This window comes from Chelonoidis abingdonii, chromosome 2 (assembly GCF_003597395.2).
Source record: "Chelonoidis abingdonii isolate Lonesome George chromosome 2, CheloAbing_2.0, whole genome shotgun sequence".
Taxonomy (NCBI): domain Eukaryota; kingdom Metazoa; phylum Chordata; order Testudines; family Testudinidae; genus Chelonoidis; species Chelonoidis abingdonii.
In genome coordinates this window covers 85,267,346-85,411,142 of record NC_133770.1, presented here as the reverse complement: position 1 = coordinate 85,411,142, position 143,797 = coordinate 85,267,346, and the positions used below count along the sequence as shown (strand labels likewise).

General features: G+C 42.8%; 3 protein-coding genes and 1 non-coding gene across 6 annotated transcripts in view; 3 read left to right on the top strand and 1 right to left on the bottom strand.

Moving 5' to 3' along the window:
* Window positions 1-2,926, top strand: part of LARS2 (leucyl-tRNA synthetase 2, mitochondrial) — a 128,302-nt gene extending 125,376 nt beyond the window's left edge. The window contains exon 21 of one of the 2 annotated variants that reach the window (XM_032803182.2): window positions 2,438-2,926. In XM_032803182.2, the coding sequence (XP_032659073.1) occupies window positions 2,438-2,617 (180 nt within the window). In that variant the 3' untranslated portion in view covers window positions 2,618-2,926. The remainder of the gene's footprint in view (window positions 1-2,437) is intronic. The other variant, XM_032803185.2, reaches the window with a different exon arrangement.
* Window positions 2,927-34,296: 31,370 nt separating this feature from the next.
* Window positions 34,297-93,180, top strand: LIMD1 (LIM domain containing 1). Of its 2 annotated transcripts, XM_032803188.2 has the most exons (9): window positions 34,298-35,380; window positions 35,657-36,256; window positions 50,884-50,985; window positions 77,369-77,436; window positions 79,201-79,263; window positions 83,041-83,171; window positions 90,264-90,315; window positions 91,087-91,155; window positions 91,682-93,180. In XM_032803188.2, exons 1-9 carry the CDS (start codon window positions 34,759-34,761, stop codon window positions 91,817-91,819), a joined length of 1,845 nt encoding a protein of 614 aa, XP_032659079.1. In that variant the 5' UTR covers window positions 34,298-34,758; the 3' UTR covers window positions 91,820-93,180. The 2 variants fall into 2 exon arrangements, with proteins under 2 accessions (XP_032659078.1, XP_032659079.1); XM_032803187.2 differs by having other exon boundaries at window positions 34,297-36,256.
* A 13,396-nt stretch (window positions 93,181-106,576) lies between these two features.
* On the bottom strand, window positions 106,577-106,649 carry TRNAR-ACG (transfer RNA arginine (anticodon ACG)). The gene has a single exon. It is a non-coding gene; the product is annotated as a tRNA-Arg (tRNA).
* Window positions 106,650-106,999: 350 nt separating this feature from the next.
* SACM1L (SAC1 like phosphatidylinositide phosphatase) overlaps window positions 107,000-143,797 on the top strand; it is a 53,987-nt gene continuing 17,189 nt past the window's right edge. The window contains exons 1-7 of the mRNA XM_032803196.2: window positions 107,000-107,192; window positions 127,449-127,546; window positions 131,321-131,395; window positions 132,587-132,714; window positions 133,956-134,105; window positions 139,039-139,098; window positions 141,185-141,218. Of these exons, the coding sequence (XP_032659087.1) occupies window positions 107,158-107,192; window positions 127,449-127,546; window positions 131,321-131,395; window positions 132,587-132,714; window positions 133,956-134,105; window positions 139,039-139,098; window positions 141,185-141,218 (580 nt within the window). The 5' untranslated portion in view covers window positions 107,000-107,157. The remainder of the gene's footprint in view (window positions 107,193-127,448; window positions 127,547-131,320; window positions 131,396-132,586; window positions 132,715-133,955; window positions 134,106-139,038; window positions 139,099-141,184; window positions 141,219-143,797) is intronic.

Sequence of the window (143,797 nt, the reverse complement as noted above, 5' to 3'; positions counted from 1 at the left end):
GGGATACCGCCCGGAGGCCAATAATGTCGATTTCCGTCCACACTAACCGTAATCCGATACGCTAATATCAAATTTAGCGCTACTCCTCTCGTCAGGTTGGAGTACAGAAATTGATTTAAAGAGCCCTTTATATCGATATAAAGGGCGTTGTAGTGTGGACGGGTACAGCATTAAATCGATTTAACGCTCTTTAAATCGATTTAAACGCGTAGTGTAGACCAGGCCTTTGAGATTCTTTTTGAGATTTGTGGTCCCTATCTGTATTCGACTACCTACCCTCCATCCCCTAGATCTTGTTGGATTTGCAGTAAGAAGAGGAACTAGAGAGGTGTTGACCCACACTACCTCCTATATCCTCAGTCAGGAGCACAAGAAGAAATGTACTAGGGGGGATAGCTCAGTGGTTTGAGCATTGGCCTGCTAAATCCAGGGTTGTGAATTCAATTCTTGAGGGGGCCACCTAGGGATCTGAGGCAAAATCAGTAACTTCATCCTGCTAGTGAAAGCAGGGGGCTGGACTTAATGACCTTTCAGGGTCCCTTCCAGTTCTATGAGATAGGTATATCTCTATATATTTATACATTTGGGGGCAAAGGATACTACTTTGAAGAATTTCTGGACTCAGGCATATGGTGCACATGCCTGCCCACATGTGGAATACAGATAGAGACCACACATTTCTAAGAACCTCCAGTTACAGTAAGTATCCCCCACTTCTGTCATTAAGTGTTGCACAAATAATTTCCTTTTACAAAACCTGGGACCCACCTCTCCCCCTCCTCCTGGTTTGCAGTAGCTGTACTGTATACTAATATCCTTTATAAAACGCAGTGGCCAGAAAAGGTTTCACACAAGCTCCAGTCCAAACTCCATGGAAAATGTTACTTTTTGATCCAAAGGACAAAGATCTGCACCACCTATGCTGGCTTTCCACATTCCTACAGGGAAGTAATTTGCTTAAACTAAATAAAAATATCTAAAAACCTTATTTGATATAATTTAGGATTGGGGTTGATTTCATTAATTACGTTAAAATGTTACATACAAATCTGATGGCTTTTGTGGTAATGAATCTCTTGGTTTTAAATTGGGAGGAGGAGCTCAATAGGGATGTCCACTCTCCTTCCTTTATCTATTTTATTGGCTGAAATGATCTACAGTGATGAAAGGGTGAAAGGCTTCCCCAGAGATGCCTTTTATAATTTTAAATAAATCTGTAGGTAGATGTTGTTCTGCAGTAGTATGTGATTTTTGCCATGCTGCTAGGGAGCCAGTCGGAGGTTGCTTTGTAAAGCAGCCAAACAAACGAAAGCATTACCTTCTTAGGGGATGTGTTCCTAGCAATTGCCGTTAGCTTTATGGATACTCATCTTGTTAATAAACGGATGTCATTTTTTAAAAATAGTTTGTGAGTAATCTCTTTTGGAGGTATCTCCCCTGTCACAAGTTTTGTTTTAAACTAATCTGGTTTAATCTCTGTGGTTTATCATTCAAGTGCTTTAAAAGACAAAGCAAAAGTCTAAAGCAGAACTTCCATCTGCCAAACGGTTAGATTTGCTGTCTCCTTGTTCAGCTTGTGCAATTCTCAAACATTTAATATATCACCTAGTTGTAGATTCTGCTGATACTAGAAGTCTTCAAAAAGGAGAACTTCACATTGCCATTCTTTCAAGTTTCCTTGAGCTTATACTGTGAATCAGAGACACTCTCCTTCTATATGGTAGCTAGGGAACAGGAGTACTTGTGGCACCTTAGAGACTAACACATTTATTTGAGCATAAGCTTTTGTGGGCTAAAATCCACTTCACTGGATGCATGCAGTGGAAAATACAGTAGGAAGATACATATACAATGGGTGTTACCATACACACTGTCATGAGAAACAATGGGTGTTACCATACACACTGTCATGAGAGTGATCAGTTAAGGTGAGCTATTACCAACAGGAGAGGGGGGAAAAAAGCTTTTTGTAGTGGTAATCAAAATGCCCTTTTCCAGCAGTTGACAAGAAGGTGTGAGGAACAGTGTGTGGGTGGGTAGAGGGAGGGGTGGAATAAGCATGGGGAAATAGTTTTACTTTGTGTAATGACCATTGTTTCATGTTCTCTGTGTATATATATCTTCCTACTGTATTTTCCACTGCATGCATCCGATGAAGTGGGTTTTAGCCCACGAAATCTTATGCTGAAATAAATTTGGTAGTCTCTAAGGTGCCACAAGTACTCCTGTTCTTTTTGCGGATACAGACTAACACGGCTGCTACTCTGGTCCCTAGGGAGTTATTTGTTTTCTTTCTAGTCAGTAAAGAAAAAGAGAGAAGGTTTGATATCATTGTCTCCTACAAGTGTAACTGGGTGGATTGGAGTGTAGATTTGAAATCCTTTGGGTCAATTTAGTAACTTCAGTCCTTTCTTGCTGTCATGTCTCTGTTTTCCAGATCAATAACAAAGCTTGTGGCAAAGTCAGTATGCCTCGCCAAGTAGCCCGGAATGCTGAGGAAGTCCATGAACTAATTCTTCAAAGTGAACTGGGAATCAAACACCTCCAGGGACGTCCTATCAAAAAGACCTTTCTGTCTCCAAGAACTGCCCTCATCAACTTCCTATTGCAAGAATAATGGGAATATGTGCTGTCTAAGGCTGCTAGCCTGTGAGTGGCTGATGGAATGCTTCAAAATGAAGCCCATTAAAAATACCAGTTATGCTTATTTAAATCTATTTCACAATGGAGAAAAAGGAAAAATCTTTATTGGCTAAAACTGTATTGCTGCTGATCCTTGTCAAGTCAATCTTCATTTAAACATAAAGAAAAGCCAAGGTATTGGGGTTTCCTATTTGATCAGTGAAGGAAGCTACTTCACCATATTGTCAGGCTGAGCAAGGATGCTACAGGAGGCAGCAGTGTAAGGAAAAGCAGGCAAAAGAAAGAGAGATTTGGGAGAAATATCTGAAGCTGCAGTTAAGAGGGCATTAGAGATGGGCCCAGCCTACAATGTCTGCATCAGTATTCAAGTGTCCTAAAGTTCATGGGTATCTGGGCCAATCTCTAGAATGTGTCTTACTAGGAAATTGACTTTGTTTCTATCAGTGTTTTTAGTAAATATAATTAAAGAGCCGAACTACTGCAGTGAATACTTGCTCCATAACGTGTTCAAAAAACTATAACGTGTCACCAGTCACCTCTGCTTCCTAGATAGAGATCACATTTGGGTTCGCTAATATGAAATAGCATTATTCCTTATTCACAGTTTTGGTGCAATTGAGTGCTTATAGGAACCAATTAGCACTGGATTGTGGCTACGGTAGTGTAGACTAGTGGTTCTCAACCAGGGGTCTGGAGCCCCCTGGGGGGCCTCAGACAGGTTTCAGGGTGTCCGCCAGTGTTAGACTCAGTGAGGCCCAGTGCAGAAAGCTGAAGTCCCACTGCATGGGGCTGAAGCCCAGGGCCCTGAGCCCCACCAGTGGGGGTAGAGCCAAAGCCTGAGCAACTTAGCTTTGTAGGGGCCCCTATGGCATGGGGCTCCAGGCAGATGCCCTGCTTCCCGCCTCCCCCTACCGCAGACCCTGGTTTTTATAAGCAGAAAACCAATGGAGTTTTTAAGAAAAAGGTTGAGAACCCCTGGTGAAGGCCATCAGGATGGATGTTTCCTTACACAGCTCTGACAGTGCACTTCAGACCTGTTTGACAGACAAATTAAGAATATAAAAAAATACTTTTCATACATTCTGGTTTAATCTGTGTCCTTTTTTGCTTGCTTTCCATCTCCTTACATTTATCTTCTTCAGATTTTACAAACTACAGAAAGTCTCTTCTGAATAGAATAGAATTTGTTTTCACCAGATAGCACATCTCTGAGCACATCAGACGCATTGTACAAAAGAATTACTTAGATACTAGTAATGCAGGGCTCGTGAAGGCAAACATAGCATCCTTTCTTGGTTCAAGGTGAGCTCTCACGTGAGAACCCAAATGGCAACTCTTGTTTTTTCAGTGGATTTCATTATGTGCAAACAAACAATTGTGTTCCTAAGGGAATTTGAAGTCAAAGAGATTGTTTCATAAAATACAGAGTAATTGTCATGCACCAGTGCAGCCATTTTTGTGTACAATACGCCACTGTTATATGCACAAGGAGATGTTTACACTGTTTAACAAAAGGAAGAGAGGGAATTTGAATCCTCAAGTCTGCACTGCAGTCATTTGGAATGGTTTTCTTAAAAAAGAAAATTACAGGGTTTACTGTATGATGACCTTTGTTCTTTACAGGCAGTGAATCAGTGGTCTTTTAAACCAGCCACGCAGTGGGTATCTTTGCAGCTAGGAAGCCAGCCAAAAAAATCAGCTAGCCATCTAAAAAGGTCTATTAAGCCTGAAGCCAACTCATCAACCAGACAGCCTGTCTCCTAAATGGAAAAGAAACCAGAAAAATCATCCTGTTTAATAGTCATAAACAAGTTTGTTACCTAGTCAGTCATCCAAGCAGCTAGAATCCAGTTAGAATCCCACACTAGTTCCAACCTTAGCAAACAGGATTTGGGTCTCTGATTTTTTAATTCCAGAAACTAACTCTCTTAGTTCCCAGCTGCTTGCCCTGCCCACTGGAACATACTGATGTATGCTTTCTCTTTCAGCAGTCCTTTTCAACAGAGAAACACCAAAGGAATTTGGAAAAGTTGGCATATTTACAACGAAGATCTGCTCTTTGTAATGTAATTCTTTAAAAATCCTAGCCATAAATAAATGTATCTAGCCAGGCAGTCAAACATAGGCATCAGCTGAAAATTAAAACCAGTTTAATTCCAGTGTCTGTCTGATATACACGTTGTTATAAATTCTTAAAACTCAGATGCCCCTATTAGGACTAATAAAGAAGCCTTTTAAACTATCATTTGGAACTCACAGTAGTCTTGATTTTTCTGTGTAAACATTTACAAAATCCTTAGGCAACAGTTTTGAAGAGTTTTTCATGTATGTGGGAGGTGTTATAATTCTGTAAATAGAAACCCTCATTTACTAGGAGGAAGAAAAATGCAATAAGATCAACAAATCTGTATGCCTTTTAACGAGGGCTGCAGTAACTGCCAGTTTCAGCAGCAGACAACAGTATTTATTGCTGTTAGCACAGGATTGTATTTGCTCTTCCAGGATGAACAAGTGAACCATATATTTTACGTTGCAGTGCATACACATGTAATAAGGAACAATTTTTGTTCTGTCTTGAAAAAGAAAAGTCATTATAGCCAATTGTGCAAGAAATACGTCAAGTCACGGCTGCATTTTTACAGTGAGTCACAACTTGGTTTTTAGTGTGGGCTCTGATGGAATAAAGTTCTGAAAAAATAGGCGGGGGAGAGATGAAGATATGGAAAGCTTGACATAGCCTAATCCCATATTGGACTGTGTATTTGAAAAATGTACGGCTGTCAACTGAAGTGTTTTGGGTTTAGCCTATGACAGCTGTTGAAACTTTTTATAAAGTTAACATGCTTCTAACCAGCACCATTTTATTTGTCTTATGACAGTTGTGTATCACAAGTTTGTTTCTATATTAGTATGCCTAGACTGGACTGATATTGACAACACAGACTGCCAAGTGGTATCTTACTTGTCTAAAGTAACTCTGTGTGGTATTTATTTATTTATTTGCCTTTCCTAATCCACCTCTTCTACATTTCTTTAGAAATTATTTGTTTTGCAGTAGCAAATAGATACCCCAACTGAGCCCCATTGGTCTAGGCCCTGTACAAAACAGGCAGTCCCTGCCCCAAAGCTTACAATCTTAAATAGTATGAGATTTTGAAATCTATTCTTCTCAGTGGTGGATCACATGAATGGCATTATGCTAGTCATACATACTTAAATGGTTATGGTATCCCTATCATTATTTCATGCAAGTGATGATCAAGAGAAAGCTTGATCATTGGGAGACTAGCTGTACCCAGTGAGAGATACACCCAGTACAGTCCATAACAATCAAATAGAAAAGTGATACTGCAAGGAAAATTTCCAGTATCCTATTGCTTAATAAGAAACCTGTACAAGAACAAGTGGACATTCAATGACATTAGAAGACAGCATATTTTAAAACTGTTTTATGCAATGTTTTTATCAATGTAAAATTAGACAGTGGAACTTATTGCCCCAAAATATCACTGAGGTCAAGAATTCAGTGGAATTAAAAAATTCTGGACATTTATATGGATAAAGAGTTACTTTACTAAGGACTGAAAACAAAAGTTTGAAACTGATACAATCATAGAAATGTAGGGCTAGAAGGGTCCTCAAGAAGTCATCTAGTCCATTCACCTGCACTGAGGCAGGATTAAGTATACCTACACCTAATCCCTGATGATTAAAGGTATAAAACAACTTCTAACTGAGGGGGTAGGAAGAAATTTCCCCGATGGGTAAATTATCCATAACAATGTTTCTTGCACCTTCCTCTGAAGTATCTGCAGCTGGTCACTGTCAGCCGATAGAGGTCAAGATGGACCATGGTCTGATCCCATCGGACAGTTCCTATATTTCTAAAGTTAACTTTTGAGTTTTAAAAAAGTTAAACATTGACACCTCTTTATACCTAAAATCCCCAACATGCCCCCCCAATCCGTACCCCAAGTTAAGTTTTTACCCTCAAAAGGGAGAAGTGTCAGAGATTCTATGAAGTCCACCAGGGCCTTTGCTGGTGATTTCACATGGAAGGGGCTCAGATACTGCAGTTATGGGCGGCTGTATAAAACCCATAGATAGGTTAAATAATGTTTAAGCATACTTATTAAATATGGCTGTCTGGCTAGCATGATCAAGGGATTTGAATACTTGGTTTTAACACGTGGATGAGGCAACATGGTTTTAAAACCATGTTGGAGAAGGCTGTTCCAGCCTAGGTCATGCGCTAACACCATTCTGTAAGCATATCTCAGCCAAACTTCAGACAAAAATCTATGCTGGACCTCTTAAGAAAGCGCTTATTTTTCCAGGCCTCTCAGCTGACTCCAAAAAGGAGATCTGATTGAAAAGCAAATGCAGTTAACTCTTGTTTATTAGCTTTTTAAACAATGCCTCAGAACCAAAACACCTGGCTAACACCATTTTTTATTTGCCTTTATAAAGAACTTTGGAAGGGAGGGGGGTTCATCCCCATAGGAGGAATTCTGCCCATAATGAAGCTCATAAAATGTAAGCCTTTGTATCTTCTCTTTTCAGTGTAAAGCCTCCCAGAAGGCCATGGTCTTTCTCTAAACCTTTTATAATCAACATGAACTGGAAAGAATGTTAAGTAGCACTTTGCCAATTGAGAGATTTGCAATGTATAGTGCTTTAGTGAAAGCTTCATTGTATCTTACACTAGGGCTGTTTCTGGTTGGTTAGAGACTGTAGAAAAAATCACGTCATTTTATATGTCTATTTTAGGGTAACCTATAGAAGGGAGTCAACACCCTTCATTTTATTTTTACCTATTTTGAGTTTTACTCACAGATTTTCAGAATAGATGCTTTTTCTTCCACTCTCTTTGGTGCCTCCCACCAATTGCCATACCTAATTTTATATCAAAGGTCTGTACTGTAGCAGAAATGTTGGCCAATGATAGTATTGAAGCAAAATGAGAACCCATAGAAGGCAGATGCACCCTCCCACTAGCTCATAGGCCCTTTGTTAGCTCACGATCTGATCATCCCTCTTCACAGAAATACCCATGACCTACCACCACATTTTTTGGTCAGGCAGCCAGGTTTGGCAGGCCCCTCAGAAGAAACATGGGGACCAGCCCCTGATCCCAGTTGATCCAGCAAATGCAAAGGAACTCAAAAAACATGTTCTGCTGTGTACAGCAGTGAGAGCAGAATTGGAATTACACATGTGTAAGGGGAGCAGAATATCAGTTATGATCCACAGTGCAGACCAGAGAAGAGCATTTTGCCTGGTGTGTGTCACATGTGAAAGAGAGAGTTGGACTCATCCTCTGATCTTCATGGTGATGATTTTCCTTTTAGAATGTTTTGGAAAGTGACTTTCTAGTATTGTATAACACGGCACTTCACTAGCCTCATTCTCCTCTGAGGTGAGCTAACATTTTACAGATGTGGAATCGAAGATGCAGAGAAATTAAGGCTGATATTTTCTAGTGACTACTGATTTTTGGTGCCTCAATTTTGGATACCCAGCACCCAGAGGACCCGTTCACTCCCTCTGGAATTGAGTTTCTTGAGGGATTCTGAAAATCTGACCTTGGATATCTCAAGTTCAGCACCATTTAGTGGATGCTTTTGATAGCATGGGCATAAGTGACTTGTGGAAAAAGACGCAGCAAGTCAGTGACAGAATTGTTCTTCCACGTCTTTAGCATTGGCAATTAAGTACTGGATGGAGTGAAAAGCTGAAGTTTTTGAAAATCTCTTGAATTTTTGTATTTATTTTAAGTTGAATATAGCCTAAATCTGCCATAGAGACGTTCAGAATGACCTCATCAAAAGTAGCCTGTAGTAATGGGCAGCCATGAGACTCCTTTGCATGTTCTACTGATCTGCAGGCCACTGTAGGCAGCTTGATCTCTTAACTCATCACAACAGCAAAGGAATGGAATATGCTTGGCTGTAATCAATTTAATCAGTATGTTCTTTCCAGCTGTGATCACCCAAATTCATTCTCAGCCTTTCTTGGTGCAAAGAATTCTACATTTTTTACTTTAAAGGCCTGCCCTTCAGTACAATTGCAGGCAGTTATTTACATACATCCAAATGCCTACCTCTATTGTGCATGCACTATTAGATGTGTGTGTGCAAGTCCCTGTTTTGCACACACAGCGAGTTGGACACTTTGCCATGTGCAAATCTTCCATTTGCATGCATGCATCTAATAGTGTGTATCCAAAGCAAGGGCACGTGCTAAATTTGCATCTACCCATTTACTCAAAATCAGGCCTTGCATGCTATTAATTATTAGAAATAGACTCCAACCAAGCCACTGGATCCAAGCACCCCTGAGCTTTGGGGCAGGAAGATGGTCAAATCCAGATCTAAGGACATGAATCTCCATTTCACTGTATCCTGTGTAGTCATTTATACCAGTCCAAAATGAGTGTAAAATGCTTCCATTCTGAGTTAGTAGAGTTCTACACCTACTTTTCACTGATGTAAATGACTGCACGAGGTTCAGAGCAATGGGGAATCAGACCCTGCAGTTGCAGCTGATCTCTGCTAATCATGCTTCATGCCAACAGTACCCAAAGTTACATGTTGTATAATCATGACAACTATAAACCATACAGTGCCGGAATCTGCAACTATAAATGCACGGCACAAATAATGAGGCCAGAAAAGAGCAACACAATAAAGCAATATGACGCATTACTGGCATTGGGCATTCTGGGTTTGTTCTGAGGGTAAGGCTGAAAGAACAGGTCTTCAACAGGAAATTAAATTTTCTGTGACAAAAAAAAAAAGGTGATTAGCTTAAAATATCCAGCAGCAGCATTAGAGAATCTTACTGATTGCTGCAAGATATACTTTTCAGAAACTAGTTATATTCCTGGAGTTGAGCAGCCCACAAGTATTGTCAAAAGTTAGAAAGCTTTTTAGAAATATTTTTCTTGAGTATGTGTCATCCTTGGAGATCCATGTGGTCATATAAAATATCAAGGGTGCAATCAAAATGTTTGCTTTGCAATTTTCCCACGTGAAAGAGCATTTAAAAAACATCTGTTGGTCAGCAAGAGCCTTCTAGAACATACAGTGAAAGGACGGGTGGATGTGTTAGCTACGTGTGTTATGTCCACTATAAGTCCACTATGTTGAATTAGTCTATTGATTAATGACAGGATGTCATATGACCTACAGAGTTATTTCAGACTAGGAATACCAAGAGGCATGTACAGCGTTTAAGTAGATCACAACACTGTATTTATTAATGCAAAGGGGAGGGAGTGGAGTTGGCATATTTTCCAGATTTATTCTCCTGAAAAGCAGGATCTTTTTAACAGAAATGAGAAAATATTGAGCCTGATTCTCTATTCATTCACGTTGGTGTAAATCAAGAAAAATGCAACTGTCACCAACTGAGTTACACTCGTGGAAATCTGGAGTAACTGAGAGCAAGAGTTTAGACTTACATGGATGTGAGATCAGAACCACGCCAAATGCCACGGAGGGTACATACATAGATGAGAACGAGAAACTCCAACAATGTGTCTGCTGAGTAAAGGCAGAAAAGCTAGAGAAGCTTCTTGCTTGGCACTTCTCACCTGGTCTCCCATGGGGAAGCACACAGCACCAGGCTCTACAGTTTACTGAACACAATAGAATTTTCTCCATATCACAATTAAGAAGCTATGTGATCTAGTGGCTGGGATCCCTGAGATTGTTCCCTTGCTCTGTCTCCCCAGTGATTTGCTGTGGGGCCTGAGGCAAGCTACTTACCCGATCTGTGCCTCACTTTACCGCTCTGTAACAGGGATACATGATACTTGAATGGTGCTGTGCGATTTATTTACATAGCACTGTGTGAGCCAGAGTGCCACTGTTGTGGTGCTTTATAACTATAAAGGGCAAGGAAATTAGAAAAACAAACAAACCTTTACCACTGACTGTGTGTGAAGCTTTTCATTGGGCTGTATGATTTGTATTTCAGAACAGGGATGTATGTCCAGCTGTGATGTTTTAGCTGGACTTTCGTGGAACATTTTCTGTCTCTAAGTTACACTCCGTGAACTTTACTGGAAAAACAGAGGGAAAAGACAAAGCCACATTTGGTAGGACTCATTTCTGTCCCGAGTTTGTGTGGGGAGGGGAAGGAAAATCCCCACAAGTGCTATGTGCAGATTTCTCCTCTTTTCTCAGGAAGGGGGGTCAGCCCCCTCCATGGCACTGCCCCACTGTCATGGAGGGCTGACTATAGGCTGCATTACCTGTTGTGTGCCCCTTGCAAGCTGTGGTGCCTCTGGTGCTGGTGAGTTCCAGGGCAGCTGTAGCTGAAGGTGGGGAGAGACCCCCCAAAGCCAAGGCAGGGGTGAAGTGTCGGTGCCTCTGGTGCATCTGCAAGGACCTGTGGGGTTTGCAGGCCAAAGCCCTGTTCCCCAGATGGAAGTGTTCAAATAGGCAGCTGATGGAAACCTAAGTCCTGTCCACAGTGAGGATTTTAGCTATTGCTGAAAGCTCTCCTGGTGTAGCTGCCCCAGTGCAAGTCACAGTTGCACCAGTGCAGTGCATTAACTCTAGAGGGTTTGCACTGGGGCAGCTACACTGGTGGCTAAAATCCCCAGTTGTAGACAAGGGCGAGGCCTAAGATAAAGAGTAGCCCTAAGCAGCCTCTGCTGTAGTGTTTCAGGGGGTTAAACTGGAGCAAACGTGGGAGGAAGCATCAGGCCTCCCAGAGGAATGCAGAGGCCTGGGGGGGGATGGCATCTCCAAACATTTCAATGCATTCTTGGAACCTATTTAAGGGAGGTCTAATGTGTGGCCTCCCAACCTTGGCAGTGTCTTTTTAAATGGCCCAGCGCCCAGCAGAATCTCCGAATGTGCCTGATTTGAATCTCCCTTTCTTTCCTGCCATCCATCCTCTTGCTCATCTCCTGCTCCTCTGCAAAGGCGTCGAGAACTGCTGCTTTCAAAGGCTCTTTCCCTCCCTCCTCTGCCTGTTTTGCTCTGTAAACAAAGAAGTATCTGCTCCAGCCCCTTGAGAAATCAGAGGAAAAGAGAGGGAAAGCATCTCTTCCCTCCTCCTCTTCAGAACAGGGCCAGGCTTGTTTCTTTAAGGAAATGTATGCTTCAAACAAATTGAGGCCATCCTTAAAGTTAGCATAAATTACACACCCATTTAAGGCCCCTTTACAAAGCCACGGGGCCCTAGATATTCTTCTTGCATAGGGGTGTTTTTTTTTCTCTCCCCGGTTTCTTTCTCAGCAACAGTGTCTATTATCTCTAGATTGGAGGGATCTGTTCACTTCTGCAACCTACATACCCAGCTTTGATCCTGGAAATATATTTTAAAGTGTTATTTTTAGTTTATTATTAGATTTAAAGTAGTTTATTGTTTTCCCACTAAAACATAGTGTCTAGGTATTTCAGAGCCCTTGCAGCATATGGCTCTTGGTGCAAGGCTGATATGTAAGTGTAAAGTATTCTTGTGGCTTTTATTTATGACAAGGATTGGCTTTGGGGGACTGATTTCCTGTGATGGCCTGGTTCGGTGGGGTGTTTTTTGCAGGCCCAAACTATTGTGGCCATAGCTAATTACCAAAATCCTTGCAGCTGTAGTGAATTGTGGGACACAAGCAATTAGACTTACTTGTGTGCACAAACCAAATAAACAGAGATTTGCAAAAGCATCTAAGTCAACTAGAATTGTGCTCCTAAATTCCTCAGGCATTTTGGAAAAGCTCCTTCATTCACAGCTAGATGTCTAGCTGATATTCGCACCTGCAGTTCTGTGTAATGCAGTTATTTGCAGGTGAGGTCAAAGCTACAAATGAGCCCTTCTGTCCATCTAGAGAGTTTAATTCTTAACATTTAAGACCAGAAAGGACCATTGGTTCATCTAGTCTGTCCTGTATATCACAGGGCATTAAAATTCAACTAGTTACCCATGTATTGAGCTCAATAACTTCCCTGGCTAAATCATAACTTCCAGAGAGACATCCAGTCTTGATATCAAAACATCAAGAGATGGAGAATCCACCACCATCCTTGATAGTGTGATCCAGTAATTAATCATGCTTGGTGTTACACGCATGTGCCTAATTTGAACTTGACTGGCTTCAGCTTCTAGCAATTGGTTCTTGTTATGCCTCTTTCCGCTAGAATAAAGAGTCCTTTAGTACTCAAGTATTTTCTCCCCTTTAAGTTACTCACACACTGTAATTGTCACCTCTCAGTCTTTTTGATACGCTAAATAGATTGAGCTCTTTAAGGTTCTCCAGGGAAGACATTTTTTCCAGCCATAAATCATTTTTGTGGCTATTTTTGCACCATCTCCAGTTTTTCACCCTCCTTTTTAAAACGTGGACGCCAGAACTGCATGCAGCATTTCGGTAGCGGTCTCCCCAATGCCGTATACAGAGAGACAATCACCTCCCTGCTTCCCTGTTTATGCAGCCAAGGATCACGTTAGCCCTATTTGTCACCCTACCACATTGGGAGTGCCACCTCGTTGTGTCTTATCCACGTTGCTGTTTTCTAAGAACTAGTGGTAGTGTGAAAGACTAGTGAGGGTAACGTAGTTTGCTTGTATCTGTTGTAGTTATTAGGGTTATTTTCCAGTTACAAATACATGATTGAGTTTGTCAGATTACATTTGGAAAGGGTGTGTGTGCATATGTGGTTTTTTCCTATGAGTGGAGCATGCACACTCACTTGCCGATTCTTTTTAAGAGAAAGGGGAACATGTTATGCTGAGGTGCTCATTTCACTTCCCTGTGCTGGCAGCTGCTGCTGCTATGAAAGAGGGCTCACATGTCCTTGAGGAAACCAGGGAAATTCCTCAGATTCCTTATTAGGAAAGGGTCACATTTGTTCACTGGGGGTTGAAATGTAACATTTCCCCTAACACTCTAAAGCCTTCTCTGTTTTGGAGTACTATTTTTTTCCCTATGTAGATTTCCACTGCACTTTACGTGATAGTGGTTTAATTCTTTGTAGTGAGGAAATTATTTCAAGTTGCAGGCTGTTGCTGTGGTAATGGGGAAACATTTCTTGCTCTTTTGATGTAATAAGTGTGAAGGGAAGAGGGGACTTATTAAAAGTGTTTTAATTATGTCATCTCTGTCTATGCTTTCTACAGATCTCACAAGAAATGTGGGAGCCACTGGTCCATACCTAGATGGAAGATCCAGGATGCTGTAGTCATTATTGTTGGTGATTCAAAAGGTGGCACCCTTCCCTCTGAGTCAGTAGTGAAACTAAGCTTCCAGTAGCATACTAGGCAGTGTTATACAAATAGAACAGGGGTAGTCAATAGATGGACCGTGGGCCAAATCTGATTTTGAACAGCCCCTAAAATCTTTATTTACTTATTTTCATTATTGTTGGTTTTTGTTTTCTCTGAAATCTGGACCTTGACTCTACCTTCACCAAGAAATTTGGACCTTCACAAAAAATAGACTACTCCGGTGTAGAGCCAGTGGGTAAAACTTTCACAGTCACTTAAGTGATTTAGGAGCCTTTGTCCCTTTTTTGAAAGTGCTTTAGCTCCTAAGTGACTTGGCCACTTTTGAAGAAGGGTCTTTGAAAATTTTACCTGCCATCTATAAACTAGCATCCTGACCATGTGTGAGAAACCCGAGGACATTTCTTGCAAGAGTAAAGGCATCCTAACAAAATTCCAATTCGGGCAGTAACTTTTTTCCCTCCTAAAATTCTTTTTGCAGCTTCAATTGAATTCACAATTCTTGTTTATTTCTAGTCCCATTATTTTGGATAGTGTTGTTGTGTTCTCTTAAAGACCTACCTCACTCTACCCCACAGATAGCTGCATTTTGGCTGTGAATGAAATGATCCCTGTATTATTAAATGTTTGTCTATAGCTCCATAGTTGAACATAATGCTTCCCAGTATATGAAGCTGGTGAACAGTGTCCACCGAAATAAACACAAATTAAGTCAGCAAAAATTTTCTTCAAAATATAATATTTATAGAGAGAAATCAAGACAAGATAACATGAGAAGTAAGAGAAAATGTCCCCCATCTTGATTTCTATGACAATGGATGTGGGGCCTTTCATTCCTATATTCAGTATCCCTTGTCATGATATACAGAAATCAAATACAAACTAAAAACACAAAGGCTTCCATGCAGCTTGAGTTCCAGCTTTGTCTCCCTTGTTTATCAGTACCACACTCTATCTGCAAATCTCTACAACCCAGGGAGATCTAATGACTGAATAATATATGGCAAATAAAAATAATTATATCCCTTCCCAATTGAAAGTGAAGGAGATGCTGGGTTGAGGTTAAGGATTTGTTCAGTAGAGGCAAGGTGGTAGTGACCCAGGACCAAATCTCACAGAGAGAATAAGCTCTCTGTCCCTGCTCCAAGGAGCTTACAGTTAAGGCATATGTTTGTGCTTATTTAGGATAAACACAGTTGTCAAGGTTTTTTCCCCCACTTTGAACTTTAGAGTACAAGAAGTGGGGACCTGCATGAACACTTCTAAGCTTAATTACCTGCTTAGGTCTGGTACGCTGCTACCAGCCAGAATTTAGTGTCTGGTACACTTTCTGTTCCCCCAAAACCTTCCCTGGGGAACCCAGACCCAAACCTCTTGGGTCTTAAAACAAGGAGAAATTAACCATTCCCCCTCTTTTTCCCCCAGACTTCCCGCTCCCTGGGTTGCATTGAGAGTGCTTACACACCAATCCAAACTCCGTGATCTTCTAAACAAGAGAATGATTAACTATCCCTCTCGCTTTCCCCACAATCCTTGGTCGTTCAGTACTCAATGGTCCCTGGATTTAAAACAAGGAAAAATCTAATCAGGTTCTTAAAAGAAAGCTTTTAAGTTAAAGAAAGAAATAAAAGTAAAAGTTTATCTCTGTAAAATCAGGTATGGAGAATGCTTTACAGGGCATTCAGATTTCATGTAGACTCAAGGCAACCCCCCTAGGCCTTAGATCAAAGTTAGCACACGAGGCTAAAATCACTTCCAGCAAAAAAGACACAGTTACAAAGTTGAGAACTACAAACATAAGACTAATACGCCTTGCTGGCTATCTACTTACATTTGAACATAGAAAACAATGATCGAAAGATTGGTTGGAGAACCGAATTGGACATCCCGTCCCTCTCAGTCCCGAGAGCGAACAACAAACCAAACAAAAAGCACAAACAAAAGATTTCCCTCCACCAAGATTTGAAATATCTTGTCTCCCTATTGGTCCTCTGGTCAGGTGTCAGCCAGGTTTACTGAGCTTCTTAACCCTTTACAGGTAAAAGAGACATTAACCCTCAACCATCTGTTTATGACAACAGTCCTTGTAGCTTTACAGCTAAGAGACCTGGGTTCTTTTAAGATGTCTTCCATGTTGTCTGAGCATGTATTGTTCTTCACACAGCTGATTGTGTCCTTTGGAATAGGAAGGAAATGTGTCTAACATAGCTGGATAAAGGTCAGCAGTGACAGAGAAGGACATATAGTAAGATGGCTGCTTCCTTGGAGGTGGGGAGTTCTCACAGGCCCAGTTATAAATCAACCTCCAGATGTAAGATCCTTACTTAAAAGAAATTTCCCAAAGTTTCTGGGGAAGTAAATGCTACATCACTCCAATTCTTTGAAAACCAAACGAAAGCAGAAGAGCAATGATTTGTGCTAAGTGACAGATTCTATCTTTTGTTTGTCAAAAAAGCTGAAAGTAACTATTTCTATACCATAATATTTCTGCCCCACTGAGGGACGGATCTAAGAGATCTAAAGATTTTCGTGTAGCAATGTCTCAGAAAAACAACAGGAATTCATTCTTGAAGGTGCCTGGTCGCTGATTTTCTGGGAAGGAGCTTGCATTTGCTCATTTAATTTTAGATCCTTTCATGAGGAAAAGGGGAAGAAACTAAGTGAGGGATGTATAGTTTCATTTCTGAGCGCTATTTGTTCCACAGTTTTACACTATGGGTTGCATTTAAGTCACAAGGATACTCACTTAAGTCAGACAAGTGAGATTTAGCCCTATATTCTTACCTTGTATTTACTTTTCCTTTCAAATTTTTAATTTTTTTGTATTTACCTTTTGACTGAGTGCTGCTTTCCAGTAGTTTTCAAGAACATACATAAATTGATCCTAATTTACAAGATGTAACTAATTTGTTTAATGTTCACTCATCTACGTATTTCCTCATAATCTATTTGGCTCTCAATCTTAAATCCAAAAAGTAAAACTTTCTCCTCAAAAGACACTGATCTTGCTGCTGATTGTTTTGAGTACATGCCATCTTACGATCTGTGCCAAATTAATTTCCAAATACACTTGAAGTCAATGGGAAGAGGCATGTGAAAAGGCAAACAGTATTTACTTCTTAGCTATTCTCTTCTATTCTGCTGCTCATTCTATATTCATCACTATGGTAGCTTTGAAACAAGGGAATGTTGAATCACATGGTGAAAAATGTGTGATGGTTTTAGCTTACTCCTACATCTGTCCTCATCCCCTAATATCCTAGCACAATTAGAAAGTTCCATTCTGGAGCTGAATGAAAGTAGTGCTGCAATTTGTAGAGAACTGACTTTGCAAAGCTGTGTAGGGATAGCTGCTGTGAAAATCTGCAAACAATATTCCCTGCAACAGTTTCTACTTTGTTTAAATACACTCTCCCAGACCTGTCCTGTGGGTTAGTAGAATTCACTATCAGAGGAATTCTGGGTTCAGTTCTCAGCCCGATAGAGGTTGCCTGAGGGGAGTGAACGTTGTACAGCAGTGAACTTTCTGGCCAGTTCAAGAGTAGTGTTAATATGATCCAGTTTGAGCAACCTCCTGGCTTGCTTGGCCAAGATGGTCACTACAACAAAAGGCGAGGGGAACAGAGATGAAAAATCCTCAAAGCTCAGAAAGGGCTAGGAGGGCCTGAGAGAAGGGAACAGAGTCTTGCAACAGTTTCTGAAACAAGGGTTTCACTAATTTCATAGTGTTAATTGGCTTAAGAAACCTTCCCCCTAAATAGACTAGGTGGATAGAGCAGAAGTAGCTGGACTGTTCAAGAATTTGATAAATCTCTTCAGTGACCTTAAGCAGAACACCAGTCCCAAGAGAGAACTGTCCACTCCAAAATGGCCCCTTAGAATTTTCTTTTGCTCCCAGTTTTCCTGAGATCCCACACGTTGTGAAAGAGGCTTTGGCATTACCATGCCTCGAGATATTCAAAGCTAGACTATACCCATAGCTCTGGATATGTCTACACATCAATTCAACACCTGTGGCTGGCCAAGGCCAGCTCACAGGCTGGGGCTGCAAACTGCGGTGTAGATGTTCAGGCTCGGTCTGGAGCCTGGGCTCTGGGACCCTCCCTCTTAGGCAAAACAAAATCATTGGTGATCCTATCCAGGCAGTGAATTAAATGACACAGCAGAGGTGAAAAGTTCCAAACCAAATGATTCTCTGTTCATGCTGCAAGTGCTGTTTGATCTCTTCTTCCCACAGGAAGAAGCACTGGCCTGCTAGAAAGGAGCCTTTCAATTTGGTTTTAGATCTTTCACAAGTTTAAGTTTAAAGAAAGGAAACACAACGTACACCGCTACCTGGGCCAGATGCTTGAGTCTACTCTGCCAATCCCTTCAGAGAAACCACTGCCTCCAGCTCCGCCCTGTGGAAATCAGCACTAGCCTCGGTACATGGACGCACACCACCGAATTAACGCACTTAGTGTGGCCGCGTGCACTTGACCTTATACAATCTGTTTTACAAAACCGGTTTATGTAAAATTGGAATAATCCCATAGTGTAGATGGACCCTCTGAGTGGCCCAGTGTGGTCAAATGATACAGTAACTCAGCTTCAGGCTGCATATGTTAATACCCATTTTTTTCTAACAGAAATACCCCTTCTCTAGTTTAAAAATATAACCAGCAACCTTTTAAAATCTACCTACATTTACTTACACAAGCAGTCCTGTTGAAACGAAGCACAGCCTGATAGCTGACACAATGATATGATGCAAAAGACTACAGTCACTCATGTATTTCAGTGTTTGCAAGATCAGGTCCTTAGCTGCCTAAAGTGAAAGATCTAAGTCCGTGGATAAGAGTCAACTCAGGTGCTTAAATTTAAGCACCTAAATTTGTCCCAGACACTTTTGTGAAAAGTGTTTAATAGGAGGACTTGTGCACTAAAAAGAACAGGGAAATAAATATCCTTGTATTTGTCTGAGTTGCCCTTAGTTTTGGGAGCACCCATGTTTGAATAAAGGCTTTCATCCTGCCTCATGGTGGGGGCATGATCTTGATGACCTCGTAGGGTCCCTAAGTTCTAACCCTCCATTTCTATGATCCTCACAGCCTGGCTTCTCCTCCTTGGCCTTGCGCTGAAGTCATATTGCAGTTTGTTTCCATGCAAATGTTTCTCTGTCACAAAGTACTATGACTATGACTTCATCACAGGATGAAATAACAAGAGCTGAGCTGGGAGGAGTAAACCATATTTTAAATGCAAATAACTTCAGGCTAGATTCCTGACTTTAGGCACAACCCAGAGTGAGGAATTGTGCATAAATCACACCATCCAACAAAGCCTCACAAGGCATCGTAAACCAGAGATCAAATTGCATTCCTGCTCCTTCCTTGACCCTGGGGGGATGGGTGGGAGGATAGTGATTTACCCTTGGCCAGTAGCAGCAAGTACTCTAGTACCCCACCCTGCTACGCTAACTCTGTGCACTGGCCACTGAGTGGGGGAGGAGGGTGGAACCAAGGTTCAGCCCACCCCCACGGTTCCTGCTGCCGGCTCCAGTGAGGAGGAAAGGTGAATGTACAGGCCTGTTCATGCCCATATAAGGTGCAGGGAAACCAAGCTGGACTATAATGGCAGTTTTACTCCCTTGGCTGGGTGAGTTTGTTCAAATCACAATCTAGCCCTTAGCAGAATTGATGAGGATTAGAGATGGGGCCAGACCAGAACCTTTTATCTGGCACACACGGCCCAACCTTAGCATTTTTGGATAGGCCTTCAAAGCAAATGTTTCTCTCTCCTCACCAACTAATGCACGCCCCATGATCATACCAACATGCATAGCACTGGCTCTAGGGCTGGAGGGGGGTTGACCAAGCCCCAGGGTTCTTTGGGAGACGCACTAAACCAACAAAGTCTGTGCGTGCCGGGTGTGTACATGTGTATTTTTAGTTTCTCCCAAGCCGCCTGCTTCAGAAGTGGATCCCGGCTCTTTATTCCTTTGAACCTTAGTGATGTGTTAATATTGGTTTACAGTGGTAGGGCTATTTTTGCCAAGAAAAGAGTTGCAAACTTTTAACTAGTATGATTTGTTTTGAAGAAAGATGTGATTAGGGTCGCCGCCTGTCCCTGTTTTCCCAGGTGATAGCTGTCCTGGGAAATCAGTCAGGGTGCTCACTACACGGCATGCGCAGTGCAGTTTTATGGCTCAGGATGATCCCAGAGGTCCCTTTTTCTTGTACCTCAGAGATGGCAGCCCTAGATTAGATTCTCCTTCAAGTTTCCACTTTTACCACATCAGGCAGGGGCCTGGAGCTCTGAGGTTTGCAAGGCCCAAAGGCTAGAACCTGCTCCTTCTGAACGCTGGGGGCTTGGATCACATGGAAGGAAGATCTGAGGAAAAGTAAACCTTGGCCTGCTCAACCCAACATTAGTGAGAATGACAATAAACCCCTGAAGGGAGACTAAGATTTATATAATGAGATATAGTGGAATATTTTTCCGTACTGTAGATGAACATTCCAGCTTTATGTGTCATTGTTAAACACAGCACTTCACAAAGTGCCTATTTCTAATAATTTATGGTACATATTTGCTTAAGGGCTGCTGGCAACAAACTCAGGGAACCAAATAAATCCTGGTTGTAATGCCATTGATTTCAGTGGAGTTACATTAAGGATGAATTCAGCCCCATATCCCCACCTGTGTACAGTACCTTTCTCAGGAAATAACAAAACCTCTTCCTTATTATCAGTTTATGCTCAAACTGACTTTTACAAGTCTGAAGCATCTAGAGGCCATATGCAAACATGAGGCAATCACTATACTGGAATTCGGCAGTGCCAGTCTTGCTAAGGGTCTTTAGAATTTACATTTTAAAGCCAATATCTTTTCCAGGGATTTTTAACTGCTGTTTTAAATCATATCAGGCTCAGATCTGGCAAAACAGTCACAATTGGTTAAGCAATTGTTTTTGTAATTGAACTGTTAAAAATGGGACGATTCTTAGTTTCTGCAGCTTTTTTGGTCATTCTCCAGTTTTAAAAATCTGCTTGGTGATTAATAAAGGGAATGAACATTTGCACACTCCCCAGCATCTGGCCACAGCTCATAAATCTGAAACAGGCGGAGTCTGTAATCCTTGGCAAAATGTCAAAGACGTTCTACAGAGATCTCACAAATTGCATTGCAGAAATCTGGCAGTTTTCATCTGACAGCACCGCTGTGACACACCATACCTCAGAGTAGCACCCTGTAAGCCCCTTATTCATCATTCATAGATGGCTGTGATATTTCATACAGAGCATGCCGTGCAAGATATCATAGGAAAGGTCATGGTCTGCTAAAACCCATTGTTCTGTCAAATTATGTATATCATCAGTGTATATAAAATTATGAGATTTTGCTGTATGTGGTTGAAATATGTTGTAAATTTGGGAGTCGTCCATTGCTAGTTCTCCATTGACAACAAAGGAGATGATCCATACCCAGGTGGGTGTTAAATGACCATTAATTAGCAGGGGAGTTTTAAATAAGGGATTTACAATTTTGTAAGGGCATGTCTACACTGGCAGAGTTACAGCGCCAGCAGTTACAGCACCAATCAGAGAGCGCTGAAGAGAAACCGCTGTTGTGTGTTCACACTTCCGACATTTGCAGCGGTTTTCAGAGCGGTGCACTCTGGGCTGCTATCCCACAGAGCATCTCTTCTTCTTCTGCTGCTAAGACTTGTGGGAAGGCAGAGGGGGTTGTGGGACATCCTGGGGCCTGTCCCAATGATCCGTGATGCATTGCTTCGCATCCCAGCAATCCCTCTGCTGCCATCTGCATTTGGCGCCATCTTTCAACGGTTTGTGTACTGTGCGCCCTGGCTCTTTGGGCTGCCTCAGTATGCTGCTCACTCTGATTAACATGTCACGAGTGGCGGTGGAGTTATTCCTTAAACTACAAAGGCAAGAGGAGTGCGACATTGATCTTGCCACACCTACTAGCTGCTTGTGGCATTCAAGGAGGTGTTGACCACAGTTGAACGCCGCGTTTGGGCTTGGGAAACAAGCACTGAGTGGTGGAATCACATCATCATGCATGTCTGGGATGTGAGCAGTGGCTGCAGAACTTTTGTATAAGGAAAGCCACATTCATGGGACTGTGTGATGAGCTCGCCCCAGCCCTGCAGTGCAAGGACACAAGAATGAGAGCTGCTCTGCCATTGGAGAAGTGCATGGTGATTGCACTGTGGAAGCTGGCTACTCCAGACTGCTACCAATCGGTCGCTAATCAGTTTGGAGTTGGAAAGTTGACCGTTGGACTCATGTTGACAGAAGTGTGTAGGGCCATTAATCGCCTCCTGCTCTGAAAGACCATGACTGTGGGCAACGTGCATGACATTGTAGATGGCTTTGCACAAGTGGGTTTCCCTAACTGCGGAGGGGTGATAGATGGCACGCACATTCCAATTCTGGCACCAGAGCACTTAGCCACTGAATACATTAATCAGAAGTGGTATTTCTCAGTGGTTCTCCAGGCGCAGTGGATCACCGTGGACATGAAAAGTTATTTACTTATTCCCATAATACAAGAACTAGGGGTCACCAAATGAAATGAATAGGCAGCAGATTTAAAACAAATACAGGGAAGTTCTTCTTCATGCAGCGCACAGTCAACGTGTGGAACTCCTTGCCTGAGGAGGTTGTGAAGGTTAGGACTATAACAGGGTTTAAAAGAGAACTAGATAATTTCATGGAGATTAAGTCCATTAATGGCTATTAGCCAGGATGGGTAAGGAATGGTGTCCCTAGCCTCTGTTTGTCAGAGGATAGAGATGGATGGCAGGAGAGAGATCATTTGATCATTCCCTGTTAGGTCCACTCCCTCTGGGGCATCTGGCAGGATACTGGGCTAAATGGACCTTTGGTCTGACCTGGTATGGCCGTTCTTATGTTCTTATGTTTCACAGACATTAACGCGGGCTGGTCGGGAAAGGTGCATGACGCACGCATCTTTCGATACACTGGCCTGTTAAGGAAGCTGCAAGCAGGGACTTTCTTCCCGGACCAGAAGGTCACCATAAGGGAAGTCAAAATGCCCACTGTGACCCTGGGAGACCCCGCCTCCCCCTTACTGCCGTGGTTTATGAAGCCATACTTGACAGCAGCAAGGAGTGGTTCAACAACATGCTGAGCAAGTGCAGAATGACTGTGGTGTGTGCATTTAGCTGTTTAAAAGCCTGCTGGCGCTGCCTCTATGGGAAGCTGGACCTGGCCAATGACAATATTCCTACGCTTATAGCCTCATGCTATAGCTCCATAATATTTGTGAAGGGAAGTGTGAAAGCTTCACTCAGGACTGGACTGCAGAGGCTCAGCATCTGGAGGCTGAGTTCGAACAGCCAGAGACCAGGGCTATTAGAGAGGCACAGCACAGGGCAATAAGGATCAGGGATACCTTGAGGCAGCAATTTGAAGCTGAAAGTCACTAATATTTGTTGTTATGCTTGGGAGTGCAGTGCTTGTAATGCCAGGGGGTGATTGGTGCATGTGATGCAATATGTGGATTTAACATAATTGTTTGTTGCTTTGCAGGGCTCTTTTTGCTTTCAATTAATGGAATAAAGATTGCTTTCAAACCAATGCAATTCTTTTATTAAAAGACAACAACCGGAGGAGAGAGTCAAATAAAAAAAACCATCAGCAGGGAGCGGGATGGGGGAAAGGAAGGTCCCAGGAGGAGGAGGCGTCCTGGAATGGCTAAAGATTGTGTATGTCCAGGGATCATATCCAACCTTCTCCTTTGGAGTACAATGCAGTGGGTGCTGTACTTCAACAGGGCTAAACTGCAGAGGGATGGGTGTTGAGTGCAGTGGGTACTGGGAGTCCGCAGTGCTGGACTGTGAGTGGGGAGGAGTGGAATGCCGCGGGTACAGACTGGAGCCAGGAGGTTGAGAAGAGTGTGTTGCCGGTGTCTGGGGGACACATGGGAAAGAGTTTTGCAACAGTGGCTGTGGGGTGAGAGGGTGGGCACGGAGCTGCTCAGTTTAAAGAGATAGTATCGCCTGGAGCGTGTCTGCTTGACATTCCTTAACCTTTAAAGAGCCACTCCGTGTCTTCATTCTGGCGCGCCGCATTTTCCTTTTGGTCCCTCTTCTCGCTGTCCCAACATTCCTTCAATTCTTGTTTCTTGGCGTCAGAGTGCATCATAACCTCACACAGAAAGTCCTCCTTAGTTCTTCTTGGCCGCTTTCTAATTCTGCGCAACTGTTCAGCTGCCGATAACAAAGAGGGAGACTGGGCTCCCAAGGTCATCTCTGTGAAGTTTAAACGCAACATTGTACAGAAGCAGTATTGTTTGCCACACAGAGAACACTGTTTCATTGCTTTAAAACACAGCCACTATTCACACACCTGTCACTGACCCCAGACAAGCACACATGAGCCACAAGACACCCAAAATGGTGAGTAGCCACTGGGACAGGGTAAATCACTCTTCCCAGACCCTGCTGTACGTTGGGCACGTGGCTCTCTGGGAGAGTCAGCACTGTAGAGGGGGCCTGATGATCATTCTTGTCCCCACACTTTCCATAGGAGGTGGTCATTATGGAAGATATCTCGCTGCTGAGGGTGAGCAGGGAATTAAGGAGGGTCTTCTCAAAGCCTGCAGTTTCCGTCCTGGCCCCTGTGTGGCTTGCTTGTGTGCAGCAATGGTTCCGCACCCTCCCCACCCCCACCCCATGATGACACAGTGGTGCGGGAAAGTTACAGTTAATGGAGCAAGAAACAAAGCAGCTCTGCTGAGGAACCTGCTGCAGCGGATTGCCCAGTATCTCCATGAGAGTTTCCTGGAGATCTCTGAGGAAGATTACCGTGAAGTGAGGGAGTCTATTAACAGCCTGTTCCACTGCTCAACTAGGCATGCTGTGGGAGACAAGTCTGCTTTCTGCAACCCTCCTGGCTCCAACAACTCGCTTCAGCAATTCCCAAAATCAGATCCACTTACCGCGGCCTCCTCTCCTGTTTGTGCTTTGCCAAGAGCTGATTGCTGTGACTGGCTAGACTCCTCCAGGGTAGAAAAGAGCTCTTGGCTGCATGCATCTCTGACCTCCAAGTCATCCTCTGCCACTCCACAGCCTCATCCAAGATTTCCTCCTCCTGGTCTTCACGGTAGAGTTGGGGTCGCCACCGAGTATCGTGTCCAGCTCTTTGTAGAACCAGCAGCTCATGGGTGCAGCACTGGAGCAGCGGTTTGCCTCTCATGCCTTGTGGTAGGCATTCCTCAGCTCCTTCAATTTGACCCTGCACTGCAGTGTGTCCCGGTCATGGCCCCTTTCTGTCATGCATTGTGAATCTGTCCATAGGTGTTATAATTCCTATGGCTGGAGCGCAGCTGGGACTGGACATCCTCCTTTCCCCAAATGCTGATGAGGTCCAGCAGCTCGGCATTGCTCCAAGTGAGGGATTGCCTGGTGCGTGGAGCAGGCTTGGCCACCTGGAAAGATGCTCAGTGATGCATTCAGTGGTCTCAGTGCAAACAGAAAGGGGACTTTCAATATTCCAAAGGAATTTACGGGGTCAGGCTGATAGTTGGTCACCTGAGGGCAGGGCAGTAGATTTCAAACCAATGATCAGAGAGGTGAGAGGCATTGTGGGACACCTCCCAGAGGGCAATCGCAGTGCTATAATCAACCAAGGTGTCTACACTGGCACCACGGTGCTGTAGCCCTGGGGCAGAAAGCTGTATGCCTCTCATCAGGGTGGTTTTTTTACAGTGCTACAACTGCACAGTTTCTGCACACAAAGTGGCTTGGCAGTGTGTACACCTAGGGAGTTACAGCGCAGAAGGCTGCTGTACTGTGCAGAAACTTGCCAGTGTAGACAGGGCTAAGAGAAGCACCACCAATGGTGATTGCTCAACCCTGTGACTCAGCAAGGCCCACCAGGTATGCTTGGGCTAATGTCTTTCCAGGGACATGGCCTAAGAATATAAAATAAGGAACAATGGCATCATGAGGGCACCTTTCTCTTCCTCCACCTACACTGGAAGCCACAAGAACTCTGGGAAGACAAAGATCTGAACTGAGGAGACTGGTCCCAGGCTTAATGGGAAACCCTGCATATTAAGGACTGTAGCCTACCTGCAACATCCAGTGAGGTGAGAAAAACTGCTTGATTCAAATATTGCGCAGTCTAATCAGGTCTAGGATTTAGACTGCGTGCTTACCCTTTATTTTCTTGGTAACTATTTCTGATCATTTGTGCTTACAACTTAAAATCTAGCTTTCTGTAGTTAATAAACTTGTTTTATATTTTATCTAAACCAGTGTGTTTTGGTTGAAGCACTTGGGAAATCTCAGCTCAGGTTACAAAGGCTAGTGTGTGTCCTCTCCACATGGAGGGTGGGGTAGACTGGGTAATAAACTTACACTGGTCAGACTTCTCACCAGGGCAAGATGGTATAGTTCTAGGGTGCAAGGCTAGGGGCTTGAGAGATTTACTAGTGCCTGTCTCTGTCTGATTTGTGAGTGGCTCAGGGAGCATTCATACAGTTTAGCTGGGTGTGATGTGGGTTCCTCATGCCGTTGTATTAAGTGATAACAGAGCCCATAGGGGTTTGCTGCTTGTCACTAGCAAAGCATTATGAGAGACAGCCCAGGCTGGAGAGTTAAGGGGGCACAGCAGTACCCCAGTTCCAGGTCATACCCTGGGGATCCAGTCACAACTGCACAAGCAAATACACCGGACCCTCACTAGAACATGGGATTTGGGATCCATGCCAAGTACCACGTTATAGAGGGGACCGCATTAAAATGAAATTATATTTTTGTGACCGAAATTTCAGTACAGGTATATGTAGGTGTGTATTTGCAGGTTACAGCAGGCTAACGATAGCATCAAAACTCGGAACTGTCATGAAAAACGAGTCTACAAGATACAGTGCTCACCACGGGCATCAGTGGAAAGTGCATTTTGAAATGGAAGCGATTTTAATGAATTCGGTTAAAAGCTTTGTGTGCTTTGTTCTGATTGTCCACTTTCGGGCGCCATAACTTCCATCTTTGCATATGGAGTGCCATAGAGAAACTTCCATCTTTGTGTATGGAATGCCATAGAGAAATTTATATACACTGTATATATAAATATGTATATAGAAATTTTTGTAGCGCTAATTACCTTCACATCCATAAAGTATAGAAAACAAACTCCTACTTGAAGGAAACAATAAACGAGAAAAAAAGTGTTGCTTTATTAGAGATTTAAAGTAGACATTACAATAAACTAGTCTAGTTTTTCTTTAAAAAGTTGGTGAGTTGCTTTTGCTTCTTGCTGCTGTGCTGCTTCCGCTTAGCAAACTGCAAAAGACTACGTAGCTGCATAATATTTATAGGCTCAACATCTTGCATCTGAAACCATCTCAAAGCAGTCTATAAGCCAGCTACAGTTGCAGTTGATATTGGAACGACGTCCACTTCATCCTCCTCATCTTCTTCCACGGTGAAAGCCAATTCTTCAGCTTCTGGAATGTTGTTTGGTCATACTGCCTGAAGAATTTGGTCACTCATTAGACTTTCAGCAACGGGACAAAATTCTTCTGCTTATCCAGGACTCAATATTTTGTGGCAGAACAGTTACGCGGAGCCCGGACAGTTGCTGGGACAGCTCCTGCAACCACTCCATGTCTAGTATCAGAGGGGTAGCCGTGTTAGTCTGGATCTGTGAAAGCAGCAGAGAATCCTGTGGCACCTTATAGACTAACAGAGGTTTTGGAGCGTGAGCTTTCGTGGGTGAATACCCACTTCGTCAGACGCAGGTCAGACACTCCATGTCTGTGCTTCCAACTTCCTTCTCTGTAAATCCCTCGAAGTCGAATTCCTCCTCAGACTGTGATACAGTATATGTGTCTTTCTTCCAACGATCTTGCATGAATGATAAGGTAATGAACATCAAGGAGACTTCAAACTCAAAAATGTTGTACTGTACTTAAGTTTGGGATCCATGGCCCCAACCACGTTATATCCAAATTCGTGTTATATAGACGCGTGTTCTAGTGAGAGTCCGGTGTTGTCCCAAAACTGGCAGGGCTCAGCTGAGACTGACTACCTTTGTTTTTCACAGGAGTGTTCATTTTACACCACAGGAGTGGTATATATTTCAGTACTCTCCTTGCATTAAAAAATGGGGGTGGCACAGTCAGTATTTGTGCTTATGCAACTTCAAACCAGAAATATATAACATTTTCCTACCAGATCAGACCATTAGTTGATCACATCTGATGTAGAGCCATAGCCAGTGGCCAACTCTTGATGCACCAGAGAAATGTGAAAATTAATGATGATAACAATGCACCTGAACAACTGTACAGTGTTGTCCAGAGAGGAGGGATGCAAAAGGAAACTCCTTCCATACTCCTTCATTATGTCCGGAAGAATCAGAGCTGATTCATTCTATTTTAGCAAGTTATAACAATAGATATTCTTCCTGGTCATAAAATTATCCAGTTCTTCCCCTTTTAAATTCAGTTACAGTGTTTGACGCTGTGAGCACCTTCTCCCAGGGAAGTTAACACCATAGACTGATTATATAGTGTGTGTATTTCTTTCTATTACATTTAAACGTGCCTGTTATGAATTTTAATCAAGTATTCTTTATGCTTATATTATGGGACTCTGTAAAAGGGACCAATCCCTTTTCACTCTCTCATAATCATAAATATCTCACTTACCCTTCTCTCCCTGCCTTTCAAAAATGCCTATTATTTGCAGCCTTTTATGGAATTCCTGCCATACCTCCAATTACCTGCATCAACCTTCTTTGTGGGGCGGGGGGGGACATTTGCCCAGTTGAGAAGTTGGGATTGTGTCTGTGTGACAGTATGTTGGAGAGGATGTGATAAAGATCATGAGGACATTAATACTGAAGTTATATTTTAAGATATGTCCAATTTTGGGCCTGTCAGACAGGTTTTTAATTATTGGGGCCAGATTATTATGCTCTCAGTTACAGCAGCATTATCCCATTGAGTTTGCTAGGGCAGAATGGCCATGCCTGAGGGCAGAATTTGCTGCTCTGTTGAATTGGGAGCTAGACCTCCACAAGGATTTCTTCGCTACACTACAGAGTTTGTAGCAGTGCAGCTTCACCAATACAGCTGCACCGCTGTAGAGCTGCTAGTGCAGAGGCTCTAAGCCAATATGAAATAGCTCTCCCATCAACTTAATTTCTCCAGGCCCCGCAAGCGATGGCCACTATGTTGACGGGAGAAGTTCTCAGTCATAGCACTGTCCACACTGATGGTTAGGTCGGTGTAACTTAGGTTGCTCAAGCGGGTGACTTATTCACACCCGTGAGCAACATGACTTATACTGATATAAACTGTAGTGTGTACATAGTCTAATTCTACCTTCAGACATGCACAGCTCACGTTGACTTTTATGGGCTATTAAACATATCTGAGGACAGAATTTAGTGCTAAAGGAGTCGTTTTCCCCAATGAAGAAAATATTTATAGGGGCATAGCATAGTATGAGAAGGGTAAACTTGGGTTTAAGGTGCTGGAGTAGGATTCAGGTGCTCCGAATTCAGTTTCCCCCAGTCACTAATTTACTTCCACAGCCCTCAGTTGCTTAAGCCCCCATCCTGCAAGTAGCTCTGTGCAGATAGAGCCCTGACCAATGGCTCACTTGTCTCAGCTTTCCAGCTGTAGCTTGGGGATAATTCTTCCTCTGTCTGCCCTTTCCATGTAGACTATGAGCTAGACAGTCTCTCACTATGTGTTTGGACAACGCCTTTCACACAGGGGCTCTGATCTCAGTTGGAGCATTAGTATAATACAAATAATAATTGTCATAGAGTATTATTAAAAAGCTGTCAATATATAACATTAATAATCCTGGGAAATGAACAGAACTTTTTAATGTGATTCTCTTTCTCTTTTTTGGCTGGGGGGAAGGGGAGGGAAGAGCAGCAGTAGGGGTAGTGTTGGCTCCATCATGTTGTGGACCCAGCCATTTATTTTAAAGTGAAGCAATCAGGTTGCAATCTGCCTCTCTCTCTCTCTCAAGTACAGTCTTGCAAAAAGTCCTGCACAGCTACTTTCTTGCTAGACAAATACCACCAGGAGGAAAGCAGGTGTTTGAGGTTTTTTTTCCTTTTCCTTCAACGGTTCAGTAGGAATTCCTCTTTTCAAGGCTTCTGAATGATTAATCATAGACTAAGTCATGTGCGTTTGGCTTGAGTGCAATAATTATGCTGTGACAAGAAAGCGAGTGTATGTGTGAAATATAAAATACACAAGAGAGCAAAAATAAACAGAGATTTTGTCTCTCCCACCACTCATTTTGCAGAGAGGGAAATGATTTGACCACATCCCTAAGGGCTGTTTCACTATTGCTAGCATGAACAGTGCACATTGTGGAATATTCCTTGGTGTGTTTCATTATTTGTTGTATCTTGTAGTTTTGCAAACATTTTGTGGCCAGGTTTCCTGAAACATTCAAGGTTAATAAACAACCAAAACAAAAAACCACCAACAAACCCAAGTAAGTAAAGTTCTCATCCCACAATTCCTAGATTCCAAGGCCAGATGGGACCATTACCACCATCTCATCTGGTCTGCATAACACAGGCCACAGAACTCCCCCAAAACAATTCCTGTTGGAACTAGAGCAGATCTTTTAGAAAAATATCCAAGTTTGATTCAAAATTGCCAGTGATGGAGAATCTGCCACAATCCTTAGTAAATTGTGCCAATGGTTAATTACTCTCACTGTTAAAAACGTACACCTTATTTCCAGTCTGAATTTATTTAGCTTCAACTTCCAGCCATTGGACCATGTTATACCTTTCCCTACTAGACTGAAGTGTCCAATATCAAATATTTGTTTCCAAAGCAGGTACTTATAAACTGTGATCAAGTCTTTGTTAAGCTAAATATATCGAGCTCCTTAAGTGGATCACTATAAGAATGCTTTGTAATCCCTTATTTGTTCTCAGGGCTCTTCCCTGAACCCTCAACAATTTATCAACACCCTTCTTGACTTGTGGACACCAGAACTGGACACAATATTCCAGCAGTGTCTACAGCAGTGCCAAAAACGGAGATAAAATAACCTCTCTGCTCCTGCTTGACATTCCTCTGTTTTTCCATCCAGGATCACATTAGCCCTTCTGCCCACAGTGTCACAATGAGAGCTCATATTCAACTGATTATCCACTACAACCCCCAAATCTTTTTCAGAGACACTGATTTCCAGAATAAAGTCCCCCATTATGGAAGGCCTGGTCTACACTACAATTTTAGGTCGAATTTAGCAGCGTTACCTTGATTTAAGCCTGGACCCATCCACACGACAAAGCCCTTTTTTTCACTGAAAGGGCTCTTTACATCAATTTCTTTACTCTACTTCTGATGAGGGGATTAGCACTGAGATCTGCCTTGCTGGGTTGAATTTGGGGTAGCGTGGACACAATTCGATGATACTGGCCTCCGGGAGCTATCCCAGAGTGCTCCATTGTGACCTCTCTGGACAGCGCTCTCAACTCAGATGCACTGGCCAGGTAGACAGGAAAAGGCCCCGGAACTTTTGAATTTCATTTCCTGTTTGGCCAGCGTGGCGAGCTGATCAGCACAGGTGACCATGCAGAGCTCATCAGCATGATGTGCACATTGCCAGGGCACATTGCCCGGCCCGTACTTTGTGAGAAGTCTATGACCATGTCTATGTCCTCATCACTCTCGTCACCGCGCTGCCGTCGCCTCCTTGCCTGGTTTTGCTTTTGCAGCTTCTGGTTCTGCACTGAAAAAAGGCGCAAAACAATTGTCTGCCATTGCCCTGATGGAGGGAGCGGTGACTGACGACATGGCTTACAGGGAATTAAAATAAAAGGGGTGGCTTTGCATCAAGGAGAAACACAAACAACTCTCACACAGAATGGCCCCCTCAAGGATTGAACTCAAAACACTGGGTTTAGCAGACCGTTGATTTCACAAAACAAATTGGGTCAATTTCTTGTTTTGATCCACTCCATCTATCTTTTATATCTTAGGCTGGCAGCAGATGGAGCTTTAAGACTGCTAGCCATCGTCATCTCCTGGATGCTCGGCAGAAAATGAGAATGACCTGGCTGAGTCACTCTCATGTCTGCCCAGGCGCCCCTGACCGACCTCACTGAGGTCGGCTAAAAGAGCACCCAGGAAGACGATGACGATGGCTACCTATTGTAATGCACCGTCTCCTTCCAAAAGGCAATGAGCTGCTGCTGTGTAGCAATGCAGTCCCACATCTGCCAGCACCCAGGAGATGTACGGTGACAGTGAGCTGAGCAGGCTCCATGCTTGCCGTGGTACTGCATCTGCTCTGGTAACCCAGGAAAAAAGGTGCGAAACCATTGTCTGCCATTGCTTTCACGGAGGGAGGGACGGAGTAAGGGAGGGAGGGAGAGGGGGGCCTGACAACATGTATCGACAACCACCCGCGACACTGTTTTTGCCCCATCAGGCATTGGGATCTCAACCCAGAATTCCAATGGGCAGCGGAGACTGCGGGAACTGTGAGATAGCTACCCACAGTTCAACACTCTGGAAGTTGACATTAGCCTTGGTACTGTGAATGCAGTCCACCGACTTAATGCACTTAGACCATCTTGTGTGGGGACACACACAATTGACTGTATAAAAACGATTTCTAAAAAAAACACTTCTATAAATTCGACCTAATTTCGTAGTGTAGACATACCCTAAGTATGGCCTATATTCATTGTTCCTAGCCATAGACACTTACATTTAGCCACATTAAAATTATATTGTTTGCACCCTCTTCATTATTTACCACTCCTCCAATCTTCGGATCTGTGCAAGCAGAACTCTGCATTGGATCATGCCTATGACCCCGAGACAGCAAACACTTATGCAAGCACAAACTTTACTCATCTGAGAAGTCAGTGCAATTTCCCATGTGAACTAAGTTACAAATGTACATAAGTGGTTGCCAGTTCATGGCCTAATGCCTGATACTGCAATGAGCTCCTGGTCGGCAAACTCTTAAGTCTGCCTGGAGCCCCAGGGACTTCAGTGGAGTTCCATGATGAGGACTGTAGGTTGTAGTTAGGATTACTGAAAAACTGCATAGCTATGCCAAAAATGAAAAAAAAAATGGCATGCCACTGCTTTCTAAAAGCATCAACAATTGCCAGGCGGTTTTGTGCGTTCACAAATGGCTGCTGAGAGTTAAACAGATGGTCTGTATTTTCCTCCCCAGTTCTTGCAGAGGTCCTGTAGCTGCTTAGTGAGTTATGGAAGTTGTGCATTTTAGCAGGATTGGGCCCACACTTATGCTTCTTCCCAGCCACTGGGTTCTTCTGCTTTTATTTTAGCAAAACATTCCACTGCAGGGTTTGTAATCCAGCCATTCCTGAACTGTGTTCAGTGCATAAGCACTCGAAAGTACAGTACATTGACCTGAAGCTGGGCAGAAACAAATATGACTAATCTATTCAGCGAAACTGCCACTACTGAACAGCATCGCAAAAAGAAAAGAGAACTTTCTGCTCAGCTTGAACAGGGAGGCAGAGAAGAAAACTGCTGTTGAATGAATGTCCCTTTGAGGGTGACTAGATCCTCTCCACTCTCCACGTCACGAAGCCCGAGGGGGCTCCATGCAGGTGTCTGACTACGCGGGGTAACTCGGAGGGTTGGGCCAGAGTTTGCGCTGAGGGTTCAGCATGGGCGGGAGGCTTTGCAGGGCGAGGGGCCACAGGCGCTAGGAAGTGACTGTGAGCAAACCCCGACCCTCGCTCGCCAGTTGTACCCCGGCGGGGGGGGGGTAGAGGGTTTGCACTGGGGCAGCTACACTGGTGGCTAAAATCCCCAGTTGTAGACAAGGGCGAGGCCTAAGATAAAGAGTAGCCCTAAGCAGCCTCTGCTGTAGTGTTTCAGGGGGTTAAACTGGAGCAAACGTGGGAGGAAGCATCAGGCCTCCCAGAGGAATGCAGAGGCCTGGGGGGGGATGGCATCTCCAAACATTTCAATGCATTCTTGGAACCTATTTAAGGGAGGTCTAATGTGTGGCCTCCCAACCTTGGCAGTGTCTTTTTAAATGGCCGGGTGAGTCCGCCTGGCCCCGGCGCTCGCTCCCGCAGGAGAAACTCCGGCAGCCGCCGCCTCGCCGGGGCAGGCGACGAGGCCACGTGAGGTTCCCCCCGAACCCCCCTCCGGATGTTCCTGGGGCTCCTGGCAACCCCCCCTCCCGCAAGTCCTGCAGCGACCCCCGGCCCCTCCCCGTGGCCGGGGACTGACTCTCCCGCTGCTCCCCACTTCCCCGGGAGCGTGGACGGGTCCCCCAGCCTCGCGCGGCGTGAGGGACCTGAGCTGTGCCTGGGCCTCCCGCTGGGCAGGAAAGGGGTTTGCAGCCTGGGTCCATGTGACCCTTACAAACTCTCTCTTTCTTTTCTAGCCTCCGTCCTGCTGGTGGGCTCAGGCTGAGTAAGCCCTGATTGCAGAGCGAACGGGAAATCTCCTTAATCGTCATCCTCGCCTCTGGGCCTGAAGCCCATTCAGATCTTACTTCTTCGAGGGGGGTGTTCTACCCACCCCCAGATTTACAATAAACATTGAAGCTGCATTTCTTGCATCCTATGGTAAGAAGATACTGCTGCTTCTGACCCGGGTTATTAAGGGGAGATAAAACCTGAAGTTTGTCTTCCTCCGTTTTTGCGTATGCAAGAAAATTGATTATTTTTACAAAGCACATAAACTTGTGTAACCTTTTTCTGAGTCGAGGACCGGGTGGACATGAAGCTGAGGATCACAAAGTAAAGTGGATTCTGTACTAACTGCGCCTACAGTCTTGGATGGCTTTGTAGCTTTCATCATTAAGTTTAGCCGTGGGAGGGAGACGCTACTGAATTTGCAAAAATGGATAATAAATATGATGATCTGGGCCTAGAGGCAAGTAAATTTATAGAAGATCTCAATATGTATGAAGCCTCCAAGGATGGCCTCTTTCGGGTGGACAAAGCTGTTGGCAACAACCCAGAATTTGAGGAAACCAGGAGAGTTTTTGCCACTAAAATGTCCAAAATTCATCTTCAGAAACAGCAGCAGCAGCAGCAAGAAGAGGAGCTGATGTTGGCTGACTCTGGCTCTCTAAATGGCGGGGCCAGTTTCAGTGTCCAGCAGCAGTTTCCAAACCATCCTGTGCCTGGAGTAGCTGCAGGGGCCAGTAAATTGCATTCAGGAGAAAATATTGCCAAACCTCCTCTGGCCACAGCATCAGTGTGTGCAGCGCACCAGCTTGCTTTTCCACACCACCCACAAGCTGTTCCTGATGGGCAGCGAACAAATTTATACCAAGATGGCAAAACAGCTAGTAAAGAATATGGCTGTAGAGAGAATCTGGGGGATTCCAAGGTCTCTGAAGGACACGGGTTCCACAGAGCAGCCCATGTGAATCCCAGTGCTACAAAACCTTCTCTTCCCCATGGACAGCATTATAATGAGAATCAGACAGGCATCCCTGCTTGGGGAGGAGATGCTGGTAAGTTTTCCATCCCAAAATCTGGTTTGGGGAGTTTACGATCCAATGTTAATCATAGTGATCAGCTGCCAAGGAGTCCTACAAAAACCCAAGCTGATCCTCACCCGTACCAGCATCAGAAGTCACTGAGCTCCTGCAGGTCATCTGAAAGTGGGTATGGAAGCCAGGAAAATGGGAATGAAAGCAACAGACTCAGTCGAGGCTATGACCAAAACTCAACTGGTCAGAGATCTTCCTCTTTCTCTCATACTCTGACCCCCTTTTCCACTTCTGCAGGGTCTGATGATGAGACAGCAGTGGGATTTCCACAGCAGAGATCTTCCTCATTCTCAGCCCCATCAACATTGCCTGCACGAGGATTTTCAGGTCTGTCTGATCAATTTAACCCAAACCCTGAGAGTGAGATGCTACCTTCTGGCACATCACACAAAACCAGTCATGACCACTCGTTATGGTACCATGACAATTCTAGTTCTTCCACGTCTAGTTCAGTTCCTACTCCGTTGCCTCCAAGCGTAGATTATCAGCAAGCCAGTGCTTGTCCCAAGGCTACAGCCCATTTCATAGTTCGTGGTCAAAATCACAGGCTTAATTGTCCTGGCTCTGGCATAAGTCCTGAGCAGAATTCCGTCAGCGTAGCTTCACATGGGCCAATGATTTCTGATGCTCCAAGGTCTCCGTTTAAAGAGGATATAAGCAGTCTGCAGCATGACTCAGGACACCAGGAAAATTCCAGTTCTACAAAAGTAAAATTACCCTGTCAGACCCTCCTTCCACAGCAGGAACAAGGGCCATCTGCAGCTGAATTAAAATTAGAAGCACTTACCCAGCGTCTGGAGCAAGAGATGGATGCTCGTCCCAAGGCTGACTACTTTGGTAAGTTTTTATGTCTGAAATTGCAATCTGTAAGTTATATTAACGCATCTGACAGTACTAACTGCTGTAAGGTTCGCTTCTTTGGAGACTAGGAGGGAAACACACACTTTTTTTCCTTTTTTTGGCCTCCTTCAGTGGTTTATTTTTGTACTTAAGTGTCAGTCACTACAGAGGCTAGAAATTATTTTGACTATGAAACATTTTTCAATTTCACTTGTTTTAAAGCAAGGATTCCATAGTAACTTCAGGAGGGAATGATGAGAGTGGGGTGAGGTGGAAGGGTTATGACTTTTGAAGTACTTAATTCATTTTTATTACAATTTAACATCTTTTAAAGATATTAATAGACTACCTCCTTTTCTAAAAATTATGTGTGATTCAGCTTCAATTAAAACTTAGTTTTTTAATCGATCAAAAAGTTGGACAAGACTAAGGCTTGCAGCTATTCAACAACTTGAATGAGCCCATCTAAAAACCAGGCCATAAATGTACTCAGCTCAGATCCACAAGTTGTCCACTGCTGCAAGATATGCTTGTATTTTGCAGTGAAAAGAGAAGGAGAACTTAACATCTGAGGCTACCTGAATAAGTAGTTTAAAATATTTTGCTGATTTCAGTCCATTTGATATCATCGGCTGACAGTGACCCATGGGCAAGTTTAATAGTGTATTTTCTCTCTTTCTCAGCCATGTCTAGCTTAACAAGATAGAGGATATTTAGAGTCTGATTACCCAGTTCTTGGAAAGAGTGGGTCTGATCCTGTTTCCACTGAAGTCAGTGAGAATTTTGTGATTAACTTCAATCAAAGTAGGATCTTGCCCAGTATGAATTTTGTTCTTCCCTGTTTTAGGCCAAGTCTACACTAGAGTTGAGCTGATGTAAGGCTTAAGATGACCCAGTTATGTCAGTGTTTATAGCCTTGCTCCCACTAATGTAAGTGCCCTACTACAGCACCATAATAACTCCACCTCCATGAGAGTGGAAGGGCCTGTGGTGTTGGTGGTAAAGTGTTGCAGTGTCCGTGTAGGCCGGGGTGGGCAAACATTTTGGCCTGAGGGCCACATCAGGGTTGTGCAACTGTAGGGAGGGCTGGGGAGGGAAGGCTGTGCTTCCCCCAAACAGCCTGGCCCCTGCCCCCTATCTGCCCCCTCCCACTTCCCACCCACTGACTGCCCCCCTCAGAACCTCCAGCCCATCCAACCTCCCTGCTCCCTGTCCCCTGACTGCCCCTAATCACACCCCTGCCCCCTGACAGCCCCCCTTGGACTCCCACTCCCTATCCAACTGCCCTCTGCTCCTCGTCCCCTGACCATCCCTCCCGGGGTCCGCCAGCCCTAACTGCCCCCCGGGATCCCACCCCCTTATCTAACCTCCCCCCACTCCCTGCCCCCTGACAGGCCCCCCAGGACTCCCACCCCTCCCTGTTCCCCATCCCCTGACTGCCCGTCCAGAACCTCTGCCCCATCCAACCGCTCCGTCCTCCCTGACTGCCCCCCCTCCCCCACCCATCCCTTACCCAACCCCCCCCACTCTCCGCCGCCTTACCAGCAGCATGAGCTCACAGCCGCAACACTTGGCCAGAGCCAGCTGTGCTCCCCACACTGCCCAGTGGGATCAGCGGGCCAGAGTGTGGCTTGGCTGCGGGGTAGGGAGGACAGCAGGGGAGGTGCTGGGGACTAGGTTTCCTGGCCGGGAGCTTAGGGGCCAGGGAGGACGGTCCTGATCTGGCCCACAGGCTGTAGTTTGCTCACATCTGATGTAGAAACTGTGTTCCTTAGATCAGCTGTGGCAATCATAACTGTCAATTTCAGGGCTCCTTACTGGAGCTGTGAAATTGACAAGAAAGGCTGCTGCCTCCCTGCTGTGGACCTCATGCGGGATCACAGCTCAGGCTGTCACTCCGGGGTGCGTTTGGGGGAGGAGAGGCAGTGTTCCCTCTAATTTTTCTCACCCATGTGTGGAATGAATGTTGTTATGTGCACCAATATGAAGGTCATGTGTGACACATCACCTTCATATTGGTGCACATAACAAAATTCATGTGGTGGGGGTGGGGCTGGGGGGTTCGGAGTGTGGGAGTGGGTTCAGGGCTGGGGCAGAGGGTTGGGGTGTGAGGGCTCTGGCTGGGGGTACGGATTCTGGGGTGGGGTTGGGGTTTGGGTGCAGGAGGCTGCTCAGGGGCTATGGTGGGGAGAGAGGACTCCCTGTAGCTCTCTCTACCCGCAGCAGCACCTGGGCTGTGGGGGAAGAGACACCTCTCCCCACTGCAGCAGCTCTGGGGCTGGGGCTGCAAGATAAGTGCCCCTCCCCCGGCCCTAGCAAGTCCGGGCTTGGGGAGGGCTGCACCGTTTGCGGCTGGGTCTGGACTACCCTGGCCCTGCTTGGGTCTGGCCTGGGCTGTGCCCGGGCTTGGAGGAAGGGGTGCCATTGCCGTAGCAGGTTGGGGGCCAGGCTAGGTAGGAGCCAGGGGAGGGATGCCCCTTCCCTGGCTGCAGCAGGTCCCTGGGCGGGTTCCCTGAGCACCTGCACAGCGCTAAATAGCTGTAAGCTTACAGGGAACTTAAGTGGCCTGGCTGCTGCCTGGGCTCTCAGGTCCCCGCTCTGAGCCTGACCGTCATCTGGGCTTGGAGCAAGGAGCTCCACCAACAGCTGAGAGTCCATGCTCTCAGGCCCCCACACTGCCCCTCTTAAATCAGTGCAAGTACTCCTAGTGAGGATGCTCTCACTGACAGAAGGAGGGTAGTGTAGACATGAAAAACCACAGTAATTACTGCGGCAGCTGTATGTTGACTTAAATTTGTAGTGTAGACATGCCATTAGATACATGGGTTGAACATCCCAAATGTAGCAGTAGCTTGAACTCTTTTTCCTAATATGAAGTAACATTTTTCACCTCTGTGCATCTTCATCCTGTGCAGGCTTACAAACACAAACCAGGAGAAGGACTTCACGCTTTCAGCTTACTCTTGCTGCTCTCTGAAGGCCACTATTGCTGGTGCCAGCACAGGCAGTCTATACACCAATAATACTTAAGCGCTCTATTCTTGCTAACATTACTATGAACTTCACAATAAACTACTGTGCAAGCTAGGTAGTTGCCACTATTGGTATCCGAAGGACATATAGATTGTTTCTCCCAATGGTTGGTTGAGAACTACATGGAAAATATATTCCAGAATATCAGTATGTGATGTTCCCCCAACAGAGTATAGTTGTAATCAAATTTAGTCCAGGGAAAGGGCAGATAGAGTAAAATGCCTATTGTCACATGATAACGATCTGACAAACTCTTTTTTTACTTTAATCATTTTGGATGGCAGTGTCTTGTGTTCTTTTTGCTGTTTTTTAGGATAGTGTTTGAAATACTATTCCTCTACTCTGAATATAGAATGCTCCACTGACTAAGCTGTGAGATTCTCTTCAATAGAGGATGCTTCTTGGATTTTGGATTCATGCTGGTTTCAATGAGTGAACAAAGGAGCTAGGCTATACATACTCTAATGTGTGTATGGGAAGTAGGTGCATGTCAGAGCAGATGGATGTAATGGATAACTAGATTTTTTCCACCTTTAATAATGCAAGATATGTGCTTTTTAACTTTCAGGAAGCGTGTGGTGATGTAATGGTAATGTGCAATGAGGTCTATATAGTGGGTCCACTGAATTATTTTTAATCAGGCTCCTGGGGAGGGGGAAAAGAGATGGAGGCTCCTTAATTCCCAGTAGGTTCCAGTGACAAACTCCTACTAGGAAGCTATACATGGGGATGGGCAATGCAGCCAACTGAGAATAACATGCATATGGGAGCAGAAATGCTAGGGGAAGAAATAGAATTTGCAGCAGTTTTGAGTTCCAGATCTATGAAGGGAGGTTTAATGGTGACTTCCTGGAATATTTTGAAAGGGAGAAGTATTATAAACTATTGCTGTCTTCTTCTCTCTCTCATTTTCACTTTTATGCATTCAGTATACTATTTGTTACTCAAGGATAAAGCACTGAATTGTCTCTAGAGAGGTAGTATCTTTTATTGGACCAACTTCTGTTGATGAGAGACACATAAGAGGCACCCAAGCTTGTCTCTCTCACTTGTCTCTACTCTCTCAGCAGAAGTTCGTCCAATAAAAGAGATTACCTCACCCACCTTGTATCTCTAATAACCTGGTACCAACATGGCTATAGCTATGTTGCATACGGCAAGTTGACTCAAGAAATTCTAAGTACTGTATTACAAATCTGTTTCTTCACTAAGCTAGTTCCTCGAGCTACCAAAACTTTGTATTGAAAAAATTTTTTTGTGTAACAATGATTTTTAAAAAAATAGCCGTTTGTTTTTGTTTTAAACGTTCCTCTGCATTATTGTGAACTCAAATGCAACACCTCTGCTGTTACCTCAGAACCAGGAATTGATATTGGCTAGAGACACAAGTGCAAATGATTGTTTCTGTAAATGCTTTCATGTTTGGTAATCTGAAATGCTATTCGAAACATAGGTGAGATTTTTAAAGAACAACATTTATCATTTATTCTACTTCTGTCAGGAATGGATGTTTTTAATAAAGAGCTCTGCTCTTAACAAGGGAGATTTTGTATCTGCCACTGTGTGAAAATCAACTTTTTGGTAAACAAACTTTTTTTTATAAAAAAAAAAAAAAAGACTAAATCCAGTATAGTTAGGATTACTCTGAGGAGTAACAAACTGTTGAGTTATTAGCCAACACAAGATTGCCATACAAAATACTTCTGGCTTCCCAAACCATATATGGTATGGGAAAGGAAGGAAAGAACCAAAGAAGTCAGGATTTTTGAATAATACATACATATAAGCAGTGTCAGAAAAATGAGTCCTGCTTGGGTCTCCAGAGCTTTTTTGGCTTTTGTTAGTTTGTTTTAAGAGTGTTTTCTGAAATGCTGACTTCACTGCAATGGATTATGCTGTATTCAAAAGAGACATAAGGAATCTGAGGGGCTATCTGTATAGTCAAAATCAAAGGCTTCTAGGAATAAAAATCTTTGAGGGGTCTATTTCTACTACAGTGGAGAAAGAGCCCTGAGTCCACATGAGACAGATCTGGAAATTAACTTTTGATTTTATTAAAGTTTTAGACGGCCATTGTCAAGGAAGCCTGAAGGAGCTAGGTGCCTGAATCGAATGCATTTCTGTGGTATTGGGATGCTTAACTTTTTCCTTAGGTTCCTTTGAAATTTTCTCATCTTCTCTCACTAGCTAAAGTTAAGGCCAGATTTCCAGGTGTGAGCACAGCAGGTGGACTGCAGAAATGTGCATGTGCCCACTGTGTTGTAAGAGAACACAGACTTCTGAATGAAAATCAGACAGTTCCAGGCCTTGTCATGCACCACTGAAGCCAATAGACATTTTACTGTTGATTTCAATGGAACGTGATTAAGCCCAGTGTGCCTGACTGTCCATTTGTATGTGCAGTTACCCCGTTTGCATGTACAAACTCAGGTTTTTGCAGGTAAAACAGGTGCGCACACACATAATGAGTGTACCTCTTGCGCCCACAGATGGAAATATGGCTCTTAGTGTTTTAAAGACACTGGTTATCAGTAGCATTTTAAAACAAACTTGATGTGTTTTTTTCGTATTATGCGTGATTTTTAGGTTTTTAAGGTCTAAATCCTCTCATTGCTACTCAGAGTGGAGCTGATAAGCTGGTATTTTATCAGAGCCTCAGGCATCCTAGTTTGAAGCTGAACACAGAGATGCTTTATAGCAGGCAAGCAGAGTGGATCATGTAATTGGGTTTGAGGATTTTTCACCAAATTAGAACTCAAGATGAATCATTTAACCCAAGTGGATATTTGGAATCTTAGCACATGCAGATGGATATAATTAGTTGTCAGCACAGAGGGCAGTTGTGCAGTGAACTTGGTGTTTCACTGCGCAGTCATTGCAATCCAATAGCTGATATTGCTACCAAAACGTGACAGATGCTAAAAAGATAATTTGAGGGCTGCTGCAATGAGAACCTCAGGTAAAAACAGAAGAATTTTCTGAGGTTTCTTTTACATGCAGACTTTGTGGGCTGGAGATAAGGGCAGCTTTCCCTTTGGAAATGTGTGAATGTGTTCATTTCTGCCTGCTAGATGCATGCCTGTTGCTCGAAAAGCTCTGAAGCTGGAAGAAGTTTCATGTGTGGGGTGCAGGGAGAGGGAGGCGGGAAGAGTGGTATCATGCAGTAACTCTTCCAACATTCCTTGTTTCAGAATGTGAATTAGTACACTTGTGGACAGCACAAAGCTTATCTCTGTGCAAGGAAGCAAGTGAATAAATATTTGCCTGGGATATTACTCTTCAGGATTAAAGCTGTATATGTCTCTCCTTCCCTCTCCTGGAAGCTGAACTAGAGGTTGTGTTTAAAAAAAAAAAAAAATCTATTTTAAAGCACGAGAGAGAGCAGTGACTCAGGATCAACAGTGGTGGTGGTGAGGGCAAGGCGGCAAAAGATATGGAGCCTGATTCATTCTGCCCTGTACTTGGTGTATCTTTTGCACCAGTGCAGTGTGAAGGTAAAATGCCACCAAATCAGAATGGTGATGTTTTGTGCTCACTTTGCACAAGCGTAAATGACACCACAAGGTGTAGGATAACTGTGAATCAGGCCTAGGGGCTTTAAACACCTTGGACCAAGTTTTCACAAGTACACAGACTATGGGTAATGTGGAAGAATTGCATGTAGTTACCTGTTTTCTCTTTGCATACACAATTATCTACACGTGAGCAGACTTGCGCCAACCACTGAGTGCTAATTGAACAGGTATGCAGCCGCATTTGCCAAGGACTCACTATTCACATGAGCCTCCCTTCCGCTTTGGAAATTGGCTCTTTGAGGAGCATTATTGTTAACTGTTGTTTTGTAGCACTCAAAGGCCTACCAAGCACCTCTCAGTACACAGGCCCCTGCCCCAAAGAGCTAACAGTGATAATGGCGCTGTCCTCCTGTGTAAAGCACTTTGAGATCTACTGAGGGAAAGCACCAAAAAAGACCTAGGTGGTTGTGGTGGTGGTAGTACGTTCTAATGTAGCCATGACTCCGTGAAATGTGCAACCACAAAACAGAATTGGGGTATGGGGAAGGTCAGGAGTTAGAGGAATAAGGTTAGTGTTACTTGGGAAGGGGAATGTGTGCAACATGAGGAAGCAAGGTGTGTCCTTCCTTTCTTCTTTTATAATATATATGTTGTGTTGTTGACTTAGCTTGTGGTCCTCATGGTAGAAATGGGTTTTCAGGAGGGAGAATGAGAAGACAGTAGTGGCCAGGCAGCAGTCAAGACTCATAATTGATGGAGCATAGGGGTGAGATGGGAACAACAGAAGAAAAAAGGTGGGGGCGGTGTTACTCTGGACCTTGACACAAAAGCAAGACCATGACGCTTGTAGCTCTTGGGTACAAATATATGGGAAAGAACATACAGAACATGTATTGGAGACGTTTAAATGAAAACAACTTGATTTTTCTTTCCAAATGCGACTAATTTATTCCACTTAAATCTAGCCAGCTATAAGGAGGGGCCACGAACAAGCTTTAGTTAATATTAATGGCTGTAATTCTGGAAGCAACGTAATAGCTGAATAACTGTTAAAACTGCCGATGAAGAATGAAATTAGTTATCAGAAGCAAATGTAGGCGTAAAGGGTTATAGAGAATAAATGAGAAGAATAAGATCCACACAATTGCTAAATGCCAACTCCAGATTTTGACCCAGTAAAGTGTCTCTTTATCACTTTGGACTTATATCGCCCAAGTCTACCCTGAGTCATGCCCATGCTGTCTCCTCATCATCGGTGAAATGGCAGAATGTGGCCTATTGTCTGATCCAAAGTATCACATCCTCACATTCTCCCCTCTGTGGCTTAGGGTTCCTGCTGAGGAAATACAGGTGGGCACAGATGTAAAGGTGGCAGTGAAGTATTTTGATTTGGACTCTATGTCCCAAAAGGTCATTGAAAAACTGTCTTATTGCTTTCTAGCTGAACAGACTTTGGTGGATGGAGGTGTAATGCCCCAATCAGTCGTACAGAATGCTATCATTCAGCAACATCATTAGTAAATTAGCGATTGCAAGGAATTAGAAGTAAAGTAGCAACATTTGGAGGAGAAAATGTTGTTTAGACTTTGAAATTTGTGGCAAACAGAAATCCAATTGTTGAACTTAGTGGAGGGGAGTGACATTTCAGATGATACCAGAAGATCAGATTCTGCTTCTGGCAGCTCTGGGATCTCTTCTGAGCTGCTGGACATGTGAGCCTGGGCTGTTTCCGGTGGCAGCATTTCTGATGAATTAAAATGAATAAACCAAGTGTAAGAGTTGGGACACAGCTCGCAGGGCTTGTTTTCAGTCCCAGCTGTACTCCAAAGATCTTGTTGTTCAGAGCCTCAGATGTAACTTGGGGCAGTTGCTTTCCACATGATGCTAAATGGAACAGTGACTTCTTTGTTGTTCAGAGGCAAGCTGCCCTAGAAGCAGAAACTAAACTGAAATCAGCAATTTATGGCTTTTCCCTTTCCAAATATGGCTACCATTCTCCCAGTGCACTTGAGTGTGAACTTGCTAGCACTTCACATACGTGATTTTTTCAGGCTTGTCAGTGCTGACGAAAGGGATACCTTAGAGTACATTTTAATAATACATTGTGCAGGGTTGCATTGTGTTACCTGATTTTCAGATGTGGATAATTTAATAGAACATCTTCATGCTATATTTTTAGATGCTTAGGTTGGCACTTGCTTGCCTAAATGATGTGCAGCTCTAAGCATCCCAGTGCAGAATACAGGCATCCTACTAAGGCCCCCATTTTTGAAATGTAAGCATATATACAGTATTCAGCCTTATGCTTGAAGTTGAGGAATAAGATTTCTCCACTTTTACTCAGGCCTAATCTATAGTTGGAAATTTCCTTGTTGCTGCTGGTGAGCATCAGTGACATGTAGCTGAACTGATGGTGATGACCGTTAAACTGTTAGTGTAGGCCAGTAGAAAGCACACTCAGCAGCATTACAAAACATGAGTTAGGACTTGCTTGGAGCAGGGCATAACTACAGTTCTGAAATGGAGTTGAACACTGTGTGTACTGCTCTCCTCTGGCAATTAACCTGTGATCGGCAGTAGCTCAGCGTATGTGTTGCTGGTGCCTGTCATCAGTGATAGGTTTGTCCTAGCATAGAGCAGACCTGAAAGACCAGGTTCATCATGGCAGTAGGGGGTGAGCTGGGAGGGTTGTAGAGACTGAATAGTGTCAGGTAAAAATTATAATTAATTCTGGTTTTTTTTTTCTTTCGAAGGAGTCAGGTTAAAATGAGAGGTAAAGGCTTTCTTAAATACATTGCTAACATCACCTTAGCATAGTAATAGAAGTGAACACCCATCCCTGGAGCAATTACACCAAAGTTTAATTTGGCCCAGTTTTTTGTTTTTAAAAGAACCTTGGGGTCTGTAGTGTGATAGGTTGTCACTGATCATGATAATGGCAGCGTTTAAATAGCACCACCTCGGATTGGAATTCAGCAACTCTGTGAAATGAACTGGATGGTGAGTACCAAAGGGGTAGCTGTGTTAGTCTGTATCCACAAAAACAACAAGGAGTCCAGTGGTGCCGTAAAGACTAACAGATTTATTTGCTCACTTTTCTTGTGCTGCTGTCATTTGGCTAAGGATAGCCTTGCAGGAAATTAAATAGCTGCCGTGTTACACTGTGTGCCAACATTCCATTGGACCATTGGCACTTTCACACAGATCTATCCATTACATGATGCAGCAAGGAAGGTATGTTTTTGTCCTACATGCCTGGTGCATTAGGTGTTAAGCAATTAAGCAGCACAGACAGCTCCATCAGGGTGGGGCATAATTTGGCTAAAACTATTTTAGTACTTTTCAGTAGACTTGGCCTATGAGGTTTACAGATGTTTTCCCTCTCTGAATTGTAGTTGTTGTTGTTACTAATTCATATTGAGTGTCTGGGCACTTTCTGGAGAGGAAGAAATTATGTTCTGGAGGCTTAATGGAGAAAAAGTACATTTGCATGTACAAGGGAAAAAGTTAGGCACCTTTTAAATAAAATAGATATACCTCCACCGTGATATAACACTGTCCTCGGGAGCCAAAAAATCTTACCGCGTTATGAGTGAAACCGTGTTATATTGAACTTGCTTTGATCTGCCGGAGCGCGCAGCCCACCCCTCCTGGAGCGCTGCTTTACCGCACTATATCTGAATTCGTGTTGTCTCAGGTTGCGTTATATTGGGGTAGAAGTGTAGATTCTGCAGAAAGACCAGTAACTGCCATGGAAGGATCTTAAAACTGCAAAATCTGCAGCCTTGGTTCAGGATGGCAAGAGGGAATCTTACAAATCAGCTTTGAGCTATGTATGTCAGATGACAGGACAAAATGTTGGGCTGTATCAGACTTTGACTTGCTATATATGCATTTGAAAGGTCAGGTTTTCCTCTTTTTATGCCCCAAATGCCTACAAAACTTAGCTTATCTTCCATTCTCTCTCCATCCTGTTTTACTTTCAGATAATGCAGATTTTCATAAATATCTAAACTAGCTGTGCTCTCTGTTTGAGAAGATCCAAGAAGTTTTGCCAAATGACTGGCATGTTGGTATGGATCCATAACCAGCTGGTGTGTTTGTTCAGACCACACTTGGACAAGTAGAATAGCTTTCTATTCTTCTCAGCCTTATGATTGGATTCTTTCCCGTTCTGCTCTTTGGATCTGACCACGCTAGGGCTTGGAACTGTGTTTGTAACAGTTTTCAGAGTTCTAGCCTAGTGCACTGTAATGTGCTTTCCATGCTCAGGGATACTGTGTAGTAGGAAGAGTAGTATCTGCTTTTTAGCAATGGTGCAAGTGTAGCTGTAGACAAGTCTCAGGCATTTTTACCATGGAATAATGAAAACTTGATACTAGTGTTAGCAAGAGGGAGAAATGTTTGCAAAAAATCCATAGCCAGTATGGTTCTGCCAGAGCCATAGTTGACGCTGCCTTTTGGACGCTGTTGCAGATAGGTTAGTTTTATTCCTAACATGGACCAGACTTTCAATCGCTTAAAATTCATTTGGAACCTTATATCAGCTATGTAATCAGTTAAGTCAATAGTGCCTTCCGACCCCAAATGAAGCCAGGACCTTGCTGTGCTAGGCACTATCCATGAGGAATAGTAAGAGACAGTACCTACTTCAAAGAATTTTACAGTCTGAATACATCAGACAGACAAAGGGTGGCAGGAGAAACAGGGTATGTCTACACTACCCGCTTGATTGGTGGGCAGCGATTGATCCAGCGGGGGTCGATTTATCCTGTCTAGTCTAAATGCAATAAATCAACCCCCGAGTGCTCTCCCGTCGACTCCTGTACTCCAGCGGAGCGAGAGGCGCAGGCGGAGTCGAAGGGGGAGCAGCAGCAGTCGACTCACCACAGTGTCTTCACTGTGGTGAGTAGATCTAAGTATGTCTATTATTTACGTAGCTGAAGTTGCATAACTTAGATCAATTCCCCCCCCTCCCCCCGTCCCTCCCAGTGTAGACCAGGCCACAAAGTCACAGGAAGGTGAAGTGACATTCCCATGATCACCCGGCAGAGGCAGAAATCAACCCCAGGTCTGTACCACCTCTCTTGGTTAAAAGTAAAGGTAAGTGACGTAAACGTAGATTACAACATTGTGGAGACAGAGCTGGCCCTGCATTAAAACTGGTCTGTGGTGAGCATGTGATAACGCTTAGCACAGACAAGCTAGCTCCACATGATGTTTATTTTGAGACAATAACTTCCCCTTCTCTGTCAGTCTGACAGCGGCTTTCCGGCATGCCTTTCATCGTGGATTCTATACAGTATTAGAGAAACGAGGAATATTCCAACTCAAAAACCATGAAGGAAATTGATGAGGGTGATTTCCCTTCCCCTCAAAACATGTAGTTTGCTGTGCATCATCCGAACCCTCTGTTATGCTTGTGCTGTTTTTGAACATAGGAAAGTAGCAATAATTTGTAATGGGTAAAATTCCCATTCAGCTGCAGAATTTCTGGTCCCATTATTGCCATGTTCATTTTAGACTGAGGAAGGAGAGAAGCCTCAGTAGTACGTGGCTCATGGAAATGGATCTAATTGTGATCTCTTTTCATTATCAAAAAAAGATTTCTTTGGAAATCAAATGGGGGCCAAGTGTGCTAGGCAGTCATTAAACATGCCCTAGGCTGCCTTTTCTCTGTGGCTGCAGGGAGAGGGCAAAGCAGACCAACTGGAGGTTTTTATTGCTTGTGAGGCAATGTCTGTCTCTCAAGGAAGATACAAGGCCAAGTCCAGCTATCACTGGGCACCAGGGCCGGCTCCAGGCACCAGCATAGCAAGCAGGTGCCTGGGGCAGCCAATCAAGAGGGGGTGGCCATTGGGCCGCAATTCCGCGGCGGGGCCGTCGCTCCCTCTCGGAGCAAAGGACCTGCCGCCGAATTGCCACTGTAGAAGAAGCAGGGGTAGAGCTGCCGCTGAACGTGGCTCTTTTTTTACCAGCCGCTTGGGGCAGCAAAAACACTAGAGCCGGGCCTGCTGGGCACTGCCCCAAATTGAAATATATTAATTTTTAAAAGGGGTCTGACATAACCTCAAGTACTTCTTGTAATCTTTCCTTGCTATAGCCTTCCTCTTCCTCCTATACACTCCCCTCTCCTCTATTGCCATCTTTTACTGTGCTGTGTCTATTCAAGGCCTCATTCCTGCAGCTCCATGCTTTTATAGCCTCACTGATGTTCAATGGGACTGCTCATGCATGGGGCTTTCAATAGTAGACTCCTTGATGGAAGGCCCTGTCCTTTTTTTATTTGCCTGCCCAGCATCACGCATCATTCAGGCTGTTATATACACAGCAATAATAAAAAAACACATTCATTTTTCACTAAACAGCTAGGTAAACCCATCTACAAATTACTTGCATGGGGCTACATTGTCCCTCTAGGCACAAGGCTGACCAAAGGGCAATGCGTAAACCGCACTGCCCCAAAAGGCACCATGCTTCAGAGATATTCCTCTCTGGCTCTTGTTTGCTTCTTGGTTGGGGGAGAGGGTATGTTACTGCAGCCCTTGAAAGGATATTTACTCCTCCTCCTGGCCTGGCCAGCTACTCTCCCCAGTGAGAGGGAGTAAAGCCAAGGCTCTGTGTCCTCCTTGACCTCTTGCTTGCGGTGGGGAGTGTTTGGAGAGCTGGGGTGCTGCTTCGCAACAGAGCCCATCTGGAGATCTGTGTTAGTCTTACTTGGCTGAGCAATAGGAGTAAGACAAAGACGCAGGCTAGTCTTTCTGGTTTGCAAAGGTTGCCCCCATCACCCTCACAGTCAAAGCATTCAGTTTCATTTTACATTTCCTCTGTAATAGCACACTGAATGTGGGTGGTTTTGTGCTCCAGCTCAGGCTAGCCTTTGTAATTATGATTATCTTATTCAGAGCCAACATATAGGTGGAGTTTTGGCTCCTAAAACTAAATCTATGTGTGCATGCACTGGCTGTACTTCATTCCACAGGTATTCTGAGAATCAAGTCCATACTAGCTATTCTGAGAATCAGGTCCATACAAACTTACTTGTATTGCCAGCAAACATCTGTTCCACCAGATGGAATTGTTTTAAATGAACTGGGGGGAGATGGGGGAGGATCTGGCCCGGGATACATTATATAGAGATAATATTCACATTGAGACTTCCCTTTCAGAAGGTATCTGGGAAAGGGAAGAGATGGGATTTTGATGTTTAGTCTAGAGGCTGGATTAATGGGCAGTCTCATGATTTTTATGTTCATCAGAAGCGGTAGTAAACTGAAATAGATGAAGATTTAAATTGCTCAATTAAAGAGGAATCCTAGTTTCCTTAAGATATTGTGGCAATCAAAAGGTACATTCTACACTGAAGTAGTGAAAGCTATTTGTCATTGAACAACCAAACAAGTTTCACTACCTTCAAGCCTTTCCGATGTTTTCTTTTTTATTGTGTGTGTGAGGTGGTTGGGAAAGGGTGGGTGTGGGGAGGGAAGGGAATAAGTGTAGGAAACTGGGTCTTGAGATACTCTTTTACATTATTTACAGTGATGTGCACTCCACAAATCTGATGATAGCATCAGCCTTTAACCAGGGGCAGCTCTAGATATTTTGCCGCCCCAAGCATGGGAGGCAGGCTGCCTTTGGCGGCTTGCCTGCGGGAGGTCCCCGGTTCTGCGGATTCGGCGGCACGCCTGTGGGAAGTTCGCCGAAGCCATGAGACCAGCGTACCCTCCTCAGGCATGCCGCCAAAGGCAGCCTGCCTGTTGCCCTCGCGGTGACTGGCAGAGCGCCCCGCCGTGGCTTGCCACCCCAGGCACGCGCTTGGCGTGCTGGTGCCTGGAGCCTCCCCTGCCTTTAACAATAGTTTGCATGGTGTATAATACTGAAATCGCCTAGCTTCCCCTGCTGCGATAACTGTGTCTAACTTCTTCTGTTCGCTAATTGAGACACACATATTAATGAGCCAGTGCTTCTGGTGCAGGTAAAGATCCTCTGCAGCTAGGCCATCTCTTTCCTTTATGTGCACTTGTCATGTTAATACATTCTACCTCTGATCTCTCTTTGTCTTTATTTCATTTTCAGGAACCTGCGTGAAGTGCAGCCAAGGTGTGTATGGAGCAAACCAGGCTTGCCAAGCTATGGGGAATCTCTACCATGATGGCTGCTTCACCTGTGGAGCATGCAGTAAGTGTATCTTTGCCTATATAGTAAAGGGCAACATTGCATACACATGGTAATGGAACTTTACAGCAAATGGGTTTTCAGATCTTTTCAAAACATATGATGTAGTTATTTATTTACATGGCAGGTTGTATGTACCTGATGGATTCTGCTGCAGCTCTGCTTTTTCACATTAGTTCTTGCATGTCATTTAGATTAGGTATTTTGGGTTATGCCTGCCTTTTACTATATGGTATGTGAAGCAAGATAAAGCCCTGTGAGTATTTGTAAGTGCCTGTTATCTACCAATGCAGCTGTATCTTATGCACAGAACTTCATAGACCTAGAAGACTAGATGCAGGAATCACTGGGTGAAATTCCATGGCCTGAGCTGTGTGTGTCACACTAGATGCTCCTATGATCCCTTCTGGCCTTAAAATCTCAATGTCTCTAAGACAGATTCCCTGCCCAGACTATATAATCTGAGAACCAGATATGAGAGTGCTGCATGTGAAAGGCTAGCAGGATTGGGCCCTAAATTAAATTATGTATCGCTATAGGCATTGTAAAGTAAACACAGCTTTTTAGAATTGGAGCTAATTTGCCTTCTAACTTCACTTTGTCTCAGTCAAGTTTTTATATCCCTGACCTGATTATTAGACTTGTTTCAGCTGTGTCCATGCATGTTGAACTTATAAATGTAGAATTATATACAAAAAATAACTGCATTCAAAAATAAAACAATGTAAAACTTTAGAACTACAAGTCCGCTCAGTCCTACTTCAGCCAATCTCTCAGACAAACAAGTTTGGTTACAATTTGCAGGAGATAAATGCTGCCCATGTCTTATTTAAAATGTCACCTGAAAGTGAGAACAGGTGTTCGCATGGCACTGTTGTAGCCGGCATCACAAGATATTTACATGCCAGATGTGCTAAAGATTCATATGTACCTTCATGCTTCAGCTACCGTTCCAGAGGACATGGGTCCATGCTGATGATAGGTTCTCCTTGATAATGATCCAAAGCAGAGTGGACTGATGCATGTTCATTTTCATCATCTGAGTAAGATGCCACTAGTAGAAAGTGGATTTTCTTTTCTGATGGTTTGGGTTCTGTAGTTTCCGCATCTGTGTGTTGCTCTTTTGAGACCTCTGCAAGCATTCGCCACATCTTGTCCCTCTCAGATTTTGGAAGGTACTCTGCTCCAGCTCCAGGCAAAAACCTGCAGCTCCACTACTTTAGAGCTGCTCCATGCTCCAGCTCCAGGCTTCGCTCCAAAGCCCTGGTATATAAAGTGAGCACTATACACTTTGTATTCTGTGTTTTAACAGAAATCAATACATTTGAAAATGTAGAAAAAATCCAAAAATATTTAATACATTTCAATTGGAATTCTATTGTTTAACGGCGATTAATCACAGTTAATTTTTTTAGTTAATCGTGTGAGTTTACTGCGATTAATTCATCGGCCTCGTAATTTGTATTAGCTCCATTTCACCGATGGAGAAACAGGCCCAGAAAGACTAAGTGATTTTGCCATGAACACACAGGAAGTCTATGGCAGAGCTAGAACTAGCACCGTTCTCTTGATTCTAAAGCCTGTGCTCTGTACATTATATGTCCCTGTAGCTGTTAGTATGTATTTAGAAATGTAGCTCCTTATGGTGTATTTTGCAATAGTAAAAACCACACAGTGTATTTGCATAGCTGGAGTTTTATTTTCCAATATAAGGATTTCTTCCTCTGTTGCATTTAGAATTGTAAGCTCAACAAGGCTGTAGGGAATGTCTTATCTATAGCTGTGAAGTGTGAGGTAAATTTACAGAGCTGCATACATGTTTTTTAATAATAGTTGAAACTTGAACTGTGCTCATTGAACAGCTGTTAAAAGCTTACTGCATTGCTCGCTTACATTTTTCATTTATAGACTGTTCCCCTGTCATATGATCAAAGATATGAATACAGATGACATCTATTTTTAGAACATTCAGAAAGCAGCTTCTTCCTTTTTCACCTCCTATTCTCAGTTTATTTGGAATCCTCTGCAATACCTGTTCATAACCCCCTGCCAGAGCTTTGCCAGTGGAACCCAAACCTTCATTCCATCCTAGGCTCCTGTTAAAAATAGTTCAATAGTGAGGTCTGGCTGTCCTGAGCTTCCAAAATTACCACTGTGCAACTGTTGCTCAGTAAATATGGACATTATATCATCTTTTTAGAGTTACTTGTGTCCTATTTATAAGGAGACTGGCATTAAAGGCTTAAAAATAGTTATTTCTGTTTGTTTACATCTGTTCCAGCCCAGTGCAAACAGGAATCAGGGTTAAGCCATTTTCCAAATGTGCTGCAGGGTGGGCTTGCTTTTGTCCCTCTTGACTGTAGGAGTGACTATTTGCTTCAACTGCTGATCCTAAAACGCAGACTTTTTTATTTTTAACACATTTCAATGGAAGATAAAATTATTTGCATTTCAGAATAGACGATATAGGTGGATTTATCTATACCTGGAATCCAGCAAGGGATAGACTGCTTCTCCCTGCCTGTGCTGTAGCCAAAGTCTCACCCTGGACAGGAATCAGTGCAAAGGATTTCATATCGAAAGCTACCAATGGGAGCCCTCATGAAAATATATTTCAGCATGTGGGGAGAACAGGGGCATCAAACCCATAATTCCACATTTTCATATGTTGTGCAGCCAGTAGCTGTTCACTTGCTTCAGCAAGCGGATAGAAACTTTTATTTTCATACTAGAACTTAATGCACTACAGGAAACACGTCCTGACTAATGTCAGAAATGGGGAGTGTAACAGACCTCCAGAAATCCATTTGCTTATACTAGGAAATGTAATAGACTGGCATTCCTGATTTAGCCGGATTGCTTTATGCCAGATGTTATAATTAGATACAATCAGCTGACATAGGCCTGTAGTTGCCTGTGATGTATGATTTACACATGGTGAGCCTAATCCTTTCCTCAGTTACACCACTGCATCCCGATTGGTTGAGAGCAGAATTTGGCCTATTCTGCACATATAATTCTGCACTAGTAGATAGGCAGCATTGGCCTTGGGTAGGGGTCTGTTCCGCTGTCCATGTGCGTGGAGGTGTAGCTACCATTCGTGGGATTTAGTGATAGGCCCACAGAGCGAGAAAGCTGTGTCCCTTAGTTATTCAGTCAGATTCACCCCTTGGTTCTGCTAGCACAAACTGTTGGAAGTCAAATGGAGGGCCATGCCCGTTGGTGATAGACATAATGACACAAGCTTCCTGTGATACTTGCTCTGCTGGAGAGAGCTAGCCATTGTACCCCACAAAGCAAATGGAACCAGGAAAGGCTGGGCCAGATAGAGGATGTGCTGAATCAGCACAACAATAAGGGAACCTCTGCTGGTAGGAGACCTGGAACGTAGGCCTCCACCTCCCTGCTTCTCCCACCCAGTGTAAAGCCTGAGGCTGGGGGGCCGCGGGTTCCACTGTCTGCCTTTCCTCTGGGTGAAAAGATGCTACCCATCCATCCAGCTTCACAAGTGCCAGGGGTGAATCTGGTTCATTTTCTTTCAGCTGCCCACACTGGATGGAGTTTCAGTAAATTCCTACTGCTTGGTTCCTTGCCGTAGGTGTGACTCTCTCTCTCTCTCTCTCTCTCTTTTTTTTTTTTTTTTTCTTTTTTTTCTTTTTTTTTAAGAGTCTTTGTTGTACCTTTGGGAGGTGTTTGATTCTTTCCTTTCATGCTAGTCATCAGCAAACAAACAAAACTGGACATGCTTTCTGGTCAAAGTAACTGCTTCCTTTGCTGATTTGTTGTAAGGGAGGAAAGGAAACACACTTGAAACATTACATGTTGTTGCTAAGGTTGTTCCATTCTCTTTCCTGTCTTAACACTCATTTTAATTCAGAAGTATTAGCTCTATTTTGTCATGTTTGTTTATTAGTCGTTTTGTGTGCATTACTCAGAATTATTTTAGAATCAATAAAAAGTTGAAGAGATTTGCAAGGGCCTTTGGATCACCAAATATAGACATTAATTATGTGTTCTTAGTCATTCTAGAAGCACAAGATTGGCCTGTTCCTGCTCCCATTGAAGTCTATGGCAAAACCCTTATGGACTTCCGGGGGAGCAGGATCAGACCCCACTGACCCAGATTGCGTCCCCAGTTTCACTTGTATAAACCTGGAGTTTGACCAGTGACTTCAGTGAAATTATCCTGGATTTATACAAATGTAAGTGAGAGTACAATTTGGCTCATTTTATACAGTGTAGCACTTACTCAGTAAAACCTCAGTGCTGTATGCTGTGCTCACTTAAATAGCATTCGCTTGGACAACTCGCATGAATATAATTATATATATGCTCTAGCGTTTGCAGGGTTGGGTGTAGTAACGGTATTTAAGGGGAACTCTGGGAAGTAGGCCCTCAGAGAAGGCTTGTTCACACACACACATCCTACAAACATCAAAGCTGCCAAGCAAACTTACACTGGAAGAAATTCACATTTAGAAAATGTCTACAAAGCAGTTTGAAAGTGTAATTTCCAGCTCAGTGCTCAAGTAGACATAGGAGCACTAGCTCTGTTTGATCTCGCATACTAAAGGTATCTACCTGCCCAAATTCAACCCCACCTGACCCCCTGGGTATGTATTCGGGCAGCAAACTGGAGCCCCCACCTGTGCCACTGCAGCTACACTGCTATTTTTAGTGTGCTAGGTCAAGCTGAGCTATCTGCCCATGCTGGGAATTATACCTCCAGCTGCTTTGTAGAGATACCCTTAAAGGAGATGTCTTTGGCGCCAAAATGTAGGCACAAAGAGCTACTTCATCAATAACTTTCTTAGCATGCTTACGTATATCATAAGCATCTTTCCCAAATCTGGACCTTAGCGTCCAGAAATCTGGGTGCCTGCATGAAACCTCTAAGCTTAATTACCAACTTAGATCTGATAGCCTGCCACCAACCAGGAATTCCAGTGCCTGGTACACTCTGGTCCCCCCAAAACCTTCCCTGGGGACCCCAAGAACCCAAATCCCTTGGATTCTTAAAACAAGGAGAAATAAACCATTTCCCTTCCTATATCAGCCTTATCTTTTTTGGCTTACCAGTCCTAGTACTTATCAACTGACATATACTGGATAAGAGAATGAGAACTAGATAGTACACCTCTCAAGCTGATGAGATTCACACAGGCAAACACCAGACATATCAGCCTTATCTTTTTTGGCTTACCAGTCCTAGTACTTATCAACTGACATATACTGGATAAGAGAATGAGAACTAGATAGTACACCTCTCAAGCTGATGAGATTCACACAGGCAAACACCAGACGATCGGTAGCCACTCTAATTATATTTACAATGTCTACTCAAATGTCATATAATGATTGGGTGATAGATAAGTAGACCGATAGCTACTACGTAAATGTCCTTTAGAAGGCCGGGTTATTGACTCAAGGTGACTATAGGCGTGGCCTGCAAGTGTTACAGTGGACCAGTAGTTTAAGCCAAAAGAGCAGCTTCTTAAAACTTCCCCTAACTAAAATACCCTGACAACGACAAGCTGCGCTCCACGTCGCTTTACACTGTTGCCTCTCTGGCGCTTACCAAGCACTTCTCTACGCCGTGTATTTCGCAATGCAGTACCAACCGTTTTGTAAGTTTAGGGCCAACCCTGTTTTCGGGCAAAGCAGATTGCTGGATGACGACACATTTCGCTGGACAACATTAACTCTTTACATAAAAACATAACTTTGACAAATGTAACTAAACTACACAAAGATCATTCAGCCTGGTTGTTGCTGTAGGTCGAATGGCAGTCTATGTCCCCTGCTCATTTTCCCATAAGCCTATGATCCCTATCTCCTTCCTTTCAGGCCTAGCGAGGTTTATTTGTTCGCTGCCTCCCAGCCCATGTGTTAGGTGAGGTGCTTACTTGCTTCCATCAGGTTGGGGTGGGGCAAATAAATAAGAGTGTCTTATGAACATTGAAGTAGGTATGACGCAGGTGGGTTGGTGGTATGTGTTTTGGAAAGAAGCTGGAGGTTGGAATGTCTCAGTCTTTTATCCTCTGGCTGGATCTCAGTCAGTCACAGCTAATTGAGTTTGGGTTTGGATAGTCAATGGAGTAACGAGGCGGATTATTAGTTACTCCCTGTACAGTGCAATGTGTGGTTACATCAGGTAGAATGCGAGGATGTGATGGCGCTCGAGGGGAGTGACTGATTACCTAACAGTCGTTTCACTTAGAGGCAGCAGAATGTTGCACCCAGGGGGGAATGGATTCAGCAGTTAGGGAAATACATCGCTGGTTCCTTCTCAGCTGAAAGGGGATCGCATCTTAGGAGGCCTTATCTTTCTGCGCAAACAAACGAGGGCAAAATCGAATTATTACAGTCACTATTCCAGTGAATGCGGAGTTGTCTCAACTCACCCAAATGCTGAATAGTTGGAACAAAATGAATGATGTAGCGTACACTTGCTTCACAACTTTTTGTCAGTGGTTTCATTTAACCTATGGTAGCGCTATTAGCTTTGTGTTAATGGTCATCTAGTGTAATATCTATTTCCCTCTATTTTTTCAATTACGATATGTTTCTTATTAACTTCATTCAACATAAATATGTTGAGTTGAATAGATTGGTGACCTGCACATTCTCAGCTCTTAACCCACTAGTCTCAAATGTATTTCTGTTAACATAGCTGGTTTATATTTTTTTTTTTATTTTTCTTTTTTTTTTATGTTTTATTTTTTTTTTTATTACTTTTTTTTTTTTTTTTCTTTTTTTTTTTTTAGGCCACCTTTGTTTTTTTTTTTTCGCATTCGAGTATTATACTTGTAAGGAAGGCCAGGATTAACTTAATTTTCTAGGGGGGCTGTGGAGCATGACCCTGTCTATCCATCCCACTTCGCAAAATATTAGGCTGATTTACATCTTGTCTTTATTATGGGCCATATTTCTTCACCAGGTGTGTTTAAGCAAGGCTATATTTAACTCCGGTTACACATTATCAAAGAGACTATGGGTTAGGATGCGTTTCTTAATCAACCTGCCTGGCGATGGCATATAATTGCTGTGTTCTAGGATGGATATGAACTACCTACAAGCAATTGCGCTGTCATTGGGGATCAACCTCCTCCAAGCTTCTTTTCTTTTTTTGTTCGGAGGTATTTACAGTCGTGCTCAGCAAATCTCTTGAGCGTGTAAGTAATTAAAAGTGGGCAACCAGCTCGATCTGCAGCTTTGACTTCCTTAATCTCCCCTTGATTGAATGCCCCCACTTTTGCACAGCTACCCACGCGTATTATGTTGTGGCTTAGGTTCCAAGCGACTATCTGCCCCATCTGGGAATTATTACCTTCCAGCTTGCTTTTGTAGGACAATACCCTGTAAAGGAGATGTTCGTTTTGGTCGCCAAAATGTTAGGCACCAAAGAAGCTAACTTCATCAATAACTTTCTAGCATGCTACGTTATTCATAAAGCATCTTTCCCCAAAAGGCTGGACCTGAGCGTCCAGACATCTGGGTGCCCTTCGCATTAACTCTTAAGATTACATTACCAAACTTAAGATCTGATTAGGCCTAGCCACCAACCAGGAATTGCCAGTGCGCCTGGTACAACTCTGGGTCCCCCCCAAAAGCTTCCCACTGGGGACCACCAAGAACGCCAATCCCTTGAAAAGATTCATTAAAACAAAGGAGAAATAAACCTCACGACACACTCCTTTTTACCCCCTCCACCAGGCTTCCCTCGCCGGGGTCACCCCTGAGAGATTTACTGACGCCAAAACGCTTTGAATTCTAATCCCCTTCCCAATAGGCACCACAGATTCAAGAAGATGAGAGATGCTTACCTTCTCCCCCCTCTCCTCCACCAAGGTCCCAGGGAATTATCCCAATATCCTGGGATAAACAAAAGGGGAAAATGGAAAGAGATCCAACAGGGTTTGTTAAAAAAAAGCTATTATATAAAAAGAAAGGAAAAGACCATTAAAAAATGATCTCTGATGCAAAGTGGACATACACAGGGCTATTGCTTAAAAGAAAACATATGGAATAAACAAGTCTTTCTTTCAAAAAAGGGATATCCATATTTTTTAAGAAACTTCAGCCAAGACTACACCACATTTTAACTACACCAAAAAGAATAAAACAGCCTTATGTTTTTTCTCACCCTTTTTAGTATAAACTTTTGAAACTTCGAAAATTAGAAGTTAATGAAAGACCCCTCTCAATAGCTGGAGGAAGCCAGGCCAAAAAACAAAAAGACACAGACCCAAACATTCCCTCCCTGAGCTTTGAAAAATCCGGTTTCCTGATTGGTCCTCTGGTCAGGTGTTTGGTTCCCTTTGTTAATCCTTTACAGGTGAAAGACACATTAACCCTTAGCTATCTATTTATGACAACATATTGGAGTGATGAGGTGTCGTCTTTAGCTGTATGTTTTGTTGGGGTTCTGGGGGTTCGCACAAGTTTTGCCGAATTCTGTTTCTGAAGCAGGCCTCTGTGGATTGCACTCTCTTAATTGATCTTTCAGATGGTTTGCTTTGTCCTGTCTTGCCTTGCAGTTGTTATTGGTAAAATGTACCTATAAGGGCTTTTTTCCCCTTTCTGTTCTGGTCCCTGGCCTGTAATGGTGCAGATTAAACTATTTCTGTCCATTATTCACTCTATTGACCACAATGCAGGTTAAAGAAGTATAGTTTTGTCATCAAGACAGGGATAATGTATGCCGTCCTGCACACACACTCTGCCCCATACCATCATTCCACTGCAGTAGATTGTAGGAAACTTTCAAATGCCAGAAAAATAAATATTTGGCAGGACCATATTGTCTGTCTAGCTGCAAACCATGTGTTTGAACAGTATATGTGGAGAATCTGGCTTCTCTCTGAACAGAAAGACGTTAGACTGTCTGTAAGGTCAAGTGGAGTTCATCTTGGACAGCATCCAGTAAAAACTGTCATCGAGAAGTCAAGATTGTCCATGGTCTCAGTCCTAAAATTCTGCTGAGATGGAATGCTGAATCTCTGCACTAAAATAAATTAAATAAATAGAATTGCTTATTAAGATAAAGCCCATTTGTCAGCCAAAATTCCAGATAGTTATATTTGCTGTCTCATTAGTTTCATTTTAGCAATGATCTCTAATTTTGCTCATGGCTGGATTTCTATCCAAATGCTTTTTGGTTTCCCAGACATGAATGGCTCGGAGAGCTTTACCAAGAAAAGAATAAACCTAAGATATTTCACAGTACTGATTTTACTAAGTCCTATTTCCTGATATACTGGCATTGTGGTCAGTGAGAAATGATGTGGGAAAGCAGTTGGATGGGGCTATGTACACATTACAAGGGTCAGTTGGCAGAAAAAAAATCAACAATTTGATCTGAGACACTGGACTAGTATAGAGAAAATTTGGCTTTGAGGTAAAACCAACAGATTTAGAATGATTGATTACTTTGGCACAAACTAGCACATTTAGTTCATTGATACAAGAACATGTGTGCAAACAGAATAATTCTTAGTGGATAAAGCCTGTAAACCTTTAGGCAGACAGTTTTTTGTTCAGTATACATATCTGCATTACATTAAACCTGTGGAGTTATGTCAAAAATACAGCCATTTCCTGCATGCTCATGGTGTCTGATTGCTTGTTGTTTTTAGTCTCTAGACCAAACATTCTCAGTCATCAGTTTGTTAAACATTAACCATTCAGCCTGCTATGCAGCTGCTGTGCAATAGTTACTCCCACTGTATGAAAAATATCTGTGCACATATAGTTTGTGCTGTGTATACTCAAGACAAAAAAAAAAGGGTATTTCCAGGTAATAAGTAGAGACTTGAAAAATATTTCACTATGAGTGTGTGTGTGTGTGTGTGTGTGCGTGTGCGTGTGTGTGTGTGTGTTCGTTCCTCTAACCTATTGCCTAAGCTTAGTGCTTTTTAAACCCTGATGTGCCATAAATTTGATGGTTATAGGTTTATGGGTCCACAGACCCTTCTAGCCCTGGTCCCACGTTACCATTGCTGACACATTTTAGAACATGCTGCTCTCAGATTTGAGCTGTATGAGTTTTGAGGTCCTCAGAGGAAATAAGACAAAAAAAGTAAAAAGCATGCACAAGAAATGAGTAATGGAAATTGTAGGAGAGGAAAGAAGTCAACTGAAAACTGGTGGTGGGGTGGAGAGATGATCAAATAGTAGATCAAAGCAGAAAATCCAAAATGAGGATCAAAGATCAGATCTTCTGTTGGAACGGAACAAGACTAGTATGTCTTTATCGAATGGCAGAATTTCACTCTGTTTATATCTTTTTAAAACCTGGGATGAACATAATGTTTGTGAAAGGGGGACAGGTTCCTAGCACTAGGTTAGAATCACTGCCCTGGCTATCTAATTTCAAGCCATCTTACTACCGCATGTACAGCACCAATTGCAAAGGGGCCTTGGTCTTGCTTGGGACCTCTAGGTAATACTAGATTACAACTAAACAATAATTATATTTGTAAGCTTCCTTGGTCTGCCAGTGCACTTGATCCTTGACCGACATCCCTGTCCATCCAGTGTTGGGCCTCCCTTGAGCATACTGCCAGTGATACCAAATGTACATGTGTGAAGTTTTTAAAAAATGCGAACCAAAGGCAACTAGGCTACTAGAGCCAAATTCAGCTTTGGGTGCGAGGCGTATAGCAGGGCTGAATTTGACCATCTAAGACCACCAAATTAACTTCCAGTTGTGACAAATGTACCTGTCTCCAGAGGGGGAAGTTTTAAGCATCAATGAACATCTCCATCAAGGGACATCTTTTTAATAAAATGACCAAAGCAAAAACTATATAGTACGCAATGTAACAAAAAGCAAAAGAACCTCAGCAGAGTGCAGGAATTCAAATAACGTCAGAAATAGTCTACAGGGGTGGGGGGTGGGGATCAGTGAATGTTCCAGCCCCAACTTAAACTGCCTCTTACCCTCTCTGCTTCCTGGCAAGGGATCCCCACCATGTGCCACAGGAAACAAGGTATGAATCATAGAAGTACAGCTTTTGTTGCATGATGATATAACCTACTCCCATCCATTTGGCCAGTTGCAGGTACAGAAGGAATTCAGGGCACTATTGCTAAGGTGAGTGATATAGAAGGCCTTGGCTTGACATGGCTTTTACATTGAATAATAGGCCCACTCTCCAAGGACGTGAGAAGGCTGGGGCTTCAGCCCATAAGTAATAGTTGGGTTTAACGCTTACAGGCCAGTGTGTGGAGTTTTCTGAAGCATGTGTGTGTATTCTGTGGCTGGTGTGCGTATGAAGGGAGGGATAGTGGTCTGCAGTTGAAGTTTAAATATGAGATATGGTATGGGGAAGATGAAAGCTGAGATTGGAACCTTTAATTGAATATACCTCCAGGTTTTCTGATGTTTAATTTTAAATAATTAAATTCTTCTAATGTGTGCTTGTTTAAAGAAGATATGTCTACAAGTTTATCTTTGTTATAAGGTTCGTGGGGTAGGAATTTCCTTTAAAAGTTTGAGAATATTTATAAATTTTCTAGCTACAGTTTCAGTATTCACTGAGACCTTCACACACCCTCAGGAACTTCAAAAAATCGATCTCTAATAACTCAGTGTTTCCACTCAACCTTAGTAAAAATAGCCTATTATACTTCCACTGAGGGCAAATGCATGAAACTATAACTTTTTAGTGCAAGCCATTGGAACAATACTAGTGAATGGTGGGGTTTTTTGTTGTGAAAGATAAGATTTTCCCCAAAAAGTGAGAGAGAATTGTTTCTTTGAAGCTTGCTATCTCAAAAACTCCTCACCCAAATGACCTATGTGGGAAAGTTTGAGGTTAACCTGTGGAACTCTTTGCCAGAGGATGTTGTGAAGGCCAAGATTATAACAGGGTTCAAAAAAGAACTAGATCAATTCATAGAAGATAGGTCCGTTAATGGCTATTAGCCAGGATGGGCAGGCTGTCCCTAGCCTCTATTTGCCAGAAGCTGGGAATGGGAGGTGGGATGGATCACTTGATCATTACCTGTTCTGTTCATTCTCTTTGGGGCACCTGGCATTGACCACTGTCAGAAGACAGGATACTGGTCTAGGTGGACCTTTGGTCTGACCCGGTATGGCGGTTTTATGTTTTCAAAGCAGTTCTTTTCTGTCTAGATATCACATATGAGAATGTTAAGGGAAAAAGGAGCTCCTCCCCTCCTCTCCCACCCAAAGAAAGTTAGAGCACAGGCAGATAATGGAAACTGTATAAACAGCCTTAAGTATTGAATCACAGACATGGTTCCATTGTGTCTTTGGTGTGTTGGGAGAACAGAACAGCTCTCCAGTGGAGGGAACAGAGAGAGAGAGAGGCTGAGTGTTGCGTACAGAAAGGTGCCTCAGTAGGGATTCTGAAGTTGGTAATACTCTGTTCCCAGTGTGAGTTGCCTTATCTATAAACTTCGGTGCTATTGGGGTATATGGGTCCGTTAAAAATAAATAAATAAAGTAGAGCTGGGGAGCTTATTGCAGAGATCTGCCATACGCAAAGAAGAGGTTTTATTTATGGTGTTGTGGCTGGTTGGGGTTTCCTGCGTTTGCGTCTCACACCTGTGGTTGTAATTAAACAGTTCCTGCTTTTCAGTTCCCCTGTGCTCCGGCTGGAGTGCATGTTTGTGCTCGGAGGCATCAGACCCCTTTCTCCCACTTTATTTTTTGCTGACATAAATGTTTTCTGAGTAGACAGACACAGTTTTGCAATTTTTACAGTGCATTTTTTGTAGCCAAGTGATTAAATGAGAGAGGAGATAGAGCAATGTACAAGTTAAGTATTATTGGTATGTATGTCTTTAAAAGTGTCTTGGGGCATAAGGATAGGCATTTCTGAGAAGAAACTGCCTTGTCAGCTCAAGCAAATCTGCATCAAACTCCGTAACTTGGGCTGAGATGCCTGCCAGGTAGAAGAACCCTGAACTCACCCTGACTTAGGGTAGATTTAGGTTTCTAGAGGAAACTTTCATGTAACCTTAGTTAAGAACTGATTTGAAATAGTAGCTGAGTATTCTGGGTCAGCTTCATTGCTGCATCCAGCCTCCAATGAACACAGCAGAAGCTGGGGGCCATGAGGGAGCCAGCTATCATAGAAATGTAGGGCTGGAAGGGACCTTAAGAAGTCACCAAATCCAGCCCCGTGTGCTGAGGCAGGACCAAGTAAACCTAAACCATCCCTGACAGGTTTGTTCATCCTGTTCTTAAAAACCTCCAGTGATGGGGATTCCACAACCTCCCTTGGAAACCTATTCCAGAGCTTAACTCCCTTTACCATTAGAGTTTTTCCTAATATCTAACGTAAATCTCTCGCTACAGATTGTCCGTTACTTCTTGCCCTACCTTCAGTGGCCATGGAGAACAACTGATCTCAGTCCTCTTTATAGCCACCCTTAACATATTTGAAGACTGTTACCTGGTTGTCCCCCCCCCCCACCCCTCAAGTCATCTTTTCTCATCACTAAACATGCCTGTTTTGTTAACCTTTCCTCATAGGCCAGGTTTTCTAAACCTTTTATCATTCTTGTTGTACTCCTTTGGACTCTCTCCAGTTTGTCCACATCCTTCCTAAATTGTGGCTCCCAGAATTGGATGCAGAAGTCCAGGTGGGGTCTCACCAGTGCTGAATCGAGTGAGTCACTTACTTCCTGTGACTTACATATGACACTCCTGTTTAATAGAGTCCAGAATATTAGCTTTTTTTTGCAACTGGATCACACTGTTGACTCAGATTCAATTTGTGATCCACTATAACCTCCATATCCTTTTCAGCAGTACCACCATCTAGCCCAAGGGTTCTCACCACAAATTTTTTGGTAGCCTCAGAGTGCAGCCACTAACTCTTGCTGGTGGCCACTATGACAGTTTTTCCTAAAATACTTAATAAATTTAGGAAAAACAAATAAATACGCACGTCCAACTCATAGTAATTTATTTCTCTAGGGTTCTTATTGCAGACTCAGTAATACAAATAATGTACAGTTGTCGCTCTTCTTTACTGGACCTAAACAGAATAGAAACACAAATAAGGTGTTCTGTATGTTCTTTGCCTTGCTAGCTAAGTCTGCTCCTGTGAAAAGTGATATTTGTATGTTTTCACAGCAGCAGACTTGTTAGCTAGTTCTGAGGCAGTGATGTGTGATATTTACAAACATACCACTTTTCACAGCAGACTTACTCAGCCCTGGCAAACTGGGGGGCAAATTAAGCCCTGGATGGAGAGGTGGGTAGGGAGACAGCGGGGGTCAGGGGTGATGGGGTGGATGGGTGAGGGGATGGGGGAAGCAGGAGGGGCCAGGGATGCTGAGTCCAGAGAAACGGATTCCGGCACTGTGCAGTCAAAACCCAGAGCCCAAAGCCCCACGGTCACTGCCCCAGGCCTGAAGACAGAAGCCTGAGCCTCACTGCCCCCGGGAAGGTGGGGAACTCACACCAGCTATTTGTTCCTCTGGTGCTTGTGGCTCCAGAGGGAGGCAGGGCCTAATCCTTCTTTGCAGCCCAAGGGGAGAAGCTGCTGATTTACCCCCACCCCCAGTCACTGCCCAGGAGGCTGTGGCTGCAAGAAAAGCCTCTGGTGGACACATTTGAGAAATGCTGATCTAGCCAGTTATTCCCCATTTTGTAGTTCTCTCTTTCATTTTTCCTTCCTAAGTGAAGTATTTGGCGCTTGTCTTTATTGAATTTCATCTTGTTGATTTCAGACTGATTTCTCCAATTTGTCAAGTTTGTTTTGAATACTAATCCTGTCCTCCAAAGTGCTTGAAACTCCTCCCAGCTTAGCGTCATCTGCATATTTTATAACAATACCCTCCATTCCATTGTTATACCAATAAAAACTAGCAGGATCTTAAAGGGGACAAGACATTTGTCACATTTATTGTAAATACCATAATAAAATAAAACAGCAAACAATATTGTTTGGTTACTTATTCCTATGATTATATATATATATATATCCATTCACACAATCATTCATACAAGTTCTGTGTAGATATTATAGTTACCAGCCTAAAGTTGCTTGTGACAGAATACTGGCCAGGTACTCTGTACACAAGAGTGGAGCCGAGTCCGGGTCAGGTGCACCTGATGCTCCTGGAGGCTGGCAGCAGAACCATAGACTCAAAGTCCTCAGTCTTCAGAGTCCAGCTTTATAGGGATTTTTCCCTATGTTAGTTCATGGGAGTTGCTTCATTCTGCTGTTGTTAAATTAATCAGCAGGTGGCTGGCTCCATGTTGGCAGCAGAATGTTACCCAAAGTCTCTTATCTCACCCTTCTTTTTACAGGCTTTTAGTTTGGATTCAAAGTCTATAGGTCTTGCTGTGTCACGCTGCCTTTGGGTTTGGATTGATCACCCGTCAATTGCAGGCGTGACTTTCAGCCTTGAACCTGGCTTTGATCTTCCTTCTGTTGTTCTTTTGTCCTTTTCTTTTTAGGGTGGATGCTTTTTACTTTGTTTCACTGTTGTCTAGGTCTTCAGCCGTTGGTAGTTGAACTTCACCTCATCAGGACAGGCTGGGGCTGGAGGTTGATTTTATCATCCATACATGCCTCATTCACACATCTAAACTAACTAATAAGATTACAGCAGGGTTGCAAAAATGAAGGTTGGAGGAAGCTTTTACAAAATGGAGTGAGCGTTTTAAAATGGGGTTTGAATTACAATATGGCAAACAGTGAACAGAAGTTACAATGCAGGCAAGTGTAGTGAATGGTGAACAGAAGTTACATTAATAAAGTAAACAATTAAAAACAATTTCATTTATCAGTTCTACACCTTTATCCAGTCATTAAGGAAAATATGGAATAGAACTGACCCCCCCCACACACACAGGACCCCACTAGATACACTCTCTCAGTTTGATAGCGAACCATTGATGACTACACTTTGAGTACAGTCTTTCAACTGGTTGTACACCCACTGTATAGTAATTTCATCTTCTAGATCATTTCCCTATGAGAATGTCATGTGGGAGTGCATCAAAAGCCTTATTAAAATCAAGATATATCACATCTACTGCTTCCCGCCCATCCACTTGGCCCACAACCCTGCTAAGGAAGGGAATTAGGTTGGTTTGGCATGATTTGTTCTTGACAGTTCCATGCTGGCTATTCCTCATAACCGTATTATCTTCCAGGTGCTTACAAATTGATTGTTTAATAATTTGTTCTAGTATCTTTTCAGATACTGAAGTTTGGCAAACTGATCTGTAATTCCCAGGGTCCTTCTTGTTCCCCTTTTTAAATATAGTGTGTTTGCCCTTCTCCAGTCTTCTGGGTCTTCATCCGTCCTCTGAGTTCTCAAACATAATTTATAAAGGTTCCAAGATTGCTTCAGCTTGTTCCTTAAGTACCCTAGGATGAATTTCATCAGGCCCTGGTGACTTGAATACATCTAACTTATCTAAATATTGTTTAAACTATTCTTTCCCTATTTTGGCTTGCATGCCTTCCCCTTTGTTGTTTAATATTAATTGTGTTTTAGTATCTGGTCATCGTTAACCTTTTTAGTGAAGACTGAAGAAGATAGAACACCTCAGCTTTCTTGATGTCATCAGCTCTCCTCTCCCACTTAATAGAGAACTTGCACTTCCTTCCTGTTTCTCTTGCTCCTAGTATATTTGAAGACCCGCTTCTTATTGCCTTTTATGTCCTGTGCTAGGTGTAACTCATTTTGATCCTTAGCCTTTCTGATTTTGTTTCTATATGCTTATGCTATTCTTTTGTACTCCTCTATAATGATTTGTATGTGTTTCAAGTTTTTGTAGCATTTTATTTTTCTTTTCAGGTTATTAAAGAGCTCCTGATGTATCCATATCCTCTTACTACTTTTCCTGCCTTTCCTTTGCATCAGGGTAGTTTGCAGTTATGCCTTAATGCTGTCTCCTTGAGAAACTGCCAGCTCTCCAGAACTTCTTTTTACCTTAGATTTTCTTCATGTAGGACCTTACCTACTAGGTCTCTGAGTTCATTGAAGTCTGCTTTTTTGAAGCCCGTTGTCTTTATTCTGCTGCTCTCATTCCTTCTTTTCCTTAAAAAGGAGCCTCCTCTCTGATTCTCTGCCTGGCCTGAGGCACAGGTTAGAGCATGGGTAGGCAACCTATGGCACGCCTGCCGAAGGCGGCACGCGAGCTGACTTTCAGTGGCACTCACACTGCCTGGGTCCTAGCCACCGGAGCTCTGCATTTTAATTTAATTTTAAATGAAGTTTCTTAAACATTTTAAAAATCTTATTTACTTTACATACAACAATAGTTTAGTTATTATTATAGACTTATTAAAGAGACCTTCTAAAAGTGTTAAAATGTATTACTGGTATGTGCAACCTTAAATCAGAGTGAATAAATGAAGACTCTGCACACCACTTCTGAAAGGTTTCTGACCCCTGGGTTAGAGCATCATAAAAGTGGGTAGCATGTGTAGGGTGACCAGATGTCCCAATTTTATAGGGACAGTCCCGATATTTGGGGCTTTTTTTATATGGGCTCCTGTTACCCCCCCCCCCCCCAGTCCTGATTTTTCACACTTGCTATCTGGTTACCCTAAGCATGTGGCATCTGGTGATGGTCCCCAAGGTATCATTAGTCAGCAGGGGATTGCTGGTGCTCATTGTGCTTCCCTGCCTCTGAAACATCCCCTGCGCAAGGGGCTGCAGGGAGTGCGGTGTAGGACTGGGGGGAATTCCAGCTAGAGGTTTGCAGCCAGTCTGTGCTACCTTTGTGCTGCCTGAGTGGCATGAAGGGAGCAGAATGAGGCAGACGATCTGAGTTTTACTGAGGGAAACAAAAAGGAAATATGGAACTGCAGCTTTACTCCATGGCTCCCAGGCTCAGCAAGGAGCATCCGTTGCTCTTGGCTCTTTAATTCTTAGAATGCTGGCATTTTCCAGACTGCCAGCCACATGGATAATTAGGAGGTTATAGCCTCTGTGAACTTGAATCTTTTGCTTTTAAAAAAAAATCTGCCAACCGTAATTACAGCAGAAGGTTAGCTTTATAACTGTAGAGCTATGTTAAGATGGATGACTTCTAATTATACACATGGAGATGAAAACTTTTGTGGTGCACAATGACTTTTTACCTTTAAACAGGGACTTGTAATCCTGGTTTCCTTTCAAACCATCATAACCACTGATGCTAATGAATGAGAAACCAATTTTAAAAGCCTTTGGACAAAATTAAACTCTCAGAGTTCAATCCAGCTTCTACGGAGGTCTAGGGCAAATCTCCAATTGGTCTCTGTGGGAGCAGTAGGAGATTCAGAGTTTTATAAAGATATAAACTTTAAAGTGTAAGATCCATAATGTGAGATTATAGTGGCCAAAGAGCATTAGCGTCCTGGAAGTTCAGCCTGACTGTATGGTAACTACCAATTGCAGAACAAAGAGTGCTTGTTTGAGCGTAAAGATACTACTGACACAGTTATAAGTAGTACTGACGCAGTGCTTAAATACCATGGTGGCAGTCATCTGATAGGTCTCATAGCTAAGTGGATTAGATATCCTAGATAGGACAGATGAATACATAGAGGTATGAGGATCAAAGCTCTTATGGGTAGGACTGAGAAATCCTGTAATAACCGCCAGAGATGGCATGGTAGAGGTGTGGAAATATTTTAATTGTCTACTACATTTTTATCAATAATCAAGTGAAGTGATGGTGAAATATTGCCAGGTGCCAGCAATTCAAGCCAAAGCTCATTATAGTATTTAGTTTTCAGAGTGATAAGCCATGAGTTAAACATTCTAATGCAAGGGCATCGTTTCAGCAATCATACCAATGGAATCTCAACAGTATTTGAGACATGGATTTTTAAAAGAAACAATTGGAATGAAAAATTACATCCAGCTTTCTGACCTCTTGAACTGATGTCAGTTTTAAGATATAATACAGTGGTTCTCAACCAGGGGTACATCAATTCATCTAGATATTTGCCTAGTTTTACAACAGGATACATTAAAAGCACTAGAGAAGTGCATACAAAATGAAATGTCATACAGACAATGACTTGTTTATACTGCTCTGTATACTCTATCAGTATTTCTTAACTGGGGGAGGGGAGGTTGTGATTTATTTTATAATTGTATGGTAAAAAGGAGAAAGTAAGCAATTTTTCAGTAATAGTGTGCTGTGACACTTTTTTGTATTTTTATGTCTGGTTTTATTAGCAAGTAGTTTAAGTGAGGTGAAACTTGGGGTGCACAAGACAAATCTGCCTCCTGAAAGGGGTACAGTAGTCTGGAGAAGTTGAGAACCATTGATATAGTATGCAGCAGAACCTCAGAGTTACTAACAGCTCAGAAATGGAGGTTGTTCATAACTCTGAAATGTTGATAACTCTGAGCAAAAGGTTATAGTTGTACTTTCAAAAACTTACTACTGAACATTGACTTAATACAGCTTTGAAACTTTACTGTTGTGACAGAGTTGCTCCTCTACCTTGGTGGGTCCTGCGCTTATTGGCAGATTTGCTCACCTCAGTGATCTTCTCCACAGTCTGGGTCAACTTCTCCTGTGTCTGATCAGGAGTTGGGAGGTTTAGGGGGAACCCAGGCCCGCCCTCTACTCCGGGTTCCAGCCCAGGGCCCTGCGGATTGCAGCTGTCTATAGTCCCTCGTGTAATAGCTGCATGACAGCTACACCTCCCTGGGCTACTTCCCCATGGCTCCTCCAAACACGTTTCTTATCCTCACCACAGGACCTTTCTCCTGGTGTCCAATAATGCTTGTATTCCTTAGTCCTCCAGCAGCACACCCTCTCACTCTCAGCTCCTTGTGTCTCTTGCTCCCAGCTCCTCACACGCACTTCCTCTCCTCTAGCTCCCCCCCTCCCTGACTGGAGTGAGCTCCTTTTTAAACCCAGGTGCCCTGATTAGCCTGCCTTGATTGGCTGCAGGTGTTCTAGCTCTGGAGGGCTGCAGCTGCGGGCGAGTAGCCGGGACTTCCTCAGGCAGCGGGAGCGCTGTAGGGCGGTCTTCTGCTGACTGGAGCGCAGGGTACGAGCTTTTCTCGGCCGGCGGCGTTCCGGCGGGTTGAGCGGGTGGTATAGGGACCACGTGCAGCGTCTCTGGGCGGGGAGATCCTTCCTGGTCTCTCCCTGCCTCTTGGGACCTCTCGTCTGTCGGGTAACTGGAATAACAAGGAAGCACGCGGGAGCCTCTGAGGAGGCACGACCACGCGGAGCCTGCAGCGTGCAGTACTACACCCTTGAGCGGGGTTTGATGCTTTGCGTTCCGTTTTAGGAGCAGCGGAGTGCATCTTTAACCACCACCATCAGGGTAGTAAATGTAGTAAATCTTGATCAGCAATGAATTAAACTGATAAGAACAGATACTACACTTGATCTGAGCTCACAGAGAGCCTTAATTGGTTCTAGCAGGTTCCTGATTACTCCACTGCAGCCCCTGTTCTGATCACTCAGGGAACAGAAAACTACTCATCCAGTGACCAGTATATTTGCCCTCTACCAGACTCCTGTGCCCCACTGGCCTGGGTCTGTCACACTATGCAGAAGAAGAATGCTGCTTTTAACCATCTTAATTTAAATGAAACAAGCACAGAAACAGTTTCCTTACTTTGTCAAATCTTTTTTAACCTTTCCCTTTATATTTTTAGTAGTTTCCATTTATATTTTTAGTAGTTTACATTTAACACAGTATTGTGCTGTATTTGCCTTTGGGGGGGGAGAGGGGGAGGTGTGTCTCTGCTGCTGACTGATGGTGTACTTCTGGGCTGGTCTACACTAGAGGGGGAAATCGATCTAAGATACGCAACTTCAGCTATGTGAATAGCATAGCTGAAGTCGAAGTATCTCTAGATCGAGTTACCTACCATCCTCACGGCGCGGGATCGATGTCCACGGCTCCCCCTGTCGACTCCGCTACTGCCGTTCGCGTTGGTGGAGTTCCGGAGTCGACAGGAGCTCGTTCAGGGATCAATATATCGCGTCTAGATGAGATGCGATATATCGATCCCCGAGAAATCGATTGCTACCCGCCAATACGGCGGGTAATGAAGACATAGCCTCTGATTCCAAATGAGGTGTGTGGTTGACCGGTCAGTTCGTAACTCTGAAGTTCTACTGTATAAGACCCTGATCCTACCACTTGCTGAAATGACTTTAGTGGGGCTTGTGCTGAGGTGCACGAGGAGGACCCAAGAGTATAACTTTTTGAAAAGCTTTGCTTTATTTGAGGTTTGCATACTATTCTTGCTACTTACAGACCACAATACGTTGACCTAGTAAAATAAAATTAAAGCCTTCTAAGTAAGGCTGTCGATTAATCGCAGTTAACTCACGTGATTAACTAAAAAAAATTAATCGTGGTTAAAAAAAATTAATCTCAATTGCACGTTAAACAATAGAATACAAATGGAAATGGATTAAATGTTTTGAATGTTTTTCTACATTTTCAAATATATTGATTTCAATTGCAACACAGAATACAAAGTGTACAGTGCTCGCTTTGTTTTTTATTACAAATATTTGCATTGAAAAAATAAAATAAATAGTATTTTTCAATTCACCTAATACAAGTACTGTAGTGCAATCTCTTTTATCGTGAAGGTGTAACTTACAAATGTAGATTTTTTGTTACCTAACTGCACTCAAAAACAAAACAATGTAAAACTTTAGAGCTTACAAGTCCCCTCAGTCCTACTTCTTGTTCAGCCAGTCACTAAAACAAACAAGTTTGTTTACATTTACAGGAGATATTGCTGCCTGCTGCTTATTTACAATATCACCTGAAAGTGAGAACAGGCGTTGGCATGGCACTTTTGTAGTTGGCATTGCAAGGTATTTACGTGCCAGATATTCATATGCCCCGTCATGCTTCGGACACCATTCCAGAAGACATGCTTCCATGCTGATGTTGCTCATTAAAAAAATAATGCATTAATTAAATTTGTGACTGAACTCCCTGGGGGGAGAATTGTATGTCTCCTGCTCTGTTTTACCCACATTACACCTGTTGCTGGTGGCATCTGACTCAGATAATAAAAATGAACATGCATCTGTTCTCTCTGCTCTGGATTATTATCAGGCACAACCCGTCATCAGCATGGACTCATGTCCTCTGGAATGGTGGTTGAAGCATAAAGGTACCTATGAATCTTTAGCACATCTGGCACGTAAATATCTTGCTATGCCAGCTACAACAGTGCCATGCGAAGACCTGTTCTCACTTTCAGGTGACATTTTAAACAAGACATGGGCAGTATTATCTCCTGCAAATTGTAACCAAACCTGTTTATCTGAGCGATTGGCTGAAGTAGGACTGAGTGGACTTGTAGGCTCTAAAGTTTTACATTGATTTATTTTTGAATGCAGTTATTTTTTGTACATAATTCTACATTTGTGAGTTTATCTTTTATGATAGAGATTACACTACAGTACTTGTATTAGGTGAATTGAAAAATACTATTTCTTTTGTTTTATACAGTGCAAATATTTATAATTATAAATAAATATAAAGTGAGCACTGTACACTTTATATTCTGTGTTGTAATTGAAATTAATATATTTGATAATGTAGAAAACATCCATAAATATTTAAATTAGTGGTATTCTATTGTTTAACAGCACTGTCAATTGCTTGACAGTCCTACTTCTAAGAAGTAAGAGTCCAATATTTAAATGTGGGCATATGAGTTCTGTCTATTAGACCTGTTGTGTGGTTCTGGTATATCTATGGTTTCTATTGGTGCCTGGAAAAAATGCACATGCACAAAGTCTTTCACTTGTATACACAAAACAAGCAGCAGGGAGGATGGGTAACCTTGTGGTTTAAGGCACTGGCCTGGGACCAGAGATATTTCAATTCCTAGCTCCACCATAGATTTCCTGTGAGATGCTGGGGAAGTCAGTCTCTGTGTATGTGTTAAATGGGGATACTTCCCTACCTCACAAGGATGTTGTGAGGATAAATCCATTCATGTTTGTAAGTTGCTTAGGTCCTTCGATGACGAGAGTGGTAGAAGTCAGTAAATAGTCTGCCTCATTTGCATATGCAGTTCCCTGATTTGTGTGTACACGTGGGGGTTCCGTGCATGCAATTCCTGCATGGACGTTTTTATGTGTGCAATTTATGTAGTCGGTTTTGAAAAATTTCACATTCAAAGTCTGCCAAACGTTCAGAGAAAAAGAAGGTTAGTGTGAGGCAAGAGAGGAGCTAAAAATAAAATAATCACCCCATCCCTTCCCCAAAAGCAAAAAAAAAATTTGATTTTTATTTTCCTGTAAAGCGTTCATGGGAGTAGCACCTCTTGTGTATCTATCCACTTCAAATTTTGACAACCAAATTATAAAAACCTTCCAAAGGGGCTTATCATGCTGCTAAATGAACTTATAAAGAAAACATTGACACAGAACATTAACTGTGACCACCCCACTGGGGACTGCTGTAATAAAGCTTGACTGCAAATGTCAGGAGGTTAAAAATACACACAGCAGACCATGCCTGTAAAATGCTTTTTGTCATTGTCAAAGAATTTCTGTGGCAGCAATTCAACCTGCGTTCCTCTGTCGCAATGGGTATCGCTCACACACGGGTCAGGGCCTTCATCCAAAACCAGGCACAGCTTTACTGCCTTTTCCCTTCCTCCTCCCGAAGCTGTCTTTATGGAGATACATCTGAGATAGCAGACAGTCATTTGGACATCTACACGTTTTGCTATACTACTGTGTGTGCTAGCTTGTAACTTATTTTTTTAAATTGAATGTTTCAGTTCTTCTTTTTTAATTAACCGTGTACGTCCAAACCCTGACACCTGTACTCTGGCAAAACTGCTGTTGAAATCAGTGGGCAATTATTCTGAGTAAGGACTGCTTGTTTTGGCCTCTTGTTAAATTGCTCATGAAGCTACTTGGCAATCACATTCTAAATAATCAACAGTAGCTGAAGTATTGTCTCATTACAGCTCTATTTCGTTCCTCATCTCCCCACTGACCAAACCCACCATCAAAATCAGTGCCTGCGTAGGACAGATCGCCACACAAACTGGCACCCAAATGATTTGGTTGTAATCTACACCTTGTCTTATTTCAGTATAAGTCAGAATATGGGCATTCTTAATGTGGAATGAGTGTTCTATTTTGATTTTGCTTAACTCAGTAAAATATCAACTTAAACACAACAGAAACTGGGCATTTTTGTCCTGAAATAAGGGTGTTCACACACAGACTTGCATCAACATAGCACATGGTGTAAATTAAAGCCCATTTAGTTATTTGTGTACCAGCCTGCGTGTAGACACAACCACTGATTATGCCATCCTTCTCTCTGGGATCTTATTGGGCTGGTGAAAGATTGCAAGCCTGTGCTGCTGTTCTGTATTTTGTTTCCTGGGACAGGTTTGCTTAGAAAGATTCATGATTTACTGAGGATGTTTTAAAAATAATGGGCCAGAGAACTGCTCTTAGAACCCGTATTGCGTGTGATGGAGGTGGAGTGCTGGATTAGCTTGGAAGGAGGCATGTCTGCCTATGCAAAATGCTGCCAAGGAGCTGGAGAGAGCACACTGAGCAGCAACTCTTGCTGCATCTGTTCAACTGATGTAGTGTGTGTTCCCGCCAGTGCTGCCCTCTCAGAACTGAGTGGGTCCTGGTGGGGGACCAAGACCAAATCCCCTCTTAAACAGCTTCTGCAGCTCCCCCTCGTGTCGCTCCAGTGGCAATGCTGGCATCTCCGTCTCCACCACCTGCAGCATTATGACCACATAGGCTAAGGAGCAAGGGAGCTCCCTGCACCATCATCTGTTTCACCCCCAGTGCACCTCTGCAAGGCAGCTGTGGGTTTGTGCGTGACTGCTGTATGCAGGGAGAAAGTTAACACTAGGAGAAGGTTTGGGTTTTTAGTGGGTTGGTCCACAAGTCAACAAAGACTACTTTTTAAGGAATCATAGCAGTGGATTGACGTGTCGTTGTTTCATAATGTCCCATGCTACACATATTGCAACTTTCACTGTCCTTGAAGTCTGCTATAGTGCATATGTTTGTATGCTCCATGCTCGTTGATTTGGAGAGTCAAATTGTCAAAGTGAGCTGCATCATTAAATTTTGCTTGTACATGCACACTCGTGTTTGCTCACATAAATGTGTGTTGCGTGCAAGCATGCACTCTTCCCCCTCTCTCCCCAAACAAACAAACACTGTAGTTCGACAGGCTACTACCTAGTGGAATTTTGAAACATGTCTGTTTTCCTGTAGAGAGTGTCTGAAACTATTTGGCCATGCTGAACAGTCTTTTGGGCCCAGGCTAAGAGCTAAACTGGAACATAATTCCCTAACGTAGTTATCAAGCTGTGCTTTCTCATCCCACCTGGCAAAAAAACCCTATTGTAACTCAGTTGTCCTTAAGTGTGACAGAAAACCCTATTACATGGTCGTTCTTATATCACAGCTAGTCCCTTAAAATGCACTTGTTACTTGTCTATGCTCCTGGTAAAATTGGCTGCTGCATGTGCAAACAGTGGCTGACTTTTCAAGAAATGTGGCTGCAATATTCTTTGCTCTCCTCCAGATCGAGCACTAAAGTCAAAGGGTGAAATCCTGGCCCAGTTGAAGTCATCGGCAAAATTTCCATGGATCTCAATAGGTCCATGGACCTTGAACTCTTTACAAGCATTTGATTTCCTCACTTAGTATATACATGGTGTTTTCTGGCCTGTCTGAAAGCGCCCTCTGGTGTACACACTGTAAAACAGATTACACTCTAATTATGTTGGAACGGCACTGGTGGGAAATTTTAAAGTAAAATCTAGTATAGGTAAACCCCTGTGCACACACCCTTATTTACCTAACCACTCACCAGCAGTGGCTTCCAGAGTGAATCAGCAAACTGTCCCTGCTGCTCCTGTGCAGGATCCTAGAACTCCCTCTCTTACTTAGTTTCAGAGATGGGTATGGGAGATGGTATTTTGTGGCATTAAACAGTATGTTGTGCTGAGGTTGTTTCTTAGGTAAGTTTTATTCGATAAAAGGGTGTTGAGACTTTGATAACCATCCAGCTGCGTGGAATGTGAAACTCTCATTGTTGAAACCACCCTTGTTGCAATACAGGGACTAGAGTCCAAAGATCACAGGACTGTCATTAAAAAGAAAACATGGTTAGTGATATTCTGGGCCTGGAATGGTTTCTAGCATTCGGCTCAGTTGGATAATAATCGTAATCATAATCATTATTATTATCATCATCATCATGGCCATAGCACCTAGGAGCTCTAGTCAAGAACTAATGCCCCATTTTTGCCAAGTGCTGTACAGAAAACAAAAAGACAGATACTACCCCAAATGTATCTCTTTTACCAGCTTTTGGTAGTATTTTTTTCATCCATTTACTAACTTTTTTTTCTCCCTCCTCTTGTTTCTCCCTAGGTCGAAAACTGAGAGGAAAAGCCTTTTATTTTGTTAACGGAAAGGTGTTCTGTGAAGAAGACTTTCTGGTGAGTGCATTGCTGCCCTATGCCTCTCCCGTTGCAACTTGCATGCTGTGACTCAGAGAAACTGTAACGCAAGCAACTCACAGAATCCAACGACTGACATTTCAGCAAAAGAATGGCAACAAGCAGCATTCACCGGGACGGGATTGGGTTGTGTGTTCAGATATGGTGGGGAAGAGAGCATGAAAAACGGAGAGAGAGAAATGAGTGAGGGAACAGATTTTTCTCTTCCTATCAACTTTCTCTGACTGGGCATTTCTGAGAGAGATGATCCACCCTGATGTACTGTGGACAGAGTAGGGCGAGGAGTGCTTTAAAATATTTATTAAATACGTATCTGATTTAGGTGCTCTGCAGAACAACACCCTGAAACAACATTAAGACTTCTGCGGCTTTTTCACACGGCTGTGGAAGTGGCACACTTAGGGCCAGCTACAAAGTCTATTGCTGTCAATGGGCTTTGGACCAGACCCTTACTTTGGGTCCTGGGCTGAACTATGTGAACAGCATTGCTCTAGAAGCAGCCCCTCTGGTTGTGTATGGAGTGGTTGGTGGTCCCTATGTAGGTGCATCCAGGTGGCACAGAAATGCAGCAATAGCCTTAGAATACAAAAATGACCTTGGACTCCAGGCAGAGAGACAGCCAGTTCTTGGAAACACAAGGGAAGTCATCACATAAAGGAAAAAAAAAAGTACAAAAAATAAGTTAATGAAACGTTAGTTTACGGATGTTTAACTGAGATTTTTGGGAGGGTGATTTGTTTCATTTTGTATTTTGTTTGTGTTGTTTTGAGAGTTAGTTTGTTGGTTATTGGTTGTTAGTTAAATGTTAGTTAGCGAGCGAGTGAGTTCATTCTGCTTTCCGCCTCTTCCCCAAAGTGCCCTCTTATTGATCAACCCCAGCAATTGCTATTGGGGAGAAGAGGAGTCAGCCTTCCATTTCTCTCTCATGGAATTTAAAAACAATAGATGTTAATAATCCAGGCATTGCAAAACGTACAGTCTAATTAAATATATTAAAAATACTTGGTGGGCTTGATGCTCATTTATACTAACATCCTTTCTGCTAGTCACGCTGTGTAAGGCAGCCTTAAAGTGGATGTCCATTACATTTGGCGGCAGTGGTGTAAAAGTGGCATTAGTGTAATTGAGAATCAGGTCCATATGTTTAGTTCTTGGCAAAAATAATCCTCTGAGCCAAATTCTGTTCTGAATTGTGCCAGCATTAAGCTGGGACAGTCCATTGACTTCAGTGGTATTCACAACACATTTATACCAGCATAACTGAAGGTAGAATTTGGCCCTCCAAGTTTACATTTATTAACCTAGTGAGATTGTGGGCCAGATTTTCAAGTTAGGCCAGGTTCTATCTGTGTACATCTAATTTGTACATACAAATCCGAGATGTACATGCATAATAAGCACCCGATATTTGTGCACACATGATGATGGTCAAATAAGCACATATGCATTGCCAGTAGATCCCTGATTTGATGTGCACATCTGGTATTTGCCCACCTACGTTAAATTCAATATAAACTTAACACTACGGTGTTAATTTATGGGAACTTGCAGACCCTCTTGACTTTGGAAATCTGACCCTATAACTTTGAGATATTTTAATGAGGGCCTACCCAATATTTGTTCAGACTAAAGAAAAGGAAGTTTTGCTTCATTAAGGAATGCTGAGCAGAGTAAGGCAGATCACCCTGTGTGTGTATATTAACCAGCCTTGTAAAACGTTAAGCCAATTTTTTCTCATTGCAGTATTCAGGTTTCCAGCAGTCAGCTGACAGGTGTTTCATTTGTGGTCATTTGATAATGGACATGGTAAGTGATGCTTTTTGAAAACAGCATTTTGAATGATGTCTCCAGGGCAAAAGAAATTTTATATATAAGATCATCTCATCTGATCTGTTAGTCTAGCTGGTGTGATGACTTATGACAGCGAAAGAACCCTAATCCTCTGATTTGTCATTGCCAGGAAGCAAAACTAGCATCCGTTCATGTTTGTTGCACAGACATGTTTTCAGTGTCCGGTCAAAACGAACTTTGCTTTGAAGAACAGGACATTTATAAACACACTGACTTTGACTTTTTATGAACTCCTGTGGCAGTTTATTGATGTTCCTGTCCACACCCATTGTATGAGAGCCTGGCTCCCTGCAGCCCATTGAGTGGGGGGCAGGTAGGGCATTGGCATGCTGAGGGCTGACTATAGTATGTGTTAATATGCTGGTCCTCTCTTTGCTACATTTGTCTCAGCCTGTCGCAGTAGAGCAGAAAGAGAGATTTTCTTTTGTTGGCTCTGTATTTCCAGTCCTTTAGTTAGGCGGTGTCCCCATATCCTTACGGTTTCAGACAGAGTTTAAAGGAAAAATCAGTCATTTTTCCCCTTTGACTTTTGTAACTTTGAATCTCTAAATCTAGCCCCTGCCAGCTCTTCTTTCCTGCTAAATAATTCTGGTCTTTGGAATTTCTTGCTATATGTAGATCCCAGCTCTCTTCTACAGACCATTTCTATCTCTGCTAAATCATTCTTATAATTAAATTACTAAAACAGGACATAGTATTTCCGATGACACTGCACCATTGTCTGATGTAATGTATATTATTTTCATAAGCACATAAGATTGGCTATACTGGGTCAGACCAATGGTCCATCTAGCTCAATATCCTGTTTTCTGACAATGGTCAGTGCCAGATTCTTCAGAGAGAGTGAACAGAACAGGGCAATTTATCCAGTGATCCATCCTATGTCATCCAGTTCCAGTGTCTGGCAGTCAGAAATTTAGGGACACCCAGGGCATAGGGTTGCGTCCCTGACCACTTGGCTAATCGCTGTTGATGGACCTATCCTCCATGAACTTAACTTATCTAATTTTTTTTTTTTTAACTCAGTTATACTTTTGGACTTCACAACATCCCCTGGCAATGAGTTCCACAGGGTGAATGTGTGTTGCGTGAAGAAGTACTTCCTTTTGTTTGTTTTAAACCTGCTGCCTGTTAATTTCATTGGGTGACGTCTGGTTCTTGGGTTATGTGAAGGGGTAAATAACACTTCACTATTCACTTTCTCCACACTAGTTGTAATTTTGTAGACCTCTCTTTTATCCCCTCTTAGTTATCTCTTTTCTAAGATGAACTGCCCCAGACTCTTTAATGTCTGTTCATATGGAAGTGGTTCCATACCCCTAATCATTTTTGTTGCCCTTCTCTGTACTTTTTCCAATTCCAAAATAGGCTTTTTGAGCTAGGGCGACCAGAACTGTACTCAGTATTCCAGGTGTGGACGCACCATGGATTTATATAGTGGCATTATATTTTCTATCCCTTTCATAATAGTGCCTAACATTTTATTAGCTATTTCGGCTACCAGTGCACGTTGAGCAGATGTTTTCAGAGAACTATCCACAGTTACTCCAAGATCTCTCTTGAGTAGTAACAGATAATTTAGACCCCATCATTTTGTATGTATAATTGTGATTATGTTTTCCAATGTGCATTACTTTGTATTTATCAACACTGAATTTCATCTGCCATTTTGTTGCCCTGTTGCCCAGTTTTGTGAGGTCGCTTTGTAACTCTTCATAGCCTGCTTTAGACCAGGGGCAGCTCTAGGGATTTTGCTACCCCAAGCACTGCAGGCAGGCTGCCTTTGGCGGCCTGCCTGCGGGAGGTCCCTGGTTCTGTGGATTTGGCGGCACGCCTGGGGGAGGTCCGTGGGACCAGCGGACCCTCTGCAGGCAGGCTGCTGAAGGCAGCCTGCCTGCCGTCCTTACGGCGACCGGCAGAGCGCCCCCCCATAGCTTGCCACCCCAGGCACACGCTTGGTGTGCTGGTGCCTGGAGCTGCCCCTGCTTTAGACTTAACTATCTTGAGTAATTTTATATCATCTGCAATCTTTGCCATCTTTGGGGTTTACCCCTATCTCCATGAATATGTTGAACAGAACTGGTCCCAGTACAGTTTCTTTGGTGCGGGGGGAGTCTGCTATTTACTTTTCTCCATTAAAAAACTTAGCCATTTATTCCTACCCTTTGTTTCCTATCTTTTAACCAGTTACTGATCCATGAAAGGACCTTCCCCTTACCACGTAATTGCTTAGTTGGCTTAAGAGCCTTTGGTGAGGGATCTTGTCAAAAGCGTTCTAAAATTCCAAGTACACTATTTCCCTTGTCCACATGTTTGACACCATTAAAAAATTCTAATAGATTGGTGAGGATTTCCCTTTACAGAAGCCATGTTAATCCTTCCCCAATGTAGAGTTCATCTCTGTTTGACATTTCTGTTTTTTATTATAGTTTCAATCAATTTGCCTGGTACTGAAGTTAGGCTTACCTGCCTATAATTGCCAGGATTGCCTCTGGAGCCTGTTTTTAAAAATTGGCATTACATTAGCTATTCTCCAGTCATCTGATGCAAAGGCTGATTTAAGCAATAGGTTACACCAACGGTTGGTAGTTAGCAGTTTCACATTTGAGTTCCGTCAGAACTCTTGAGTGAATATCACCTGGTGACTTATTGCTGTTTAATTTATTAATTTGTTCAAAATCTCTTCTATTTATGCATCAGTGTGGGGCAGTAGTTCAGATTTTGTCCGCTAAAAAGGATAACTCTGATGTGGGTATCTTCCTCACATCCTTTGCAGTGAAGACCGATGTGAAGAATTCATTTAGCTTCTCCACAACGGCCTTGTCTTCCTTAAATGCTCCTTTAGTATCTCAGTCGTCCAGTGGCCATCCAGCTTGTTTGGAAGGCTTCCTGTTTCTGATGTACTTTTTAAAAAAAAAAATTCTGTTTAGTTTTTGTGTTTTTTGGTAGTTGCTCTTCAAATTCTTTTTTGGCCTGCCTAATTATACTTGATTTGCGAGAGTTTATGTTCCTTTCTGTTTTCCTCAGCAGGATGTGATTTCCAATTTTTAAAAGTATTTTTTCTCCCCTGTAAACACCTCTTTTGCTCTGTTTATCCATGATGGCATTTTTGACCTTCTTATTGGTTGTATTTTTTTTTTTAATTTGGGTTATACATTTAATTTGAGCCTTTCTTATGGTATTTTTTAAAAGTTTCCATACCACATGCAGGCATTTCACTCTTGTGACTATTTCTTTTAATTTCTGTTTAACTAGCTTCTTCATTTTTTTCTAGTTCCCCTTTTTGAAGTTAAATGCTACTGTGGTGGGTTTCTTTGGTATTTCCCCCTACAAAGATATTAAATTGAATTACATTATGGTCGCTGTTACTCAGCTGTTCAGCTATATTCACCTCTTGGATCAGATTCTGTGTGCCACTTAAGATGAAATCAGGAATTGCCTCTCCCCCTGCAGGTTCCAGGACTAGCTGCTCCAAGAAATAGTCATTAATGGTGTTTAGAAATTTTATTTCCGCAGCTCATCCTGAGGTGACGTGTACCCTGTGACTACGAGGATAATTGAAATTCCCCATTATTATTGGGTTTTCTGTTTTTGTAGCCTCTCTAATGTCCCTTAGCATTTCACAGTCACCATCACCATTCTGGCCAGGTGGTCGGAAGTATGCTCCTACTGCTGTACTCTCATCTTTTAATGCCTGTCCATGAGCTCTCTTCTGTCTCTGGTTTATTGCAGATCCTGCAGGCTCTAGGGAAATCATACCATCCAGGCTGCTTCCGTTGTGTGATCTGTAATGAATGTCTGGATGGAGTGCCATTCACTGTAGACACTGAGAACAAAATCTACTGCGTCAGAGATTACCACAAGTAAGAACACAGTAAACAGCTAAGTAAACCTACTCGAAACCCCACTAATTCAACCTTCAAAATAGTGTGGGTGTATGGACTAGTGGAATGAGCATGGGACTGGGTGCTAGGAACTCCTGACCTCTTCCTTTCCTTCTGCCACTGACTTCCTCTGTGTCCTTGGGTAAGTCACTTAACACCATCTGCAAAATTGATGTAATATTCACCTATCTCTCAGGGGAAATGTATAGTTCAGTTAGTTAATGTTTGTAAAGGAATAAGAACTAAATCAGCCCTGAAGTACTGGTAAATCCCTTTGAAGCCAATGGGAGCTGCACTTCATTACACCAGGGGTTGACTTTGGCTTGTAAGAACCAAATATGATTAGGATGTTAGTGCTGAACGTATGTGTGTGTGATGGTGGGGTTTTTTGGGAGATGGGGGTTAGTATCCACCTTTTTATATGGTTAGTCAGTTAAACAAATGATATATCATCATTTTAAAAAAACCGACTTGCAAATCACTAGTAATATACTATCTAGGGAGACTGAAGGGCCATTGTCGTAGGTCGTATTAGACCTAGCAGTTGACGTACACTTTGAGCCATTCGCTTACTCCATTCTGGTGCCTGAGTCCTCTTATGATCAAAGCGGGTATTGAAATATACAGTAATCCTGCTCTCGGGTGCTTCATAGAATTGTCTTACGTTGCACTTGTGCTAAAGTTTTACTTTCTTGTAGATGTAACTGTTACGATAAAGTAATGCACACTCCCCCTTGCACTTGAAATTATTTGAACCCACCCAAAATGCTGTTCAAGCTTGATCCTGCCCCACTGCAATAAAATCGGGCCCCAGGTCTTTTAATATGTCTGTGCATGGATTATTCCTATGTCTGATTTTCCCTGTCCCCACTTCCACCTCTCTGAGTAGCCATTTTAAACAGTTGCCGCTTTTTTTGTTTTTAGACAGATAATGCAATGCTATCCTATTCCTACTTCCTAGTCCTTATTTAAGTGGGGTTCACTGTTCTTTCAAGAACTTCTTCAACCTGAAATCTACCCCTGAATGGCTGAATAATCTGCAGTAAATAGTACTTGTAGATGAAAAAGTAAATCCTAGAGCCAGACCATGAAATATTTAAACATCCGGATCGCTTTTAAATAGAAAGCAATTTCCTACCTTAACAATAGAAGAGCTGGCACTCTACTATTACAGCGTATGGTTTGTATGACCTAGTGGTAGAAACTGCTCTGTCCTTCTTCGAGTGCTTGTTCACGTCAATTCCAATCAGGTGAGCGTGCTCGCATGCACGGACATCGGAAAGTTTTTCCTTAGTAGCTCCCATCAGATCAGCTGTGGAGGCCCCTGGAGTGGCACCTTCCTGACGCTGGATATATGATCCTCCCAACTCGACCCCCCTTCAGTTCGTTCTTACCATCTGTGATGGCTGTTGGAACAGTGGCCACTTGCTCAGCAGGTGCTCCCTTAGTGTTCTCCTGTTAGTCATTCGAGTTTCAAGGTAGTGTTACAGTTAATTTAGTTCATAGTTGTATAGATAGTTTAGATAGTAGGTTGGGAGCAGGGTCTCTCCCCAATCCCTAAGAGAGAGAGAGAGAGAGAGAGAGAGAGAGAGAGAGAGACACACACACACACACACACACACACACACACACACACACACACACACACACACACACACACACACACACACACACACACACACACACACACACTCTCTTGGGCTCTGGGGCATGCCACGAGCCCAAGGCTTTAAGCCCTGCAGTGCGTGCAATAAGCCTGTGCCCATCAGTGACCCCTACGACTCTTGCTTAAAGTGTCTGGGAGAGGCGCACCAAACAGAGAGGTGCAAAATCTGCAGGGCTTTTCGGCCAAGAACCAAGAAGAACCATGATTTCCACCTAAAACAACTTTTAGTGGAATCTACTCTCCACCCACAGCCAGCTGCGGACTGCCAAGATTGGCACCAAGCGTGTCCGTACGGAGTGCTCGGGCATCCATATGTGACACAGCACCAAGGAAGGACTCTAGCGCAAGAGACCCACGGTACTGGCGCTCCCTGGCACCACAGCCAGGAATAGCGGCCTAGCACTGCTCAACTTCCACGGTGCTGGACAAGTGACTTAAGAAGGCTGAAAGGAGGTGTCACTGGCCCCAAAAACTGCGGGACTGTCAGGGGATGCATGGGCGCACCCTAGAAACAATCCAGGGCAAAGTGGGCACGAGTTGGTGCCGTTGACTTCGGTGCCCCAGAGGCACCGTTGAGTCCAGCACATAGCGACCCTCTGGCAGAGCAGTGTGAGGTAGAGATGTTAGAGCCACCCTCCACCTCGGACACTTTTGAAGCTGCCAGAGACCTGATCAAGATGATGGCTGCACAGCTCCCGGTTCTCAGGGACAAGCCTCTGGTGCCGATAAGACCAGTACTGTCTAGAGGCAAGCCTGCTATGATGCAGCACTCACAGTGCCTGGCTTGGCACCATACCCAGCATTGCTCTTGGTCGCCTTTGTCGTGGCACCACTTCCGGGCACCGAGCCCCACGAGAGCACCTACGGCACGGCGACGCGATGCTCCCTCTTCCCGACACCGAGGCCGGACCAGCATTGATCCCTGGTGCAAACAGACGACCGGCACCAACCCATGGCACTGGACCTTCGTCCTCAATCGCCGGCATCAGACACTCATTACCGGTCTCCATCGCCAGATCTCAGGCACCGGCCCCAGTGAGGTCATCCCAGCACCGATGCCCCACCTCATCATGGCACCAGTCATTGGTGCATAGGCCCTCGGCACAGCCATGGTCGTCATGACCAGGTTCCGCTTCCTCAGAGTCTGATGCCATCTCGTTCTACTCGAGGCACAGTCGACATAGGTCTGAGAGGCAACAAAGGAGAGCGTCGCTGACCTGGCATCTGCATTGGCAGCTGCTGGCACAATGGCCCTTTTGGACCTCCTGGGCTTACCCCCAGACTCAGGACACCTTTTCAAGGGGGTCAAAATTGGTAGCCTCAGAACACTGGCCACCCAACTCTCCCAGGGACAGGCCTTCGCCTGGGAGATCCGAGGCCACTCTGTCTCAACTGCCCCTTCAAACTCCAGTTGCAGCTGAGGCAACTCCAACACAGGACCAGCTGCAGAGTCAGGCTACAGCCACCCCAGCTGTAGCTGCCCCAGGGGCAGGAGGACCCGGTACCTCCTTTGGCCACCTTGTCTCCTTCCTCTGATGAAGCTGTGACAGGGGTGTGAGCTTTGGGCCCTCCTCCAATTGACCATAGGGCACATCAGGACCTCTTTTAGGCGAATCACTCTCAACATAGGGTTGCAAGTGCAGGAGGTGGTCGAGGCTGAGGACCCCATGGTGGATATTTTCATTCCCAAAGGTCCATCACAGGTAGCTCTGCCTTTGATCAAGACTGTTCAAAACAACATAAAGACCCTGTGGCAGACCCCGGCCTCAATTCTGCCAACTGCCAGGGACTGGGACGACTCCTCAGTGTGAACAAGTCAACCTTGTCACCGACCCAAAGAATAGAATTCATCGGGGTGGTGCTGGACTTGGTACTGGCAAGGGCGTTCCTGCCAGAGACCCGATTCCAAGCCATTACAGACATTATTCAAAACTTCAGATGGTATCCGACCACTACAGCAAGGGGATGCCTGAGTCTCCTCAGCCACATGGCATCCTGCACTTATGTAGTCCGGCATGCCAGGCTGAGGCTCAGGCCACTCCAAGCGTGGCTTGCTTTGGCCTATTGCCTGGGGCGCAACAGCCTGGACTCAGCGATGATAGTGCCACAGCAAGTAATCGGGTCCCTCCATTGATGGCTTGACCCTTGGATGGTGTGGACAGGAGTTCCCCTCAGCAGCCCTCCTTGTCCCTGGTAACGGACATGTCAGCGCTAGGTTGGGGGGCACATCTGGGAGATCTCCGAACACAGGGACCATGGTCAGAGAACAAGCTCTTACTCCATATCAGTATCAGGGAGCCTCAGAGTGGTGCGACTGGTATGCCAAACTTTCTGGGCCCTACTGCAAAGCCAATACATGGCAGTGATGACAGACAACACGACAGACATGTTTTACATCAACAAGCAGGGTGGATCCTAGTCCTCTCCCCTATGTTGGGAAGCCCTCCAGCTGTGGGAGTTGTGCATAGCCCAGCCCATTCATCTGGGGGCATCCGATCTCCCAGGCATGCAGAACGAAGTAGCAGACTACGTCAGCAGGTCCTTCTACAATGACAAGTGGTTCAGATGTCATACATTTCATCTTCCAAAGGTGGGGATTTCCCCAACTTGATTTGTTTGCCATCCAGAGCAACAGAAAGTGCCCAACATTCTTCTCCTTCCAGAAACACAGTCTGGATTTGATCTCAGACACGTTCTTGCTACTCTGGAGAGACCGCCTCATGTTTGCCTTCCCACCGTTCCCACTCATGCACAAGGTGCTGCTCAAAATCTGCAGAGACAAGGCAAAGGTAATCCTGCTGACCCCAGCGTGGCCCCATCAGCATTGTTACACCACGCTTCTGGAGCTGTCAGTGGACAGCGTGATAGTATTACAGCTCTTTCCCGATCTGATCACACAGGACCATGGTTGCCTTCATCACCCAAACCTCCAGTCCCTCCATCTTATGGCCTGGAAGCTTTATGGTTAAACGTGATGGAGCTCCTGTTCTCAGGACCATTGAGGGAGGCCCTACTAGGCAGCAGGAAACCATCCACCAGGGTCACTTATCTAACTAAGTGGAAGAGGTTCACTTGCTGGTGTGCCTAGAATTACACACGTCCACTCCAGGTGCCTGTACCACTCATTCTGGAGTTTCTCCTACACCTGAAACAACAAGACCTGGAAAGAATCCTGTGGCACCTTATAGACTAACAGACGTTTTGAAGCATGAGCTTTCGTGCTCACATGCATCTGACGAAGTGGGTAGTCACCCACGAAAGCTCATGCTCCAAAACGTCTGTTAAGTCTATAAGGTGCCACAGGATTCTTTGCTGCTCTTACAGATCCAGACTAACACGGCTACCCCTCTGATACTTAACAAGACCTGGCAGCACCATCAGTTAAGGTACACCTCGCTGCTATCTCAGCCTTCCATCTGGGAGCATCTAGATGTTCTGTATTCGCCAACCCTATGGTAGGGCATTTCCTCAAGGGCCTAGACAGGTTATATCTGTTATAAGTTGGCCAAGGTCCCACCCCCTGCTATTATGGCACATTCCACAAGGGAACAAACCTCATCAGCTGCTTTCCTGGCCCAGGTCCTGATACAGGAGGTCTGTAGAGCAGCAAGTTGGTCATCGGTACATATGTTTATCACTCACTATGCTATCACCCAGCACGCCAGAGATGATGCAGCAGTCAGCAGAGCGGCGCTCCAATCAGCGATTCTTTGACTCTGATCCCACCTCCGGGGTAGAGCTTGGGAGTCACCTGATTGGAATTGATGTGAACAAGCACTTGAAGAAGAAAAAACAGTTACTCACCTTCTCGTAACTGTTGTTCTTCAAGATATGTTCACGTCCGTTCCAATACCCACCTGTAGTAGGGCGGACTGCCCCACTCCCTGTGAGAATGGGCTGTGGAAGGCCAGGGAGCCAATCAGCAAAGGGCTTGTTGCGAGCCAGTCAGGGCCCAGATGTATATAAAGGCTGCCTAGCGCAGGAGCAGTCAGTCTGTCCCAGGCCTTCGAAAGGGGAAGGTCAGTCTCCAAAGGGGGAGACTAGCACCATGGACAGTGCAGTGCTGGGCAGGCTCAGGGAGGCCAGAAGGCGCTAGCCCATAGCAGCCAGGCTGCAGGCCCTGAGGGGAAGGGCCTAGCGGGTGCAAGGGGCCATAGGGGAAGCGGCCCAGGGAAACAGACTGAGGAGGAAAAGGAGGAGGACAGCGAGGCTGACGCCAGAGGGTCCCTGGGCCGGGACCCAGAGTAGAGGGTGGGCCTGGGTCTCCCCCCTCCTTGCAGTACACCCAGCCATTGGCTGTAGAGAGCGGCCATTATAGACCACGCCAGATCCCTGCCAAGAGGGATTAGACTTTGAGGGCGTGTGGTTACATATGAAGGCTGGAGTGTGGGACTGCTGATTATCGATCCCCGGAAGGGGGTGCAGATAGACTAAGGGGCACTGCCGGAGGGCAGTGGCCTCGAAGAGGACGCCACTGATCAGGGAGCAGAGACGCCGACTGAGGGCAGAACAACAGAGCTAATTCCCAGAGTCACCAGCAGGAGGCGCCTGGGTGGTGAGTCCCAACCCGTTTATACCACCCTTCTTCCCCTCTGTCGGAGTAGCCGGCAAGAAGAAACTGAAGGGGGTTCGTTTCAGCAGGGTCGTATATCCAGCGCCATGAAGGCACCGCTCCAGGGGGCTCCATAACCAACTCGCGGGAGCTGCTAAGGGAAAATCTTTCCGACATCCATGCACATAGCGCGTGCACACCTGATTGGAATGGACATAAACAACATATCAAAGAACAACAGTTACGAGAAGGTGAGTAACCGTTTTATCTGAGGATCTGCAGCTACCGCTTCGTATGGCTCCTTCTGAGAATAACTCGCCATGCTCACCACTCCTAAAAGTTTTCAGTTTTGAAAAACATGTCTAAACAGATGCCCTTCCGTTCTAGAGAAAACAAAGTACTGAGAGTAGGTTCTCAAAAGTGTTTATTCCAAAATGGCAGCTCCTCAGATCAGAGCAGTTTCTGTCGCTCACACTAGGATATAACTGGCATAAATGACATTTTTTTTAATGGATCACGTACAGTATTCATTGATAAATTCCATGGTCCGGATGCTCCATGGCCTGGATGTATAAAAAATGTGTTTACTGGCCCTGGGATTTACTACTTCCTTCATAAGTAATGTTTATTGCAGAGTGTGCAGCCATTCGAGCCAATATGAGGGCTATATGGTGGTATCCAGTTTGTTTACTAAATGAGCTAACAAACACTTGGAATGAAAAGCTCTTCACACAATTATCCTTGCAGATAAAGTGAAAAACCACATACTGCAAATTACCTCTTATTCAGAACATACAAGCCTCTTTCATACAGATGGTCTAAGTGTAACTGTAATTTCTCATTGCTCTTGTAGAGTTTTAGCTCCAAAATGTGCAGCATGTGGACATCCCATTCTGCCGACTGAGGTAAGAACCTTTTTTGCCGTTGCTTACAATTCTTACTCCACTGCTTTCCTGGGGACCCCTCAGATCATGCCATTTTTTCCTTCATGCTTAACTCTGTCAGACTAAATGTTTTCCTGGCTCACAAGAGATGTACGTTGTTTCGTCCAGAGTGTTGCCTTCACAGCAATCTCATCCTCTGTTGGCCCAAGGTTAAAGTGCAGTGTCTGAGACTCAGTAGTGCCTTTGCTTGATAGTTCAGTTTTCTACCACTGGGGTAATCTGCTCTTCACACCTTCTGTGAGATTTCATCGCTGTTACTGGTAGATCAAACTAACTTGTCCCTTAGTCAATACCAAGTTGCTGATTTTGAAGAGTGCTCCACATATGAGGGAGTGCCCTCGACTAAAATCGAGTTCTTATTCATCATAATCTTGTTAATTTGGTGTCTTTTGGTAGAACCAGTTAAAAATGCTGACATTTTCTCAGAAATGTGAAATACTGAAGGATTTCACATACTCCTTGCTGTATCCATTTGGGATTGACGTGGCCAGCAGAAATCTTTCTTTTAGTCTCTGATGTTCAGTTTTCCAGGGATTCCTATGTAGATTGATGACGAAGGTTTGCTGAAAGCAGATCTGCAGATGGCAGGCTTTATCTGAGGTTTTCTACCAGTGGCCCACATGCATTTGTTCAATATCCACATTGCTGTAGGAAGAAATTCACAGAACCCATGTGTCCCATCCTCCTTTACCCACCATCTGTTTAATATATTTTTTGCTTTAATATTTACAGGGGTCTGATGAGACAATTCGGGTTGTGTCTATGGACAAGGATTACCATGTGGAATGTTATCACTGTGAGGTGGGTCAACAGCTTTCTAAGGGCAAAGTGAAAAAAATACTATTTTAAAAAGAAAGAAAATATGCAGGTATCTTGGGAACTCAGCAGATCAGCAACTGCAATCTCATGTTGTTAAGTTCCTACAGCAGTTATTAACTGCTGAAAAATGTCCAGCATAATATGTCTAGGGACTTCAATGGAATAAAACAGTGGTGAATCCAGCATGGAGATTTTAAGAAAAATGCTAGTATATTTAAGATATATAGGGACATAACTCACCGTAAGATCTAAGTAATAAAGAAAAACTGCTAAACCAGACTAACCTTACTGTGCTGGAGGTTGAATCTTACAATGCTTATGATGGATACTTTCCTGCCCATGACAAATCTAGGTACCAGGGGCTTATTTCGAAAGAGCTGTCAACAGTTTAAGTGCTCATGTCCTTATTAGGGAATGGATCTCCTTTAAATACTGGTGTCAGGTACTAGCGGGTTCTTGCAGCAGAAAGCAAATATACATTTTAATAGCCACTCTGGTCTTTCTGTAGGATTGTGGGATGGAACTCAATGATGAAGATGGACATCGCTGTTATCCGCTCGATGAACATTTGCTTTGTCACTCCTGTCACCTGAAGCATATAGAGAAAGGCACAACTCGAGCAGCTATGTACCAGCATCACTACTAGTCAGTACTGCTAATTCCAAGAATTAGCCTGTCAGAGGACTTGTTACAGTACACATTTTTCTCCAGTTGATTTCCAGTATGCATTTTCCCCAATCAGTAGTTTACAGTAAGAGGATACAGTGCCATTAGCTAGATTTTTTTTCAAGGTTTGTATGTGTGTGAGCTCCACTCGTATCACAAATACGTTTATTTGAACATGTAATGTTTTCCAGGCTGGTCGATTTCTTTTCCCGTGCCTTTTTCTGATCTCAAGAGCTACTGAAAAATCTTCCCAAGTGAAAGTAAAGAGAAGTACAACCATCTATCACATCAGTGAGTTCATATCATGTCATGCACAATTAATAAACCACAGACCTCTCTACTTGCCTGCTGAGAACATATCTTCAGTCTGTGAAGTGGTTTCTGACAAGCATGTTTCATCAAATCCCCCAAGGATATCAGCTTATTAATACTGATTCTAAGAATCTTTATAGTTCTTTAGAAAAAGGGTTCTGTGCACAAAAGCACATTCAGACTTTTCAGTTTGTTCCCAGAACTCCGATGCCAGCCTGGCTGTGAAATGGTTGTGATGCAGAATAGCAATCTGAGCACAAACAAACCAGGCATCTCACTTGGCTGCTGAATGTCCACATCCCAATAATTATTTTTTTTAAACTGGAACAAGACATACAAAGCCATCTTGGCAAATATGGTCACCTGTGCTGCTGCTTGTGCATTAGCATGGTTCACTAGGAAGACTTTGTTGTATAAAGTCTGAGCAGCAAATTACATTTGAAAATATTGGATGCTGAAAATATGTACATGAGGGCAATCTGTCTCCTATTATCTCTTGCAAAAGTCACTTTAGAAAAGAGCTCTGTGCACACAGATACTTCCTAAGCTTTTCATTTTGTCCATGAAGCTCAGACATCAACACTGCTGTGAAAAAGGTGTGAGTCAGGAGGGCTCAGTACTTACTTCTACAGTGTTTATCCAGCTCAGACCTGTTTCATAATTATGCCTATCTAGAGTTCTGGGAACAGATTCAAGAGCATGATGAAGGCTTTATGTTTACACAGATTTAGAGCATAACTCTGCAACCATCACTTGTGACACACACGGATTTGCTCACGTGAATAAGGATTACTTACGTGAACAGGGCTTGCAGGATTAGATCCTTATTTTTTTGTTCCATTCAGAAAGCAAAAATGGCAGATGTTTTTCCTTTTTAAACACCCATGCCTTTTAATCAAAGAAAATGCCTCCCAGTGGGTGCACAGCTATGTGTGTGTTAAATATGTGATAGATATTATTTGCAGTACACATACTGTGTGTACTAAAGCTTTGCAGAAACTGGTATACAGGTACTTTTTTTTTTTTTTTTTTTTGTTTAAAAAACCAGCTGTTTCCACTGCTGTTTAGTATCTGTGAACTGACATCCCCAACGTATCCTAACTGTATTGAAGGCTAATTAAATACTAACTAAATCCTTTTGCATCAGACCTAAGCTATTTCTTCAGCCCTGTTTGATAGTATAGTGTACGGTTTCCTCCAAGATCCATCATGAAAGAGTGCTGACTAAAATAGCTAACCAGTGGTAACTACATTCCAGGAATGAGCCGGAGCAAAGTAGCAATATTCTTCAACCAAACATCTCTTCCAGTAACAATTTTCTGTTGCTAGCTAATTGCTTGAAGTTTAAAAAAAAAAAAAAAAATACAGCCAGTTTTTGCCATTCTTACTCCCATTGGATAGTATCTTACTCCAGGAGTAATCCTACTGAAATGGAGGAATAAAGTATTACTCAGCTAACGGTGGCAGAATCTGGCTCACGTTTGATGATATTCTAATATATACATTCCTCCTGCTCCTGCCCCTCCATTTTTCTCCCCCAGTATCCTTAGCCTAGAGCTGAGAGGAGCCAATCCTGAAAGGTGAGAAGTGCTTCCTAGAAATTGCTGAGTGTGCTCAACTTCACTTTGCAAAATTGGGCCCAGTTGATTTTTTTTTGTTTGTTTTTTTCACTGAAAGTCATGAGAGGGGCATTTTGTCCCACAAACAGTAGCTCTCAGCATCCCAGCCAAAGTCACCCTCTGTCACTATTTCCAATAACAACAGCAACTTCCAGGTGCAGCAGTCACAATGTTGTGAGGACAGATAGGGCTCTTTCAAAGCTATTGATAATGCTGTTCCCTGTTTCTTGTGGTAGAGGATGCAAGAAAGCAGTGCAGATATGGTCTCCAGGCAAATGGAGCAGACACAAGCAACTTTCCCATCTCCCCACTCTCCTTTCATCCACCCCTCTTTCTTCCTCTCTCTCCTATGCACACAGTATCTCTAAGGTTGTCTAGATTAGCGGAGGAAACTTTTGCTGGGCGTTTAACACCTTAAAATATTAATCTATATTAACAATTTACTACATAACCTCATTTGCCACAATGTGAGTAGAAATAAACAGAACCCAGGAATAGCAGATTTTTATGCTGAGGCCGGAAACCAGGCAAGGCTCTGGACTCTGCTTTTGGCCCAGGGCTCGATCAGATCAGCAAACACCCCTACAGAGCGCAGCAAACTGATTTTTATGACCCCTCCATTAGGTGAATGCCTCTGCATGTACTTCATTGTGACTGCTGACCTTTGGGACGATGCCACTGGAATAAGGTTGGCAAGTAAGTCCTATAACGAAGGCCAGAAGGGATGGTTGGTTAGGGCTGTTCAGCAAGTTATTGAGCAAGTGGGGTAGTTTAGCTCTGAAGCCCCAATATCCCCAAAGATTTACAGCCTCCAGATGAGTGAGGGAGGAATATTATTAAGGACTGGTAGTCACTGCATTAGTGTTGAGAGAAACATTCCTATGCTAGTGCCCTTGACTCTGAGGCATGATGGGGAGTTTTACTGTCGATTTCATCAGGAGCAGAATCAGCTCCATGATGTACAAGAACTAGAACATGGAACTGGAAGGCTCAATATGCAGCTGTTGAACAACAGGGAAGGGGGGGGGGGGGGGGGATGCTGATGCAGCAGCAGTGCTATACACACGAAGGCTGAGCCAGGTGTAGTAACACGTAAGGACTAAATCCTGTCAGGTGTTGAGCACCCTCGACTCTATTTAGCTTAGTGGAAGTGGAGGCTGCTCCGCTGTGCAGAGGATTGAAGCCTGTAGTGCTTGCAGCCACACTCAGTAGGTGTTTGAAAAAAGCAGTTGCAATCTAAGATTGTGCCAAGGTGCTTGGGTGGGAAGCAGTGTAAATTGGCAACTAATGAACATCACTGACTATTCCGTGTAAACTAAAGCATTCTGACCAGAGAATATATGAATAACTTTCATAGGGATGAGGCATAAATGCCAGGCCTGGCACTAGTGCTCTACCCTCAAGAGATCACCAATCCCATGGCTACGTTTTATTAGTGATACTGACTTTCAGAAAGCCACTGGTATGCGTGCATTTCTGGTCATAATTTGGGGAAGATGTGAAAACACTAACAAGAACTGGACTCTCTTTTAAACACAATAGACTCCTCGGTCATTTAGGGCAACATCTGCATGATGCAGAATAGAGACGATTGGGTTATTTTGGGCTGCAGTCAGACCAGAGGAAATGCAGTCTCACAAGAAGTCTGCTTGTTGTTGATTTAAAAATATACCCGTGGAAAACTAGTCAATGACACTCGAGTACAGGGCAACTTACTATTCAATAGATATTGGCAGCTTCTCCTTGGGTTTAAACTGTCTCTCTCTTCTCTAACACTAAGAGGGGAGGGAAATGAGAGAATGAAAAGTTACTCTGTGGAAAGCGTCTCTTGGCCTGTCATTCTGCTGTGAGTTACACTGGAGAAGATTTCTCTGAACTGATGGAAAATTCAACCTCCGGTTCCACATGGTGTCTTGTTTCTCATGTGAGCAATCCCAGAGCCCTCATCATTGGGGAAATGGAGGATTGTCCTACTTTCATTGTTAAAGTTCTATAAATTATGAGTGATGTGAACTTTTTTTTTCTCCTGGTGTGTTTACAGAGAGCTAGGCAGCAGCATTAAGCAATTGGGAATGGAGTGTATAAGTTTGTGTTTTTGAAGCTAAAGTATACTGAATAATTGCTCACCTACTTGTTTTAACTTGTACTGTTTGATCTTTGTCAGTCTGAATTAATTCAAGATGCTTTTTGTTCCTGTTATTTAGAGGAAGATATTTACTGGTTTGTTTTAAAGTCTGATGTACATTTTCATCTCTGAGTTAGTTATTTGCCAAGGCCCTCTTCCTCTCTGAAAGGAGTGGACACAGCAGATTTCACTGGAAGGTGTGTGGGTGTAGAGGGCTGCCTTTGCAGCAGCATCTCCTAGCCCTGGAACCCATGGAACTCCCTCTACAAATACTCTGCAGGATTTGGAGGAATGGTAGTGGCAAGAGCTTGTCCTCATCACATTCTCCCCTTCCCAGGCTGTGGATATCTGAACCTATGCTGATGCCGCTAGTAGTGGCCCCATGTCTGCACCCATCTCTGCCAGGGGGTTTTATGCAGGCCAGGGGGTCTGAAAGCTGTGCTGTCAGGGGAGAGAGAGGACCAGGACCTCTGAGGAACTGTGGATTTTCTTCTTCAGGAACCCTGGAGATCTATGGGGTGAGAGGCCCTACTCCCTGCCCTCAAACACCTCCCTCAAGGGAAGAATGCCAGAAAACTCTGAGCCTGCAAGGTGCTAAGGAGCCTACCTCCCACGGACTTCACGGGGAATTGAGGGCACTCAGCACTTTGCAAGACCAAGCCTTCTGCACGGTCAACCTGGCAGACTTTCCTGGGCCACCTGTACCTTTTGCCATGGGCATTTTGTCAGGAGAGGAAGAGTAGATCTTAAGCAGTTTAAAGCTGCCTCTGTGGAGAAGTAAGAGCAAGATAGAGCTCTCACAAAGTGTGACAAATTCTGGCTTATTACATGGCTTATAAACATCATCTCTCTTCTCTTAACATGCATGTGCAATCTTTTGTTAAACAAGTTCTTGAAAGCAGCAGTGTGCTCTGAAAGTTAGTCTAGTCTACCTGCAGAAACCGCTTTGCTCTTTTAATTTGCTTTTAGGGTGAAGGATGTTTTGAAGTTTCCATTTTGCATATGATTATTCATTACAGCAAAATAGTTATTTAAATGAGAAATATCTAGGGTTTGCTTTCAAAAACCAGGGTTTAATAGATTTTTAACTCAACTCATGCCTTTAAACACATACATTCTCTATTTTTTAGAAGACTGATGTTGGCTTAAATTGGGATTTTTGCATATAACATGGGGCAAGATGAAAAACTGCAGTAAAGACATTTGTGTGTATTTTAAAATAACAGCATGAAAAGTAGTTAGAGTCTAAAAGATTCACAAAACTGCAGTGGCTACTAAAAGAAACAGAGGGCCCAATCCTGTGCCACTGAAGTCCAATGGAGATTTGTCATTTATTTCAATGGGAGCAGAATTGGGTCCTTGTTTAAAGAAGACTTACACTTGCTATGGAAAAGTTTTCCTTTTTTCCTAACTTCACCACGTTGGCCCAATCCTGCAGATACTCTGAATGTAGAACTGCTATTGATTTTGGCAACAGTTCTGCTTATGGGCTGGCTGCCAAACTGATCCTGATGCTAAGAAATCTCTCTCTCCTTTGAAGGGGTATGCTTGTATTTAACTTTATGTATATGAGTTGTCTTATTGGAGTTAGTGGGCCTACTCGCGTACCCTGAAGTAAAGTATGTGTGTATAAGTTTTTGCAGATCAGGGCCGAAATTATTTAATGTATGCATGATGCAGGCATGGGAATAAATGGTATACAATTTGTTTTAAATGGTCATTTAAATATACCGGGGCCTCTTTAAGTAACTTAAACAGTGGGTGCTCATTTTAAAAAAAAAAAAAAAAGCATGTTGTCAAACAGTGCTCTGGTTTTGGGTGGGAGATACAGGGTGCTTGTGGTAAGAGAGGAGCCAAAGGTCTTTGTGGGGGGAAATTGTTCATCATATTACCATAAAATTAGTTAACAGATTTTTTTGAGATTTTTTTTCCTACCCACTCTATAGAGTGGACACAGCTCTGTTCTCTCTGACTTCAGGGCAAGGAGTATCAGGCCCCAAAAGCAAAACACCGTGTATCCTTCTTCTGTCTTTGTGTATGTCTGTGGCGTTACAGGGGGATTGTGCTTTGTATAATAGAACTGCCAGGTATATTATGGCACTGAGACCTCACTGTGGTGATGCAAGTATCTCTAGGGTTTCCGGGCAAGCTTTTTTGTATGTGAATGTGGGATTCATTGGTCCTTGCTTATACTGGGCTGCATTATTGTGTAGTACTGATGAAGTCATTGTCATTACAATAGGGATGGATTGGGTCAACAACATATGCTGCCCCCATCTTAAAAACTGACTGAACATCTGAATCTGGCAGTGAGAGTCAGAAGACTTCCTTTTCCCATCACATGGCAAGTCCACTTTCTATGACACAGTTATATGGCACTGTTGTGTACACCTAAGAGAAGCAGATCTAGCAGTCTGCGTTCTCTGGTAGGCTTTGGAAATACCCGCCTTTTGAAACAGCCCCTCAGAGGGCTCATAGGGAAATAAACTGACTGAGGAGAATCAAATTCAGGCTTCTCTAGCACTAAAATTCCTGAGCCCACTAAAAGGGAAACAGGAGATCGTGCAGCAGAGTGCACCACCTCCCAGACTGAGGAAAGAAGTTAGACATAATTTCTGCCCTATGTGGAAAATATAATGTGTAACCTAGTGCCGTTAGATGATAGTTACCTCACAGAGACTGTGTCCTGTATACTCTAGTGTTTGCTGCAAAGATGAATGAATAACTTGCTTCCAGAACTATTATCATGCCCTTACTAATATTGACTCTTATTCCCAATGCAGCTGGTCTGCAGTATACACCCACATTTGAACTCAGGCACACGCAGGAATTACACTGCTTTCTACTCCAGAAAGTAAATCGAGAACCCAGGTGGAAATACTGAATGGTACTAATTTTTGTTGCCTTAAAACTCAGATCCAGAAGAGAGTGTACTAGAACTGCTGTTGGTGTAACTAGCCTCGGCTACATATGAATATGTTTTTTTTTCTTCTCTGCTGTTAAATATTTATAATGAAGGCCTGTAGCAATGGCGAACCTTTTGGCCTGCTGTGATTTCAGTGATTAAAAAGAATATAATATAATAACTCTGAGTCAGAATTCTTTTCTAACGTGATTGCTGTGTATTGCTTTAGTCAGGTCAGAAACTAGGGGGGAGCAATTTGTATTGTAAACGGGGGGGATTGGGTCAGCTGGATCTGTAATGAAAAACAAATATTTGATTAAACTAAAGTTTTATCTTTAGGCCTTTATGCTTCAGCGGACACAGATTCCAACCACAATTCATCCCTCCCCTCTCCCAATTTCAACATAGAAACCTAACTCAGGCTTAATCCATCCTTTTAGTAACCGTGTCCTCTGTCCCTGTAGCAGTCTCCCACAGGCAGTTATTGTTCCAAAGTTTCCTTCTGAGTGCTAGCTAGAGCCTCTTGCCCTCCTTGGTACTATAAATATTTTTCTAAAAGCATTCTTGATCTTTTCAAAAAAGTTCTTTAGACTGTTTGTTCTGAAGTGTCTCATTTATTTTTCACACCTGACTTAAAGGTATGTTGTCTTTTCTCTCATGCACAGATCTCCTCCCTGTTATTTTGAGACACTTCATTTTAAAATTGGTCCAGTGTCACTTTGAAACATCTGATGTTGTCTTGAGTACAAATATTTCACTAATCGTGCCTCACCCTCCGAGCCTACAGACTGGAATTTCCTGTTCACTGAAAAGTCTTCAATTTTTGACTTTTTCACTTTTCAACATGATTGACGCTGGCAGGGTACTACCTAAAACTATGCCTGTAAAAATATTTTCCATTTTTGGAGAGAAAATAGAAGGGAGAAAAAACAGATGCACCAGTTTGTTGATACAGGGGATTATCGCCACACCATGGGTGTATTGTTAGGTACAAATCTTAGCCTATTTACCTGTTTTTTATTGGGACTAATAATTTCATGGTCAGATTGCAGTACCACTTTAAAGTGCCATATAACTTCTGTTACTAGTCTACTACAAAATTACTATTATTAAAGGAGAAAACTTACGAAAATAAAGTGTGTGAATCCTGATAGCCTAGCAGAACTATAGAAGCCTCACTGACTTGTCAACTCCTAACTAGACCCTCCTTCTCCACCATTATTCCTGAACTTTCCCTGCAACAGACTAGAAGTCCTTTGATGATTTGCCTATTCTGTGATTACAGGGTCTGACAACAGCTTGAGTAGCCACAGACAAGCTGGTTTTAATCTAGCTACCTCAGGTTCCAGAGCAGTGAAACCGGTGTGTGTGCATGTTTCAGTGCAGGCAGTACAAGCCTGCCCAGAACCCTGGGTAATTACTCCTGGGACTGTGCTGAAGCAGCTTTGGGACCTGAGCTAGCTAAATTAATGCTTATCTACAGTGATCCAAGTAGAAATCATTTCTTGCTAGTACTGTACTGCACTCATGGGAGGGACACAAGGTGGGGGACACATCACCCTTCATGTGACTCCTCCCCAGCTCGCGGCTCCCATGCTCTCCCCATCCCCTCTGACATCCCCCTTACCTGTCTAAAATTTTACAACTTCATCTGTTAATCTGCTATACAGGTTTTTAAGTTTGCAAATCTGTGAACCTCTGCCTCCTTGAGATTTCATTATTATTATTTATTTGTTATTTTGCTGGCCATAATGTGGGAGGGTATCCTCTCTGCCTCTGCTCATGAGGTAGCAATCTTCTGAACACCAGTTAGAATTTTTTTTTTCTTCAGTAGGTGTGGACTGATTCTTTTCTCTTAGAAGGCATGTAATTTTTTCAGGTACACACTGATTAACACAAAACAATGGGGGCTGTTAAACTTTCTTCAAATTCCATAGAAAATTGTTTAGTTATATTTTCCAGTACAGTGATGAAATGGATGTTTGTATTTACAAATATCACCTTGCTTAACTACTCACTCCCCCCCCCCCACCATGTAGTATTCAGTCTGTTCATATGGACTATGGGAGTTGGGTGAGGAGCCATTTCAGCATATGTATGACTTATTAAAAGACAAATTTTAAGTAGAACTGTATCCTGAACTGCTTTATGGTATGGTACCCAAACATTACATTTCAATGGGGGATTCATCTTCCTTTATAGGAACTGAATAGACTCCTGAAACTCGTACCACAAAAGTGGTCCATAGACATGCAAATAGTCCCATTATCTTCAATGACAGGCTTCAAAGTAGCAGCTGTGTTAGTTTGTATCTGCAAAAAGAACATGAGTACTAATTAAGATGAGCTATTATCAGCAGGAGAAAAAAAAATTGTAGTGATAATCAAGATGTCAAAGGTTTTCTCCTGAGGATAATAGCTCATCTTAATTAACTAGCCTCTTAGAGTTGGTTGGGCAACTCCCACCTTTTCATGTTCCTTTATGTATATATATCTCCTCACTATATGCTCCATTCTATGCATCCGATGAAGTGGGCTGGAGCCCAAAAAAGCTTATCCTCAAATAAATTTGTTAGTCTCTAAGGTGCCACAAGTACTCCATTATCTTCAGTGGGATTGATCAAATGATTAAAGGTTTACAGGATTAGGTTCCAAGTTTGTAAATTGTTCTGGGTAAAATTGACAATGCCTGAGCTGTCAGATCAGAAGGAGCTTCATTGGAATAAAGGTGAGCAGATGTGTGATAAGTCTTAGCTCTGTTGCTAAGATGAGGAACATATTTTCAGCAAAGTTCTTGACAGATTCCTGAGGCAGCTGGTTTAAGGCTGTCAGTGTCCGGCATTATAATCTTCACTTACAGTTCTTTCACCTACAAAACTGGAAAATGGGGCATTTGTTTTCTTTGTTTTGCTGCTCAAGTTCCAGTTAACAAAATTCATATTAGACTAGTATGGCTGCAAAGAAGAATTTTGTGTACGCTGGGGACAACACTTGATTCCTGTCAGGATGCAGAAGTGGGTTGACATCAGAACCAAACGTCTTCTGGTCAATGCAAACAGAGGCATTCCTCTAATGATTTGGACTTGATGTGAAGCAGTATGGATGTCATGGATAATTCAGACCAATGGGGAGAAACAGAATCAAAAACATGTTTTAAACACCTTCTGTGCACTCCCCTTTACCCTCCTGATCGACTTAACAGCACAATACATATGCTAACAAACTTAAACAAAGCCTCTGTTTGTTTGTTAGCACGTGTATTGTGCTGTTAAAGCCAGGTATTGTGCCCTCCCTAGCCCTGTTCTGCTCCTTTAAGGAGCAGAGTGCAGCCCCACCCTGCCTTCCTCCCCAGGGTGGGGGGCTAGCCCCTAGTCTTTCTGGTACCCTGTGCCCACTAAAAATCTCTTGCCGGTACTATGTACTGGAGGGCACTGCCCTACTTGCACTCCTGCTTGTCTATGGCAATTCAGGGTGCAGCAACCTGGAGTGTAAACGTATGCAGTAGATCAAAGCGCACCAGAGAACTTTTAGCGTGCAGCTAGCGGGACCCACGCTGCCAGTTAGTGTATAGCAGGCTCGTGGACTGTAGTTTCACACCCCACCTTGATGTGCACTAAATTGCCATATAGACAAGCCCTTAGTCTGACACCACCCCACCCTGTGAAAACACCTCCCCCTCTTTCTGCCTCCTCGCCACTTTGGTTGGCTGGCTATTCCCATTTCCTCCTGAACTCCATCATTCATGTTCCTTCCTGAACCTCAAATATCCCCTACCACACTCCTCACCCACCCCACCCCCCGTTTTCCCCACCTCAGAGGCTGGATTAGAAACCAACAGTGGGAAATCTTGTCACAGCGACTCAGTGAGGATTTCCGACAGCAAGGAGGCAGGGTGGCATTCACGCCAGGCAAGCTACCCCTTGCTAACATCCTAGCCAACTCTGACAAACCTTTAAGAACAGCCCATCTCTAATGGCATATGTCTAACCATGTTTAAAGGTTAAAAGCTGACATGCTGCCAAGTAATGAGACTAGCTCTGTACTCCAATTTAAGTAGGCAGCTAGGAAGGATGTTGCGGTGACATGAAGTAGAAGTCAGCTTCTAGCCCCAGCTCTATCATGCATTTCCAGTGTGATGCTGGGATTTTTCAAAGGTGTTGATGTCAGTAGGAGTTGCAGGTCAGCACCTTTGAAAACCAGACCATTGACCAATCTATTTCCTAGTTTCCCCATCTGCAAAATGAGGATAGTATTTCCCTACCTCAAAAGATCATTGTGATGCTTAATTCTTTATTCCTTGACAGCAGGACCGGCTTTAGGCCAATTCAACCAATTCCCCTGAATCGGGCCCCACCCCTAAGAGGGCCCAGTTCCCAAGCCCCAGTATGGCATACCAGCAAGAGCTGGTGCCCTGTACCGGGGTGGCCTGGCTTCCCCAGGGGGCAATTTAAAGGGCCTGGGGCTCCCCTCCTTCCACCCCCCCGCTTTAAATACCCAAGGGAGCCCTGGGGAAGTGGCAGGGCTCCTACAGCTATTTAGATGACTGGGGCGGCAGAGGCAGCTGGAGCCCCAGGCTCCTTAAATTGCCACCAGAGCCCCACTGCTGGAGCCCTGGGGGCTCTGGGGGCTTTTAAAAGGTCCGAGGCTCCCATTGCTTCTACCACCCCAGCCCTTCCCCAGGGCTCCCACAGCTATTTAAAGGGCTGGGGCAGTAGAAGCAGGGGAGCCCGGGGGTAGCGGGGGGCTCCACGGGCTATTCAAAGGGCCAGGGCTTCAGCTGTCTTTGCCGCCCTGGTCATTTAAACAGCTGCAGGACCCCCGCCACTTCCCCAGGGCTCCCTCGGCTATTTAAAGGGCTGGGGCAGTGGAAGCAGGGGAGCCCTGGGTCCTTTAAATAGCCCCCAAGCCCTGGGCTGCTGCTGCTGCTACCCCAGTTGGGGAGGGAGGAGGAGGGGCACTCATCATACAGGGTGGGTTGTACCTGCACCCCCTGCCCGCAGCCAGCCCCTGCCTGCAGCCAGTCCCTGTCTCCAGCCAGCCCTGCACCCTCTGCCCTGCCTCCAGCCCCTGTCTCCAGCCAACCCGTGCACGCTTTGCCCTGCCTGCAGCCAGACCTACCTCTGGTCAGCCCCTGCCCTGCCTCTAGCCAGGCCCATGTCCACTGGTGCCCTGCAGTTCCCAGGGCAGTAACCTTGCATGCCTGCTTCAATGAGGAGGGCAGGGAGCAGCTGGGACCCAGACATGTGCACACCTTAGGGTGACCAGACAGCAAGTGTGAATAATCAGGACAGGGGGTGGGAGGTAATAGGATCCTATATAAGAAAAAGACCCAAAAATCAGGACTGTCCCTATAAAATCAGGACATCTCTCACCTTAGCACACCCAGAGGGAGTGGTGGGGACCCACACGTGTGAAATGGAGCTCATTTCTGGTTCAGGCCCATCTGTTTAAAAAAGAACTTTAGGTAGAGTTAACATACATCCATATTTTCCTGGACATGTCAGGCTTTTTGGTTCTTAAACTGCTATCCCGAAAATACCGATGTATTGGTATCGGTACAAAAAACACATACTGTGGCACATCCCTTAAATCAGAACTTCTTATAGAGAACGGGTTGCAAAGAAATGAAAGGCTTTTTTTTTAACATTTTTTTTTAAGTCATCCCTGCCAGGCCCCGCTGAAAATTTTCAAATTGGGCCCCAGGCTTCCTAAAGCTGGCCCTGCTTGACGGACAGGTTGCACACAGATGTGTGCAGCGGGGAAATGGCTCTCAAAGCAAATGACAATAGCTCTGAATGTTAGTAGCATCTTCCATTCAGTTTCTAGGCTCCCTTCCCCCAGCCAATCAGTTTTTTAAAGCCCTTTTAACTGTACAAAAGCTAGCTGGGAACATGCCAGTTGCAGTCCCAGATCAGACAACAGGTTCAGCTAGTCTGGAATCCTGCCTGCCGAGATGGTGGGTGCCTGAGGCTTCTGCACCTCCGTGTTTGTGCAAAGGCTTTCTTGGTAGTGGCAAGAGGAGATTCCTTTCCAACCCCTTCCTGTGATCAAACACCACCCTGGATCATGTGGCCTGGATGCTCTTGTGTTGTCTCCCGCTTGGCTCTCACACTTGCAAATGTTATAAAATGGGAGTTACCTGTGATACTCCCTGCTAAGAGCCCCACATTCCTTCCAACTCTGAATAGCGAAGAAAAGCCAAGAGGGATCTGACTGGGACAGCCAGCGTTGGGGTTTGTTTCCCCATTCTACTTGATAGCTGGGACCCTGCCAAAATCAAGAGTCGGGGAGGGAGGTAGTGAGATCGGGATCTATCAGATTCTCTGCCCCCTTTCCAAATCTGCAAAGCAAACAGGAGCAAGTTACCGGAGCCAGCGTCTGTGTAATTTGCGCATCTTCCCCCTATACACTGTGGAATACCCTTAAGCAGTTAATATGCAGTGTTGTTATGTTGGTCCCCTCCCAAGATATTAGAGAGACAGTGTAGGTGAGGTAAGACTTACCTCACCTGCTCTTGAGCAGCAATGTCAGGGGTGTGGCAAGTTACACACACAAGAATGAGGTGTAATAGAGAGGGAAATGACAGTAGAAGATTTAAAATCACCTGGGCTCATAGCTACACAAAGGTGGCATCATCATATGGATGTATAATGTCCCAGGCTCGGGGTGGTGAGCGGGAGTGGAGAATGGGGAGGTATAACAACATATGGAGGCAGATAATGGCAAGGGCATGACATAATGTCACATAAGGAATATAAGCACTAGTAGGGTTATAATGACACAGGGCTGGTGTGACACACAAACACGTGAGGGGTTGTATGCTGCCACTTAGAGAACAGACACAAGGAGGCTGTCTGAAGGACAGGGTTATAATGGTGCAGGTGGGTGAAGGAACAAGCACAATAGCATGACTGGCCTTAGTTGGGGGTGTGTGGGGAGAGGGGTCTATGGAGGGGTGTAGGGTGTGGGGAGGGACAGGGTGAGAAGGGGAGGGCGGTAGGGGGTGTACAGAAGGTGAGTGGCGTTGGGGTGTACGGCAGGGGAAGTGGGTGTGGGGGTTTATGGCAGAGGAGTGAAGAAGGGGTACAGGGTGAGCTGTCTGGGTGTACAAGGGGCTATGGCAGGGTGAGCTGGGAGGAGGCACACGGGGTCCCAATAGGGTGTGGGGGTATATGGAAGCGGCGTGGCGTGGAGGGTGCAGGAGTCGTACAGCAGGATGAGTAAAGAGGGAGTGCGGGGGTACAGAAGGTGGAGGTGAGGATGGAGGTGTAGGTGGGGTGAGGCGGTGCGGGGGGTACAGAAGGGCGAGGGTATGGGGGTGCGTGTATGGAAGGTGCGTGGTGTGGGAGTAGAGGGGTACACTAGGGTGAGGGGAGCAGGTACAGCAAGTGAGGGGTATGGGGGTGTACAGCAGGGCGAGTGGGGTGCGGGGGTACCGAGGGGGTAGGGGAGTGTCTGGAAGGTGAGTGGTTTAGGGGTATAGAGGTGTACAGCAGGGTGAGTGGGGAGAGGGGACAGAAGGTGTCGGGAAGGTGAGTGGTGTGGGGGTACAGGGGGCGCACAGCAGAGCGAGTAAAGAAGCGGGTACAGAAGGGGGGTGGATGGATGGTGAGTGGTGAAGGGAGGGATTCAGGGGGTTCACAATGAGGTGAGTGGGGAAGGGGTGCTGTATGCCATATATTTCTATGGAATGACTGCTTGGGCTGTCGGTGACTGCAGGAAGCAGGAGCAGTAAAATCAAAATACCTTGGCAGAAGTCGAGGAAAAAAAATTCGACCGAGCCAGCCAGGAGTCGAACCTAGAATCTTCTGATCCGTAGTCAGACGCGTTATCCATTGCGCCACTGGCCCTGCACATGCAAGACTCTTCAACGTTTGCTCTCTAACTACTCATTGATTCCGCCCACACACGGAGATCACTAATAGGCGAGCGTTCGGATCCAGGGGTGGGACTACGGAGGCAATTGCAGCCAATCAAAGCCCCCCTCTGCCCATCATGCGGCCCCTCTTCTCCTCACTCGCTCCCTAGAGGGCGGAGCTACAACACCAAGGCCAATCCCTAGCCGTTTCGTAGAAACGTCTCACGCCCATCTTCCCCCCCACCCAGCAGTAGCCTTACAGTTCCGCTCTCTCCTGATCAGTAGGTGGCTCAATGGGCGGGGTCAGAGCCGGAGACACAGCCAATCACAGCAGCGCCAGTCATTCCCTTCCGTGTCTGGAGTCCGGCCGCCGCAAGGTGTTTGGCTAGGTTTGTCCTGTGCGAGGCCCCGTCCTCAAGACCTAGACGCGTCAGGGTCAGAAAGACGAGAGTCCAGGACGTAGAACGGAGCCGAGCCGGCAGGGTAGCCGGAGGGGGGCGATGGCGGCGGCGGGGGCCTATGAGAAGTTGAAGCTGTGAGTGACCTGGGGAAGCCACGCAGCCACGTGCCCCCCCCATCTCCCCAGTTACCTGGAGCCGCCGGGCAGCGACTCCCCTCCCCGCCCCGCCCCGCCCTCCCCAGCGCCCGTTGGCTCCCCGCGGCTTCATCCATCCTGCGTGGTCCGGTGTGAGCCGGAGGGGCGGAGGGAGCCGGACACGCGCAGAGGCCGGGCGGGTGCAGTCCGAGTCGCGTCTCGTGCCCCCACCCTGCGGCCGGGCTGGCAGGGCCGCCTGGGCTGGGAGCTGCTCGGGGCAACATAGGGCCTGGCGGGGGGCGCTGGGCAGCTCCCAGCCCAGATGTGCTCCTGCCCGGGGCCCTGGTGCACGGCCTGGCGATTGCGGGTCTCCGGGAAGTGGCTGCCCCGCTCGCTTGAGCTGTGGGGGAGAACCCGAGCCTCGGCTTGGAGCGTCCATCCCACTGGCTTTTGTGGTTTTAAGGGGGATCCTTGTGTCCCTTAACCAAGGGCTTGTTAAATCCTGGCACTTTCTGAATGAAGGAATTAAGCGGACACGTTCGTCCCTGCTCGGTGTCCTGTTTTGATCGGCTAACTAAACAGTTGACTTTCCATTTACCTGCCTTGTTACTTTTCAGGAAAGTTTTGGATCTGTAAACAGTGCCTGGTGCAAGGGAACAAGCCAAAGCTGCTACTTGATTGCCTGTTGGGTAACTACCTCAGTAAAGCAAGTAGTGATACTCACGGGCCTTCTGGTGAATATATCAACGCTAAAGTAAAGTTTTGAAAATAGCTTTAGTGTTGCAATATTGTTTGCCAACAGTAAGTTCCTTAAGCATCACTACCTCCTTTGTTGTACTGCTCTGTTGTCAGTTTGTCAAATGAAGTAAACAGCAATAATTTCTGGTTTATTTTTCTTTCAGTAGCGGGGTATGCGTGTGGTGTTTTTGTTGCTTTTTTTTGTTTTTGAGGAGCTTGAGACATGGTTTCCCCATAAAAAAACTTTAACCTTCTGATTTGTTTACTTTTTTGTAATATAATAGGGGGAAGGGAACCTTTTATGCTTTCATGTGCCCGATGACATTTAAATGCTTGTTTCATTCAGCCAATAAAATTACATTACAGACCCAATACTGAGTAAGACTAAGGAGGCATGTGTTAGAAGACCTTATTTTTGGCACTTGTAATTTCCTGGAAAAATTATTCTTTATACTGAAACTTTTCATGCTTGGCCTAAACCCAGAGGTGAAGAGAGTGTGAGTGTTGGGGAGGGGGAAGAGCTCTGTATTCTTACAAAGCTGTTTGAGGTATTTCACGTTTAGAGAACAAAAGTCCGTGCTGGGTATGAACTTCTTAAAATTAAGCCACTTGTGTTGTCTTAAGGCAAAAACAGCATCCAAGTGATATTTTAAGCCTCATTTTTGGACAATAATTAGTCAAACAAAATTTAACTAACATTTCTGAAGCCAAAACACTGTCTCCTTTTGGATCGAGAACAAATATAAGGAATTTCAGCCCACTGTTTAACTCTTTATATAATCTTAATTATATAATTACAGCATTTGACCTGTTTGTTCTGCTATGAGTATATTTATTGGTGAGAGAGCTGTTCTTGGGGGATTTGTTTAATCCCCATTATAGATTTGTTGATTCTGGCACCTGTAGTCTGAGTTGTGATTAGATTCAACACCAGGAACAGAAGAAAGCTTTCCTGAGGTGTCATTTTGTGAAAATTATAGTCCCTGATCCTGCAGGCACTTAACGGAAAGTGAAACCAATGGTACTACACACATACTTAAAGTGAATCAAACACAAGTATTTGCATAATCAATGTCATAGTGATCACTGAGTCTTAAAGATTGTTGAACAGAATACACTAGGAAGCAGGTATGTTTGCAGAGTGCCTCAAAGAAACTCTTTCTGATGTTGTGTAGTTAGTCTTAAATCCACATCAGAGCTCTTAAATGAATGTTTGTCACGGGGAAAATCATTTACTATTCAAAGAAGAATATTTGTTTTCTTCCTAAATTTGAGCAACATAAATTATACTGTATTCAACTTTTCTAAAGCTTGCATACACACACCTAAACATTTTTGTATGATGTCATTCTGAGGAGTTATCCATTTTCAGCTGGAACAGATAAAAATATTTCCATGAAAATTACTGTTAATCTGCAGTTAACAACAATATTTGGGGTTCATTCTCTACTACAGGGATTTTAATCTGGTAGAAAGAAAGTCTGCATATATTCACTGTAACAGGGTTTCATTGGATGGACCACTAATAAAATTCCCGATTCCAGTTATCAAAAACCAGTTTCATGAAATTCTGCTTGTTCACTCATCAAAAAATGTACTTCAATTTGATGAACAGTATGTTTTCATTATTATTGTTGCATTCATTGTGAGGTTGAATAAGCAGAATGATATGCCTGGAATGGTAAGTCAGCTTTGTAAGGCTGACGTAAACTTAAGTTTTAAGGGTGATCAGATAAATGTCACTTGCTGGAAGAATCTGCAAGTATCTTCAGAATCAAAGCCTGTATCAATTATTTGCTTCATAGCACAATTTCTTGGCTTCTTTCTTTCCTTCTTGAGTCAGTCCATTAGATATGCCTTCACTTGATGGCTATGAAAAGCTACACAAATACTGGGGAGAAATCCACTGAGAATTATTCAATGAGGTCTGTACTGAAGATTTCTGCCTGATTAGCAAATAGCTTTCTGCCAAATATTTACATAGTATCTCTCATAGAAAAACAGTCACAAAACCACCTCCTTATGATCAATGTCATTTTAATCCTGTGGAGGGAGGGCCAGGTCTGACCAGAAAGGAGTGTATTTAAAAAAAAAAAAAAAAAGAGGCGGGAAACGGGGGGATGGGACAAACTACCTTGTGTGTGGTTTTTGTTTTTGTGTAGAGGTGGACAAATTGGTGACTTACAGCTGGCATAAGCCATTGAATTAAGAAATTTTCTAGACGTTTCCATAACTCTGCTTTGGTTGCAGGTGTGGGGCAAGCAATTACACTTCTTGACTCAAGACTAAACATTAAGGGGAATGGATGCATGATGTTTATAGCATAAGGTGATGGCCAATATTCGTCACTTTATTTAAAATAAAATGCTGAGCTAATGTGATTTTTTTATTAATTTTCATAAAAAAAAATACAGATGGTATTACAACTGCTTATAGCTAGTATGTTACCAAATATCACACATTTCACAGGATATCAGTAAAATTATGCAGTTATGTAACTTTACACTTGTCAAAGCTGCAAGCTCATACAATACAAAATCAGACAATATTACATGGACATAACATGTTAAGGGGGGGATAATAACAATAAAAAGACATTCAGATAGTCAAGAGGAAAATAAAAAAAGGAGAGGCGGGGGAAGAAGGAAAAGAAAAGTGGAGAGGTCAAGTGAAATGCCATTATTTGAGCTATCACACTTGGATAAAGAATGCTGAATCAAGAAATAGAGACCTAATTTCTTCAAATTCTCATAATTGTTTTCTGCATTGATAAGCTAGTCTTTCTTTGGCTGCTAACTCAGACAGGTCTAAATACTACTGCCCTATTCTTGGCACCAGTCTACTCCTCCTTTTTGTAAAATCATGTGCTTGATGAACATTACAGCCCTTGAGAACCAAAATATTTGTGGTGAAGCTGAACACATTGCAGCAGGCACGTAACCTATGAACTTCAGCTGAAACTTGGTTGCTGAATCCAGGCAGTATTTTTACTCTTGTGTCCACCTCTTTCCATGGTGTCTGACTGTTGGACAGTCCCATAACATATGGATGAGGGCTCCTTTTTTTTTATTACAGCACCAACAAACATCTGAAAACAGGGCCCCCATCTTGCACAACCTCTGGCATGCAATACATTTTGAATAGAATCTTTTCCTATATCAGGCATAGCTTGAGATCCACAGGACCATTTTTAACGTTCTGTAATATGCCCTGCCACTGAGGATCTTTTAAGGGCTGTGATAACTCTCCTTCCCATGCTTTCACAAAGAACTTCAGACTAGTGGAGTTCCTCTTCAGTAGTAAGGCATACATAGTAGACATAGGCCTGGATAGTTTGCGAAGCATTTCTAAAGTACCCAGTAGCTCTGGGCCCTCTGGCAGTCCTACAGCATCTGGACCAAACTGAGTTGTTAGCAAGTGTCTTAGTTGCAAGTACTGCTATTCTGTTGACGGTGGCAGATCATATCAGAAATATATGGTTGGAAGGGACCTCAAGAGGTCAAGTTCATCCCTCAGCACTGAGGCAGGACCAAGTAAATCTAGCCCATCCCTGACAAATGTTTGTCTAACCTGTTCTTAAAAACCTCCAATAATGGTGATTCCACAGTGTCCCTTGGAAGCCTATTCCAGAGCTTAACTACCTTATAGTTAAGTCTTCCCTAATATCTAATTTAAAATTGCCTTGCTTCAGGTTAGCACATTACATCCGCTGAAGGCAGGACAAGTATAGAATAATTGATCACAGTCCTCTTTATAGCAGCCCTTAATATAGTTGAAGACCATTATCAGATCCCTCCTCAGTCCTTTCAAGACTAAATATGTCCAGATTTTTTAACCTTTCCTCACGAGAGAGATTTTCTAAACCTTTTCATTTTTGTTACTATCCTTTGGACTCTGTCCAATTTTTCCCCATGTTTCCTAAACTTTGGTACCCACAGTTGGATACAGTACTCCAGCGGAGGCCTCACCAGTGCCAAGTAGAGCAGGACAATTACCTCCTGTGTCTGACATACTACTTTTCTGTTAATACACTCCAGAATATTTTCATTTTGCAGAGCTGCATCGCTTTGACTCAGATTCAATTTGTGATCCAGTATAACTTTCTGATCCTTTTCAGCAGTTCTACCACCTAGCCAGTTATTCCTCATTTTATAGATGTGCATTTGATTTTTGCCTTCCTAAGTTGCACTGGTCTTTACTGAATTTTATCTTGTTGATTTCAGACCAGTTCTCCAATTTAAGGTCCTTTTGAATTCTAATCCTGTACTTCAAAGTGCTTGCAACCCCTTCCAGCATTATGTCACTTACAGATTTTATATGCATACTCGTCACTCTGCTATCCAGTCATAAAAGAAAATACTGATTTTTTCAGACCCTGAAATTGCTCCTACAGGACCCCACTACATATGTTCTCCCAGTCTGACAGCAAATCTTTGATAACTTTGAGTACAGTCTTTCACCCAGTTGTGCACCTACTTTATAGTAACTTCACGTAGACCACATTTCTCTAATTTGCTTATGAGACTGTCATGTGGGGTTTTGTGAAAAGCCTTATTAAAATCAAGATACATCACATACTATTGCTTCCAACCATCCAGTAATGCTGTCAAAGAGGGAAATTAGGGTGGTTTGGCAAAATTTGTTTTTGACACATCTGTAGTGGCTATTCCGTATAACCTTACTGCACTCCAAGTGCTTATAAACTGATTATTTAATAGCTTGTTCCAGTATCTTTCTAGGTATCAAAGTTAAGCTAACTGGTCTATAATTCCATGGGTCCTCTTAGTACCTACAAGAGCATTAAAAAGGGGAATGTTTGCCCTTGTCCAGTGTTCTGGGCCCTCCCCTATCCCCCATGAATTCTCGAAGATAATTGCTTATGGTTCTGAGATTTTCAGCAAGTTACTTAAGTACCCTAAGGTCAATTTTCATCAGGCCCTGCTGACATGAATGCATTTAATTTGTATAAATATTCTTTAATCTGTTCTTTCCTTATTTTGGTTTCCGTTTCTCCTCCCTTGTTGGTAATATGAATAGCATTGCTTCAGTGTTATAAAAGGTACAAAGTTCTCATCCTTGACTAAGGAAAATGCATATGATGCTCGTGCTCAGCCAGTTTCTCCAAATTATAGGTTTCTTTCCCAATTTGCATGTCTGGGTTACCCCACATAGATGCTTTTGCACGACAGCAAGGATGAAATTGATACTTTTTAGCTGTGATAACTCAGACCCTTTGGGTAGCCCCCATTCTTGTAGGCCCCTTATTTTTCTCTAGTGGACAAAAAGAGGAACCAAGCACACCTGCAGGGGGATGTATTGGCTGTGTTAACATATAGTCATTTTCTACTCATGTGGATATAAGGATGTTAGCATGCCGGAACCAATTTGACATGACATGATAAAAGCATAATAGTAATTTTATAGATCTGAGAGCCCAAACCCCCATTGACTGTAGGAAAATGGACTTTTCTAAGTGATAGCTGAGCAACACCTAGAGTTAATTTTGAAGTTGAAATAGCTCCCCTGTGAATGGAGGACAGATTAGTTCTTCCTCTGGAACAAGTTGTGGATAAATTCCCCAGCAGAATGGGGCCCTATTCCAAGTTTTAAAATACTTGGTAGACACCTGTGGTCTGATGGGTTACATTTACAAGTCTAGCAACATCTAGGGATAATGTCCATGTGAGAAGCCCAGATTAAACTTCCTGCCAGTTCCTAGTGGGATCTATAGCTTTTGTATCAGCCTCTCACTAGCAGCTATCCAAGGGCCAAATTCTGCATCAGGATCTTTATAGGTGACTCATGATTCGGTGTGGAGCCCCAGTGAATGTTATGGTGCTTTGCAATTGCAGGTTCTGACCCTAAGTTTGAAACTGGTTCCCCTGTATCCTCCTCCCAAACTGCTGGAAGAGGAAAAGTACTTTGGGGAGTATTCCACTATTGCAAGCAGTGATATCAGCACAAAGGTAGATGGAGAACAACTATACTCTGATGTCATCTATCGCTGCTCAGATCAGGTCTAAATGACATTGGTAAAAACACTAGTGTCTGTCTGTACCCCATCTATGGTAGTATGACCACTGGTGTAGCTGCACCGGTGGTTACAGAAAAGGTGGGAGACTGTCTGTGGGCAACAAGTTGTCTGTATTTTGGTTTCACTGTCTTTCTCCATCTTCAGAGGTGAACTGGGGAGAAGTGGTATCTATTACATTACCCTCCTGTAGTCACTTTTTAAGGTCTGTTTATCCTAAAATTCCAGTACCTGCCTCAGCTGAGCTTTCCCAAACGGGGGCAGCATGAAATCAACATGATTCTTGTCAGTGATTCAGAACCTTGGGAGTGGTAGCAGTGTAACTGATCAGCTTCGTTAATATCTGTCTCTCCTTCCAAAGTCTGCAAACTCTCATAATATTTATCCTTTTTTATTTTGGTTCACATTTGGAAGTTTTTCTTCAGTCTCAAGTGCAAGGAACTTGATTTGCAATTTCTGCAGAAGTTGGCTTAAGTCCCTGTGTTTGCCAGGGAGAACTGGTCACTTGCCAGTGATAAGTGGATTTTTCAGGCTTTGGCCCTAACCTCATCTTTCCCTTTTCTACACACACCAAGTACTTTCAGAAATATGGAAGTCTAGTGAACCAGCATCTAGTAACAACTAGAAGTCTCTTTAGAATGGCAGTTAGTTTATTGGAAATACATGTCAGATAATTATAGCCTGCCTGCAGGGTGACAGTATCAATGGAGGAAAGCTGCCTGCATCTCTTTCTTGCTAAAGATAAATGGTAATCGTAGTACTACTGGGACCCACGGCTGAGGAAGATACAACTTGAGCCAAGAAATACTTGAATGTTAAATGTGACTTTTATTGGACTAAATATAAATTTTAATTTAAAATATGTAAGTAGCACTTTTGTTGTGTGGCTGGCTTTTCTTTACACTTAGTTCCACTAGCTTGATACTAGAGACTTTTGGGGACTGTATACTTTACTACTTTTGTTTTTTGCCGCCTCCTCCACTGTCTCTGGAAACTACTGTAGGTTACTACTCTTATTAAATGGAATACCCAAATAGGGGGAGAGCCTGTAGATAAACAAGTGTTCTAATGTTTCATTAGAACACCTGTTAACTTGGAATATCTGGGAACTGTGCAGTGTTGAAATAACATGCTTATACTTCCTAATACTTAAAATTGTACATCTTCAAAGTGCTGTGTAAACACTAACATCTCTGTTTGTCCCCATTCTCAGAGTGCAACTTGATGGTACTTTGAGTACAATGTATACATTACTGCATAGAAGAAGATGTACTTTTTTGATTTTATTTGTATTGCAATATTTAGAGGATGACATTGAGGAGTTTCCTGCATTAGAGTAATGTTAAGCATTATGATATACATCAGTTACTGAAGTAAAGATTTGGGCATTGAAGGGTAAAAGAATTCTTAAGTGATCTTGAATACAGTGCTTTCTTTAATTGTTGTCATAGCATAAAAGAGCAAAACTCATCATGCCTCTCTTTTTATCAGAAAACACCAATACTCTTTTCAGTAAAATCAACATAATTAAAACTCTGTGTGTAATTGGGTTTTAGTGTTGTTTTTTTTTCTTCTTCTCCACAATGCACATTACCACCCTCAAACTCAGCATGTGAAATTACAAAGAATGTAACAACTGCCATACTGGGTCAGACCAATGGTTCATCTGGCCCTGTATCCTGTCTCCAACAGTGGTCTGTACCTGAGCTTTGTGGGAGTGTACAGAATAGTGCTGTTGGAATGATCCACCCCTCTATTCGCTTCCTGGTAATCAGAGGCTTAGGGTCATTTGAGCATGGGGTTGCATCCCTGACGATCTTGACTAATAGCCATTGATGGGGCTATCCTTCTGATCTATTTTTTTAACCTAATTATACTTTTGGCCATCACAACATCCCACAGGTTAATTGTATGCTGTGTAGAAAAAGTGCTTCCTCTTATTTGTGTTAAACCTGCTGTCTGTTAATTTTATTGCGTGATCCTTGGCTTTTGTATCGTGAAAGGGTTAATACATAACACTTCTCTATTCACTCTTTCCACACCATTCATGATTTTATAGACCTCTATCATATTTCCCCCCTTGTTCATTTTTTTTCTAAAATGAACAGGCCTAATCTTTTTAGTCTGTCTTTATATTGAAGACATACCATACTCATGATTATCATTGTGCCTTTCCAGTTCCTCTGAATCCATGGTTCTCAAACTTTAGTATTGGTGATCCCTTTCGGATAGCAAGCCTAGGAATGTGACACATCCTTCTCCCCTGTGTAAATTTAAAAGCACTTTTTAATATATTTAACACCATTATAAATGCTGGAGGCAAAGTGAGGTTTAGAGTGGAGTTCTGACAGCTTGTGACCCTCTATGTAATAACTGTGACCCCCTGATGGGTCCCAATCTGAGTTTGATAACCCTTGCTCTATATATCCTTTTTGAGATGGAACCACCAGAACTGGACACTGTATTCATGATGTGAGCACACGCTGGATTTACATGGTGACATTACGATATTTTCTATCATTTGTTAGCCTTTTTGACTGCTATTGTACATTGATCTAAAGTTTTTAGAGAACTATGCACAGTGACTCCAAGACCTTTTCTTCGGTTCTAAATTAGCTGTTAGCGCTCATCATTACATATGTGTAGTTGGGATTATTTTTTCCAATATACATTACTTTGTACTTATCAATGTTGAATTTCATCTGTCATTTTGTTGCACAGTCACCCAGTTCTGTAAGATCCCTCTGTAACTCTTTGCTGTTATCTTTGGACTTAGAAAATTATTCAAGATGACATCTGCAGACTATACTACTTCACTCTTCACTCCTTTTTGAGATCATTGATGAAAAGATTGAACAGCACAGGTCCCAGTACAGATCCTTGGGGGATCTTGCTGTTTACAATGGAGAGAGCATTATGAAAACTGACCATTTTATTCCTACCCTTTGTTTCCTGTCTTTTAACCTGTTACTGATTCATGAGAGGACTTCTCTGTTATCTCATGACTCTTTACTTTGCTTAAGAGCATTTGATGAGAGACCTTGTCAATGGCTGTCTGAAAATCCAAGTATAGTATTTTAACTGGATCACCCTTACCTGCATGCATATTGACACCCTCAAATAATTCTGATAGATTGGTGAAGCATGACTTGCCTTCACAAAAGCCTTGTTAACTCTTCTCCAGCAAATCATGTTTATCTATGTGTCTGATCATTCTGTTCTTGACTATAGTTTCTACCAGTTTGCCCAGTATTAAAGTTAGACCCTCATATCTGTAATTGCCAGGATCTCCTCTCGAGTCCCTTTTTATAAATGGTGGTACATTAGCCACATTCCAGTCACATGATACAGAGGCTTGTTTCAGTGGTGGGTTATATGCTACAGTTAGTAGTTCTACAATATTATATATGAATTCCTACAGAATTGGAGTGAATACCATCTATCTGCTCCTGTTGACTGACTTCTATTTAATTTAATAATTTGTTCAAAACTTCTTCTATTTATGCATCACTGTGGGACAGTACGTCTGATTTGTTACCCACATCAGAGCTGTCCTTTTTGGGTATCTTCCCCACAGCCTCTGCAGTGAAGACCATTGCAGTGAATTCACTTAGCTTTTCTGTAATGGCCCTGTGTGCTTCTTTAGCACCTTTCTCTTTTAGTGGCTCCATTGCATGTTTGGCAGACTTATTGATTCTTACCATTAGTTTTTTCATACTTAGTAAGTTGCTTCTCAAATTCTTTCTTGATCTTCCTTATTATACTTCTATGCGTAACCTGCCAGAGTTTGTGCATCTTCCTATTAATCCTTGCTATGATTGGACCTCCAAATCTTAAAGGATGCTTTCTTGCCTCTAATGACCTTGATTACTCTGCTGTTTAGCCATGGTGGCATTCTTTTGGTCCTCTTGTTGTCTCTTATGATTTGGGGTATACATATAGTCTGAACTCTGTTATAGTGCTTTTAAATAGCCTCTTGCAGCTTCAAGCATTTACCCTTGCGACAGTTCCTTTCCATTTCCATTCAATGAGCATCATCATTTGTTTTTTGAAGTTCCCCTTTTTTTGTTTTGTGTGTGTGTGGGGGTGTTTGTATTTCTCTCTATAGGGATGTTAAACTTAATTACATTATAGTCTCTATTAACGAGTGGTTCAGCTATAGTTACCTCTTGGACCAGATCCTGTGCTCCACTTAGGACTAAGTCAAGGATTACCTGTCCCCTTGGGGGTTCCAGGATTAGTTGCTCCAAGAAGCAGTCATTTGTGGTGACTAGCAATTTTATCTCTGCACTGCACCCTGTCAATATGAGGATAGCTGAAATAATCCACTATTATTGCACTTTCAGCTTTAGTAGCGTGCTTAACCTCTCTTAGCGTTTCACAGTCACTGTCATCATCCTGTTCAGGTGGTTGGTAGTATAGTCCTATTGCTATACTCTTCTTCTTCTTCTTCTTCTTTCTTTTTTTTTTATTCAGGCATAGAATATCTATCCATAGAGATTCTATGGTATAGTTCATTTCATATAAGATTTTTTTTTTACCTTATTTGACTCTGCTTTCTTTAACTTTTAATGTCACCCCCTACCAGTGTGACCTACTCTATCATTTATACCCTGATATTATCATGTCCCATTGATTATCCTCATTCACCATGTTTCTCTGATGCCTCTTATATCAATACACTCATGTAATGCCAGGCACTCTCATTCACCCATCTTAATATTTTTAGACTTCTGTAATTTGTATATAAGCACTTATACATTTTGTCAATATTCAGTTTCTTACCTTCATTATTATATTTTAAATGGGACTCTTTTGTTTGACTAGCTATTCCTTATTAGCTTCTACCTGTACTTTACCAACTTCTTTCCTATCTTCTATACTAGGATATACATAAATTCATCCCTAAGGGATGATATTGTCTCACCTGTGGGCTCCTCTGTGTTTATCAGCTTTGTACAAAGCAAATATTCAAACTACAAATGAGAAAATATTGCACTTAATTTCTAAAATATCACATACCTAAGCTGCAGTACTTGAATCACATTTCACCTTTCTTGTTTTATTACATTAGAACTTGATCTGGATGCTTAGTTGTGTAAGCAGAGAGTTCTAACACTTTTTAAATTCTTAAGGTTAAGTTCACTACTGTTTCCTTTTTAAGCTATTAATAGAAGCAGCAAAAGCTGCCAAAAGTTCTAAAAACAGAAAAATGATGCTCTGAGCAACTTATTCCATGAATAGAAAACATAAATGGCTATTTGATAACCAAAATATTCTACTTTAATGAATATTTATGAAGAAACTCATGTATCATCAACTGAGATTCTTCAAATATAGAAAACTGTGGTAAAGCTGAGTTGTACTCAGGAAGAGAAGGAATCCTTATTACACATGATTTTTTTTTTTTTTTTTGGTAACATGTATTTGCAATATAGTTCTAAAATATGTATACATTCTCTAAAGATACTTTGGAAAGCTGTCTAGCAGAATTCGTCCCATTTTTAACTGCCACTTCCACAGACATACTACTTTCTTCACAGTACACATATGCAAAAACAGTTTGAATTTAAAATATGATTTATAGCCTCCTGGTACACACTAAATACCTGTAAAATATGACTCTTACAAGTTATACTATAAAAGTATAATAGACTTTTAGTCTCAAATGGACCCGTCACTCAACTATTCAGTGAAGACTTCAAATAAATATATTTTGTGTGTGGGAGTGAGGTTTTGACTTCTATCTGGGAGTGCGGAGGATTTTGATGTGAGCTGAGTAATTTTTAATTTTTTTCCTATCTTAATACTGTATTCATTTACATGTACCTACCCACAATGAAGTTCCAGCTCTCCACTGTTTCATAGCCATGATAGTGTCTGAACTGAAGAAACAAACCAAAGGACTTGATTTTGGTGGTGGTTCCCCTGTATTTTCTTCTTTGTGCTCTTTAAGCCAAGATTATTGAAAGCATTCTGTGATTTTTTTTTTAGTCTCCATGCTTTTGTGTATGTGTTCTCATTGTTTTTTTTTTTGTTTGTTTGTTTGTTTTTTAAACTATTGAGCAGCAGAGATTGGAGCATTGGTTTGATGCTGCTCATTTAGTTGGAAGTCAAGACTGTTGGACATATTCCTTCTGTTGAGCTGCACTGATGTCAATGTCTTGTTAATTTCTTGATGCAGTCTGCTAATCAGACAGGGTAACTGAGCGTGGCTGTGTAGAATTCTCAGATACAAATGAAAAATATGGAGATCATAGGAAAGTTGAGTTTGGTTTGAATGTGAAAGTTAGTCAGAAGTTCTGAATCTTATTTTCTGGGAAGTCTATTTCCTTTCATATTTTTGCATTACAAATAGAATATGGATCTGATGGATTTTCAACACTGACTGCTTCAATTGTTTTTAGTATAAGCACAACCAAATAACTCTGATCCCTGACTACAGTGAATAATCCTCCTCATCTCCACAGTGGCTGATATATGTAATTCTTGCTCACATTAAAGTGAGCATATGCAGTATTTTTTTATGTGCATGTGATAAACATCATGTGTCATAATCCTGATTTTAATATGTTGCCTGATTTTAGGAGGTTAATATTATTGTTTATATAGGCTTGCCAGTTAATCTGATCATAAGATAAGGTTCTTGTCCCAGAACCAGGTTACACATTTTTCAAGGATCCTCAGGATGTATGACAAGGACATTACACTGAGAACAAAGTACAGCCTTAAAGACTTACATTGAGATAAATGGAATAGCAATCAAATGGAAGAATAATCAGAATTACAAAGGCAGTAATATTGTTCGAGGTACATATGATATTATATACTATAAAGCTTTCTAGATTAACATACTCACACCCTTCCTTGATAACCTGGTAGTAATAGACGGAGGACCAGCCTCGCCTCTGCGTGATGATCCAGGTGCCTCAATTCTTGAGTGGGAGGTGAAGAACTTAAGAGAATCTAGAGTGGTAAAAAGCTAAAGGAAAACCTACAGAAAGTTAACTTAAAGTTTGACTTAACTAGTTTAAGAATGAAAAAATACAAACTAAAACTAACATGGTGAGTTGCCCCCCTTTATAGAGCCTGAGCACTATGTGCCTCCTTCCATGTCCAAACTTAATTTCCTCACCCTCAGAATATCAGGGCACACTTACTCTATAGGCTGGCATGTTCATATGTCTGTGTGACATATTCATACATAGTAATAACTACTAGCTCAGTCTCACATCTGATGTTTCTGGCCTAACTGGTTATTTCCAAGTTCTTTGTTAAGTTTATAGAGGGCATGAATTTAGCCAGTCCCCTGTCTATGCCTCCTTGCTTTAATACATCCTCACTTCAGGCGTCTCTCTCTTTATGCTTTAGCTCATCATCATTTACGTAGGCTAAAGGTCCCGAATGTATGTATGCTAATTTGCTTTAGCTCAACAGGATGTGGTCTTCAGGTTACTTACATTACAGCCAAAATACTCTAGAATAAATCTATTATAATAAAACAAACAATATCAAACCCATAAGAAAAGATATACAAGCAAGCAGGCTAGCTCTGTGGGCTACATATACAAGAATGCTGTTCCTTCAGAGGTTGGAATGTGCGATTCTGTCTCAATTTTTGGATGCTCTTTCATTTTAATTATAAGTGGGGCTAGAGAAGTGATTCTCAAACTTCTGTACTGGTGAGCCCTTTCACACAGCAAGCCTCTGAGTCTAACCCCCCTTATAAATTAAAAACACTTGTTATATATTTAACACCATTATAAATGTTGGAGGCAAAGCAGGGTTTGGGTTGGAGGCTGACAGCTCACAGCGCCCCCATGTAATACCCTTGTGACCCCCGGAGGGGTCCTGACCCCCAGTTTGAGAACCACTGGATTAGATGCATCACCTATTAAGGTTGTCAGACGCTTTCATGTAAGACCATATTTTCAGCAGCTTATTACTTTTTTGTCAGTTGTTAACCATTTGGGCTGAAATTTGCCATGCCAGGTGTCTGCCTGAGGCTGATTTTGGAAAATTTCAGCCAAAACAGTTCAGAAGTTTCTAAGAATGAGGTTAGGCGAAAATACATTGTTTTGCCAGTGTTAAATTTTGGTGTTCTGGTTTTTTTTTTCCTTAAGTGCTTTGGAGCAGAGGCCTGAAATTTTGTTCTTTTGTCCGAGATGTGCCTTTTGTCCTCATGAAAATCTGCCTAAATTTGGCCAAGTTATACACCTTTAAAAAAATCAGAGTTCTCAGATTTTTTAGTGGCCAAATTCCCCAAAGATTCCATCAGCGCTGAACTGCTAAGCTCTGACTGTAGTGTCAGCTTTCCCTGCAGTAGCAGCTCTGGACTGCTGCAGGCCATGCTGAGTCCAAGTACCTGAACTGAGGCCACGTCTACACTACAGGATAATATCGAATTAGCTAAAATCGGTTTTATAAAACTGATATTATAAATTCAATTTCATGCGGCCACACTAGGCACAGTAATTCGGCGTTGTGCGTCCATGGTCCGAGGCTACGTCGATTTCTGAACGTTTCTTTGGGTAACTCTCCGTAGCTTATCCGCATAGTTCCGGCAAGTCTCCCCACCCCTTGGAAATTTGGGTTGAATCATATGTATCGCAGGGTGTTCTGGGAATAAATGTCAGTCATCATAATCCTATACCTCCGGGAGAAACTCAGCATGACAATACCTATTGTGCCGTTTTTCCCGGATTGCCCTGGCCGAACGCCCAATCATGGACAACCATGGAGAGCCGTCAGCTTTTTTTTTTTTTTCCGGCACCGAATAATACCAAGTATGTTACTGGAAATGCCACGACAGAAGAGCGATACTAATTTACCGGCGCTACACAAGCGCATTACAGATTGACTTTTGAATGCAATAGCAGAGATGGTTTACTGGCATACGGTTCTAGTACCGTCATTACTGCCGGAGAAAACTGCATGAGATGACGGTTATCATCTCCCCCTCTGTACTGGTCCGCTGCTTCAGAGTGCCCTGGCTGAAATTGCGGGGGCGCAAGGCAAAGCAAAATTGGATTGACTCACTTGGACTGAGTCAATCCCTCCCTTATGGTTTCTAAAATAGAGTCAGTCCTGCCTAGATAGGGGCAAGTGTATATAGAGGACCAGTGTATCAGAGCACAAGCGCTCCGTCTGTCAGTATTCACAGGGGGTGCCCCTGCAACACCCCACCCGTTGCTTCCTCCTCACCAACCTTCCTGGGATACTGTGGCAGTGTCTGCCCATTTGTTATGAAGTTATAAGAATGACGAGAATAAGCAAACTGAGTGTTTAGTGACATAAATGAGGGGAGGCAGCCTCCCGGCACGATGATAGTCCAGGCAGGGACATTAAGCGGTGTGGGAGAGGCCCAGCATGCTGCTGCTATACAGTCCAGCAGTAACAGAATCTTTCTTTACACAGGAAGGGAGGGGCTGAAGCCCCAGTTTGCTATGATGAGCTGGTTATTAGCCGTTCTGTCCTATCTACTGGGATAACCAGCAATGTTCCTCGATGTCAACATGTTAGTACCCTCCATGAATACTAGTCCTATTGCACCGTCTACCACGGGGAAGGGAGGAGGGAGAAGAGCGGATGCTCTTCACTGCTGCAGCATCGCGTCTACCGCAGCAATTCTAGTTGGGTGACATTTGAAAGTAGTCAAGAATTATTTCTTTCCCTTTTCTTTCACTGTGTGAGGTGGGAATGAAACTGAGGAGCTTTCCCTGAACCACGCCGAACACTGTGTTGAAACTACAGACATTGAGGAGCTCAGCCAAGCATTCATGTACTTTTGTGGGATAGCTGGAGATCTCAGTACCCCCTCCCTCCCTCCATGGCATTAGTCCTCTGCTTCCCGTTACGACTGTCACGCAGTGTGTGTATCCTGGAGATTTTTTTTTACGCATTCGGTTCTGTGACGGAGCTCTATACAACAGATTTGTCTCCCCATACAGCGATCAATTCTAGTATCTCCCGTACGGTCCATGCTGGAGCTCTTTTTGGATTTGAGACTGATCGCCACCCGTGCTGAATTCAGAGCTCCATGCTGGGCAACAGGAATTGAATTCAAAGTTCGCGGGGCTTTTCCTGTTTATGCTACCCGCTTGATGCCGAGTTTTCAGATTGGTGTCCAGACGGTCAGTGGCACTGTTGGGGCCAATAACGCTCGATTCCGTCACACAACCATAATCCGATATGTTAATATCGAATTTAGCGCTAAATTGGGTTGGGTACAGTTTATCGATATAAAGGGCGTTGTAGTGTGGACAGGTACAGCGTTAAATCGATTTAACGCTCTTTAAATCGATTTAAACGCGTAGTGTAGACCAGGCCTGAGAACAGGACGACTCTCTCCTGTGGTCTGTGACTGCATCTCCAGCCCCTGCTGAGCAGGGAGGAGGGAGTTGTCTGATTCTAATGCACAGGGGGCAAGAGCCATCTGAGTGAGGGGCAGAGGAAGTACATTGGAACAAAGCTGTACAGTATATGGAACCTGGGACTTGAGGCTAATGGGAGTGGGGGAGAGAACAGAGACTCGAGTTTTGGTGGAGACTAGTACTGTCTAGGTAAGGAGACTGGGACTTGAAGGCAGTGAATGGCTTTGCTAGAGGATTAAGAGCTGAGCAGAGAATTGGTGAGGGGAATAGTATATTCTATGACTAGTGCAAGAGGGCCGAGTTAAGATTGCACAGGCAATTTTAATTCTGGCTTTTCATTTCCTAACTCTGAATTTTGTAACCTTTAATCTTTTAATGTAGTGTTTGTGTGATTTAGAAGTACTTCGTGGATTATCATTATTAGCACTTTGCAGTTGATTCAGTATTGTTAGAATAATTTAAAGATAAACTCCATTTAAAAGAAAGATTTAACCATCTTGCTGAGTGCAGTAAACCAAAAGCTCACATTATAAATGAACATTTGTCACTCCACAAGCTATTAATAAGTATTTGAAAATAAAGGTCTTAACTAGAATATTTAATTTCTGAGCCTTGCACTGCCAGTGGCCATATAGCTGAAAAGATATTTAACATGACATAAGCTATGTCTATGCTGTTGATACTGTGCAAGCCAGAGTGTTTAAATATTGATCATAGAAATCATAGATGGAAGACTCCTAGTTAGGCCATCTAGAGATCCATTACTCTGCCAGCACAGGATTCTGTTGTATGTTGGTGTATCGTCAATTCTAGTTTTGAAGGCTCTGAAAAATGAGGCTTCCATCACATTATTTGGGAGATAGTTCCACAGGTTGATACAGAATATGTTCAGAAAGCTTTTCACTTTATATTATTTTTTCTTAATTTTCTCACTTTTTAAAAAAAAAACCAAACTTCTTTTTTCACCCTATATTTTTCCTTCATCGGTATCTACATCCTTTTAAATATTGTTAGACTTAAAATTTAACCTCTTCCTCCTTCATTGTTGCTTAGGCATGACTTGTATATTTGGCTGTGTCTTTCCTCATAGATCAGTTGTGTAAAACTTCAGAATGTTGTGCTAAGTAAAATAAATGTCATTTTTGCTTAAAGGAATGCTGTAATCTTGATTTTTTTTTTTTTTAACTTGATTTTTTAGAAATCCAGTTTCCAAATAGAGCTCCTTAGTGTCCTGGCTTGCTTCTTTAAAAAGTATTCTTCTTTTTAAAAAATAAGGGTTTTTCTGCTCCCCGTTTGTCTTTTGAGATGACCTGAAATCAGCGCTACCAAACATGCTGACACCCATATCTTCTGCTCTCTGACTGCAAACAGTTGTGTTCCACTTGTTCAGTTTAAACTCTGCTGCTGCTGGTATTAGTGATGAAACTCCTTTGAAGGGCAGGAGGAAAGGTGTAATATTCAGTGAAATATACTAAGATAAAGTGCTGTCAAATGCACAAAATATGCTGATGAGAACTTAATTATGATGGTAGGCCTTGAAGACCCTTATGAGGATTTAGGGGTTCATTGTGCTAAACTGCACACAACAGAGAGAATTATCCTTGCCCTCCAAAAGAGCTTACAGTCCAGAAGAAGAAAATTTGTTAATTTTCCGTTTTAACAACAGTGGATACATTTTCAAGTTGATGTCTCTTTAAAAATAGCCTTACGTATGGTAGAAATATTGTCCATTCTGATATTATTAGAAAAATTAGAACCAGGAAACTAAATCAGAGAGAGAGCTATGAAGTTTTTCCAAGGGGCATTTTGATACTCTATATCTAGAGGTTAAAGAAGCCATCTCTTTTACCTCTTTTTTTTGGAAATTAATTTAAAGCCCTGAGGTGTAATGACAATATAGCAATAACATTAAGAAAAGCAAGATTTAATTGGAGGGGGGAAAATTGGGGGAAGATCCTAATGGTTAGCCTGTGAAAGAGTTGCCCAAGAAATGATTCAACTTTCACCATCACATGAGGCACTTAAAATTTGACTAGACAAAGCTGTGTAGTAGAAGCAATCCTGCAAGAAGGGAATGAGGGAGAAAGGTTAATAAAAATAATTTCCCATATCTTTATCCATTTAATGTAATGGATGAGGGATTTTCCTCTTCAGTGTACCACTGGCACTGGTGTACAGCTCTGATGTCCTCAACTATCCAATTGGAATATGGCTTTGGACAGTCAGCCTCCATAGCCATGTTCTGTTTTAGGCATTTGTTTGTTTAATTAGGTCTTTGTTTCTTTTAAACTACTAGTCTTAAAAATGCCTATATTCTGCAAAGGATTTACCCAAAGAAAAGTAAGTATGGCGCCAGAACAGGATGACAGGTGTTGAAATTGTTTGTTTGTATAATGCTTTGGATATTGTGGACATATGTCACCCGAAGCAGAGATCTCGCTAGCAGTCTGAAAAGTGCCAGTCTTGAAGTACGTCTGGTACAATGTACTCTTCCTGGAATTGCCTTCTGCTGTTTTGGGTTATGATTATGACATAAATTAGTTTTTTAGTGGATTGTTACAGGCATCTTTCGGAAAGCTTTCTTAGCGGAAAATGAGGTTTAATGTGTCAGTCTTCCTCTCTCTCAAGCTGAAATCTGCTAAATGTGCACTTATGTGGTACATGAATTGTTACTGTGTTAATAATTGTTCAATAAAATGGTAGTTTTGTTTGTCATAACTTGAACTCTGTCAGGTTCCTAAGATTTTGTACATAGCCCATGTGAACTAATGAAATGAATCACATTTTAATTTTCCTTTTTTAAATTAAAGCTTATTTAAGGAAACATTCATCAAGAAACTTTCATATTTTTCACTTACAGTAGAGTTATTTCCCTGGTGTTAAGCAAGCCAGGAATTTTGCATTCAGCAATTAAAACTCTCAGGTTCATATTTCCAGTTAGTGCTTTGCAAAATAAATGAGTAGTGTACAGCTGTTTTCAGTCAACAATTATTTAAAATTTGTTCAGCAGTTAGGAAAAAGCGATAACTGGCTGCCCAGATGTTTATAACTAAATATAGAACTTGCATGGTAAGTCTGGTTTATTTTACTCATAGCTCTTAATTTCTTTTAAAGGCACATAACACCAGAGAAGTTTTACGTGGAAGCTTGTGATGATGGAGCAAATGATGTTCTTGCCATTGACAGAGTCTCCACAGAGGTCACTCTTACAGGTATGCTTCTCACCAGCACTAGGCCAGTCAATTAAAAACTACAGTGACAAAGTGCAATGAGCAATCTAAATACTACTTCAAAGCTTAATGTCATGGTTCTTTGGATAGTTTACTGAATAGCCACATTAATTATTGTGGTATCTTAAGTCTCTTTTCACATCACTCATGATGTTGAGGTTTTTTTGTCTCCTTTGTCAACTGGATATTAATTGGCAATAGCAGAAATCCAAAATGTGCCAAAGGATTTGGATTATTTTCAGTAAAAATTAACATTTTAAAGTATTCGTTGATATTTATTTGTGCAGCTCAACATAATTTTTATTGGAAGATGATTTTAAGATTCTTTGTAGTTATGTAGCTGTGTGTATTAAAAATGTGTGGTGAAAATATATGGTGCATAACTAAAGCTAAGATTTTGTCATGGTTATTTTTAGTAAAAATCACGGACATAAAATTTCAGAGCCCATGACCTGTCTGTGACTTTACTTAAAATAGCAGGGGGCAGGGCTAAGTAGTGGGGAGGAATGGAGTCCCATGATGGGGAGGGACCAACAGGCCAAGCCCCCAGCCATGGCGAGTAGCACAGTCCTGGCTCTAGTGGCCGCAGCGGGGCACAGCACACCGCTCTGGAGCTGGCCATCACTGCGGAATAGGGATGCGTGGCCCTGGCTGCAGCCCCGGCACCGCAGCTGGGGTGAGGGAGGGCGTACGGCCCTGGGACACTGCGGGGCTGGGACATGCGGCCTCTGGCAGAAGCCATGGGGCTGGCTGCAGAGTCGTCATTCCAGCCATCCAGCCCTAGTTGCAGGGCAGGGGCACAGAGTCCTGCCTCTAGCCCCAGCGTCAGCTGCTGACAGCTGAAGTGGAAGAAGTCACAGAGTTTCCAGTAAAGTCCTGAAATCTTTGACTGCCAACGCCTCCTGTGACTAAATTGTAGTCTTACGCATAACACATGATTTGGGGCTCCCGCTCATCTTTTTTATTTTTTGAGAATTGTATGGCTGAAATGTTTGAAATGTTGACTTAGTCATGCTAATTAGGACTGATGCCATAGTCAGGACTCAAGCACAGGAATGATGAATGTCGTGCAAATGTGCTCTTGTAATTTAACAAGGAGAAGGTTAACGGGTGACTTGAGTACAATCCACAAGTATCAACTCAAGGAATAAATTTTTAATAATGGGCTCATCAATGCAACAGAGAAATGTATAACACGATACTGTGGCTGGAAGTTGAAGCTAGAGAAACTCAGACCGGAAAGAAGGTGTAAATTTTTGACAGTGAGGACAATTAACCATTGGAACAATTTACCAAGTATGAATTGGTAACTGTCATAAACAGATAGTAGGAATTAACAGAACAAAAGTACTTTAGATCTCTTTTGACTGTAAAGGGTTAACAAGTTCAGTAAGCCTGGCTGTCACCTGACCAGAGGACCAATCAGGGGACGGGATACTTTCAAATCTTGAGGGAGGGAAGTTTTTGTGTGTGCTGTTAGTTTTTGGTGGTTGTTCACTCTGGGGGTTCAGAGGGACCAGACGTGCAACCAGGTTTCTCTCCAGTCTCCCTGATACAGGTTCTTATAGATTCCAAATAGTAAGTATTAGGTAGATGGCGGAGTTGGTTATGTTTGTTTTCTTTATTTGCAAATGTGCATTTGGCTGGAAGGAGTTCAAATTTGTATTTTGATGAAAGATTTTAATTGTACTTGATACTTAGGCTGGGAGGGTATTCCCAGTGCCTATAGCTAAGAACCCCTGTTCCTATCCATCTTAAATTTATAAAGATAATTTTTACTGTGTTTCTTTCTAATTAAAAGTTTCTCTTTGTTTAAGAACCTGATGTTTTTTTATTCTGTAAGACCCCAGAGGACTGGTCTGGATTCACTAGGGAATTGGTGGGAGAAAGGAGGGAGGGGAGAGAGGCTATTCTTCTCTCTGTGTCAGGATACTGTCTCTCTCAGGGAAGTCTGGGAGGGGAAAGAGAAGGAGGGAGGAAGGTGAATTTTCCTCTCTGTTTTGTGATTCAAGGAGTTTGAGATCACAGTGATCTTTCCAGGGTAACCCAGGAGGGGAGCCTGGCGAGAGGCAACGGTGGGGAAAGGGTTTACTTTCTTGTTTAAGATCCAGAGGCTGGGTCTTGGGGTTCCCGGGCGTTAAGGTTTTGGGGGGACCAGAGTGTACCAGGCACTGGAATTCCTGGTTGGTGGCAGTGCTACAGGTCCTAAGCTGGTAATCAGGCTTAGAGGAATTTATGCTGGTACCCCATCTCTTGGACGCTAAAGTTCAGAGTGGGGAATTATACCATGACAGTAACTTTTTTAAAATTAATATTGGATGTTTTTGTAAAAGATCTGCTCTAACAATTATTTTGGGGAAGTTCTATGCCTATGTTATACAGGAGGTCAGACCAGATGATCACAGTGCTCCGTTCTGGCTTTGGCATCTATGAACTTGGCCAAAATATACTTGGTGATTTTTATTTTGTTTTGTTTTTTATTTTTTTCAGCTTTTTCCTGAGGCTATTACAAGGCTACAGTTTGGATTGTTTGATAGTTCTGTGCTATGGTCATAACTTAACCTTCTGTTTTTGCAGATTTGTGTGGTTTTACCAAACACACAAGTTGTTTCCAAGGTGAAGGCCTTATACTAAATTGCAGCTTGAAACAAACCATTTAATGCTAAGCTGTGAACTTTGGAAAACAGGATGTTAAAAGTGAACTCACATGCTGTCTTATTAGACATATCATATTAGAATCTGTGTATCTCCTTTCTCTCACTGAGAAAATTAAATTAAAACCTCTTTTCCAACTAAATTTGGACTGTAAATCTTCATTTTTGTATAAGATTAGTGCTCTCATCCTCTTGAAATATTATAGTACTGGAATAGCTCTTACTCTTTCACAGCTGTATGAATTACTCTTCCCAGGTTTCTGTTGTCTGCCATTTTTTCTTAATGCTGGTGTTTTATTAACGTATATAAACTCTTCTAGCCAAGGTATTTTGTTATCCCAGCAACTACTTTATAATTTCATTGGCACGTAACCCAATGAATAATCTAGTCCCATCTTTCTCCATTCTTCAAACTCTGTTGGGGCATTTAGTTGTGACTTAAATCTAGGATGACGTACAAGCCTGGTTTAAAACTTTGTGTTAATGGTGCTAACAATGACCCCTAAATCTGTGGATGATAAAAGTATAATACTGAAGCACTTTTGTAAGCTGCATTTTTTTCCCTCTACCTATCATTCAGGACACTATATTCTTTACCACACCTGTACAGCTCTTAGTAGTCTTTGCCTTGAAGCGCTGGCCTTACAACTTAAACACAATTCAGACTGTATGTCTGGCCCTGTTGCTCAGTGCGGAATTGGACTGAGATGCTGCAGGAGTGCTCAGAGGTGGGGAGGCCAGGTATTGTGGCTTATGGCTGGTCTTGGGACCTTAACATCTGGAGTTTGGTTCAAAACAGGAAACTCCTTGCTGCTGGCAGGACAGTGTGCTGCTGCTGAGCCACCCAGCTAGACTGTCCTGTAAATGAGCCTGAATTTCTTCAGTTAGAATGATTCTTGTTGATTAAACAAAATATAAAACTTTTCATTTCCTAATTTTAAATTCTTTCCCAGCAGGTTTTCAAACTAATCCATTGCCTCTCACAATTGTGACTCATTAACGACGTGGTTGAAACTTCGTGATCAAATCCAACTTAATAAAGTTACATGGGATATAATCATGAAACAGATGTAGTTTGACATCTTGTTTTTTTGCTTTTCAGTTAAGAAAGATGTTCCCCCTTCAGCTGTTACAAGGCCTATATATGGTATTTTGGGAACAATTCATCTGGTGGCAGGTAAGGAAGACAAAATGCTATACTGGTGAAAATATATTGCTAGAGAAATCTAAAAGCCTGGGAGAATGTGTGTTTAATGTAAAAAGGAAATCTGGACTTGCAGTTTGTTGGACAAAATCACTTTTTTCATCATTTTTTAAAAGTTTCTATAGTACGAAACTTGTCATCTGTGTAAGCTAACTAAAGATCCTTAAAAATGAAAGGAAGGGAAGATGTCCTATGAATTGTAAGTATCTAACTGTAGAAAAAGAGTTAATTGAGCATTCTGTCAACTTACTTTTTAAATCTATTTCTACAGAACCTACAAAAAGTTTAATTCTCTCTCTCTCTCTTCTCCCACCCCCTCTTGCTTTCACCCTCGCCACTGGATTTGCTGTAACGCTTATGTACTTTTTGGTGAGGCTTGATTTCAAGTGAATAGTGTTGGTACATGAAAAAAGAGATTTGAGAATGACCTGATGCGAGATCATTGTATTCAGTTGTTTAATCAATGACTGTGTTCAAACCTCTTCCCAAATGTAGAGGAAAAATCAACAGTTAACAAAAGAAGAGGACAAATTGAACAAAACTTCCTAATATTTTGGAGGCTTTAGGGCAGCTATCTTTTAGGATAAAATAGCATATCTGTGACCTTCTGTAAGACTTCTAAGTTGGATCTCATTTGTTGAATACTACCACACATTGTAGTTGTATGTATTGCTGATGGAGTCTGCATTCTCCAAACGATGGGCTCAGTCACTTATCTCCTTCTGCATCTCCACCCTAAAAGATCTGTGTGTGGAGAGGACTGTCCGTACTTGGATCTGGAGTCGGGGTTGGCTGCCCCTGCTGCACTCTCTCCCTCTTCAAGACTCTGAAGTGTGCTTGACAGATTCAGATCTGCATGTGGGGGTGGAGTGGTGGGTGTTTGGAAAGGTGTGCTCTATCCCTACCCAACTCCATGGGGAATCTGCAGGAAAGTTAATTCATTTCTGGGTTTTGGGTTGTCCAGACTGTCTTCTGTGGAGTGGAGCAACCTCCTTCCAATGGAGGGATTTAGAGGTAACTCTTGAGGAGGGGAACCTCCAGGAGTTTTTCTCCCTCTTTCCCCTTCATGCATTTTTTTCATATATAGCCTTGTGCTTGCTATCCTTGTTTTCTTGAATCACGTTAGATAGAACTATTCTTGACTTCTACATTTTTATTTTACAGGCAACTATCTCATTGTAATAACAAAAAAGAAAAAAGTAGGTGAATGTTTCAGTCATGCAGTCTGGAAAGCAACTGATTTTGACATCCTCTCCTACAAAAAGACCATGCTGCACTTAACTGATATTCAGGTAGGAGTAGATTGGTAGAAGAAAAATAAATAAACCAAACTGATAAGCCATCAGAAAATTGCTAATCATCTTTAGCATAATAAAAAAACCCTCTTCAAATGTAGGTCTTCTGGGATTGAAACATAGTTGGAAGACTGTTACAGCAGTTGTGCAATTTCTTTTAAAATGCTGATGGCATTGTAGTTTGTGTGCATTATTCATAATGTTATGAGCATGGGCACGTTCTTGCTTATATCAGTGTAAATTAGAGAAAATCTGTGTATTCAAATTCCCAAATGAACTCCATTGTGCAACCTCTGTGTCACTGGCCTTCCTGACACCAATTTCGCTGTCCTCTCCCTCCAGTTTCTAACATGGCCTTTCTTATTGTTTTGACCAAGTCATCCTTCGTTAGGTCCCATCTCTCACTGCATCAAGTTCAAACCCATGTCTCTTATGTCTCCCAACACTGCACCCCTTCTTTCTTCCCACAATGCCCATTAAGACCCTCTTTGTTCATTTCTTTCACAGCCAACTCTGTGTTTTCTTCCACACTGTCTCCATGTATAGCATGTCCTTCCTGAGCTGGTCCACAAAACCACTACCTTCTCCATGTCAAATCCTTTACTACTTCCATGAAACCTACAATAAACTACTTGACTAAGTCATCCAACTATTTATCTCGCTTAGTTCATCACTGAACTGATCCTTTCTGTTTACGTGGAGGGAAGAGGTTTAAATGTTGGGAGGAACTGAAACTGAGGATTTCTGTGGAACAAAGATGTGGGGGTTGAATGGTGGGATGGGAGGTGAATTTAGTCCCTATTTAAAAATAAAATAAGGCAAACTTGCAACCAAGACATGACCCTGACACTGGATTCACCTTGCCAGAATGTTGTATCCTTTCTCCCAACTTCTCACTTGCCTTTTTTTTTTGACTGTACATTCTTTGGGGCAGGAGTAATTATTGGTCAAACCCCCTGAAGTGCAGCATTCTCTCATCTACTGTACATATTGAATCAGGGTGTACTGGAGCAGTTTAATGTTGTAAACTGTCAGTCTACTTTTATCCTCTCAAAACTGTGATCTCAAGGTATCCTTTTGTATTGGGGTTTTATGGTGTGTGTGTGGTTTTTTTAAATGTACTCTTGCAAAACATGGTGGTAAGCAAAAAATCAGTGTCTTTTTTAAACGGGGAACTTAAAAAACCGAGCAGTTTGGTGTTAGTAAATAAGAATGCTGCTTGTTCTTTCTGCCAACAGTTGCAGGACAATAAAGCCTTTTTAGCAATGCTTAGTCACGTCTTGAATGTGGATGGATTTTACTTCTCTACAACATATGACCTAACGCACACTTTGCAAAGGTTAGCCAACACCAGTCCAGAATTCCAAGAAATGAGCCTACTAGAGAGGGTAAGGATTCCACTGATTTCTGTCTTGTATCCAGCTCCTTGTCAACTAGTTTTATATGTGGTTTTATGGATCAGGTAACTGATGGGATTACTTCACTAGTCTGTCTAGATTCTAATTTCTGGCTGGACTGAACTCTGAGGGGACAAGAGTCAGTTTCATCCCTTTTAATGTTTTTATGACATAGATTAGCTTTCAAACTTGCCATTTTGTTTTTGTAAACTAGATATCCCCTTAAAATTAATGTTGAACTTTTTCATTCCTAAAACAGAACCCTAGCACTCCTGGCTCTGTAGCATTAAATTTGTGTATATTACACTTCTCAACAGTCTGTGGGTAAACCTGTTGCAAGATAGTTTTAAAACAATACTTTCGGAGCTGACTAGTATACTATCCTATCTTTTGTTTCCTTCTGCCATCCTCCGTAGGTGTGTGTCTTGCTGATTCTGACCTCCTTTTCACAACCCTTAATGTTCCATAATCAGGTCATCTTGTATTACAAACTTTTGTTGGGGGCTGCTCGATGTTCCTGATTATTTTATAAAGGAAAATGAAATCTATCAGGCAGCAGTGGTTTGGGAATTGCAAGCTAGTAGATGAGTGCTTACCAAAAGTAAGGAAAAATGCTGGCCTTAAACACCACAAATATACACTGACTGCAACTCCTTTCTCTTTTCTGCCTACCACTGCTGGTAATCTTTTGTGTTTCATTTTGATGTAAGATACCATAATGCAGTTCCCAAGTAACTTCATAGTAAAGTTTAAATATTGTAGATCTTATAGCTACAGGTCTCTCCCCAGCTTGATTTTTAAACTTGCAAATGTTTTAAAAATACATTTTGATCCTCCTAAGACACTTCATTTTGGAATAGTACTGTTTATAGGGCCTCCTCCAAAACCCATTGAAATCAGTGGAAGTCTTTCCAGAGACTTGACTGGGCTTTGGATCAGGGCCTTAAAATACAACTTGTCAACACCAGACTTCTGAGAACTACACATCTAAGCAGTTCAATTACTCCTGGTTTTGTGAGTATCTTCTCTCTCCCTTGCACAGACATCTTGGCACTTCCAGCTGTTCTTAATCTTATGTAAATCCTCATTTATGTTCTTAAATTAAGAGTTGATGGTACTGTCAGTGAAATGAGAGCTCCTTGTGCACTTACCTGGCCATAGATTTAATGCATAAACTGTAAAAAGGGTAGGTATGTATGTATGTTCATAGTGTAATATCAGTTGCTTTTCACAAAGCCATTAGTGGTCCCTTGATTCTGAAAACCATAGTAAAAATGGTTTTACCTCTCCACCTTCAGACTAAACGAGCGACATGGTTTTGCGAATATTGCTTGTATTTTCCACTATCAGCATGCTGCCAGTACCTTGTCACACTCACTGTGTAAAATCTTCAGCTTGATAGTATTGGCTATGGTCAGCCTGCTTTTTGGAATGAGTAGTTGACCACAAGAGGGAAGGGAAACAACTGAAAATGTGTGCAGTGAGATAATCAATTATAGAAGTTACACTTCAAGTGTTTTAACATTGTCTCCATTTCCCTTCCCTCTTCAAACAGTAAGAATTGAAAAAATAGTTGTTTGTAGTTCTCTAGCCTGTGGAGAATAAACAGTGTAGTTAAAAAGCTTACTCCAATATGCCAGATATTGTGGAACTTCTGAATAGAACAAAACTCCAGAAACCTAAAACTTAGGTGTACTGCTGACTCAAATAGCAAGAGTTAATTTTGTGTAAGTGTAACATCAGAAAATGTTACTTCTGGGGGTGAATAACTCTTACATGATTTTGTACACGTTTCCATTTTGAATCTTCTCTTAACTTCGAGAATACTTGACTTGTTTGGAGTTTGTGGCAACTTGCATAGTAACTTTTTTTGAAACTGTGGGAAGGAGTTAGATAAAAAATGATGGGTTTCTAAGACTACGATCAGAGACAGCGAGGGTTGCTTCATCAAAAAGTGGAAGAGACGTCACTTGAGCTTGCATTTGGGAGAGAGACTGGGAAGGATACAGAACAGAGTGGTGGGTTTGGCCCTGGGATTTTGCATTCTAAACCTGGCTATCTTAATATGTTGTTAGAAACAGTATTTAGTATGTTTTGTTTAATTTCAATCTTAAAGAAAACAAAACAACACAGCCACACTAAGGCCCCAGGGGATATATCTAGGAATGTGAACTTTCTCAGCTTCCGCAAAGATTTAGAATTCATAATCTGCTAAACATGGTTTTGATTCAACAAGTGCTTTCTAAAATCCATTGAGACTGTTGGAGCTCATTTTCAACTGGGAGAAGAGGCTATAAAGCCTCCTTTACAAGGTATTGCCTCCTAACTGTCAGGATACTTTCAGAACTAGGAACGAGAAGCGATTCTCACGCCCTTTTTAAACCTTGATGTCCATTTCATTTTCAGCAGACCATATTGCTTGTTAATGAACCTTAGAATTCTGTGTTTGGGTACTGTTCTGTGTTGTCAATTTTGATATGGTACTTTCTCATCCTCCCACACAAATGCTCTAGCTGTAATGATTGTTTAGCCTTAAAATCAGTCTACCAAGTTTCAGAAAAATGTCGTCATGTATTTATCCTTTCAACCATAGGAAAGGACTTATCAGCATATTAGTTGTTTAAAAAATCTTCTGTTCCAATTTAAAATGATCTAGATACTGAAGTATCCTTTTTTGAGTCATAAGCACTCTATATTAATATAAATATAACATTTTTAAAATGTATGTAAGATGCCAGTTGTGTTGCAGGTGTTGAAATAGTTACAATCTGCTTGTAGCCCTGTAGTCATGCCGTCCTGGACTGTGAACCCATCAGATCTCTCAAGCCTGATCAGCACTTGAATGCAGCCAAACCCTAGGGTACTGTAGGAAGTAGCATTGGTGACTCAATGAGTGGCACTATAACCTCTAAGCATCAGTCTTTCATTCACTTGTTCTGATGCTGGCATTCAAATTTAAAACCAATGTTCTTGTCATTTATGGTCAAGGATCAAATTGTTCAAAGATGGGCACATGCAATTATCCATAGGCAAATTTGGGCATCTGAGCAACTGTCTGGTGACTTAAATGGGTAACTGGCAACAAGCATGGAGCTACCCGATTTTGTATGCACATTTATATTTTATCCCGTGCATAACTGGGATAAAATATAAATGTGCATACAAAATCGGGTAGCTCCATGCCTGTTGCCAGTTACCCATTTAAGTCACCAGACAGTTGCTTAGATGCCCAAATTTGCCTATGTAATTGTGGTACTTACTCATTTTTTAAAATCTGACCTTCAGTATTTCATAACATTTTTAACAAGCGCAGGTGTTGTCCTGATATCCTGGTCAAATGTTAATTTAGCTAAAAACATGCTTCACTGGGATGGAAGAAATGCAGGGGGATTTCTACTTGCTGAATGCAGCTTTTGTTTGCTATTAAGTGGCTACCATATTTCAATGAAGAAATATTTCATCTTGAAATAGAAGCCAGTAAAGTGCTGTGATCTCCTTTGGGATAAGATTCTCTCTACATGTTCTCACTTTCCTCTCTGAGAGTTTCCACTTGTTCCAAAATTCATTGGGTTGTACTGATGTCTTGCAGTTTAAAGTTCTCAAAAGCACTTTGAGTTGATTTTTGTTACAATGTACCGCCTTTGTTCTGCAGAACAAAAGGATAGTAACTAAGGGCTTGTCTACACTTACATTTTTATAGCACTCTAACTTGCTGGCTTAGGGGGGTGAAAAACCACCCGCCTGAGCGCAGCAAGTTTGAGTGCTTTAAAGCAGTTGTGCTGGGAGCCATTCTCCTCATGGAGTTGGATTACCAGGATCGTTGGGAGAGCTCTTTCCCAGTGCTCATGCGTGACCACACTAATGCTTCAAAGTGCTGGCAGGGGAGCGCTCCCGTGGCAGCACTTTGAAGTTTCTAGTGTAGACGTAGCATAAATGATTTCTTGTAGAGAATGCGGAATGGAGACTGAAAATGCTGCTATTTGTAGACTAAAGGATATAATGGAAGGCATGGTCCAGTGTCCCTCGTTTTTCTGGCAGGAGTGGTAAGGAGAAAGTGGTCAAGAGCGTTAATAAAGGGGGCACTGGATGGGTCATAGTCTGTATCTTTTGGTCACCAGTTAAAATCCAGGTCAGTAGTGTTCGAAATTACCACTTAACAGCTTTTTGGCATTTATTAAATGAGTTGGTGGTCTGATCAGCTTCTCTTGGCTATGTCACCGTGATAGCTTTGTTTGCAGTCTGAGGCCAAGCACTGATTCAGCATTGAGACTAAACTAACATTTTATCCCTATGGATATTACTCTCCCTTCAGCCCCCTCCGCCCCCCCCCCCCCCCCCCCCCCATCCACATCATTTCTACCCAGCCCAAAGTCAGAGTCAAGGCGCACTGACTGGGCAATGTGAAACTTATCACCTTGTCATTCAAGCCTTTTTCTTGGCTTTAAGATTGGAGTAACTATCTGTTTCTATAGGATGGAAAACAAGACCTAGTCTGTCTGTAACAGACTCAGTCTGTTGCTGTCCTAAGCAGACTTGAAAACCTAAGCCTTTCAGCTGCAGAACCAACCGCTGCTCAATTGGCCTGATTATTTGTTTCAGAGGGGCTGAGCAGCCACAGGTCTCAGTGGAAACTGAGGATACTCACTACCTCTGAAAATTGGACCAGGAACATTTTGTCCTCTTCTGGTAGGGTCTCCAGCTATGCGTCTGTGTGACAGTCTTTGCAGCCGAAAGAGTGCAAACGGCATTTTGTGAAAGCCAGGTGTACCACCCTTACCATGTATCTAGTCACCCAAACTCATGCTACTGCATGATAGTGCTGAGCTCCTGTCCTACCATAGAACTAAGCTGAGCTTCAGAACTCCCCTCCCTGCCCCCCACAAAAAACCCCAACAACCCTATTTGCTTATTTTTCTCACTACAGGCAGATCCACGGTTTGTTTGGAATGGGCATCTTCTTAGAGAATTTGCTGCTCAGCCAGAGGTAATATATGCTGGAAGTTTCCTTTAATAGTATATATCAAATGTAGCACAGATATAATATTCTGGAGAAAGTGTTTTAGTCTTGCATGTGTCTTTATTTCAGATACCCAGAACACTGGTAGATAAAATATTGGTTACTTGTCTGCTAGTTGTAGCAAAATTACCTCTGTGTTTGTGCAAGTTATTGACATTACATTTATCTGTCTTAGACTAAACACTTCATTTCAATTTCACTCAAAAGTCCCCTGATATAACCCGGTGAAATAATGACTTATTGAAAATGTCCGCTAAGAAAAAAAATAGACTTCGATGATATGCTTTATGCTAAGAAAAATAACACCAAGAAGAGGTGGGCAGTATGTGTCTAGTAATTGGAATCTGCAAAATATTGAGCTCTGCTGTGCCTTATCTAAAGCGGACATTGTTCCCCAAGGATACTGCCTCTATCCCTTGGCACAGCTATGAGTTTGAGTCTGGGTTGCCTTTCCTCAAAATTTCCACACATGGTCGAAAGAACACTTTCAAGGTTTTTAGGCTGAATCAGCATTACTTTTCAAACAAATTCTTCAAGAGACATGCAAGGTAAATCCTAATGTAAACTAAGCTGTACAAGTGCCCAGTGAAGGGTCGTACACAACTATGTGTTTATATTGGGAATTTATTGTCATGTGAAGTGTCGAGCTAAAAACAAACTTAAACTGGTCGAGAAAGATGTCACTTGAGTTTGACATCCCTCTCCCTCAAATTGGACTATACTTTGTGGACTGCATAGGGAAAGTCCACACAAAGTAGAAAATTCCTCACAATTGTCCAGTCACATATGTGGTGTTGTGATTTTTTTCCTTCCTCTTCTCCTGCACCCCCAACTCACCTCCTTCCCCCATCCCCCAGAATACTGGCACAGAGACTCTGCTTCCAAAACCCACAGATGTCCCCAACAATCACATGGCAGCCTGTGCATCCAAGAAGGCAGGAACATTTTCATAAAGAACCAGGGCATCTATGCTCCTTACATATAAGGGTGTTTTACTACTGTATTCTCTGTGCTGGCTGCTGCACCCACCCCCTTTGAATACAGGGTGTAACCTATCTCCACTGATGTAACCTTATAATGAAAAGGAAAGGGAAGACTTTATTGTAGCAGCTAGCAGAGAGAATATGGTAGCGGACAACTTCAGGAGATACTGAAATCTATGGAAAGAGATCATGATTTGAGGAGAAGTGATTCCGTGGTGTCTGGGACTGAGAGAATGCAGCAGAACCATCATTCAGTACCTTCCTTCCTTCCTGGTGACTTAATGCCTGATCTGCCATCTTTTTTTCTAGGCTTTACACCATGTAGAGAAACATAGCATTGTATTTGCAAACCATCTTTAACTTTTTTTAATTAAATGCTAATTAGTGTAAAGGGCAGTATATTGCCATATTTACTCTTGTGTTTAGCAAGTTATATCCAGATAACATTGCACCCTAGGATTTCTTAAGTCTAGTCTGAAATTATTCACATGGGCTAGACAACGTTTCTTAGCTAAGACTTGTACTGGTAGCTCCGAACTCAGCTAACACATTTGTTCATGTCATACGTTGACAGTATTCAAGTAAGTTTTAGAAAATACATCTAGGTATTAATTTACATTTAGCTTTTTTGTGGCAAAAATATTAAGCAGATCTCTGTTTAGAACTGGGAGTACAAATACCCACTTGTATTCCAAGGCAGCTTGCTGTTAGCAAGGTCATTCACTGACTCACTGTGAGATAAGCTTGGTTACAGAATTTCTTCTGCTTTACAGAGTGATGACTGGTAAGAATATTACACTTCGTTGCTTGATTAGTGAGCAAAAAATCTGTGGTTGTGCAAAGAAATGACTTGTCTAGAAAACATGAAACTTTTTCTTATTCATTGGGAATAAATGTCCCTCTTTCCAAACTGAATTGCCCTTACAATGTGTGCCTTTTACTGGAGTTTCATACACTTGTCGTCTATCGATCTATCTCTTTGGTTAGTACTTGGAGATATCTGTTTTGTTAGACAACTTATATAAAATGGATTTTTTAAATGTGTTATACAATTTCTTTTGTATTTTCAGATCCATAGGTTTGCTCTTCCAGTGATGCATGGATGTATCCTTTTTGTGTTTGATATCTAGAGCAAATTTAGATTACGAATGTTTTGTTTTTGTTTTGTGTTAGCCTTAGAAGTTTCATCAGATTATCTAGGAGAATATTTGACTTTCTAAGGCAGAAAATGTTGCTGGTGCAAGAGTTAACTGTAGTTGGGAACTCTACCACATAAATCTTCAAATAGTCTCGTCCCAAAATTTGGTGTATCTTGTCCTAATTGCAAACATAGCATGTAATGATTGTAGGCAATTTATATTTTGGACCATCTGAATGCAAAGAGGAAATATTTTGCTTTTTCATATTTAACACAATTTTATATAAACCACTCTTATAAGCATGATTTGAACAATCACATTTCTAGTGTTGGCTGTTCTGTTGGGAGACAAAGCTCAGTTTAATAAACATTTTCACATCAATATTCCTGTGATTATATCCTGCTAGGCAGGTACGTTCACCTACAATATTACTAAATGTTTAGATGGTTAGACTGTGAACTGGTGAATGACACCTATTAAGTGAATTTTTTTTTCTTACAAGGACATAGATATATATAAGGAGACATTGGATACAATTTAAACCAGCATTAGCAAGGCTAATAGACTTTAAAATAAGAGAGCAATGTTGGTTCATAGACTTTTAAGTCAAGAAGAGATCATCATGATCACCTAGTCTGAACTCCTGCATATCACAGGCTCTAGAACCTCCCTCCTGTAATAGGCCATAACCTTTGGCTGAATTACTGAAGTCCTTAAGTTGCAGCGAATCCATCATTTACTCTAGTTCAAGCCAGCAAGTGAACCGTGCCCCACACTGCTGCCAAGGAAGGCGAAAAACTTCCAAGGTCTCTGCCAATCTGACCTGGGAGACAATTCCTTCCTGACCCTAAATTTGATGAGCATTTATACCCTGAACTTGTGGGGATGACTCACCAGCCAGACACCTGGGAGAGAGTTCTCTGTAATAACTCAGACCTCCCCATCCCATGCCACAGGAATAGGCATGCACATTCTGCCATCTTTCTGCTCATCCTCTCAGAAACTGAAAGAATGTTACAAGAGTCCTTCTCTTAACAAACAGTGCTTTTGATAGCAATACTCTGCCTTACTCATAAGAATGATGCATGTAGCAGAGTATACACATGCATTCCTGCAATCTTAAATTAACCTGATACCTTGCATTGGCTGTAAACTAATTTGCCTAACAAAAGCTGGGATTTTCAATTATATTACGGCTTTTGAGTTAGAAAAGGTGAAAAGTCCCAATCGGGGGACAACTGGGCTTTGTTGTGTTGCGATAGATGGGTTTATGACAGAGTGCAGTAGGCCCTGCTGGAGGCCTCAGCGTCCTGCCACACCCATCCCAGAAAAAGAGCTGTATAGAAGTCCTCCAAGCAGTCTAGAGTGGCTGCAGCAGAAGCAGCCAGTCAGGGCCACGGAGGGCCATAAAGAAAGGCGCTGCAAAGCCAGAGACAGTCAGTTCCTTGCTGGAGCCAGAGGAGTACAGTTGGTGCTCCTGGCTGCCCAAAGGGAACTGCAGCACCAGGGACAGCTCAGTTCTGGCAGGGACCATGGCAGCGAGGAAGAGCTGGCTGGTTGCTGAGCCTGAACTTAGATGAGCCCTGAAGTAAGGGTGATGCTTCAGCGAAGACTGGGCTGCGGGGAACTGAAACCAGTGTAATTAAAGGGACACAGTGGCATGTGACTGTTATTCTTAGGGTCCCTGGGCTGGGACCCAGAGTAGTGGGCAGTCCTGGGTCTCTCCCCACCGCCCCTGCATAGGTCACTGGGGAACTAGCCTACAATCGAACAGTATTAGACCCCAGAAAAATGAACTACTTAGTGGTCTGGCTGGACAGCTGGGTACAGAGTAGGCCAAGGGGGTGAAACCATTGCCTTCAGGGAGGAAGCCCTGGGGGTATGTCCTGATAACAGGGCCGGAACTATTTAAAGACTGTAGACACAGCCAACCAGAATAGGCGTTCGTGAGAGATTGGTATACGCTGTTAATTTTGACTTTTTGCTAACTTTGATAGTGACCTTTTCTTGTTAAAGCAAATATGATTACATAAATATGCTCTGTTCAGCAGTCCAGAATTCAACCACTGTCTCAGCATGGAACCATATGCTGATTTGAGGAGACACAATGATATTATCTTCTCGGCTCAGGTTGGTCTCCAGTCTGTGCTGTTCTAGCTTTCTACCCCAGGCTCTCTTCTCCTTCCTACCCCCCAGTAAGCCTGCATGAAATAAGGAAGTACTTCTTTCCCTGTGCTCACTTGGAAGGTGGCCCACAGCAGGTTTCCACGTAAGTTATTACATAAGATAAGAGAGCACAGTCAGCACCCAAGGATGGACTTTCTGACTATAGCCCTGTAGTAGTTAATCAACCATGAGGAGTCTTAAAGAGATTAACAAAAGACAAAGTGTTATAAACTAAAAACAATTGAGAACATGATTTACTTAGTATTAGAAAACTCTCCATTCCGGTAATCTCCCCTATATTTTAGGATCTAGTGATTCCTTCGATGGATAAGAAGGAATTTTTTCCAGCCCTCTGTGCACTGAAAAATTGCATTGTGG

Excerpts from the sequence above, each read along its gene's own strand:
- LIMD1 (XM_032803187.2), top strand. The coding sequence starts at position 34,759 with ATGGATAATAAATATGATGATCTGGGCCTAGAGGCAAGTAAATTTATA. Across the intron at positions 83,172-90,263 it reads TGCGTCAGAGATTACCACAA|AGTTTTAGCTCCAAAATGTG; the intron begins GTAAGAACACAG and ends TTGCTCTTGTAG. Across the intron at positions 90,316-91,086 it reads ATCCCATTCTGCCGACTGAG|GGGTCTGATGAGACAATTCG; the intron begins GTAAGAACCTTT and ends TAATATTTACAG.